The 136,524-nt window shown below is 51.0% G+C and overlaps 7 protein-coding genes and 1 pseudogene across 9 annotated transcripts; 6 read left to right on the forward strand and 2 right to left on the reverse strand.

The window, feature by feature from the left end:
• The first annotated feature begins 9,692 nt into the window (after positions 1-9,692).
• Positions 9,693-16,195, forward strand: PDRG1 (p53 and DNA damage regulated 1). Its single transcript, XM_069495510.1, has 5 exons — positions 9,693-9,832; positions 11,366-11,441; positions 12,551-12,625; positions 14,554-14,634; positions 15,214-16,195. The coding sequence occupies exons 1-5, from the start codon at positions 9,746-9,748 to the stop codon at positions 15,294-15,296; spliced, it is 402 nt and encodes a 133-aa protein (XP_069351611.1). The 5' UTR covers positions 9,693-9,745; the 3' UTR covers positions 15,297-16,195.
• Positions 16,196-18,341: 2,146 nt separating this feature from the next.
• On the reverse strand, positions 18,342-62,875 carry TTLL9 (tubulin tyrosine ligase like 9). Its single transcript, XM_069496010.1, has 13 exons — positions 62,846-62,875; positions 52,570-52,662; positions 44,829-44,940; positions 43,746-43,931; positions 35,020-35,088; positions 32,665-32,755; positions 31,029-31,069; positions 30,025-30,112; positions 25,556-25,614; positions 24,624-24,820; positions 23,124-23,237; positions 21,763-21,887; positions 18,342-18,458 (listed from the first exon to the last, which is right to left on the reverse strand). The coding sequence occupies exons 2-13, from the start codon at positions 52,623-52,625 to the stop codon at positions 18,382-18,384; spliced, it is 1,215 nt and encodes a 404-aa protein (XP_069352111.1). The 5' UTR covers positions 52,626-52,662; positions 62,846-62,875; the 3' UTR covers positions 18,342-18,381.
• Positions 59,281-59,927, forward strand: LOC138401053 (synaptosomal-associated protein 23-like). The gene is made up of 2 exons (XM_069496298.1): positions 59,281-59,552; positions 59,716-59,927. The coding sequence occupies exons 1-2, from the start codon at positions 59,288-59,290 to the stop codon at positions 59,925-59,927; spliced, it is 477 nt and encodes a 158-aa protein (XP_069352399.1). The 5' UTR covers positions 59,281-59,287.
• LOC138400705 (cytoskeleton-associated protein 2-like pseudogene) lies at positions 60,039-64,137 on the forward strand (annotated as a pseudogene).
• Positions 64,138-76,242: 12,105 nt separating this feature from the next.
• On the forward strand, positions 76,243-85,002 carry DUSP15 (dual specificity phosphatase 15). 2 transcript variants are annotated; one of them, XM_069496477.1, is made up of 7 exons: positions 76,243-76,331; positions 77,383-77,416; positions 79,119-79,201; positions 81,167-81,216; positions 82,139-82,213; positions 83,316-83,487; positions 84,324-85,002. In XM_069496477.1, exons 1-7 carry the CDS (start codon positions 76,320-76,322, stop codon positions 84,594-84,596), a joined length of 699 nt encoding a protein of 232 aa, XP_069352578.1. In that variant the 5' UTR covers positions 76,243-76,319; the 3' UTR covers positions 84,597-85,002. The 2 variants fall into 2 exon arrangements, with proteins under 2 accessions (XP_069352578.1, XP_069352577.1); XM_069496476.1 differs by lacking the exon at positions 76,243-76,331 and adding an exon at positions 76,389-76,614.
• A 1,537-nt stretch (positions 85,003-86,539) lies between these two features.
• On the forward strand, positions 86,540-98,852 carry LOC138401171 (interferon regulatory factor 4-like). Of its 2 annotated transcripts, none has more exons than XM_069496474.1 (8): positions 86,540-88,076; positions 92,915-93,104; positions 93,386-93,483; positions 94,194-94,305; positions 94,419-94,484; positions 95,248-95,625; positions 96,229-96,347; positions 96,728-98,852. In XM_069496474.1, exons 1-8 carry the CDS (start codon positions 87,843-87,845, stop codon positions 97,055-97,057), a joined length of 1,527 nt encoding a protein of 508 aa, XP_069352575.1. In that variant the 5' UTR covers positions 86,540-87,842; the 3' UTR covers positions 97,058-98,852. The 2 variants fall into 2 exon arrangements, with proteins under 2 accessions (XP_069352575.1, XP_069352576.1); XM_069496475.1 differs by having other exon boundaries at positions 96,575-96,791.
• A 45-nt stretch (positions 98,853-98,897) lies between these two features.
• FOXS1 (forkhead box S1) lies at positions 98,898-100,520 on the forward strand. The gene has a single exon (XM_069495920.1). The coding sequence runs from the start codon at positions 99,257-99,259 to the stop codon at positions 100,250-100,252; it is 996 nt and encodes a 331-aa protein (XP_069352021.1). The 5' UTR covers positions 98,898-99,256; the 3' UTR covers positions 100,253-100,520.
• An 8,337-nt stretch (positions 100,521-108,857) lies between these two features.
• MYLK2 (myosin light chain kinase 2) lies at positions 108,858-122,953 on the reverse strand. Its single transcript, XM_069495953.1, has 13 exons — positions 122,882-122,953; positions 122,678-122,777; positions 121,782-122,202; positions 120,649-120,947; positions 118,802-118,907; positions 118,093-118,186; positions 115,790-115,899; positions 115,568-115,709; positions 112,010-112,080; positions 111,757-111,885; positions 111,036-111,188; positions 110,764-110,896; positions 108,858-109,814 (listed from the first exon to the last, which is right to left on the reverse strand). The coding sequence occupies exons 2-13, from the start codon at positions 122,727-122,729 to the stop codon at positions 109,734-109,736; spliced, it is 1,791 nt and encodes a 596-aa protein (XP_069352054.1). The 5' UTR covers positions 122,730-122,777; positions 122,882-122,953; the 3' UTR covers positions 108,858-109,733.
• Between the last annotated feature and the right edge of the window lie 13,571 nt (positions 122,954-136,524).

Genomic DNA, 136,524 nt, shown 5'->3' on the forward strand with positions numbered 1-136,524 from the left:
CTAGAGATTACGAGAAAAGAAAAACAGTGGCTGGCTCACCTAGCTAGTGTGTGCTGAGACCACTCACCAAGTTACCGAATTCCAAAGGTGCAAAGGCCCTAGAGGACCATTATGTTTAACTCCCTCGTTGGACAGATGGGGACACCAACCTCTGCTCCCCACAACACTGCCCCAGGCCAAGGCCTTGTCACCTCTCTTCTGGGTGACCTGACTGCCCCAGCCTTCTCCTGCAGTCTCTCCTTCCCCTCCTAATGTTCCATCTCCACCCTCAGCCAGAGGGGCCTTTTTAAAAGGGAAATCTGATCAGATCTGACATCTGCTTCAAACTTCTTAGCTACTTCCTACCTCACTTTGAGCCAAAGTCCTCAGTCCTGCCTACAATCCCTCTCCTGCCCACCTCCCTGACCTCACCTCCTACCGTCTTTCCCTCGCTTGCTCTGTTCCAGCCACACTGCTACTTGCTGTTCCTTTAACAAGCCAACCTGCTTGCTTCCAAGGGGCTTTTGTTCCTGCTGTTCCCCCAGGCATTCACAAGGCTCCATCTCTCTCTCCTCTAAAACGTTGCCTCTGCAGAGGGGTTTTTCTTGATCATTTCCCCCTTGACACTCTATCTCCTCACCTGCCTTATTTTTTATTCATAGCATTTATCACCGCCCGACATTATAATGCATATTTATTTGTTTCTTGTCTAGAATGTAAGGTCTGTGAAGGAGCAGTCCTGCCTACGTTGCTCACCGCTGTGTCTTCAGAGGTTACTGGAGCCTGGCACATAGCAGATGCCCTGTGTGACAGCAAAGGGCACAGGTCTACAATTTGGGTGACAGCCAGTCCTGATTCTGCCGTTACCTGCTCAGGCGACCTTGAGCAACTCTCCTCACCTCTGTAGGCCTCAGTTTCCTCCTTTGTAAAACAAGAGAATCACTAAGACATTCAACAATCAACTCAACAATCAGTTGTTGTTCAACTCAACAATCCTGGGATGGCTTCTCCATTCCAATGTCTCTTTCTCCCCTATGGAATCCAAAAGTCCCTTAAATAAATATAATTGGATTTATTTACTGAATAGTTAATATATTCACATGGTTCAAAACTCAAAGGTACAAAGGGGACACATTGAAAAGTGACTCTCCTACCCTGTCCTCCAGCCACCAGCTCACCTTCCCAAAAGCAACCAAGGTACAAATTTCGTGTGTGTGTGTGTGTGTGTGTGTGTGTGTGTGTCTTTCCCTCTCTCCCCCACTCTGCATGTCTCTTCTCTTTCTCCTCTTCCTATCTCAAGACCCACCACCACCATTTTAAAACAAATGACAGCCTAATTATATACAGTTTTGTACCTTGCATTTTTTTTATGTAGCAGCATTTTTGGAGATTATTTCTGTGCTCTATATTCGTGCACAGAGAGCACCTCGTCCTTTCATAGTACCGGAGGACTCCATTGCATGCATGTGCCGAATCTACTTCACCGCTCTTCTAAATCGCGGGCGATTAGGTTGTCTCCTGCCCCTTACAATCTACCAGTGAATGACTTTGTGGACACACCATTTGGTTATCTGTAGAGTAAATTCTTAGCAATGGGCTTATTGACTGAATAGTATGTGTGTTTACAGTTTTGACAGATGCCCTCCATAGGGACTGTGCCAGTTTATCCTCCATATGCCAGCACTGAGTGAAAGTGCTTGCAAAAGCCCTTTCAAAATGGACTGTGATAGTCCTCAAGACTCCTTACAGATGAGTAAAGCACTCCAGCTTGCTAAACCTCAGTTTCATCTTCAATAAAATGGGTATCTTACCTCATAAGGTGGTGGTAATGATCAAATGAGATAGTGCATAGAAAGTGCTTAGGATAGTTCCTGGCATATAGTAAGTCTTCTATAAAGGTTAGCTATTCTTCCTCTGCTTAATGTCGTTATCTGCCCCCAGTGAGCTCTGTGGGATCAGAGACCTTGTCTGTCTTGTTCACTGACACAGCACAGCTCCTGGGTAATAGCAGGTGTCCAGAAAGTGAATGAGTCTACTTTCCAATTTTCCTCTGCCCACCAGGCCTTCCATTATGACCTAGCTTCTGCCTATCCATTTAGCCTCTCCTTCCCCCTTCTCCCCTTCTCCTTAGGCTCCAGCCACATTGGCCTCCTCCAGGTTCCCTCCTGCCACAGTGCCTTTGCACTTGCTGTTTCTGGCTAAAGCAGTTTCCCTACCATACCCCTACCCATAGCCTCTCCATTATCTTAGTTTATTTCTACTCAACCTTAGATCTCAGCTTAAATGTTACTTTCTCAAGAAAGCCTCCTCCATCTCTACCCCCTGATTTAGGAGAGGACCACGTTCTCTACAATCTCATTGGACACTGAGCTTTTCATTCGAGCCTTATCCCAATTAGGACTAGTACACACACCGATGTCAATTTTGTCCTCATGGCTGAAAGCCTGTGAGGTCCAGGACTAGGCATGTCCTGTTTACCATTGGATCTCAGGCCCTGGCACAGTGTAGGCACTCGATAACCATTGTCCTGAGTGAATGAGTGAATGCCAACACCCACTTCGCAGATGGGTGGAGCCACCCATCCCCACCCAAGAGAGGGGAAGTTTTGACTCAATGTTCCATCCTCCTTCCAGTGGAATGAGCTACTCCAAAAGGGTTTTTGTTGGTAAAGGGGTAGAGAGGGATGGTGTGGGTGGGGGATATGGAGAGGGAGAGAAGGAGGGGGAGAGGGAGACTGGACCCCTAATTCCTTCAACTACTAGATCATGGCCTCAATCATTCAGCAGACCACTCCTGAGCACCCTCTTAGGGTCCTGGGCACCCAAGGGGAAGCCCACAGAGCTGCTGGCCTCAGTGGGCTCCCGGGCTGGCAAGAAATCCCAAACCACAAAAAAAAAAAAAAAAAAATTAGTCTAGTCCAAAACAGGAAGATGACTGATGCCAGAATAAAATGAGAACCCAAGTCCCTCTGGGAGACCCGAGGAGAGCAACCCTCCTGGGCAGTGGGGACAGGGCCTTCTAGGACAAGGGCCATTAAGGGAAGAGCAAGCACTCAACAAGTGGAGAAGGAAAGCAAAGGACATTCCCGGCGGAGGGCACAGCCTGAGCGAGGGCAGCTAGGTGGGAACGTTAGCATGTGTTTAGGAACTAGGGCTCAAGGAGAGTGGAGGACGATGAGGCAGAAGAGAAATGGAACTCAAAGACAAGTATAAGGAGGCATGTTCCTGAAGGACCACTGCAGCGCTTTTTATAATCTGCAAAGATGGAAAACAAATGTCCATCCACAAGAGAATGGTTCAGTAAATTCGACACTTACGGCCACTGGCAAGCCATAGAAGGGGGATATGCCTCGTGTGGGCGAGGATGTGCATCACGAGGAGGAGCGTGAATGGGTACGGCCCATGGCAGTATTTAGGAAACAGAAGTGTGTGCGTGCCCCAGGACAAGGCAACACCACACTAGGACATTCAGTGTGGCCCTGTGTGTGCTGGTGGGGAGAGAAAGGTGACTCAGGCACCCACAACCAAGGAGTGGACAAGTGAGATGAGGGGGAGGCAGCTCTGGAGTCCTCTGGAGTTGCAGGAGTAAGGAACCAGAGTTACCTAGAGTACATGGAAAGATCTAAGAAACATCAGGATAAGCAAAAAAAAAAAAAAAAAAAAAAAGTAGAAAAGGAACATGACTTACAACTCAAAAATATTTACATGGATTAAAAATATATACTGAGTTTATTAGTATCTACTGAAACTGAACATAGCTAACCATTCCACTCCTAGGTATACACACAACACAAATACGTATACACACACACCCAAAGACACACACAGGAATGTTCGCATCTGCATTGTTTGCAATGGCCTCACGCTGGAAGCCACCCATGTGCCCACCAATGGTAGGCAGAATGGTTTAATTGTGGCACAGTCACACAATGGAATACACGATGGCATTGAGAGTGAACGATCTGCAACTATACCCCCCAGTATAGATAAATCTCATGAACGAAAATTTGAGTAAAAGAAGGCAGACGCAAAAGAGCATACACGGTGTGATTCCATTTGTACGAAGTTCAAAAACAAGCAAAGCTAATCTGTGCCGTTAAAAGGATGGTGGTTGTGAAAAGGTAGTGCTGGGGAGGCCCCGGGGGAGCTTGTGCTCTCTTCCTCCATCTGAGTGCTGGTTACATGGATGTGTCCAGGTTTCGCAAGTTCATGAACCGTACACCATGATTTGTGTACTCTTCTGTGTGCAATATCTCAATAAGAATTTATAAGCTACAGCAATACATAAAACAACACTATGCATTTTACAAGAAATTCTGCATATTTAAGGACATATGTGGGGGCCGCCAGGCAAAAAAAATAAGGATATATATCAAAACCAGTAGAGAGGATTTCAGCCAGGTCAAAATTGAGTAGGGGTGGGGGAAAAGGAGAAAATAATACGAACCAGAAAGAAAGGGTTCTTGCAGACTAAATCATGGCCGCGTGCTATGAACTGAGAGGTGGGGTTAACTTAACCCTCTGTACTTTCGTGCATGAAAAATAGATGCAAATTTTAATTTAGAAAACTAGATAACCAAATGAACTATAGTGTTCATACACTATGGAATATTTTGCAGCCGTTAGAAAATAAGAGAGAGATCTGAATATACCAGTCAAGGCTGTCCAAGAGCAGAGCTGCGAAGTGCTAGGTTTGTGTGCCATGCCCTCCTGTCCTGCCACCTCAAAATAGTCCCTCAGGTTTTCTCTGGGTTCCTAGCCACGTCTTTAAATGCATATCGCAGTTCTGAAAAAACACACCCAAACCAGAGGGAACTGAGATGGGGAGTGGGGATCAAAAAGGAACTTTAGTCTTCTCTGTAATGCTTTCATTTTCGATAAGAAGAGTCTATTCATGGAATTTAAAATGAATGAATTTAGTATTAAAGGTAGTAGTAAAAGCTGGCTCAGAGAGGCCTGGAACATTCTGGGCTTTAGGGTCACTTAAGATTTTTCAAGTCAAGCCATGGGGCCATCTGTTGCTTGGTGAAAATCGAGGCGTGGGGAGTTGTGAGACAAGTCCCCACCCGGTGTCCCCATCTGGCTGCATGACCTTGGGAGGGTCCCATCCCCTTTCCTGACCTCAATGTCCTCATCTGCCCAATGGGAATCAGCTTTCTACATTACTCGGGGATGTGGGAGGATGAAGTGAGGGCATGAGGAGAATTGCATGAATGTAAGGGATTATTCTCTGGGTCAGGGGAGGTGAGGGCGCGGAGGCCTCTTCTCCACCTGCCAAGGGCACAAAGGAAGTGCAGGGAGAAGCCGGGGACCACCCAAGCGAGCAAACAGACCATCTGCTGGACAGGAGCACATTGTCAGCAGCTGGGGGGCTGGGCCTGGACTCCTCACAGGCCAGGGCCGGTAGAGCAGCCACCCAGGCTGTCGGAGAATCGGGACATTGACCCGGCCTCTCTGGCTGCTCTCTCCCAGCCCCAGTGCAGCCACAGCCTGTCACCTCCCCAGGCCTCCACCATCACCCTCCCATCTCCAACACATCAACACCCAATCCGACTGCACCACACTTGCACCTTCTAGTCCATCCCATCTCCAGAGCCAGACGGGGACACAGAGGGGGCTTTCACAAGGTCAGCCCAATCACGTTAGCGCTTGCTCAAAACCTTCCAGTGGGATCTGAGGACAAAAATCCAATCCCCTTACCTCAGTTGACAAGGCCCAGCATGGTCTGTGGCTCCCACTCCTCACTTTAAGAGCCTGGCCTCAGGGAGAGTCTGCCTTAGTTACAATTCCCGCTCTTGGACCGTCGCGTGGCTCACGACTGTAATCCTAGCACTTTGGGAGGCCAAGGTGGGAGGATCGCTTGAGGTCAGGAGTTCGAGACCAGCCTGAGCAAGAACGAGACCTCATCTCTACAGACAAAAAAGAGACAGAATTCTGTCTCTTCTCCTCATTCATTCAAAAATGTTTAGCAACCACCTACCATGGGCCAGGCAGTGTTCTAGAGGCTCAGGATACAACAGTGAACAAATGAAACAAAGATTCCTGCCCTCATGGAGCCTCTTTTCCAGCAGAGGGAGATTAACAACAACCACAATAAGAAAATTCCATAGCATGCTGGAAGGAGACAAAAGCTAAGAAAAAAAGAAAAGAAAAACTGAGCAGAGGAAATTGATCAGGAGTAGCAGGAGGGGCAGGGAGGACCCCACTGAGATGGTGACATTTAAGAGAAGACCTGTAGGAGGTGAAGGAGGGCCATGCAGACATCAGAGGAAAGCGCTGGCAGAGGGAGCCAGTGCAAGGGCCCTGAGGTGGGACCAGGCCCAGCTTGTTTGGGGAACAGCAAGGAGGTGGGAGATGACTCAGCAAGGCAGGACAGGTCATGTAGGGCCCTGTGGGACCCTGCAAGGAATTTGGCTTTTACTGAGTGAGATGGGAGTCTTGGAGGATTTTGATCATAAAAGAGTGGGGCTGGGGGCAGGACGGGGAAAGAGAGGAAGCTGAGCAGGGCTGTGTTCTCAGCCAAGCTGTGTGGATATGGCAGCTTCAGCCTGATCCCACAGGGGACTCTGGAGTGGGAGTTATACCTCGGAGCTATCCATGCACACCCCGCCCTCACCCCAGGCAAGGAAGATGGGCTTCCATCCCCCTGAGACCATGGGTAACAGCTCAGAGGGAGGGTGAACCCCCCAGAAGCCCCAGGAGCCTGACGGCTGTCCCCTCTAAGGAGAGATGGGGGTGCTAGCCATTGAATGGGGACCTGAGGGCAATGGGTAGGGCATCATTTTTGTTGGCTCCAGTCCCCTGGGCTTGGGGTGGCTAAAGATGGGGGGCATGCCCTGGTGGGACCAGACAGAGGTCTTCTGGTTAGAAAAGATGTAGGGATCACCCCACCCAGAGCTGGAATCTCCTCTGTAACACCCTGACCCTGTGGCAGTCCAGCCTCAACTTACCTACTTCTTGTGATGGGGAACTGGTTACCCTTGAGTTAACTCTGTGTGTCTTTGGATACTTTGGATTTTAGAAAGTAAAAAGTCCACTCATTCATTCCATAAGCACTGACCGAGCATTGTGTGCTGGGCCCCACTCCAGGTCCTGCAGATGCGACAGTGGACAGGACAGACAATGTCCTCGCCCTGAGGAGCTCACGACTAGAGAGGGAAATGTTTAGAGAAAAAAGGTGGCAGAGTAAGTGCAGAGACGAAGGGCACTCGGGGGCTGTGGGGGCCGGGAGGGGACTCTTGGCCCTTGAGAGGAGGTGACACTGAGCTGAAGAGTGGGGGCCATGTAGCAGTTACACAGGTATAAAGGTGTGGGAGAAAATTAAGCCAGGCTGATGGAGGAGTGTGTGCAAAGGCTCTGAGAGTCCCACCACTGGCCACCACCCCCACGGCTACCCCTTGATCCAGTGACCTTCCTGTCTTGCCTGGATAATTGTGGCAGCCTCCTCTTAGGTCTCCCACACATGGGCAAGGAAGCTGGGGTATGCAGTCACTAACTCCTCTCTTTTCTTGGTAGGAGCTCACGCTTGTGGGCATTAACTCACTGGTATTCCTCACTCAACCTGCATCCAGGAGCAGGGAGAAGCGGGAAGCCACCAACATACACAGCAGTGTCTGCAGGTGACCTCCTAATCAATTTTGGGTGGGACATCAACAGTGCCTTCCACAACCCTGTACGCTCAATGCCTTCTTCCGCTCCCTGACCTCATCTCCTACCCTCTCCCCCTTGCTCACTCTGTTCCCCCTACCCTGGCTGTTCCCTCTGCCTGGAACACTCATTCCCCAGATAACCACCTGGCTCACCCTCTCACCTCCTCCCCACCCCAGCTCAAGTGCCACCCGCTCAGGGAAGCCCGCTCTGACCACGTCATCTCCTCCATCATCCCCTCTCCACTTTGCCCTGTGCAATTTTTCTTTATAAGCATTCTTACCACCTGGCATGACACATTTACTTGTTTGTGTGTTGGTTGTCCCTCCCACCAGTCTGAGAGTTTCTGAGGGTAGGGACCACGTTTGGTTTTGCTCCTGGCAGAATCCCTATTACAGGGCCTGGGAAGTCAATAAATATTTGCTGGAACCTAAGTGATCTCCAAGAGCCTGTCAGGGTCTGACCATCTCAAAGTCTTAAGTACGACTATGACTCCCCCTCTAACACTTCCAGTGGCCAGGGGTGGCCTCTAAGGGCCAATCACCGCCAAGAAGCTGCTAATGTGGGAGCCTCTCTCAGCTCACTCCCATCCAGGACCACCTGACAGGGGTCAGAGGTCAACCCGGTCTAGCCCTCTTTGGGCGCTAAAGTGGAGGAGACGTAGCACAGGGGTTCAGGCCCCAGGATGCCTGGTGAGCCCTATTTCTCCTTTGGCGAATGGCCGCCTTTTCTTCACAGGGCCTGTGCCTGCGTTTCTGAACCAGAAGGTGTTTACACAAAACATCCTGGGTTTGGCGACAAATTCACCCTCAATGAGGAATCCTTAATGAATCTCCCTCCTTCCCCACACCAGGCGGCTGCAGGGAGAATTAGCTGACGGCAGCCAAATGCCAGGCAAAGAGGAGGTGCTGCTGGGGCTGGTGGGGCCACAGTGTGGGGAGGGTTTTTTTTAGGGCCCAGAGGCAGCTGTGCTATGGACACCAGAGCCCTTCCGCACCCTCCTAGCTTGCGATGTGATGAGGCACTGCCCTTTTCCTGGCCTCAGTCTGCACCTGTGAAATGGGGCAGTAATAATCTCTTCCACACAAATGCTGCTTTGAAATTCATGTAAGTAAGACAAGGAGTGTGAAAGGGCTTGGTTATAAGAGGTCAAAAGGGGAAAATAAAAAGCTGGGCTTGGCGGGGCAGGAGATCAGTGTTCTAGAATCAGTTCTGCCGTTGACTTTTCAAAGTCCTTGTCTGTTTCTGAACCTTGGTTTTTCCAACTATACAATGAGGGGTTTGGGCATGAAGATCTCTAGGGAGCCCTCTGGTTCAGATGGGCAGCCATTTTCCACCTGCCTTCCTCCTCTGAGAAGTCCTCCTGGTCCTACAGCCCACACTGACTTGCTTTTCTGAGCTGGCACTTCATTGCCCACTGCCCAGAGTCTTCAGCCTCTTCCTTAGGTCTAGGTCAACTACTCTGGACGTGGGCCCAACACCCATGGGCTCAAGCAAACACTGGCCAAACTGAATTAAAAATGATTCCTGCCTCCTTCTGACCCTGTGAGGAGACAATGGGGGGAGGATTTTTATTCATTCCCCATTTTACAATTTGAAAACTGAAGGTGTCAGAGGTTAAATATAAGTCACACTGCCACATGGGCCTTCTTGGTGTTCCTAAACAGGTGAAGAATGATTTCTATTTCTCCACTACCAATCACTATGTGATTATTTGTTTTGTCATTAATTGTCGTTGTTTTCCACTAGGATGAAGTTCCATGAGGGCAGGGATTTTGTTTTGTTCACTGCTGCATCCTCAGCACCTAAAACTGCCTGGCACGTAGTAGGTGCTCAAGAAATATATGAGGGGCGGGAGGAGGGGGCAAGAAGCCCCGTTGCGGACTGTGCTTTCTGGGCCTGCAGGGGGCGCGCTAGACACGCCTCCAAAGCTAGGCCCCGCCTCTCGCTTCCGGCTGTCGCGTGTGCGTTGGAACCTGCCAGCCACCGTCCTTCTTTCAATTGCGCAGGCGCGCCGGAAGCGCTATCAGAGCGGCGCTTGCGCGGTGGAAGCCGGAGCGGGGCCGGAGCGGAGCTTGAGCTGGGTGGCGTGAGAGCCGCAGCCGCAGTTGGTGGGCGCCATGCTGTCACCGGAGGCGGAGCGGGTGCTGCAGTACCTGGTCGAGGTGGAGGAGCTGGCCGAGGAGGTGCTGGCGGACAAGCGGCAGGTAGGAGAACCGTCCTCGGCGCTGGGGCCTGGCGGCGAGCCGTAGGGAAGTGCGCGGGGTCGCAGTGAGTTGACCTGGGCTGGTGGTTTAACGGCTCTGAGACGACAGACGTGGGGCATTTGTGGGATAACTTGGGTCAAACGCTTGACGCTACGCAGCGCGTCACTTTTTCGGCAGGTATTAAGTGAGCGCCTGCTCTGTGCTGGGTATTCCCTCTCCATCCTTTCTCTGCCCCTTACCTTGCTCTTCGGATCCCGACCCTGGGCATCTGTTTCAAAATGCAGTTCCCGGGCTCCTTCATTGATCTGGATGCACCGGCCAGGCAAGGCCCTCGGGGGAGAAGAGGAACAGAAAAGAGGCCCGAGGGGCCTTGTAATTAGGCAGGGGTGAGGACGTGGGGGGAGGTGGGGCTCTGTTTATGGAGGACCTTGTAGAGTGTTTGGGTCAGGTTCTAATTTAAGTGCCAAGTCTTTGAAGGGAATTCATGAGGGAGGGAAGGGAAAGGAGGGTGATGTAATTGCATTGAGGTTTTGAAAGGATTCCTCTGGCTGCTGGGCGGAGGCAGAGAGATGGGTGAGGGGCCATTGCCATGGTCCAGATGAGAGATGGGTTTGGATCACGTGGTGGTGATGGAGAGAAGTGAATGGGTCAGAAATATATTTTGGAGATGGACTTAGTATGTTGTGATAATGGTTACATAAAGGGGTGAGGGAGCAGGAGTCAAGAATGATTCATGACTCTCTGTCATCTCCAGGTACAATGCTGGGGTGGTCAGTCAGGTACTGAGAGGGGGAAGAGCCTATCAAATGAAATACTGGGTTACGATGTGCTGCTGGGAATCGTAGGAGCAGTTAAGGTTTATCAAGTACCTGTCGTGTGTTAACTCATTTAGTTTCTGGTTCAATAACCTGTGTGAGGTAGGTACTGTTTCTATCTCTGCTTTTCAGAGGAGTGAATAGGGAGGTGAAATTACACAGCTTATAGCTGGCAGCAGGGTTCAAACCTGGGCATTCCAGCTACAGAGCCAGCACTCTCAAGCCTCATTCCGTGCTGCCTCCTCACTTCCTTAGTAGTTATTGTGTTGCTGTCTCCATCTCAGTGCCCCTACCTCTGCTGTTCCAGTCTTGTGTTGTTGGGTTTTTCATAATACTAGGTCAGAGTCACCTGGAGAAGTTTGTTCAAAAATAGAGCTTCTTAGGCCTATTTAACCGCAGTGTGTAGGGAAGGAGTTTCCACTTTCCCAGCAATTCTGATGTGCCCTAAAGTTTGAGTAGATCATACAAAATCACGCATTTAGTCAGCAGACATTTTCGCAGCACCTTCTCTGGGGGAAAAGCACCTGCACAAAACATTGTCTTTAAGGACTCGGAAGCTGAGTGGCAGAAGAAATAGATTCACACATCAGTCCATTTTAGGTAGGACCTTGGAAGTAACCTAGGAATGATGCCTTGCCTCTTCAACCCCTTGTCTGTCGAGAGGTGACAGGCTGGGGCAAGAGGCTGCTGATTTTCTTCCTGCCTCTGTGGTTTTCAGATTGTGGACCTGGACACTAAAAGGAATCAGAACCGAGAGGGCCTGAGGGCCCTGCAGAAGGATCTCAGCCTCTCTGGTAAGTTGAAACTTCCCCACTGCAGCCCCGGCGACCTGTTGTTCAATCACTTGTCCCTGATAGAGACCAGGCAGGAGGCCACAGATGTGTGACTCAGCCTTGTGGGAAACTGAAACAGCCCGTGGAGATGGGGGAGCAAATGTCGCAGGTCTGACACAGACTGTGGCTCGGGATTTCAGCTGCTCACTTCTGTGACAGGCTGTTAGTTCCCAGCTCCTTGACGATGACAGACGCTGAGAGAGTGCTGGGGGTATATAAAAACGACACTTCCTTCCCTTGTGCTCTTCAGATGAGAAAAACAGTGTAAAATAGATAATTGAAAACTGAGAAAGCTACAGATGGAATTGGACTTGGGGTAGGTGTTGGGTGTTGAGAATATCCAGGAGATGCCATTTACATGAGGCCAAGTGTCTGTGGCAGAGCAAGCACGTGGGGAGAGTGAGCATGGCTGGAGAGAGTGGCAGAGACCAGGAGAGAGTGGCAGAGACCAGGCCGTAATGAAGGGCCTTGAGGGCCAAAAGAAAGTTTGTATTTTGTTGAGAGTTTGTATTTTATTGAGAGTGCACCGAAATGTGTGCAATCTTCTAGTTGCTTCTGACCTTACTGGAGTAAAATCCAGAGTCCTGCAAGACTTTACGTAACCCAGCCCCCCATGAACACTCCAATATCACCTTCTCTATTCCCCCCGACTCATGACTCCACCCTCACTGGTCTCCTTACTGTTCCTAACACCTCAGGCACACTGCTGATCTTTGCTGTTCCCTGTTTCCTCCGTCTTGCTCACACTCTCACCTTCTTTGGGTCTCTGCCCAGATATCACGTAATCAGTGAGGTCTTCTCAGCCTCCCTGGTATAAGCAGTAAGTTCCTCCCCGACTTTAGCATTCCCTATTCCCTCTTAGCCTGCCTTGTTTTTATCTGCAGCTCTTATCAGGGTCTGACAAATCATATCTTTGTTTATTTATTCGCTTTCTTCCTCTATAATATAAACTCCACGAGGGCAGGAACTTTGTCTTTTTCTGCTGTGTTCTCAGCATCTAAAACAATCCCCAGCAGACAGTAGGTGCTCAATAAAATACTTGCTGAAAGCATGACCATTTGCTCTTTCAGAAGATGTGATGGTTTGCTTCGGGAACATGTTCATCAAGATGCCTCACCCTCAGACAAAGGAGATGATTGAGAAAGGTAAGGCCTCCCGGGGTCGGTCAGGGATATGGCTGCCTCTGTCACCGCTTTGGTCTTAAACCAGAACTGAGAGTCAGGCTTTGGGCAGCTTGTTGAGAGGTGACTGTGTTGCAGGGTTCAGACTGATGTGGGTTTTAATCCCAGCTCTGCCACTGTGGGTTATTTTGCCATCTCTACAAGGGGGATGTGTTTACGTAGCACAGTTGCTGTGAAGTTGAGATAAAACAGTATGTACGCCTAGCATAGTACTTGTTTATCGGTGAGGAACGAGTTGGGCTGCAAATAACAGAAAACCTGAAAAATTGAGGCTTAAGGACATAGGGTTCTATTTTTCTCATGTAAGGAGGGTCCAGAAGTGTGCAGTCCAAGTGTGCCCCAGCAGTGGCACCTTAGCATATTCCCAAAGTTAGTGTCATCATGCAGGCCTCATGTCCTCGTCCCAGGCTAGAAGAAAGGCAAAAGGCTTTCTCCACATATGGCCTTGCCTTTTGTTTTGGCAATAAGGCCATCCTCCCTGGGACTTCCTGCCAACATCCCATTGGCCAGAAATAAGTCACATGGCCACCATGGCTGCAAAGGAGCCTGGGAGAGCGAGCTTTTCTTTTTTCACATCACCTGCAAAAGAGACTGGGTTTGAAAATGCAGGTTTGGGGAGAGTGAACCTATAGGGTCTGCGTGTATTCAAAATTCCAGAGCCAGGATCTTGGAAGTTCTTTGGAGAAACTTCATAAGAGCAAAAAAAGTCAGGCTGCCAGTGGGTCCTTGGCTGGGAAGGGGACAGGTCGTGCATATTTTCTCTTTATACCCTTGAAAACATGGCCAAGAGGACCAGGAGGGTTGCCTCAGTTCCGGAAGACAGGGTATCTCCATACATCTTGAAATCAAAACGTTAGCAGGGGAAACTAGATCCAGCCTGCAGAAGTTTCTTGCTGTTCTATTGAAAAATACACACTGATATTATGTGGTTGTAAAATTAAAAGTTGTCATTGTGCTTGGCCGTGGGCTAAAGCTGCTCGGACTAAGCTTTCAGAGGGGGTCACCAGCCTGGGTTGAGGTTGTGGACTTTGGCTCTGTTGGCCCACAAATGTGGTTTTGTCGTTGTACCTAGAGGGGTTCTGGAACATCATCAGGGTTTTCAGGGATTGACACAGGCTAAACAACCTCATGAGGCACTGGGGTTACTCATTTACAGTGAGAAATAGAACCACTGCCCAGGCTGCAAGGCTTGGCCAGTCAGGGCCTCTCCCCATCACAAAGAATGAAAGTCTGTGGGGAAGACAGACTAGCCAGAATGTCATTTGAGAGCAGGTGGAATTGGCTGGGTGACCTTAGTTGACTGATCACCAAGCTTCGATAACTGTCTCTGTCATCATGCCAACTCTTCGCAGGGGCTGTCCGTGACTCTCGGAAACCTTTTCTGTTTACAGTGGCTAATTAGGTTAAGCTTGAGCATTAGGCTCTCCCATTGGTTATTTAGGTCACATGTTTCCACACACGCACTTTTCTAAAAACTCCTTAGCTTGATGTACTTGGGTTTGTAAAATTCCTCAGCAATCCATTTTCCAGCCATCTAGATTGGGCCAGGTCTATAGGTGCTTCATTTTGTTTTGCATTTGATTTTTCCATACATCCCGAATTTAGAAGGTGGTCTAAATCCTGGTGTTGCCTTCCCCATCCACTGACCACAACAGGTCAGTGACCTGGAAGTCAGGGGACTAGTGTATCCTGGCCGGCTGAGTGGTCTTGGGCAGGTCATGTCCTTTCTATCCTTTAGTCCTTCCTCCATTGGTCTCTGAGGTCCCCTTGTCCTTCCCGAATGCTAAGTGCCCTTGCTCTCAAGGGGGATGGGGAAGCTGGTGTCTGTACTCCCTGGGTCAGTCAGACTATGGTATAACCTCATCCTCTCTTTGCCCACCTCATTTTTTCAGATCAGGAACATCTGGATAAAGAAATAGACAAGCTCCGGAAACAACTTAAAGTGAAGGTTAACCGCCTCTTTGAGGCCCAAGGTATGGGATATGGGCCTGGGGGGGACTGCAAACCAGGAGGCAGAGAGCCATCAGCACGGACTTCGCAGGGCAGGGGTGGGAAGCCCCTTAGAGGCGGGCAGTGGCCTGGGCAGCACATGAGTGGCACTGGAGGTACGGGGAGTGGCTGTTTGTAGCTGCCCAGAGACAGAATGGGCATGGAGATTTGTAGCATCTTATTCTTGTCACAGCTTCTTTGCCAGGTCCCAGGAACTGTCTGGGGTGGGGACCAGGATAGCTCTGACTGAGGAAACTCAGAAGGCTTCAGTCAGGTGGTGAAGGTCAGAGCTGAAATTCTGGATAAACCCAAGCACTCCAGATTGGTCACAGGTGTGGCAAAAATCTGGGGGGCTCTGGGCAGCAGAGCCAGGACTTAGGGGGTTCATGGTGAGCCAGGAGTGGGTAGTGATACCTCATCTGGTGCATTGCAGAATTTGAGACCCATCCCTGTCAACCTCGAGGCCGGGTCTGGCAGCGTTAATGCAGCGTCAGCCCCTTTCCTGGGCCTGACTCCAGAGCCAGCAGGAGCCCGACTTGCTGACGGATTGTCTTCTTCCCTAGGCAAACCGGAGCTGAAGGGTTTTAACCTGACCCCCCTCAACCAGGATGAGCTTAAAGCTCTCAAGATCATCCTGAAAGGATGAGACTCAAGAAGCAAGATGGGGGACCGACGACCAGCATCCCCCCTGGGGTCATGGAGGACCCAGGACCTTCTACGCTTGAAACCTACAAGGACAGCATCTGCCCTGTACAGGGACGGGCATCAGGAATCTGGCCATGACTCCTGTACGAAGCCTCTTTGTGTGTAGTGCTTGGCTGCTCTGTGATGGCGGGAGGGAAGCCTCGGCCTGCCGGTGTCTGCCGGACCTGACCGGACCTGACCGCCAGGACTCCGTGCACACAAGACCTATTGACGGCCCGTGGGGCAGTGCCTGCGGGGGCGTGAGAATGGCTGCAACAGGCACTTCTCAACAATGGCCTGCTGTTCACAGGGTCCGGCAGGGGAGAATGGAGAGGGGAGAGCGGGATGTCATCCCAGCGTCCCTCTCGGAAAAGAGGAGAGATGTTTTCAGGCAGGTGTAGCGGAATTGGAACAAGGCAGGAAGCTCACGAGTGGTTTGTGAATGACGGACAGACTCTTGGTGCCTTGCGTTCACCACAGCCGTCCGTGGGGCAGACACACATGTCCCCCACTGCCTCCAGTTTCGCCCTTTCTTCCTGCTTGCTTCAGGGAGTGCGTACTGCTTATCAGCCCCTGTGGTCCTCTTTAGTCGGGAGGGCCTCGCGGAGCCCTGCACCAGGGGTGGGGGAGTGGGGCCGCCGCTTAACATGCTACACGTGTCTGGCGTGCCCCTCCAGCACCTCCGAAAGCGGGGCCTGGCCAGCGCCGCTCAGAGTCCCGTCTGCCTCAGTGGTCTGAGGTCCTAGTGTGAATGTGCCGTGAGGACAGAACTGTCCTTTGTGTTCCTTGAGGTCTCAATAAACGTTAGCTGAATGAATGAATAGCAGCTTCTGGTCTTCACTTCGATGAGGGCACACCGCTCCTTTGAGATTGCCACCGCTGAAGGGGAGGCGGTTCTTGCCTTGAAATGAACTGGGATTAGACAGGCAGGTGACAAGTGGCGGCGTGCTAAGGGCACACCTCGCCTGTTCCCCGTGCTCCATTTGGCTCTGGCCGATAGTTATATAGGAACACAGACTGCTATGGCCAGCTCTTAAGGTTTTTTTCAAGAGAAACTAGAAATTTGGATTGTTAAGTTGAATCTGCTATCTTTTAAATAATGCTGACTAATTGAGAAAATGTTTAAAAATGTGAGTGTTGGTCAAATAAAGCACCTTACATAAGCCAAATTTGGCCCAGGCCTCCAGGTTTGCAGCCTCTTGAGTTCTGCAGAAGTTTCTGTGTGTTTTCCCCATGATAGCCCTAAGAAGTAGGGAGGTGGAATTGGAAACAAACTAAATGCCCATCCACAAGGGACTAGTTAAAGGAATCAATAGCTCCAGATAGTGGAATGCCACACATCTATAATTGAGAATAAGGGACAAGCTCCAAGATACATTCAGTGAGAAAAGCAAGGGGCAAAACAGGTGTCTTAAAGCTCATCGTTTGTGTATGAACACTATGAGGTTCCCTCAGAGCAACTGTGGGCTTGGGGCACAAGGCGGGGAGGAAAGGAGATGTCACCCTATATACTTTTGTGAATTAAGGATTTTAAACCATATGAATATATTGCTTATTTTAAAATGTAAATTAAGTAGGAAGTTGCAAAATTCACCTTGGTGTAGATACTCTTCGGTATGACTGCCTGGCTCACGATTTCACTATCGGGATGTTGCCCCTGACCACCTGGCTGAGCGGTTGCTAGCCCAAAGAGAGGGGCTAGCTCTCTTATGGAAATACGGAACCTGCAGCCCGTGCCTGGGGATGTCCTTGCTTCGTCACAAGGGTGGAGGGAAGAAGTCCTCAAGCTCTGGAGGCAGAAGGTCCAGAGTAGCTTGGCTTCTGGCCTTCCTAAAGCTGGCTCGTTTCACTTCTTGGATTTGCCAGTATTTTCTTTCTGAAAACCTTCCCTTTGGGCCTAAGATGGGCTGTCAGATTCTGCCATTTGTAGCCAGAATAACTGCCCTGAAGCAAGGAGAGTGAGGGAGTAGGCACCCCATGGAGCCATTAGCTCATCAGCCTACCCTTGTTGCAACCTCCTCTCCTCCCTTTTTTTAAGAAACAAGGTCTCATTCTGTCACCCAGGCTGGAGGGCAGTGGTGCGATCATAGCTCACTGCTGCCTCGAACTGGGCTCAAGTGATCCTCCTGCCTCAGCCTCTTGAGTAGCTGGGACGATAGGTGGGCACCACCACGCCTGGCCCCTGCAACCTCTCTTAAACCAAGAGGAGGCTTAGAAATGTAGGAATGTGAAAAATGCAGAAATATTTACTTGGACCCAACTCCCCAAGTGATCTTGCCCACGAGCGCAAGGCTTTCTGGTTTAAAAAGCTTACCTTCCAACCTCAAACAGGAAGGGCCTGAGAGGCACGCAGGTCACCAGCTGACTTAGATAAATGCATCATTGCAGAGACCCCCACTAAGCAGCTTCCTGATCCTCACCTTGTCCACCTAAGAATGGGGACGCTGTGGCCCACTGGTTTTCAAATGGTGGCCGGGGAGCCCCATGGGTTCCCCTGATGTGCAAGGAGGACAGGATGTGTTTAGGGCTCAGCACTTCCCCAGACTCCCAGTAAACACACAATCTAGTAACTGCTTTGCAAGCACAGCTTAAAGACAAGTTCCTTAGCCTCTGAACTCTTGCTCCTGAAGGACCCTTTCAGCACTGACCTGAGAGACGTCCTAGTATCAAAGCCAGGAGCACTCGGCTGCAGCCAACAGTATCCTCTGAGCCAGGCCTGTGCTCATTTATTAGGTGTGATCCCTCTGGGGTAGCAGAACTTGCTGCCTTTGTCCTCTTTTGGCCCAATAGCCAAGCCAATCTGTCAAGGTTAAAACCCACCCAGTCCTGGGGATTGGCTGTCTCTTGGTGCAAAGATGCCCAGGGACGGGGTGGAGGTATCCAGGGGCCAATCCAAGCAGCAAGCAGCAGCTGCTGAGCCAGCGAAGCTGCTGCCAGGCCGGCGGGAGGGAGGCGAATGCTGTGAGGTGCTGCTGTGCTGGAATCTGGGGGTGGGGAGAGGCTTGGGTGCCACCTCCCAGGGCCGCTTTCCTCCCAGTAGCCGGGGATCAACTGGAATTTTTCTTCTGGACTTGAAGGGAGCAGAACAGCTGCCGCAGCTGCTTTTTCCGATCGTTGACACAGCCTGGAAGGGAAGGGGTATTGGCTGGGATGACCTATCCTTTGAGGAGTGGAGAGGCCTGTGCCGCCATTACCTGGTGGGAGCAGGGGCCAGCAGGGGCCAGCAGGAGCCCTGCAGCTGTGCGTGGCCCGTGGCTTGCATCCTGGCTCCGTGCCTGGACTGCATGGCCCTGGAGCAGGTCATTTGCCCTTGTGAGCATCAGTTCTCTCGTCTGTAACCAGGATACTTCCTGCCTTATGGAGGGAGCATGAGGACTCATCAACAAGGGCTAACATTGGTTGGGGGATTCTCTGAAACTGGGGACTGCTTTGGGTGCTGAATACAGAGGAACTTGTTGAGCCCTCTTGGGAATGATGTGTACAAGGGAGAACGGGCTCGGAGAGGTTAAGTCATCTGAACCCAGGCTACCAGGTGCCAGAGCCACACCCTTAACCACGACTGCACCCTGCCTTTCCTCCTGGCTTTGCTCAGCGAAAACGCATTTAAAGCACAGTGCCTGGTACCTAATAGGTGCCCAGTAATGTCAGCTCTCTTCTATTACCCAGCCACGTGCCAGGCACCATTGGCTAAGAGATGCATTTTCCCCACAAGTGGCCCCTGGTCTCACGGAAGCGTGTCCCCGGCAGGCCATGCCCAGGGGCTGCCTTGAGCCGCTGGGACGCCGCCTCTCGCAGCACGTTCACACGTTCAGTGTTAACCTGTTTGCTGCCTGCTGTCAGAGCTGATCCTTGAGGCAGCTCCACGGTCACTTAATATTGTGCCAGGCACATTGATGGCACTCAAAACTGCTGCTTGAATGACAGAATCTCTGTGTCCACAGTACTGACCTGGAAGTGTCTGCCGTCTTTCCTAGCACCCCAAGCCCCGTCCCTGCTTCCTAGGCACTCCCCAGCCATCAGGGCTCCACTGAGCGGGCCGCCCACTCTGTGCATCCTCAGGGTTTCCCAAAGCGGGTTCCATGGAGCCCTGGCTGTAACTGTCTCTGGCTCAGCCATAACTCCTAAGTCTTTGTGTCCAGTGCAAACCTCTTCCGGGCGTTCTAGAATCATCTCTGAGTAATCTGCTGATGGCTGCAACAATTCCATTCCTATATGCACACCTCTCTGCAAGGTGACTTTGCCGTTTTTCTCATCAAGAGGTACAGTCTATTTCCTTATCCGGTGACTGGGCTGGACTAGCAAATTGCCTTGATTAATGGATTATAGCAGAATGACATTATGAGACTTCTGAGCCTAGGCCTCAGAGGGTTTTGCAATGTCTGTTCTCACCTTCTTGGAACCCTGAGTCTACTGCTGGAAGAAGCCAGGGCTAGACGGTTGCAGGATGCGGGGCCACGTGGAACGAGAGGCCCAGCTGACAGCCAGTATCAACCCTCACACGTGTGAAAGAGGCTATCCTAGGCCATCAAGTCTCAGTAAATCTGCCGGGTGCCTGCAGCCCTGTGAGTGACCCCAGGAGAGACCTGAAGAATCATGAGCAAATAAAATAGTCGTTTTAAGCTGCTAGGTTTGAGGAGGGTTTGTTACCCAGCAATAGTTAACCAATAGAGCATCACCCAGGAGCTTGTTAGAAATGCAATCTTGGGGCCGGGCGCGGTGGCTCACGCCCGTAATCCTAGCACTCTGGGAGGCCAAGGCGGGTGGATCATTTGAGCTCAGGAGTTCGAGACCAGCCTGAGCAAGAGTGAGACACTATCTCTACTAAAAAATAGAAAGAAACTAGCTGGACAACTAAAAATATATAGAAAAATTTAGCCAGGCATGGTGGCGCATGCCTGTAGTCCCAGCTACTCGGGAGGCTGAGGCAGGAGGATTGCTTGAGCCCAGGAGTTTGAGGTTGCTGTGAGCTAGGCTGATGCCATGGCACTCTAGCCTGGGCAACAGAGTGAGACTCTGTCTCAAAAAAAAAAAAAAAAAGAAAGAAAAAAGAAATGCAATCTTGCCCATCCCCCCAGACTTACTGAATCACAATCTGTATTTAACAAGATTTCCAAGTGATCATATGCACATTAAAGCTTGAAAAGTGTTAGTCATCCAAAACCTTATAAATTTAGAAAACTGTAAACAACCCATAGAAAGATAGGAAAAAAGTAAGCACAGCTTACAAAAGAAATGTAAATTTTAAAAACTGAAACCTCACCAGTAATCAATGGGATGCACATAAAATTACAATAAGTTAATACTTTGTACCTGGCAAGTTGGCACAGATTTTTTTTTAAATTGAAAACTGGCAAATTCGCATAATCTTTCTGGAAAGCAACTTGGTTGTAATAAGTCCATTCCTTTGACCCAGTTATTCTACTTCTAGGAATCTGTCATAAGGAAACAGCCAGAATTTCAGTTAAGCTTTATATGAGAGGATGTTCATCATGGCATTATTTATAAAGGTAAAAAATTGCAGTTGTGCCAAATATCCAATTATAAGGAATTGGTTTAGTAAATTTTGGCGCATATATGAGCTGAAATATGGTAAATTTTGTTTTTAACTCTGCCAAGGGGCAAGAGAGTCTAGCGGTCAAGTGTTCAGGTTTTGGAGTCAAGACAGATTGGAGCTCAAGTCCGGCTCACCTTTTGCGACCCAGACTTTCAGAAAGTTATGTAACACCTGGAGACCATTTCCTCATCTCTAAAATGACAATAAAAGCTGCCTAAAGATAAAATGAGATAATGTGTATAAAACATTTCATCCAGACCTGGCCAAAAAGTACTTCCAAAAGGGAGACTTTTATTAATATTCTTGAATGGAAAATGCCACGTGGAAAAGTGGGACTGGAAACTCCAGCCCAATGCCAATTTTGTAAAAGAAAAAGTATGAATATATGCATTTCTGAAAAACTGGAAGGAAATACACCAGATTGTTAAAGATGCTTATGTCTGGATGGTTTTTTATTTCCTTCTTTAGTTTTCAAATATTCTACAATGAGTGTGAATACTTTTTATAATCAGGGAAAATTTTTACTTTTTAGAAACCAAGTTTAAAGTCAAGCCCTGAAGTCCTTAATTTCTCTTAACAACATATAGACATTTTTTTCATTTGTTTGTTTTCCACCTAAGTCTTTTGAAATCCACCTCCTGAAAGATTAATAATAATGTCTTTAGTATTCTAGGCATTTACTGAGATGGAAACTACTGAATCTCTATTTTACAGAGGAGGAGCAGAGAGGTTAGGTCCCTTGCCTAAGGCCACACAGCTGATAAGCTGCAAATCGAATTCTAACAATCTAGCCGTTGTGCCAAGCTGCCCCCTAGACTTCCTGGCACCTCCCATGGCCCACCCCTTGTGCCCCTCCTCGCCTGTTCCTACATACCAAGGTGCGTGTTGGTCACGAAGTTTCCCATCCCCAGCAGGTCAGGAGCCCCCTCTTCTCTGCTCACAGGGCCATCATGCCACATGAGGTCAAAGCCCCCGACTCGCTTCTCCCTTCCTGTGAGCCTGGCAGAAGACACGCGGAATTAATGAAGTGCACCTGGTGGGGTCCTACGAACAAGCCAGGTAGGTCTCTGACCCCTCCCTGAACCCTACCGGTGTCCACCCCGTCAGGATTCCTTCTTTTGTCCAACCACTCACTGGCTGTCACCCAGGGGCCCATTCAGGTCTCAGAGGGGCCGTCTCCTATTTTTTCCCCCGAGGCTCTCTTGCTTGGTAGCATGTGCCTATTTGTGATTTCTGGCTTAAAGTCTCCTTTCTTCCTCAAACCATAAACTCCATGAAGGCAGGGATTAGTCTGTTGTGTTCTTTACTCTTTACTGTGTCCCCAGTATGTGGCACAGGAGCTGGCACAGAGTAGGGTTCAAATGTTTGTTGAATGAATAAGTGATGGTAGGGATAGTGGACACCTGTAGTTTCTGCCTGCTCAGCATCCATTTTCACCTTCTTTCAGTCCAAGGGCACCTCAGGTTTTCCTTTGAGAACTGCTCTTCCTTCCCTCACCCACGTGGCTCAGGTGGGGTTGACCCCGCTCCCTGGGAGGTGGGCACAAGACTTATATCTACCTGACCAATTAGAGTCATGATGAGTGGTTCAGGAATGGGCATGTATCCCAATCTCCAGCAGTGAGAAGCAGCCCTCAAAGTTTTGCTGGAATAATTGGGGAAATGCTAATATGGAGGAAAGAGGGGTGGGAGGGGCAGGGAGAGAAAGAGAGAGAGAGAGGGAGAGAGGAAACAAACCAGCCAACATTGACTGAGCACCTGGATTCACCCATTCCTGAAAGCAGACCCTGGATTGTTTTCATTATATACACATTGTTATAACAATAAATAGCCTCTGATTGAGTACTTAACTAGGCACTATACCGTGCATTATCTATTAACCTAACAACTCTGAGAGGTAGACATGATGTTTCCCATTTTGCAGATGAGGAAACTGAGTCTCAGAAAGGTGAAGTGTCTAGTCCAGGGTCCCATAGTCAGAAATTTTTGAGGAAATCCTTCTAGACCGAGTCTCAGAAAGCTGTAGTTAGCCCTGCTCTGCCCCAGAGAGGCTGAGTCCTTGGGCTGGGACCTGACTCTATGTGACATCTCAGTTTCTCCATTATAAGATGGTGTGGCAGGCCAGAGCCACCTCTGAGGGCCACTCGAGTCCCAAGGTCCTAAGCTCTGCCTCTTCCTCTGTGGGAGCCCCAGTTGTCATGTACAGGGGCGCGTGATCCGGGCTGCCCTCCCTCACCTGGCTTCCATGTCCACGACGTGCAGGGTGTCTTCCAGGAGGCAGGTCTTGAGCTCATAGTCCTCCTGGCTGCTGGCTGTCAGCGATGGGGAGGCATTGACCTCCAGGAGCCACCTAGACCGGGAGGGAGCGGAGGGCTGTAGGGGGACCAGATGGGGAGCCCAGGCTCCACCCCCAGTTCCACCAGGGCTGCTCCTCCACCTTCCTGGCTGAAGACAGGGAACTTAAATGTGGAGAGCTGGTGGGTGTAAGAACGATTCTCGTGTCCTCGTGTCGTTACCGTTTTTCCTTCTTCCGACAGAGAGGTGGATGCAAGAGCAACTTCCCTTTCCTAGTGAAAATGTGCTGTAGACGCAACCGACCTGCTGTGGCAAAGGTCGGGCAGACAGTAGGGAAGGGCGAGACCGTGATGGGCTGGAAAGGGATGTGAGCCCAGAATGGCGAGGTCATCTAATTTTTCCAGAAAAGCCAACAATTCTGATTTTTATGTAAACACGTCCCAAATTTCAGTGCTTGTCAACACATTTAAATTAAAAACAAATCATTCTGAAGGTCAAACTCAAGGTATTTGCAGGCTGAAAGCAGCCCAGGGAGCTCCAGCTCACAACCCTGTTATTTTGCAGACAGGACGCTGGGCAGAGAGGGGCGGGCTCAGCCAGCAGGACACCAGGGCCCCTTTCCACCGTGTGCCGCCTCTTCCCGAGCTTATTCCCACGTAGTGTCCACTGCGAGGCCCACGGCTGCACCTCAGCTCGCTGTAGGTGGCAAAGGAGAGGGACCCGCTGCTGCTGAGATCCTGTTCCTGCACCAGGGCCTGACTTAGGTCTTGCTCTGGGGCTCCTGCTCCTGGCTCAGGAAGCCCCTCAGCACATACGGTGACCCTGAACAGGGTCCTGGAGCCGGCAGTGCCGGTGGGGAGCAGCTCAGCCCAGGTACTTGGACCCCGGGCCTGGCTTTGCCTCTGACTTGCTACATGACCTCAAGCTGCTCAAACACCCCACTGGGCTTCCACGTCCTCACGTGTGAGGCCATCACTGGGGCTCCTGCCAGGTCAGGCTTGTTTTACGTGTCAGATCAACCTCCTCCATGAGCGCGGCGGAATGCACCAAATTCTTGGCAGGGCTCAACACTGCAATATTCCCTTACACGGCGCTTTGCATCCTCAAAGCACCAGGACTTACAGAGGGGACTTGCCTGGTGCCAGGGAAAGATCCCTGACTCAGCAGATGATTGGGCAAGGGCTTCTCGTGCCAGGCACACGTTGCTCAGTGTTCTGCAGACTATATGTCACTTATTCCTCATAAAGATCCTATAAGGTATAAGCACAATGACCAACCCCATTTTACGGACGGGCAAACTGAGGCACCGAAAAAGGAAGCGTGCCCAAGGTTATACAGCTAGGAAGTGGCAGAGCTGGGATTCCAACCCGAGCCCAGTCTGGACGCAGAGTGTGCAAAACATGACCCCCTGGCTCGCTGGGCCACCCACCCACTCACTTACGGTTTGAGGTCCTGGTCGATGAGGATGTCGTAGCCGTACAGCTCGAAGCAATGCTTGTCACTAATGATCACCTTCTGCACGCTCTGCAGACTTTTGACAAAGATGTTGTCCATGTCGCTGAAGAGCGTCTCTACCGCCTCGGGCCCGTGCTTGGACGCCAGGTACTGCCGGAAGCGCTGGAGCATCCACTTGCAGCCCTGGGGCCCGGGCAGCCGGGTTGGGAGAGGGGACTCAGTTAGCTGGGACCTAAATGACTGCCCTTAGGCCTGGGCAAGGGAGGCCAGCCCTAGGTCCTGTGATTGGGATGCCTCTGGGTGTGCCCCTCCTTGTGGAGCAAAAGTTCTGCATGTCCAACAGGACTGGCTACCAGGTCCCCAGAAGTCCCTGCCCACACAGCCTGCGTAGGCATCTCCCTGAGCCTCCCTTCCTGAGGACAGGTGTGCTGACCGTGTGTGCATCCCAAGGCTGAGGAGGGACCACCAGACTGCTGTCTGCAGTGGTGTGTGTGGGATAGAGCCAGGGGAGGGAAAAGAAGGGAACAGGTGTGAGCTGGGGGCCCTCTCTCCTGCGCCCCTCTGATCTGGCCCTTAACTCTGACAAGTCTGAGAATTCTGTATTTGAAGCCTGCCTTGCAGGTTATTTTATATAGATTTGACAGATATAAAGTATATCTGTATGATACATTAGTTGATCAATTGATCAATAGATAGAAGATACATGCCAGGTAGGAGGAGGGGACACATTTTGCATGGAGGTGCATTAGTTTGATTTGTAAGTTTGAAATATTTAGACACATGGTATGTGGGCCTCCACTTGTACTCTTGCCCTGGGCCCTGCCCCTGTGAACTATGAGCCCCAACATAGTCCCCCCGCCACTTCCTTCCCAGCCCTAGGAGGCTGGATCCCTGCAGAACGGAGGCCCAGCTCCTCACCTTCTTCGGGTGGTAGTCGGGAGACGTCTTTTGCACAGCAACGTTGGTGAGGTGAACATCTGGCAGAGGTTGGTGGTCAAGGATTGATGTAGATCTCAATGTATAAAAATATTATCTATAAAGCTCAATTATATCCCAATAAAGCTGTTATTTAAAAAATAGGGAAAGAGGATGCTCAGCAAAGTGCGTTAGTGGCTTAAGAGCAGGTATCGCTCCCCTCTGATGAAGGAAGCATGGCTCCCAGCTCTTCACGCTTCACCACTGCTCTGGCCTCCGCAGGAGCAGAGGGGAAGGAGGGGTTAAAGAGGAGAGTGGGGGGTGGGTCAGCCGAATTCAGAGCGTCCCTTCTCCACAGCCAAGCAAAGTACACACAATCAAAATCAGTCCACAGGGCTGGGCTCCGCGGCTCATGCCTGTAATCCTAGCACTCTGGGAGGCTGAGGCGGGAGGATCGCTGAAGGTCAGGAGTTTGAGACCAGAGTGAGCAAGAGTGAGATCCTGTCTCTACTAAAAATAGAAAAATTAGCTGGGCGTGGTGGTGCCTGTAGTCCCAGCTACTTGGGAGGCTGAGGCAAGAGGATTGCTTGAGCCCAGGAGTTTGAGGTTGTAGTGAGCTATGATGACGCCACTGCACTCTATCCTGGGTGACAGAGTGAGACCCTGTCTAAAAAAAAAAAAAAAAATCCACAGAGAAATGAAGCTGATTAGTTGTCAAATCTTTAGAGGAAAGAGAATTTTCTTAGTTTAGCAATGATGGTAGAAATCACAGAGGAAATCAATAGACAACTATGGACTCAACTAAGGAGGCAACTATAATACACAAAAATAAAACAGATGTCAGAACAAAACTTAAAGGCAAAAAGGGCTGGACAAAAGATTTGCAGCAAATGTGAGAGTCTAATGTTCTTGTCACATGAAAATCAATGGAACGTATTATTGAATAAAGGATAAGAAAACATATAAGAGAAACTATAACCGGTAGAAGATCATCTGGGAAAATGCTCACAGCTCCCAGTGACAGAAGATACACAATTTCAAAGGGATGTATTAATGAACAGGGGAAATGCAAATTAGGAGAGATGTAAATTCTAACTCGAAACCTGCTTCCTCATCATCAGTTACATTTTTTTTACATTTTTATTTTGAAAAATTCAAAACTCACAGAATATTTGCAAGAATAGTATAATGAATGCTTCTACATGCTTCACCTAGACATGCCAATTGTTTCAGAATGGCTTTTTCAAATGATTGTCCCCAGTAATGGGGAGCTGGGGAGAAATGGACCGTATCAACAGAACAGTAAAAATAAAGAGAATTCTTTTGGAAAGCAATCTGGCCAGATGCACGTGACCCAGTATTTACACCTCTGTGACACCATACAAAGGCGAAATCTTAATACAGTAAAAGGTTTACAAAAAAAATATTCCTTTGTAGCACTGCATCAAGAAATTTAATATTTCCCAAATGTCTGCATCATGAGACAGTTGTAAACCAACAAATCTACTCAGTGGAATACTTTGTAACTAACTAATAGCAAATGTCTACAAGGAAAATACTGATGATGCTGTTTAGTGAAAAAAGGGTTATGTTTATATGGTGGGATCACTCGAATATAAAAGGCAAATGACAACAAAAACCTCTACAAGTGAACTTGGAAGGAAATACACCAAAATGGTAATTAGTTATTGCTAGAAAATGTACCTAGAAAGGGCTTCTTTCCTTTTTTGTACTTTCCTGCATTTTCTGATTTGTCTTTAGTGAGCTATACCACTTTTATTGCAAAAACTATGTCCTTTAAATGTTTTATTATTTTTATTATTAGAGTAATGCCTATCAGTTGTAGACACAACTGATAATATGTGTATAAAGTTGAAAAATAAATGTTTCCTGACCTGATTCTAATCCTCTGCAGTTTTCAGAGTTAATAGATTAGAGAATTATAAAGATCTTTTCATACTTGCCCTGAACAGAAACACTTCCTTAAAAGCAAAACTGGGATCACAAACATACCAATTCTTCACCCTGCATTTTGTTTTTTCATTTGATAATCTATCTTGGATACTTTCCGTGTCATGACATTTCAATCTACCTATTGTTTTTAACTGATGCACAACCATGTAGATGCTTTATAATCCATTTCACCATTCCTCAAGCATGATTTACATTGTTTCTACTTGTTCACTATTAAATACATTGTTTCAGTGAATATTTTTATATTTTGTGTATGTATCTATAGGTACACTATATGTATATATTTTTGAGTAATTGTGTGTAAGTTATATATACAGTATATATAACAAAGTCAGGTTAAAATATATTTCTTAATTGTTTTAAAACTTGGTGTGTAATATCTGAAGCAAATATGGTCAAATATTAATCTGTTAAATCTGGATGGTGGATGCATGGGTTTCTTATTGTCTTTCCTGCATTTTCTATTAATAGAAAATAAAAAATTATTTTCTATTAATATTTCAAGATTAAAAAATTAAAAACAATGTAAAAGAAGGGGTGGAAAAGGATATGTATTCACTCACTGTGAAAACAACAAAACCTCATTAAATAGAAACTAGCCCGGGGAGAGGGCTTGGTTTGTTTAATAATTCCCCATGAAGCTCAGAGATGCACAAACATTTGTAAACGGAGCTGGGAGAATCACTAACATTTACTCAAGGATCACTCTGGGCCAGGCACTGTTCTAAGTCTTTCACATGTATTATTTAATTTTAATAAAAAAAACAAGGTAGCAATAGAACTCAACTAAATTTGATGACTTGCAGATGATACATGCTTATTAGAATTGCAAAATAAAATAAATATACTGGAGATGCTGACGTTGGTGAAATAGCAAAAACAATTGCAAAAAAATACTCAGAAGAGCCGAATCGCAATCTCAGGTGCAGCAATGCAAATAAATGCATTACCCTGGGCACGTACTTAACTGAATGATGAAATGAAGGCAGAGAGATGTGAACTGGCTGAAAGCATTGTGCTGCCCTGTCCATCTTTCCCACACGCAGGTAACAGTCCCGCCGGTTTTCCTCCGCCCCTTTCCTTCTGATGCTCAGGCCTAAAACTCTTAAAAACTTTTTTGCATGTTTTTATTTTGACCAGATAATCCATTCACATGACTCAAAAGTTAAAAGGCACAAATGTGTATATAAGGAAATACCTCCCATTTACCCCGTCCCTACCCACCCAGTGCTCTTTCCAAAGACAACTTCTTTCCAGTTTTTTGTCCCAGAGATGTCTACGTACAGATAAGCAACATATAGAGATATAATTTTTTTTTTTTTTTGAGACAGAATCTCGCTCTGTTGCCCAGGTTAGAGTGCCATAGCATGAGCCTAGCTCACAGCAACCTCAAACTCCTGGGCTCAAGCAATCCTCTTGCCTCAGCCTCCTGAGTAGCTGGGACTACAGGCATGTGCCATCATGCTCAGCTAATTTTTCCTATATATTTTTAGTTGTCCGGCTAATTTCTTTCTTTTTTAGTAGAAACAGGGTCTTTCTCTTGCTCATGCTCGTCTCGAACTCCTGACTTCGAGCGATCCTCCCGCCTCGGCCTCCCAGAGTGCTAGGATTACAGGTGTGAGCCACTGCGCCCAGCCGAGATATAATTTTTAATGTGAATGAGAACATACTTTTTTATACTGTTCTATACATACTTTGTTTTTTCCCCAATTAACTATACATCTTGTAGATTATCTCATATCAGTACGTAAAGCACGTTCACCATTCCTTTCTAACCACATGGTATTCCATTGTATAAATGAGCCATTTGTCTCATTGTTTCCTATTTTTCGCTCTCACAAACGAGGCTGTGCAGTGAATAACCTCTAAGCCTGTCTTCTCCTGCATGGTGGGTGCACCTGTCAGCTAAATTCCCAGAGGGGAATTGCTGGGGCAGAGGGCGTGTGCAATTGTCTTTTGATAGCTAGTTGCCAGGTTGCCCTAGAGGGGGTTCTGCCAGTTTACACTCCCGCCAGCAACATATGTATCCCCCCAGCCTTGCCAAGACAGTGTGTTATCAAGGTTTTGGTCCCTGCCAATTGGATGGGGGAAAATAGCATTATATTTGAATGAATGAGTGAGCCAATGACGAGGCACTGAAGAAAAAGGCACATAAAATGATGGGAACATTCTCCCAAGGGGCTAAAAACTGTCCGATCCTACGAATATAAATAAATGTGAATGTCAGTCCCACCACCAAAACCATCACCCGGCAAAGCAGGTTGGGGTGAGCTGCTCTGAGCAGAGCGGGTCTCCTCCCCTGGGGTCTCCCCCACAAGACTGAAAACCCCCCGAGGGAAGGGACCAGTCCTGTCTCCCTCACTGCTGTGTCTCCCGTGCCCAGACCACAGCAGGCACCCGGCAGACATCTGTGGATGGAGAAGGTCACTCGGGATTGGCCCCAGGACGGAAAGGGCAGGTGCGTGGGGGTGGGGGTGGGTAGGCAGATCCCAGGATACACTGGTCATCGATGCTGTTCAGCGTGAAGCGGGTGTTGGAGAAGCGGGCGAAGCCATCCCGGTAGAGCCAGGCCCGCAGTGGGATGTACTGAGGCGGACGGAGGTGGGAACAGAGAGAGAGAAAAGGGGAAGGGAATACATGCAGGCACTCTCACACGGCCTAGGTCCTGCACCTGCCGTGCCCTCCACCTGGAGTGCCGTTCCTTCTTCCCCAAATCAGCCTTCAAGCTGCTGCTCCGACATCAGCTTCCCTGGAGTCTACCTACTCCTCCCCCTGGGACAGGGACGCAGAGGGAACAAAATGAATGGGCCTCTTCTGTGCTCCACCACCACGTGTGACTCGCCCCAGCTCAGGGTGTGTCCATACTCCCCACCAGACGGTGAGGTCCAGGAGGACAGGGCTGAGCCTGTCTCGGACACCCCTGTATCCTTGTGCCCAGCACAGAGGAGCACAGCACGAAGGTTTAAACATCTGCTGAACGAAGGAACAAATGAGTGGAGGGAGTATAGCAAGTGGTCAAGAGAGTAGGCGCTTGAGGCCAGGAGGCCTGGGTTTGAACCCCAGCTCTGCCACTCACTGGCTATGTGACCTTGGGCAAGTCACACAACCTCTCTGTATCTGTTTCCTCCTCAATAAAATGAGGATAATAATGGAACCTACCTCAGTGGATTATTAGGAGGACTGGATGAGATAAAACCTGCTAAATACCAGGGCCTTGTACTTAGTAGATGCTCAATAAATGTTTGCCGTGTTCATCGCGGATGGCTGAGTGAATAAAGGACAGGTAGGGGGCAAATCTAGATGCTGAGGCATCCAAGATGGTAAAACTTGGGTCTACCTGCCTGCCCCCTTCCTGTTCCTAGATGTGCCCTGCGGCTCTCCCAGGCAGAGATAAGACCAGACAAGCTCACACAAGGTGCCCCCAGGATGGCCTCTTCCCCCAACCCCTAGTCTGGCCACCCCTCGACCCCCCTGGAGGAGGACCCCTGCCTTAGCTACTCACCGACATCACCAGCACATAGACACGCAGGTCAAACTTGCGGCCTGTCAGGCGAGGAAAGAATTCATTTGTGTAACAAATGTTGATTCGTGTCAGGCACTGTGCTAGGTTTTGGGGATATGGCAGTGGATGGGGGCAGGGAGGGTCAACGTGGCAAGAGGCTTGACACTTGGTGGTCAAGGAAGGCCCATGGGAAGCAGTGACCTGCGGGGTGAGAAGGGGCCTTCCTGGCCCAGAGTGGGCTGGGGTCTTCGGCCCAAGGAACAGAGGCCCGGAGGGGGCAAAGAGGCTGGGCCAAGGGCCGAATGGAAGGAGGCGAGGTCAGCAAGGCTGGCAGGCACCAGGTCATTGCAGCCTTTGGGTTTTGTGCTACAAACCCTGGAAAGCCACTGAAGGGGCCTGATTGCTCTGGCTGCTGTGTTGGAGTGGAGCCGAGGGGACAGAGCAGTGGCAGGCACCAGTGAGGAGGTGGCGTGGTTGTCCAGGAGGCAGGGGACAGTGGGCAGGACCAGGATGGAGGTGAGAGGGGTGGCCAGACAGATTCACGTGCTGGGCAGGAGCTCGGTGAGGAACAGACGGAGGGGAAGAGAGGGACGCTCCCAGAACGGCTCCCAGCCCTGGCTTAGCAGCCAGCGGGTGGAAGGGCTGTGTCCCCAACGGGAGGCAGGATCTGGTGTTTGTTGGGTTTGAGTTGCTGGCAGATGCCCAATCGGGATGTCACAGGCTGCTGGACATCAGGATCTGGGGTTCAGGGGCCTGGTCTTAACTGGGAACAGAAAGCTGGGAGTCCCTGGCATCTGGGTGGTGTTTAAGCCACAGACAGGATGGGGTCACTGGGCAGGAGGAGAGAGGCGAAGAGACCCAGCTGCTGCCCCCTGAGGAAGGTCACTGCCCCCTGAGGAAGGTCACTGCCCGAGGAGGAGGAAGAAGGCAACTGGCATTAACGCTATTGCAGTGACGCACCTTGGAGCACCGGCCCACCTCAGACAAGACCCCCGGAATTGCCCCCTGCTCCCACCTGCCTGGCCCCGTGTGGGAACAGCAGAAGCAGGGTGGGCCTGGGGGAACCTGCCAAGAGTTCGAGGAGGAGGCTCAGTTCCACTTCGGGGCCTTTGCAAATCTGCTCACAGTGACTCCTGGTTGTCATTTGGGTCTCAGCTCACATGTCACCCGCTCAGATAGGCCCTCCCTGGTCCTGTCACTCTCTGCCTGTCACCCTGCTTGATCTACTCCATAACACCCACTGCGTGGAATTGTTTTATGTATTTGTTTTTTGGTTCACTGCAGCCTGCTCATCCGGGTACAAGCTCCACGAGAGCAGGGTGGGCAGCCAGCACTCAGGACAGTGGCTGGCACCGAGCAGGCCCTTTATAAATATTTGTTGGATAAATGCATGAAAGAATGAGTTGGTTCTTGAAGAAGGAGGAGAGTTTTCCTGAACCAAGAAGGGAGCGGGAAGGGCCTGCCGACCAGAGGAAACTGCATGGCAATGGCCAGGAGCTGGGAGCGTGCAGGTCTCTGTCCTTGCATCCCTCATGGCTGGTGTCAGGCTGGGTCCTTGGCAGGCTGCCGGCCAAGGCTTGTTGACTGGCTGATGACCACTGAGTGGGGGAGCAGGGAGCAGGGACAGCCGTCTCACCTCCTATCAGGTAGGGATTTTCGATGTAACGCTGAGCCACATAGTTCTCCACGGGAATATCATCTTTCTGGTCATCAGAGCTTCTTGTGTCCTAGTTGTAATAATAATAACAAAATTGAGCATTTATTGAGCACCTCCTGTGTACTAGGCATTATGCTAGGCACTCTACTTGGGATAACTCATTGGATCCTTAAATCAACCCTATCAGGTTGGCCGGGCGCGGTGGCTCATGTCTGTAATCCTAGCACTCTGGGAGGCTGAAGCGGGAGGATTGCTCAAGGTCAGGAGTTCGAGACCAGCCTGAGCAAGAGCGAGACCCCCCATCTCTACTAAAAATAGAAAAGAAATTAGCTGGACAACTAAAAATATATAGAAAATATTAGCCAGGCATGGTGGCACATGCCTGTAGTCCCAGCTACTCGGGAGGCTGAGGCAGGAGGATCGCTTGAACCCAGGAGTCTGAGGTTGCTGTGAGCTAGGCTGACACCACGGCACTCTAGCCTGGGCAATAGAGCAAGACTCTGTCTCAAAAAAAAAAAAAACCCTATCAGGTCATTGTTCCCATTTTATAGATAAGAAACTGAAGCACAGAGAGGGAGAGTGACTTGCCCAAGGCCACACAGCCATTCAGTGGAGCAGCTGGGCCGTGGACTCACATAGTTTCAGCCCAGAGCCTGAGCGTTTAACTTCTAGACCTGTGCTGCCCAATAGGGCAGCCACTGGCCACACGTGGCTACTTACATTTGCATTTAACCAATTAAAAGTCAATGAAATTACACGCTGCAATGGGGCTGAAACTTGAAGATGTTATACTCAGTGGAATGAGCCAGACACAACAGGACAAACAGTGTACGAGTCCACTTAGGTGAGGTTCCTAGAATAGTCAAATGCATAGAGACAGGAAGTAGATGGGGGTTACCAAGGGCTGGGGGAGGAGGGGAGGAGGGAAGCAGGAGTTGGTGTTTAATGGGAACAGAGTTTCAGTTTGGAAAGACGAGAAAGTTCTGGAAATGGATGGTGGTGATAGTTGCACAGTATGAATGCACTTAGTGCTATAGAACCATACACTTAAAAATGGCACATTTCATGTTATGCATATTTTACTGCCATTTTTAAAAAGGAAATGAAATTAAAAATCCAGTCCTTGATCATACAAGCCACATAGCAAGGGCTCAGTGTCAGCATGTGGCCAGTGGTCACTGTGTTGGAGAGCACAGACATATACCACTTCCATCGCTGTGGAAAGTTCTAAGAACAGTGCCGCATAGGCCCCCACGGCCCCCCAGGACATAGCTCTCCCTTCTCTCCCTGCCAGCCCCGCTCAGGAAGACCGCGATGCCCCTATGCATGTACACAGCACCCCACAGGCTGCAGAGTCCTTTCCCACCCGTTGTCCCTTCCACCCAAAGACAAGGGTCACACACTTGACGGGGTCATGCAACAGCCTCGTGGCAGGCAGCGCTGGCACTCAGGGCTTCTGGCTGTCAGGGCAGATTTTCTCCACCCACCATCACTACTCCTCTTGGCTGCGTTAAGACAGAGGCAGCCAGGCCTTCGTTTGCTTCCTGGGACCCCAGCCCAGCCCCACCTCCACTCACGTGGCTGCTAGAGGGATTGACAGCGCTCCGGGCGGGCTGGGCCTCCAGGCTGGTGAGCTTCTTCCCTGCAGTGCCCTGACAGGTCCACAGGAGGAGTAAAGACATTGAGCACCTGCTGCGAGCCGACTGTGGCAGCAGGTGTGGTCCTGGAGGGTGTCGGCCATCCTGCTCCTGCCACCCACCCTGCACTGCTGAGGTTCAGAGGGCGTCCGCAGTTTCCCAAGACCACACAGCTGCTGAGTGGCAGAGGCAGGATTTGAACAAGGATTTCTACTGCACAGTGTCTTGGGACAGGGATGGGGCCAGGGGGAGCAAGGGAGCTGCCCCTGAGGCTCAGTCTAGGACCTGGAAGGAGAGTCCACCAAACTCTCCCCAGCCAAGTGAGCAGGAGGCCCAGAAAAACAAATGTGCATTGAGCACTTACTAAGTGCCAGGCACTGTTCTCAGGGGTTTTACGCTCATTAGCTCATTGCATCCTCAGCAGGTGCTATTACTATCCCCATTTACTGGGACACTGAGAGGTGAAGTAACTGCCCAAGGTCACCCACCTATTGAGTGGCAAGGTCAGGATTTGAACCTGGACAATCTGGCTGCAGAGACACCACGCCCCCCCGCCCCCCGCCCCTGCTCCAATGGGCAGGCCTGTGGGCAGAGCTTCCCCGCCATCCCTCTGAGGTTTGAGGGAAGGAAGGAGCGGCCCTCCTGCTGGCAAGGGCAGCCAAGGGTTTGGGGAGCAAGGGGGAAGAGGCAGGCTCACCTTCCTCCAGTCCATGATGTCCTTCAGCCTCCGGAAGAGGAAGATGCCCTTCCCCTGCGACCGGGCTACCTGGGGTGGGAGTGGGTGCAAAAAGGCCAGCTGTCAGCTCTGCGTGGCTCCTTGCTGGGCCCTGTGCCTGGGCACCCTCCCCAGCATTTTTCTGTCTCATCTCCCCCGTGAGCCCCCTTCTCTCCCCAGAGGAATGGCCCAGCTCAGTCCTGAAGGGGCTGGAACAGGGAAGGCGCTAAGCATGGCAGGAAAGGGAGATTGACTTAGCTCACAAAGACATACATTTGCATGAATAATGCAAAAGAACAGACAATTAAAAAACCATTTCTAACAGTCCTGGGAACATATCATCCGATTCTTTTTTTGGAAATCAATTTGCCTTCCTAATTAGAGTTTGCTTCGGCTAATACTGAAATCCGTCTGCCTTTACTGAACCCCAGCATGGATAATTCATGGCTTCACAGAGTCTAGGGGCTGGGAGAATCTTTAATCATGCATAGCAGGCCTCACCAAAGCCATTCCTCCCTCCTTTGAGTAATGATCTCCAGTGGTCCTTCTACAATGGTCACCTGCCTGGCCTTGCACACCCACAGTGCCTGGGAGCTCACTACCCACTCCCCACCCCAAACCTCCAACAGGGCCCTTTTTGTTTTGCAGGAAAGCTTTGTTAAGCAGTCATCCAAAGGGTATATATTAGCTGCTACTGTGTGCTGGGCATTATGCTATAGCAGTAACACAGACCTCATGGAACTTTCACAGACTAACCTGTGCTGAGCTAAAATCTGCCGGTCCAACTCTGGCTTGTAGAGCCTCCTAGAGCAAATCTGCTTCCTGGGCACCAGAACAGCCCTCTATTTATCTGCAGCCACCAAGCAGGTCCCCCCGAGTCATCTTTCCTCCAGCATAAATGCACCTGGCAAGTGCAAACTCTCATTTCCTTCCGTTCCCTGAGCTTGGCCCACCTGGCCCACCTGAGGCTCTCTGTACAATGTAGGGGCAGGCAGAGCTGTCACGGGTGGCTGCACAGGTTGTCCATTGCATGAGGGGCTCCTGCTCTGCCTGCCATGCTGTGCACCCTGGTTCAGGGCTGTGTGTGCCCAAAAGACTGGGTGCCCAAAAGACTGTGGGGCACTGGTGGTGGCTGAGAGGTGGCCGAATGTGCACAGCAATTTTGGAGAGCAACTAATCAGTGTGATCAAAAGCTTCCAGCAGTTCACAGTCTTGCAAAAGACTTGAGCAGGCATCGCACGCAAGATTATCAATGTTAACACAGAAACAGGCACTCAACTTCATAAATACCAGGGAGATGCTAATGGAAATCACAATATGATACCACTACACACTCCCTGAGAATGATTAAAATTAAAGACAGACAATACCAAGTGTTGGTGAGGATGTGGAGAGACTGGAACTCTCACACACTGCTGGTGGGAGTGCACATTGTTTGGGAACTGGTGGCATCCACGAAAGCTGGACATAGGTACCCGATCCTAAGGCCCAGCAATTCCTCTCCTAGCTACCTGCACAACAGAAATATCTGCACGTGTGCACCCAGGAACATGAACAGGGACACCCACGGAGGCACTCTGCATAACAGCTCCAACCTTGAAACTCTCAGACGGATGAATATTCACTCAATGGAATAGGATACAAAACTGACAATCAACAGTTGACAATTACCCACATCAGCAGGACGAACTGCATAAACATAATGTGGAGGGGGAGAAACCAGACACATTGTGGTCGTACTACACGATTCCAATGATACAAAGTACAAAAGCAGACAAAACAAATCTATGCTGTTAGTGACATGCGGGGTTGTGAGCGGGGCTGCTGGGGGCTGGTGATGTCCCCTTTATGACCTGGGCGTTGGCTACTTGAGTGTGTTCACTTTGGGAAAATTCTGTATCCCTATAACTTGGGCACTTCTCTATGTTTTACTAAACTTCCATTAAAAAGTGTTTTTTTTAGGTTCATACCTTTCAATGTAAGAACCCCCACCCAACCCCTGTGGTCACCTTCCCCGTAGCCACTCCGTTTCCTTTCCCCTCCCTGCTGGCAAAGCCACCTGTCACAATAGAGACTGAAAAGGCCGGATACTGGTTTTCCCAGCTGCCCTTGCAGCTGGTGGAAACCATGTGACTGGTTTTGGCCAATGAGAACTAAGGAGACATCTGCTTGGAGACCCTGGGAAAGATTTTCCTCCTTGTTAAAAATATTAGAGAGGGAGTGAGGGCAGGACAGAGAGCTAGGGAGAGAGGAATGATGCTTGGCCCCTTTCTGTCTTTCTCTGAACGCTCAGTCTGCAGAGGTGATGCCTGCAACGATAGCAGCCATCTCACATTCATAAAGTGACAAATATGATGACAAAAGCCAACACCCTGAGGATGCAGAGTGGACAAAAGGAAGGAGCCTGGGTCTTCAATGGCTCTGTTGAGCACGTTCCCAAACCTGGAGCTGCCTACCTCCAGCTTTTTGTTATGTGAGAGAATGAAACGGCTGTGAATGAAAGACAAGCTTCCTGCGTGATGATGTATCAGGGTTGCGAAGACTGGAGACCACCTACCACCCAGCTCCAGCAGATGGTAGTTTCGAAAACAATCACAACGATATTGCCAGCCCATATGTTCCCCAGAAGCCCATCGATAAGTGAAGTCAATGCCCCTCCCCTCCAATCTGGGCGAGGCTTTAGGACTGTCTCAACTGATTCTGAATTCCAACGCCAGATCATAAAAGGCAGTACAGCTTCTGCCCGGCTCTCCCTTTGAGGCTGGTCGCCGTTGGAACCCAGCAGCCATACTGTTAGAAGTCCAGGTCACAGGGAGAGGCCCACCCAGAGAGCGACTGAGACCTCCAGCCCTCAACCCTGGCTGAGCACCCAGCCAGCAGCCAGCACCAACTGGCCAGCCCAGCGAGCGAGCCAGCGTGGAAACGGATCCTCCAGCCTCAGTGCAGCTGCCTCAGTGGACGCTGGGGCACAGACCAGCCTTCCCTGCCAAGCGCTGCCCGAACTGGAGGCTCAGGAGCTAAATAGGATTATTGTTGCTTCAAGTCACTACGTTTTGGGCTGGTTTGTTACTCTGCAGTAGATAACCGGAATACTAACTTTAGGAAAATGGTTCCTAACAATGACAACACCATCAGCTAATACTTATCAGATGTTTACTCTGTGCCAGGCACAGTGATTTTTACACATTACCTCATCAAAGCTTAAAAACCCCCTGCAACATAGGCATTAATATTAGCCCCATTTTGCAGCTGAGGAAACCAATGCACAGAGAGGCCAAGCACGTTGCCTGTGATCACCCAGTCTGTGGGTGACAAATCTGAGATAGCTAAGTCTATGCTACACAAACGTGGGGCTCATGTACCTCTTGCAAAGTGCCGGCAGGGGTGCAGGGGAGGATACAAAATCACATGATAAACATGGCGCTACCTCTGGGAGTAGCTATCTTACCTGATAAGTTGGGAGGAAAATATTTTTATATTATGCTTTTCATAAAAAGATAAATTTTTGATTGGAAAACAATATTTGAATGGATTATCAGAATGAACCATAACTTTGATTTTGTACCGGCTGTGGCCACCCACAGACCTGGTCCCCTTGTCACCCCCTGCCTGGTTGCTGGGGGCCACATTCCTCCCGTGGCATTCATCGGGTGTTGGATGCAGCCACTCCCTTGTCTTCCCTGCCCACAGAACCCATCTGGATCAGCTCCTCCCGCGGTCCTGCCCTAGTCTAGGGAGGTCTGAACCCTCACAGCGCCCCCATGTGATTGGTTCAGGCATGGGCCGGAAGGATGCCAGGGGAAGTCTGGGGCAAGTTCATGTCTTCTTCGAAAGGGACGCAAGGCCAGGGCATTCCTTTATTCCCAAGGCAAGTGGAAGTGTGAGGTGAAGCTGGAGCTGTGGCAGCTGTATTGTGATCAACAGGCATGGCCAGCCTGCTGGGAATTCATGGTATTGTGGGGCCTTCCAATAAACCATCCCTGGAGTCGGCCTTTCTTCATTAAAAGAAACTCCCTGGGCTCTGTTAGCTTAAATGAGAAAAAAATTTTTCATCTTTATTTTCACTAACCCTTAACCAGATTTTCACATTTCCTCCTATTATGAATGCAGGCAACAAGTCACAGGAGTATTAGCCATGCCTGTGACTTTGCCATCAAAAGAAATCACAGTTATTTTTATACCTCATTACAATGGTTGCAGATATCTCAAACTATTGTTATGCTCCTCCTGACTTTGAAACGATGGTACTGTGAGGCCCGCTGTTAGACTCTCTTTAATTGTTAATGAAAAGCACATATATTACTGTAGCACAAAGAAGTTTTTAGTAATTTGTGTTGTGGCCCTGAGAATGCACCTCGCAGGCCTCCAACGGCAGGAGAGTAATTGACCGAGAGTGCCAGCTGCTTCCAGCTGGGGTCCCGCTGTGTTTGCCAGGCCTCCTTGCTGGGGCTGCTCCCAGACACTGACCGAGCCCCTCAGGGATATGAAGACTGGCCCACTCCTGAGAGGCGGGGGACAGCCTGCTTTGGATTGAGGCATCCCAGTGGCTTTGCTGAAATTTCCATACACCGCTCAGTGGCAGGGGCTTCCCCCTCCCTCCCTCACTCCCTCCCTCCCTTCCTTCCCTTGAGATCTGACGCTCCCTAGCCTCATGTGCCTCCCTCCCCTGTTTCTCTCACCGGCCAAACTCTGGCATGTTAAATTTTGTCTTGGCATCTGTGTCTTGGAGAACCTAGACTAACGCAGTTTGATAACTGATTTTTAATATAGTTGCTTTCTTTTATATTTAACTGTACTTTATTTTATGCTTTTAAAACCACTGTTCTTTCCCAGGTACATACTTACCCCCAAACTCATTAAGTGTATATGCAGCTTTTCGTATGCCAATTATATTTAAAGTGGCTTTTAAAAACCCTACTATTCTGTGACGGGGCCAGTAAGTTTTACCAGATGCCAAAGAGGCCCATGGCATAAAAACAGTGCAGAAGCCCTGCCCTCTTGTCTAAGCTACTTTTATTTGGGTTTTCTATTATTTACCAACCAAAGCATCCTGACTCTTAGAAGTTTCTAGAGAAACCAGCTTGGTGGACGCATGGAGAGCAGAAGACAGGCCTCATCCCTGGGCAGATCGGGGGACACACAGAGGCACTGAGGGACAGGCCTGGTCCCTGACAGCCGAGCACCTGCCTCCCAGCACCTCGAGGCAGGCTGAGGAGCCAGAGCGGCCCTGTTACCGGTGTCCTGCCCACCTCCCCACCAACCTGGCAGCGCTGAGCTGCTGGCAGGGGAGGACGCCCACCTGGAGATAAAGTCTGGAGTGACGCGATTTTTACACTACACTGGGCTTTTAATGGCCAGACCCCAGGGCCTGTTCTTACATTCCCCGAGAGTCAAACAAAGCTCCCCCAGCTCTGGGCTGGGGCTCAGGCCTTGTGGGAAGAGGGTCCCCACAGCAGGGCATAAAGGGAATGACACTGCCTGCTCCCTTCTGAGCCCACTCAACCCCCTCCCTGGGCTGCTCTACCATCACCGAAGAGGAAGATGAAGGCTTAGCAGGCGCCCAAAGGCTGCCACAGCAACTATGAGCAGAGTTTTGGCTGTGGGTGGACCAGGACCAACTGGGTCACAAAGACAGGCCTTGCGGGAAGAGTGGAGGGATTGTGGGGATGTTTTTCCCTATATTTTTCCAAATTTTTAGGGCATTGTTCTGTTTTTAACTCTCCTTCTTCCCCAAAGGAATCCAAATAGGGTCCCAGAACTAATACTCTAACCCAGTGGTTCTCAAAGTGTGGCACCCAGGCCAGTAGCCCCCTCATAACTCGGTGTCATGGTTAATTTTATGTGTCAACTCTGCCAGCCTATGGTGCCCAGTTGTTTGGCCAAACACTAGTCTAGATGTTGCTCTGAAGGTATTTTGCAGACGTGATTGACATCTACTATCAGGAACTGTAAGTCAAGGCTGTCACCCTTGATCATGTGCGTGGGCCCATCCAATGAGCTGAGGCTTAAGAGCAAAAACTGAGGTTTCCTGAAAAAGCAGTGATTCTGCATCAAGACTGGAACGTAGAAATCCTGCCTGGGTTTCCTGCTGGCCGGCCCTGCAGAGCCCAGACTTGCTGGCCCCCAAAACAGTGCACGAACCAGTTCCTAACACACACACACACACACACACACACACCCTGAAGCTCCCATTGCTCTGGAGGGCCCTGGCTGATACACCTGGGAACTTGTTAGAACCATAGATTCTCAGGCCCCCCGAACCAGGGCTGCTGAATCAGACATTCTGGGGGTGGGATGCTCTAAAAAGCCCTCCAGGAGATTGTGTGCACACTCGAGTTTGAGAACCACTGCTCTGCAACCCTGATGCTCAGAGTCATCTGTGGCCAGCTGTGTCGGCACAGCCTGGGCTCTGGTTAGAAACCAGGACTCTTGGGCCCCACCCAGTGCTGCTGAGTTGGGCTCTGCACTCACCCAGGTCCCTGATGGGCATGGGCACACTGAAGTTTGAGAAACATTGACCTGGTGCTTCCCCAGGGGCAGGGAGAAGACGGGGTATTTTGTGGTTTCTTAGAAATAACAATAAAAGTGGTCACCTAATGCCAAGCTCTTCATGTCACTTATATAGTTCATGTATTTAACATGTAAAACCCTGTAAGGCAGATCCACTCATGAATTCCATCTTGCAGATGATGAAACAGACTTAGAAGGACTTAGAGGAGTTGAGTAACCAGTTTAGGTTCATCGAGCTCAGAAGTGGTGGACATAGGTTGGCGCAGGGGCTCACACCTGTAATCCTAGCACTCTGGGAGGCCGAGGCGGGAGGATTGCTCGAGGTCAGGAGTTCGAGACCAGCCTGAGCAACAGCGAGACCCCATCTCTACTAAAAATAGAAAAAATAGTCGTGCACACGCCTGTAGTTCCAGCTGCTCGGGAGGCTGAGGCAGGAGGATTGCTAGAGCCCAGGAGTTTGAAGTTGCTGTGAGCTATGATGACGCCACTGCACATTCTACCTGGGGTGACAGAGTGAGACTCTGTCTCAATAAAAAAAAAGTGGACACAGATTTAGAACCCAGACCCGTGTGACTAGAAGCACCCACTGTCCACACCCCTGACAGGGGTTCTCTTGCTATTCAGTAGAGAGAACACATACGCACACGCACACACACACACACACAGGAGCACACACACAGCCAAGATTCCGCCTCCTAATTACAGCTGTCGTTGTGTCTGCCGCTAACAAAGGCCATGGGCTGGGAAAGAAATCAATTTAATATGCGATTGCTGTTCCCAATTAGCACAAATTACCATTTGTCTGAGAGGATAGTGCTGGGAGCTGGAACCCGCCCCTAATCCCCACTGCTCCCGCTAGAGCCCTCCTCCCTGCGCCTTCCCGGGACACGGAGGAGGCAGGAGGGGCCGGGAAGGCAACCAGGGAGGCCTGGACACATCCTGGCTCAGTGCCTGTTTGGAGCATCCATTGTTTTTGTCTCCCGTCGGTGCCGCCTCCAAGCACCTGTGCTGTTGGCAGCGTCTGCACCGGCCAGCACCAGGCCCCAGTCTTCAGCTCCACAAGCAAGGGCTGCTCTTCCCCCTGAAACCCTTCCTGGGGCCTGGCACATTCCCAAGCCTGGAAAACGTAAGGGGGCTTTGCTGCTGCCATTCAAGTCTACGGTGGTATGTGGCTTTGTGGGGAGAGGCCAGCCTTGGCACGAGGAAGGGCTAAGTGACTGGTAGGCTCTCTGTCACCCTTGCCTTCCACTCAGTTTCTTCACCCCTGCAGGCCTACCTCCTGACACCAGGCCTTTGCACATGCACTTCCCTCTGCCTAGAATGCCCTTCCCTACACCCACCCTTGTCCAGCTCACTCTTGCGCATCTCTAAGGTCACAGCTCAATTTGTATTGAATAACTACAATGACAGAAACTATCATTTATTGAGTATCTGCTATGTACTTTACCTCTGTTAAGTCATTTAGTCACATAACACTATGCAATAGGTATTACAGGGATCCCACTTTGCAGATGGGGAAAGTGGGGCACAGAGAAGTTACGAAATCTGCCTGAGGTCACACAGCTAGTAAGTGAACAAGGGGTTCGGCCTCAGAGCCCTATCTCTCCCTTGTTCAGAGAAGCTGCCCGCCAGGGGGATCCTCCTGCTGTTCCCTCTGCTGACATCATTCCCCTAATGACACTCAGCACCTCGTAACCACACATGTGTCCTCTGCTGGCTTATCATCTGCCCTCGAGGATGCAGAGACCCAATGTCTCTTGCCGAGGGCTGTATCCCCAGTGCCAGGTGAGTACCTGTGGATGCTTGAGCAAACGAGCTCTTCAGCTCCAAACCGGGCCTGGGGACACTGCCCCCGAGGGTCAGAGCGAGGACAGGGGTAACGCAGGAAAAGCACTTGGCCTGGCTTGGCCGTTGTTTTCCTCCATGTCAGGGAGAGAGGCTCTGGATTCCCTGCCCTGGGGTCCTGGGGATCACTTGTGCATTCAGCAAACACTTATTGAGCACCTACTGTGTGCCAGCAGTCCTAGCTGCTGCGTCCAGCACTGCAGAGAAGAGGAGCTAAAGCCAGCCCTGCGGGAGGGCAGAGAGCGCATCTGAAGCTAATCCCAGGCAGTCAGGACCCCCGCTCCGCTCGGGTGCCAGGACTCCCTCCCTCCCGCTGTCCTCCCCAACTGCCCCGCCCCCGACTGAGCACTCACAGGCTTCATGATCCAGGTGATTCCCGGGTTTTTGCGAAACTCCTCCACGAACAGGTGGTACTCGCACGGCATCTCGAAGGTTTTGGGGAAGAAGTCGCACTTGGCTGCCTCCAGCTTTCCCGCCTCACGCTCTAGCTGTTTCCGGAACCGCTTCAGGTTCTTCACCATGTAGTTCTTGCGGGTCAGCTGGGCAGCAGGAGGGGCAAGGCGGCCGTGGGCTCCTGCTCCCCTCCCAGCCCCCAACCAGAAGCTACCCTGCATTCTCCATTGTCTGGCCCACAAGATAACAGTAAGGGTAACTTTGAGAGCCTGGTAAGTCTGTAATTATCCCCACTTCACAGCCAGGGAAACTAAGGCTTGGGAAGGTTAAGTCCGTTGCCAGAGCCATGCAACAGATGGACAGCACTGCCAGCATTTGACCAGGGCCTGACTCTGACTCCAAAGTCCGTATGCGTTTTGTTTTTGTTTTTGTTTTGTTTTTGTTTTGAGATAGAGTCTTGCTCTGTTTGCTCAGCTAGAGTGCTGTGGTTATCATCCAAGTTCACTGCAACCTCAAATTCCTGAGCTCAAGCAATCCTCCCGCCTCGGCCTCCCAGAGTGCTGGGATTTCAGGTCCAACGTTCATGTTTTTAAGCACTATGATACGCTAACCTTTGAACATCTCCCATCACTGGCTCCTCCAGTCCCCACAGACCTCCCTCCCATCTCCAGACCCCAAACTTCTCGACTTTCCTTCACCCTGAAGTCACCATAACCTCTCAAGCATCCTGCTCCTTTGGTCCTTACACCCCCAAATCAGCCTGGCCCTCAAATCTCGGATGCTGAAACACCAACCAGCCCATGACCTCAAATCCCCGCCCCAAGAAAGGCTGGTCCTCGGGGCTTGGGTCCTACACCCTCCATCCATTTCGCTCATCATGCATCTAGCGCACGTGCTGCCCACCCGGCACACACCCAGTTCCCTTACGCTTCTCCGTTCTGATCCTTGTACCCCCCAAACCAGCTCCTGCTCATGACCACACCCCGTGATCTGAGCTGGGTGATTCAGCGCAACCCCCACCACATGCCCCACGCCCCACTCACCTCATAGTGGTTCCGGAAGTGACTGATCCGCACGTGCTCATCCATGTAGGTGTGGTCGAAGTTCTCCCGGAGCCAGCTGACGTCACACCAGTAGAAATCCCACTCCCCTTCACTGGGGGAGGGGGTGGGGAAAAGGTCATGACCTGAGGACCTCAGCACTGCTGGGGGTCTGTGGCCCAGGGAGGTGCCGCTGAGGGGGTGTGAGGAAGGGTTCGCAGCTGTGTGTCCATCAGGAGTCTCTAGGGGGTGGCCATGGGCTGCCACCGGCCCACATGTGCTTTGTTAGGCCAGAGTGAAAACTAGGGAAATGTTCCCACAAAAATCCAAGCTGCTGGCTTCCCTCGGACTATCAGCAGATCCGGCCACACTGAGCCCAGAGTGTCCCCAGGCACCTATCAGCAGGACTGAGGAGCAACCACCCCTTTAGACAGGACATGCCCTCTCCAGACCGCAGTGGCCACCACTCTCTACAGTGCAACAACCAGCCAGCCTCACTTGTCCTTGTCCTCGGCCCGCGGTGAGCTAGGTGACATTTGCAAACCTCTCCCAGGTCTCAAAGCCTTCCTCTCACTAAATCCTCATAGCAGGCCTGAAAGGTGACTTCAGCCATCCCTGAGCTCTAAGGCAGGCTGGCCTTGCCCACCAAGGACACAGCACCATCAGGACTCATGCCCGGCTCTGCCAGACTCCGAATCCTGACCCCGTCCTTCTCAGCCACACCAAGGGGAGGGACAGGAAACCAGACTGATCTACCAAATCCGGGCACCAGAGCTGGGCTGCAGAGAGGAGGTGCTTGAAAAAGAAGTGAAAGGAAACAAAATGCCATCATAACTGCTTCCAATTATTTTTAAGTAAAAAATTATGGATATAACTGAAGCCCCCTGTATGTCCCTGACTGATTCTATCTCCTCTCCTCTCCCAGAGGAAACCATTAGCCTGAGTTTGGTGTGTATCACATCTATGCAATGTCTTTACAGTTCTTACTACGTGTATATGTGTGTGTCTATACGTGGCATTGTTTAGCATATTTTTAAACCTTCTAATTACTAATATTATTGCTCACCATGTGCCAGGGACTGTTCTAAGTACTTTACATATATTAATGCATCGATCCTCTTAGCAACCCTAAGTGTTAGGTTCTGTTATTATGCCCATTTTACAGATGAGGAAACTGAGGCAGGCACATAGAGATTAAGGAACCCAAGTTCATACAGCTAGTAAGTGGCAGAGCAGGATTTGAACTCAGACCATGGGGCTCCAGGTCCAAGCTCTGTGGCTAGAATCACTCCTATCTGTTTCCTTTCACAACTTGCTTTTTTCCACCAACCTTTTGTTTTAGAGATTTATCCACTTGATATATCTGAGTCTAATTCAGTCATTTTAACGGTTCTATTCCATTCCATGGGGTGAACAAACCACAATGTATTTATCCATTTTTCCACCAAGAGGCGTTTGGGTTGTCCCCCTCCCCTCCATGTTATTCTATTATGGACGAGTGGGCTGAGTTGTGAAAAATATCTTGAGAAGGTTTGAGGCAGAAACAAAGAGAAATGAGGAGGCAGCTGCCTCGGAGGTGATGAATGAACACAGCCAGGTGGGGAGGGTGCTGTGCTGGGCTGTATTCCAGAAGATGCCCAGCTATGTCTCTCATCCCAGACGCAGCAGGCCTGTGAGGCCACATGGAGAAGCCACGAGAACCTTCTTCGGTTGTCTGCCCCAGCAAGGTCCCTGCAGACAGCCAGCATCAACAGCCAACGTGTGAGCGAGGATGTCCCCTGACAACTCCTGCTGTCAGGTGACCTCCAGAGACAGACTCTTCCCAGCTGACACCCCTGACGTCGCAGAGACGAGCCAGGCCCCCTGTGTCCTGTCAGAATCCCTGACCCACAGGAGCTGTGAGCTAATGCAACGCTGTCTTAAGCATTACTCCTGCAGGGGCATTGTGTGGGCGACATCTCCCAGCATTCCGGTCACACAAACCTTGCAATACCTTTAAAAAAGTTTAACAGCCATGTCCCTATTTTAATGTTGATTGGGAAAAAACATAAATACCAAGACAAACACAAAATTCAACTGATATTATCATAGTGACATAAACGTTCCTTTAAGTGAGTCAATCTTGAGGAAAATCGCAAGTAAACAGCACACGCGTGCACAGACGTGGCTATGGTGACGCACGCAGCAATAGAGTGACCCTGGAATCGGGAGTGAATGGTTTCCCAGTTTCTTCTTAAGTTATTGTGTGAACGTTTTTTGGGGACAGGATGTTTGCATAGTCTTAGAGTATCTGTCTACAAGATACTTGTTAATTACAAAAAAAAAAAAAAAAGGCTAACTTACATTGGAAAAACCTGGCACACACCACCTTAACCTGATGCTCAGTCAAGGTGACAGCGCCCGTGATGACATGACAGTACCAGTGATGACATGCCATCACCATGAACTCCTTGAGGAGCTGCACTGATAGGTGCACAGCATCACTTCTGTGGTGGTCTTGCCAAAATGCATGAGCTCATGATGAGGAAACATCAGACAGACCCAAATCAAGGGACATTCTGCAAAATAACTACATAGTACTCTTCAAAAGCATCAAGGGTCAGGTGTGGTGGCTCATGCATATAATCCTAGCACTCTGGGAGGCCGAGGTCAGAGGATCGCTTGATGTCAGGAGTTCGAGACCAGCCTGAGCAAGAGCGAGACCCTGTCTCTACAAAAAATTAGAAAAAATTAGCTGGGCATGGTGGCACATGGCTGTAGTACCAGCTGCTCAGGAGGCTGAGGCAGGAGGATTGCTCTAGTCCAGGAGTTTGAGGCTGCAGTGAGCTATGATTGCACCATTGCACTCCAGCCTGGGCAACAGAGCAAGACCCTGTCTCCAAAAAACAAAAAGCATGAAAGGCATGAAAAACAAGTAAAGACCAAGGAACTGAAATATATTTGAGGTAATAAAGGTTAACTAAATGCAGTATGGGACCCTGGATTGGATTTTGTTTTTTTTTTTTTTTTTTTTTTGTTGAGACAGAGTCTCACTTTGTTGCCCAGGCTAGAGTGAGTGCCGTGGCGTCAGCTTAGCTCACAGCAACCTCAGACTCCTCGGCTTAAGCGATCCTACTGCCTCAGCCTCCCGAGTAGCTGGGACTACAGGCATGCGCCACTATGCCCGGCTAATTTTTTCTATATAGATTTTTAGTTGTCCATATAATGTCTTTCTATTTTTAGTAGAGACGGGGTCTCGCTCAGGCTGGTCTCGAACTCCTGACCTTGAGCAATCCACCCGCCTCGGCCTCCCAGAGTGCTAGGATTACAGGCGTGAGCCACCACGCCCGGCCCTGGATTGGATTTTGGAACAGAAAAGAGATATTAGTGAAAAAAAATTGGTAAAATTCAAATGATGTCTGTAGTTTAGTTAATAGTAATGTATCGATGTTAATTTCCTGGCTTTGGCAAATATACTATGATTACATAAGCTGCTAACAGAGGAAGCTGGTTGAAGCTGCTATTATAAAAGAGGAAGCTGTGTACTATTTTTGAAATTTTTCTGTAAGCCTAAAATCATTTCAAAATAAGTTTAAAATTAAGTATATTTTAAATGTTAAGGTAGGACCCCTACCTCACACTATATACAAAAATTAAACTGAATCAAAGACTTAAATGTAAAAGCTAAAACTGTAAAACTCTTAGAAGAAAACATAATAATAAATCTTTGTGACCTTGGATTAGATAATGGTTTCTTAGATATGACACTGAAAGCACAAACAAAAAAAGCAAAAATAGATAAACTGGACTTCATCAAAATTTAAAAGTTTTGTACCTCAAAAGGCACTATCAAGAAAGTGAAAGATAATCCCCAAAATGGACGAAAATGTTTGCAAATCATATATAAGGACACCCTTATCAGATAGAACTGTTATAATTCAACAATAAAAAGACAAAGAACTAAATTAAAAAATGGGCAAAAGATTTGAATAGACCTTTCTCCAAAGAGGATTTACGAATAGCCAACAAGCACAAGAAAAGATGCTAAACATCATTAGCCATCACGGATATGCAAATCGAAAGCACAACGAGATACCATTTCACACCCACCAAGCTGGCTACAATAAAAAAGATGAACAATAATGAGTGTTGGTGAGTATGTGGGAAAACTGGCACCTTCATACATTGCTGATGGGAATGTAAAATGATGCAGCCACTTTGGAAAACAGTCTAGCAGCTCCTCAAAAAGTGAAATATGACCCAGCAATTCCACTCCTAGGTATATAGTGAAGAGTCCAAAAGTTGGACATGAATGTTCACAGCAGCATTATTTATAACAGCCAAACAGTGCAAATAGCCTAAATGCCCATCAACTAATAAACAGATAAATGAAAAGTGGTATACTCATACAATGGAGTATTACTCCGCTATGAAAAGGAATGAAATACCGACACATGCTACGACATGAACGAGCCTTGAAAATATTAAGTGAAAGAAGACAGGCAAAAGGTCATGTAATGTGTAATTCCATTTATATGATGTGTCTAAAATAGACAAATAGAGACAAGGCCCCAGACGGGGGTGGAGGGAGAGAGAAATGGGAATGCCTGCTACTGTGTACAGGGTTTCTTCTTGGGATGAAGGAAATGTTCTGGAATTAGATAGTAATGATGATGACACAACTTTGCAAATATACTAAAAGACATGAAATTGTTTATTTTATATATGAATTATTTCTCAATGAAGAAGAAAAGGGAAAATTAGTTTGACATGCGGTTTGTTAAAATAATCAGGTCTAAAAAGACTGTAATAAAATATCTATTTCAAATTGCAAGAAATAAAAAATGTTCAAAGAGCTAGAGGATGGGGTTGCAAAAGGTGATCTCTAGACCTCCTTTCGATTTTGATTTTCACTATCATCACTAGTCTGTCACCTAACCAGGAAAACCAAGGACGTTAGTCAATTCAAGAGTTGTTTTTGGAGGCTCTGTTTTCCTTGGAAGATAGCAGTGTTTTTAAGCATTATGAGGGTATAAAATGGACTAATGACCAACACATCATTTCTCCCCCAGCACCCAGCGGAAGGTCTGTATAGTGAAGGGATGAATGAGTAAATAACACATCACTCATTCATACATTCACTCATTCATCCGACACATATGTGACAGAGGCAAGACAATGTTAGGTGCCAATGATACAGGAGGAAACAAAACACCTGGCCAGGGGGTGCCTACAGTCCCGTGGGGAAGATTAACAATAAATGAGGAAACAAATAACTCGGTAACGAGGAATTGTGAAGCGTGCCGTGGGGTAATCCAGCAGAAGCCGTGCGGCAGGGCACTGAGGGACCTATGCTGGGTGGAGGCCGCCCTGCAGAAGTGACCTTTCAGCTGAGGAGGAGCAGCACGTCGAGAACAGTGGGGAGGGGGCTCTAACAGAGGGAGGAGCAGGGACCGGGCCCCGAGGTTGGGACCACGTTCAAAGACAGGAAGAACATCCAGGTGAAAAGAGAGAGGTCAGAGGTGATGCTGAAGAGTTGGGTAGGGCCCAATCAAGCAGGGTCTCGTGACCACGGTGTGGATTTTGGATCCTGTTCTGAGATTGAAGGTTCATGCATTTGCATACCATCTTCATGATTGTCACAGTCAGGTTGCTCTTAAATCACCCAGGAAGATATCAAATTGCTTAACGAGGCCAGTGGGGATCCAGGTTCCTACTACCTCCCCATGCTGCCATCCTAACGTGTCCTCACACTCATGGCCTCAGGGTCACAATATGGTTGCTGCAGTTCCAGACTTCACACCAGCTTTCTTGGTGGGAAGCAAGGGAAAGGACAGCTCTGCCACATCTGTTCTATATTCTGACCTGCCAGTCTGAACTGAGACCAGATTCCGTCTAGAAATACCAGACCCCGGGTCAGGTCCTAAAGGGTGAGGCCTTGGATTTACGGAGCCGCGTTAAGCAGAAAGGTTCTGGCCTCTGGGCTCTTCCAGGAGGACTCGTGAGGCAACGTGGGACCAGCCACAGAGCATCCTGCTTCACGGGCTCCCACACTGTCAGCACCAGACAAGTCCTCAGACCCTTCAGACCACTCAGCAGAGGCTGAGGAGGGGTAGGGAGTGTCCTGAGGTCACACAGCAGGTGGGGACAGTGCCCTTTCCCACACCCCACCCCCACAAGTCACCTCACTCTCCTCTAACTTCCCCCAACTCTCCCCACTCATCTTTCATTTCATCAGGTTCTCTGGATCCGGGGAAGGAAGCCCCATTCTGGTATTAGCATGACCATGAGAGAACCGGGAAGGCGAGTCCACAGTAGCTGCCATCATTGCCGTCATCAACGTCACCATCACTGTTGTAATAGTCCCCAGAGTCCTACAGAGAGGACTCTGCTCTCTCAGATTGCCTGTGCCATGCTTGCCACGGACGTGGGATGATTTAAAGTCTGCCTCCCCGGCTAGACTCCAGCACCAGGCAGCTGTAATCACGGATCTGTAACATTTGCTCCTTTGTGCCTGCAGTTTACTGAGAGGCTGCTAGAGTGGATTGGAGAGGAGCCTGGGACTCCACCACAGAGAGACTAGGTGCAAACCCCAGCCCAAGCCCTTATAAACTGAGTGACGTCAAACGCGGCATTTTTCACTGCCTTGTGCCCAGTTTTCTCACTAGGGAAATGGGGATGATAACAGCACCTACGTGGAAGATTTGTTAGGATGATTATTTTAAGATCATGCACGTCAAGTGTTAAAGAGTGTGCACGAGGCTTAGCTATCGTCATGCAACAAACTTTTACTGAGCACCCTGGCAAGGCAGCTGGTTGTCCTACCTCCTACCGTTCTCCCCTTCTTCTACAGTAAGAGAATTCCCAACATTTGCCTGATTTCCACAATAAAGACTACATCTTCCAGATTCCCTTGTAGCTAGGTATGGCCATGTGGCCAACTTCGGGCCAGTGAGACATGAGGGACTTCTGGCTTGTGTCCCGCAAGGGAAGGGCGTGCCTTTTCTTGCCTCCTTCCTACCCACTGCTGCTTGGAATGTGAAGGGAGGCTGGCGCCACCTTGGACCACGAGAACGAGGGCCTTGCTCTGGGGACAGCGGAGCGGAAAGACGGAAGCAGACGGGTCCCAGATTTCTGTGAAGCCCCCTACCCATCTCTGAACTTCCTCCATATGGACTTCAGTGGGTCAGATGGACAACTTCCAGCCTGGCGAAGCCTCTCATACTCTGGGTCTTTGTTACATGCATTCAAATCTTAGCCCTAAGTAATATTTGCCCAATGTGCTGGGCATTGTAGGTTGGTTTGTCTCAAGCAGTATGGCCAGAGCCCAGGATAAAGGAAGAATAATCGTAGGCTTACAGGTCAAGCAACTCGTTCCAGGTCACAGAACTAGCAAGTGGCCAGGGATGAGGACTGAAGCCAGCAGGTGTGTGTGGCCGCATTCCTTGTTCCTACTGCAAACCACGGGACACAAACTGCACTGGGCTTGACTCTCACTCTGACACTTACATGTTGTGTGACCTTAAGCAACAGGCTTTACCACTCTGAACATAATCATGGCTTACCGGATGGCTGTAAGGTTTACATAACACAGAGATGGCATCAGTAATGCACCTGATACATTGTGGGTGCTAAATAAGTGTCACAGCCACTTTGGGACAAGTCCCAGTGGCCGCCCAGGGAAACTTAGAGAAAAACGAAGGGAGACAAGGACAGGTGAGACACAGGGAAGGAGGGGTGAGGTTGGGGGCTGGGGGTGTCTTACTCCTTCACTTCCACCCATCCTGGTCTGTGGCGAAGGACGTCCATGAGAGTGTTCATAAGGGTGGTCTTGAACCGGATTGATGCTCTCTGCTCTCTGCAAGACAAGGCGACAGAACACTTGCTCAGGATCGACGATTTCCCTAGGATGGCCCAAGGATTAAAAAAATCGGGGGCAGAAGAAAAGTCAAGTTCCCTACCTGGAAATGCCAAAAGCAGAATTACTGAATTTCAGAATTTAGCATCATAGCATGACAACACTTAAAATAATCAAACTGAGAATCATAGAATCCTTGAATCATTGACGAGTAGCAATCATTTTATCCAGTGCCGCGATACGCCAGGCATAATCTGGTTGCTTTGCATGTGCCATGACTAATCTTTATATGAAATGATAAGCATTTGCAAATCCCCTTCGCTGGCATTCATCCGGGAAGAAGGAGCAGATGTACTTTTTCCTATTCCTCCTACTAATACAACTAAAAACCCAAGACATTATATATAAAACAAACATAAGAAGACTGAAAGGTAGAGAAGAAGGTGGACAGGCTGGGGACATCAGGACCAAAGGAACAACATTTCCCTGGGTTTTCTTTTTTGCCTCATATAGCCCAGACATGGAATGAAACAGCCACCAACCCAGAAGTGCCCTTGGGCACAGACAAAAAAAGCTCCAACAAAAGCCTGCTCTCTCCAGCCAAAAGACCAAGAAAGGAGCAACTTAGCAAGACAGAAGACTTAAGACAATCGCTGCTCTGCTCCAGCCAAAACCACTGAAAACATCTGTAGTTCACCCCCACTTATGCCAGCAAAGGCCGAGTGGGGAGTCTAGACTTTCACTGAGGTGGTAACAAGGCGCTCCAACACCTCTACTGGGGTGGTGTCAGAGGAAGATAAGGACAGAGAGAGCCCTGGCTGTTGTCCCTCCTGCAGGCGGTAATGAGGCTCCCACCCCTGCTCTTGAGGGAGACCACCTGCGGGCCTGGACTGCCTCCCCCGCCCGGAAGTAACGGAAGTAACGAGGTGTCCCTTTCACTCTGGGGTGATGTCAAAGGAGGTCTAGTGCAGAGTTAGAAATCGATACAATCAAAGCCATCAAAACAATACAGAAAATCAGTAAAATAAAAGGCTATTGATCTTCTGGAAAGATCAATAAAATTGACAAACTTATTTGTCAGCAAGATTGATAAAAAAGAGAAAAGAGGAGACACAATGACCAACATGAAGAAAGAAACAGGGGTTACTATTAGAGACCCTGCAGATATCAAAATGACAATACAGGAACACCACTAACAACTCTGCACATCTCATTTGACAGCTTAGATGAAATGCACCAATTCCTTGAAAAGCACAATTGCTATAACTCACCCAATATGATCATTTCAATAGCTCCATAACTATTAAGGAAATTGAATTCATAATCCAAAAACTCTAAAAAAAGAAATCTCCAAGCCCAGAGTTTCACAGGAGAATTCTCCCAAATGTTTAAAATCAATTCTATACAATCGCTTCCAGAAAATAGAAGAGGAGGGAGAATATTTTGTGAATCTAGTATTAACCTGGTATCAAAACCAGACAAAGACAGGACACAAAAAGAAAACTACAGACCAATATCCCCAATGAAGCTAGATGCAAAACTCCTTAACAAAATATTAGCAAATAGAATTCAGCAATATACAAAAAGAATTATACACCATAACCAAGTGGAGTTTATCCCAGTAGGCAAGGCTGGTTCAATATTAGAAAAATCAATCCATGTAATCCATCATATTAATAGATTAAAGGTTAAAAACCGCACAATCGGCCGGGCGCGGTGGCTCACGCCTGTAATCCTAGCACTCTGGGAGGCCGAGGCGGGTGGATTGCTCAAGGTCAGGAGTTCGAGACCAGCCTGAGCAAGAGTGAGACCCCGTCTCTACTTAAAATAGAAAGAAATTATCTGGCCAACTAAAATATATATAGAAAAAATTAGCCAGGCATGGTGGCGCATGCCTGTAGTCCCAGCTACTCGGGAGGCTGAGACAGTAGGATCGCTTAAGCCCAGGAGTTTGAGGTTGCTGTGAGCTAGGCTGACGCCACGGCACTCACTCTAGCCCGGGCAACAAAGCGAGACTCTGTCTCAAAAAAAAAAAAAAAAAAAAACCCCCCCAAAAAAACCGCACAATCGTAATCAATTGATGCAGAAAAAGTATTTGACAAAATTAAACACTCATTCATGATAAAAACTCTCAGCAACTTCCTCAACTTGATCGAAGCATCCAAAAAAATTCTTACTGACATTATAATCAATGGAGTGTCACAGTTGTCAGATTCAAAATGGAGTCACTTGTGTCAAACCCTGGCAAAACAGAGCTGGAGAAGACCACAGAGGGAAGCCTCTCATGCACGATTTGCCTGATGACAGGAACTATCACAAAAACGTTTTTCCAACCACAGCTTACTATACGAGTCACACAAGGACTGCCAGCTAGCTGCTTGTACGAGAACACTTGCCCAACACACTGTCTCTTAAATCCAATCCAAACTGCAAGGGCCTCACCATAACTCCAAGATCACAAGTCCTGCCTGACAACTACTGACACTCTCCTATCAGAACTGCCAGCGGCAATCAACTTAGATAAACCTCCCCTTTCCCCAATAAAACTCTAACCTTTTCCTTTGTTCTCCGGACATACCAGAGGCCACTCTGGTCTGTATGTATGTCCTGGATTGCAATCTTACTTCTTGTGTATTATTCCCAAATAAAACCTTTTTACTTAGAGATTTGTCTCTCTATATTTTGTATGTTGACAGGTAAAAGACTGAATGCTTTCCTCTTAAAATAAGGAAGAAAGCAAAGATGTCCACCCCCACTCCCTCCCTCAACATAAAACTGGAAGTTTTAGCCAGTACAATAGAAGGAAATAAAAGGGATACAGATCAGAAAGGAAGAAAGAAAACTGTCCATTTTTGCAGATGACTGTGTAAAAGATCCCAAGGAATCTAAACAACTGAACTAAGAGATGGGTCGAATGTGATCATAAGATACAAGACAAAGATACAAAAATCAATTGTGGCCGGGCGTGGTGGCTCACGCCTGTAATCCTAGCACTCTGGGAGGCCGAGGTGGGCGGATCGTTTGAGCTCAGGAATTCGAGACCAGCCTGAGCAAGAGCGAGACCCCATCTCTACTAAAAATAGAAAGAAATTATATGGACAGCTAAAAATATATATAGAAAAAATTAGCCGGGCATGGTGGTGCATGCCTGTAGTCCCAGCTACTCGGGAGGCTGAGACAGGAGGATTGCTTGAGCTCAGGAGTTTGAGGTTGCTGTGAGCTAGGCTGATGCCACGGCACTCACTTTAGCCTGGGCAACAGAGTGAGACTCTGTCTCAAAAAAAAAAAAAAAAAAAAAAAAAAATCAATTGTATTTCTGTATACTATCAATGAACACTGAAACTAAAAATACAATGCAATTTATAATCCCTTACAAAAAGAGAAATTCTTAGGTGCAAATGTAACAAAACATGTAGAGGACTTGTGTGACAAAAACTACAAAAATGCTGCTGATGAGAGAAGTCAAAGAAGATCTAAATAAATTGAGAAACCTGCCATGTTAAAAAATGGATTGGAAGACTCAACAGAGTAGAGATGTCAACTCTCTTCAAATTGACATGCAGATGTAATGCGATTCCCATCAAAATCTCGGCAAGATTATTTTGTAGATGCGGATCATCCTAAAATGTTTATGGAAAGGCAAAGGAGCTAGGATATGTAAAACAATTTTGAAAAAGAAGAATAAAGTGGGATAAATCAGTCTAGTCAATTTCAAAATATATCATGCAGCTACCAAACTACATGGTATTGGCAAACGGATAGATACATAGGTCAATGGAACAGATAAAGACCCAAGAAATAGACCCACACAAATATGCCCAGCTGGCAAGAACAAAAGCAATTCAATGAAGGAAGAATTTATTGCCTTTTCAATAAATGGTGCTGGAGCAATTGGATAGGCACAGGCAAAAAATGAACTCAGGCCTAAACCTTATACAAAAATTAACTCAAAATGGATTATAAACTTCAATGCAAAATGTAAAACTATAAAACTTTTAGGGAAAAGCATAAAAGAAAATCTTTGGGATCTAAGGCTAGGCAAAGAGTTTTTAGATTGGACACCGTAAGCATAAAAGAAGAAAACTGATAAATTTGATTTCTTCAAAATTAAAAACTTATGCTCTGTGAAAGACCCTGTTAAGCCAATGAAAAGACAAGCTAAAGACTAGGAGAAAATATTTGCAAAGCAAATATTTGAAAAAGGACTACTATTAGAGTATATAAAGAACTCTTAAAACTCAACATTAAAAATCCAATTAGAAAACAGTGAAAAGACATGAACAGATCTTTCACCAAAGGGGATATACAAATGACAAATGAGTATATGGAAAGATGTTCAGCATCATTGGTCATCAAGGAAATACAAATTAAAGCCACCATGATATGTTACTACACAAGCAGTAGAAGAACTAGAGTTAAAAATTGTGACAATACCAGTTGCTGGCAAGGAGGCAGAGAAACTGAATCACTTATACATTGTTGGTGGGAATATGAGATGATACAGCCACTTTGGAAAATAATTTGGCAGTTTCTTTAAAAACTAAGCGTGTGACTACCACACAACCCAGCAATTGTCCTCCTGGGCATTTAGTCCAGTGAAATGAAAACTTACACTCAAACAAAAACCTGTACATGAATGTTCATAGCGGTTTTATTCATAGTAGCCCCAGACTGGTAACAACCTAGATATCCTTCAATAGGTAGATGGTTAAACAAACTGTTGTACAACCACACCATGCAATACTAGTTGGCAATAAAAAGGAACAAACTATTTGCACACTCAACAACCCGGATGAATCTCTAGGAAATTTTGTTGAGTGAAAAAAAGGCCAATCCCAAAAAGTTATCTACTGTATGATTCCATTTATATAACTTTTTGAAATAACAAAATTCTTGAAATGGAGAACAGAACAGCAGTTGCTAAGGGTTAAGGAAGCGGGGGAGGGGTGTTGTAGGGGAAGGGCGGGAGGAGGGGAAGTGAGTGGCAGCTACAAAAGGGCAACAACACAAGGGATGCTTCTGGTGGCAGAATGTCCTGTGTCTTGACTGTATCAATGTCAGTATCTTGCGGATATTGTACTATAGTTTTGCTACAGAGTTCACCATGTGGGGAAACTGGGTAAAGGGCACATGGGATTGTTGGGGCTCAGAAAACAATACTCCAGGCTGGGCGCGGTGGCTCACGCCTGTAATCCTAGCACTCTGGGAGGCCGAGGCGGGTGGATCGCTCGAGGTCAGGAGTTCGAGACCAGCCTGAACAAGAGTGAGACCCCGTCTCTACTAAAAATAGAAAGAAATTATATGGACAACTAAAATATATATATATACAAAAAATTAGCCGGGCATGGTGGCGCATGCCTGTAGTCCCAGCTACTCGGGAGGCTGAGACAGTAGGATCGCTTAAGCCCAGGAGTTTGAGGTTGGTGTGAGCTAGACTGACGCCACGGCACTCACTCTAGCCCGGGCAACAGAGTGAGACTCTGTCTCAAAAAAAAAAAAAAGAAAAGAAAACAATACTCCAAAATGAAAGCTTCAGAAGCAGAAGTTTTTTCTCTGACCTTCTCTCAGTCCCATTCTTCCCTGAGGCTAGCCACAGAAACTAGAATCCCTGTTCCCCAAGGCGGGTCATGGAAAACAGAACCCCTTTTCTTGAAATGCAGCCATGAAATCTAAAAATATTCTATGTAAAATCTGGCCATAATGAAATTGTCTGACCTATCTTGTTTGACTGTATGTCATAAGCCCCCCATTCCAGAGAGAGCCCTGCCCCACACCCAGAAGGAAGCATGCCACTCAGAGAGCCCAAGAGGAATCTAGACAGGCAGGCCTTGCTGGGTCGTCCCACTCGGTCTACTAGCATTAGATCATACCCCTCTTTTTGTCCCATCATATTTTTACACGGCTCTCCATACTTTGTTAAACCTAAGCATAAAGATGAACAATTTCCCCTGTATCTTTGGGTCTTCATCCTGAAGTCTCCCGTGTATACACGTTAGATAAATTTGTGTGCCTTTTCACCTATTAATCTGCATACTGACATTGATTTTTTCAGTGAACCTTCAGAGAGCCAAGGAGCCCTTGGCCGCTACAGGATCTCTCTGTGTTATTTCTTACAACTGCACATGAATATACAATTATCTCAAAGTCAATGTTTAGTTAAGAATTTTAATACACCTCTAGAAGTCTGGATAATGGCTACCTTCTTATGGGAAAATGATTGGAAGGGACATTTCTGGGGTGCTGGTGTTATTTCCTGATACGTGTGTATTCAGTTTATGAAAATTCATTGAGCTATACATTTATGACAGATGCACCTACCTGTATTTATAACACAACTCTATAATAAAAAATACCCCAAATACAGTTAAAAGACTAGCTATAGATGGGGAGAAGATATTGACAACACATAACTCATAAGAGTTTTGGCCCAAATACTTAAAATAACTCCTACAAATCATTAAGAAAGAGGCAAACAAGTCAACAGAACAGCTAAAGGAAGCACGACAAGGGTGCAGCTCTAGGTCCGGTCTGGGGGTGTCCAAGCTGCCACGGCCGGAGAGCAGCATCCGGAACCGCTTGAATATCCACATTTCCATTTCTGTGCCTGAGAGAGTTTTGATTCATCATGGATAATCTGTCATCAGAAGAAATCCAGCTGAGGGCTCACCAGGTTACTGATGAGTCTCTGGAAAGTACAAGGAGAATCCTGGGTTTAGCCATTGAGTCTCGGGATGCAGGAATCAAGACCATCACTATGCTGGATGAACAAGGGGAACAACTAAATCGCATAGAACAAGGCATGGACCAAATACGTAAACACATGAGAGAGGCAGAGAAAACTTTAACAGAACTCAACAAGTGCTGTGGCCTTTGTGTTTGCCCATGCAATAGAACAAAGAACTTTGAGTCTGGTAAGTAAGGCCTATAAGACGACATGGGGAGATGGTGGAGACAACTCACCTAGCAACGTAACATCTAAGCAGCCAGGCCGGGCGGCAAATGGTCAGCCTCAGCAACCAACAACAGGAGCAGCCAGCGGAGGATACATTAAATGTATAACTAATGATGCCAGAGAAGATGAAATGGAAGGGAACCTGACTCAAGTGGGCAGTATCCTGGGAAATCTAAAAAATATGGCTCTGGACATGGGCGCTGAGATTGAAGCTCAAAACAGACACATAGAACGGATCACAGATAAGGCTGACACCAACAAAGATGGTATTGACAGTGCCAATGCCAGAGCAAAGAAACTCATTGACAGCTAAAGCTACTGCTGTACTTCTTTGTCATTTAGTCACCTCCCTAGCTCCTCTTCCAAAGTCATTACCTTTTTCAGAGTTTGAAATTTTGGTTCCATACTCTTCTAATCGAGAATAATGTGGAAGAAGGGCCAGAGGAGTAACAGCTGCTCCCCCAACCCCCATTTTGTATTTTCTGTTGCTGTTGAGGGTAGACTGCTACTCAGCCTTCCTTCTGGTATTTTCTTTCTCACTTCATAGTCTTAGATTGGTTTTCATACATCACATATAGTGTTTTCATCATCTTCTTTACTTCAGCAGTTTCTTTTGCTTTCAAAATTTGGAAGCATTGCCAAAGACAACCCTAAGAAAGGAAGCTGAATAGCTGATTGGTTTATTCCTTTGTTTTTGTGAAGGGTGAGAGATAAGAGGTTGTTATCTCAGTAAAAACCTGCCGGCTGCAAAACAAGAAGTTGCGTAGCCACAGTAAAGATCTAGTTGGATATGATTTTTAATTTAAGTTGCAGTTATTGCCAATTTAGGCTAATGCTTGATTTGGAGCTTTTATACACAATATTTTTGTTATGCATCACAATTTTGCAACCTCTCCTCCAGTTATAATAGTATGAGTTTTCTTAAAGTGAGCTTTATTTCTGAACTCTTAGTGATTCATATATGTACATAGATTCTGTGATCCCATTTCTTATTGCTCTATTCAGGAACACTTTGGATAAATGAATAGTTTTTTATCTTCATGCTATTAGTGGGTACCATGGTCCCATTACAGGCCTATTAACCTCCATAAATATGTCATTAGTCTTTGAAGAAAAATATGTAAATATATATTTGTAACATGAGAATTTCTCTCTAAAGCAGGGCTTAAAATTTTTGGAAAAGTTTGACAAAGTATATCACGTAAATTCAGATTTACCTCAGTGCCAAGAATTATGTTTAGATAGGAAAAAGGAAACTTAATCTGATCTCAGGTAGAAAAATAGATCGCTTTGAGTTTTATGTGGCTTTAGATTTTTAAAAAATTAGAATTTATTCTGTCTTACCTAAAAGGAATTTGGAAAATTGTGCCTTTGATTTAATTATTGCTGATCACACTGTCATTCTCTTACCCTTGTGTATTGAACTATGTCCAGAATCAAGTTTATGTAGATGTCATGAGGCTCTGATTGGTATTTGTTACCTTTATTTAAAAATTAGCATCTGAACGCTTCAAAGTTATCAATGTGGATTGGTTTGGCCACTAACCACTGCTTGATCCTTCCAATTAAATTTTGTAACTAACTGAAAAAAAAAAAAGAACAGCTAAAGGATATGAACACAATTAAATTAAAAAGCTTCTGCACAGCAAAGGATATAATCAACAGAGTTAATAGATAAACTACAGAATGGGAGAAAATATTCACAAATTATACATCCGATAAAGAGCTAATACCCAGAATCTGCAAAGAACTCAAACAAATCATCAAGAATAAAACAAAGAACCCCATTAAAAAGTGGGCAAAAGACATGAACAGAAGTTTTTCAAAAGAAGATAGACAAATGGCCAACAAACATATGAAAAAATGCTCAACATCACTAATCACCAGGGATATGCAATTTAAAACCACAATGAGATACTATGTTATTTCAATTAGAATGGTGATGATTAAAAAGTCAAAAAACAGTGGATGTTGGTGTGGATAGGGTGAAAAGGAAACACTTATGTGCTGTTGGTGAGAATGTAAATTAGTACAATCTCTATGGAGATTTCTCAAAGAACTAAAAGTAGATCTACCATTTGATCCTGCAATCCCTCTACTGGGTATTTACCCAGAGGAAAAGAAATCATTATAGCAAAAAGATAGCTCTGTTTGTATATTTATCACAACACAATTCACAATCACAAAGATATGGAATCAACCTAAGGGCCCATCAACCAATGAGTGGATTAAGAAAATGTGGGGGTTGTGGCTCCACGTGTGACCTTTGAAGAAAAACTGTCACTGAAGAGTCCTGGTGGGGCCAGGGCTGGCCACCGCAGCACAGGAAGCTTCAGGAGCACCCAGCAGCCAAAGGAAAACTGAAGACCCAAAACACCAAGCCTTATCTAAAAGCCAAGAATAATTGCCCAAATCTACCACCTTCTGAATGTACTATTAGACCCCCAAAGGAAATTACCAACCATGCCATTTTGCCTGTCAGAGCTAAAAGGTCCATTCGCATTAAACTCCAGCTCAGACCAGCCAGTATGACAGGGTGCCAGAAGCCAAGGTTGGAGCCACCAAAACTTCTAGGCAAAAAGCTGATTTCAAGATGTGTTTCTTCTAACCCAAACTGTAAGCCTTCTAGCAAGTCTTCAGCATCATGAAGCCAGATCATCCTCTATGGGAGAACCGTCAAGAAAACCTGTGGGGTCATTTAATATGCAGGAACTGAAAACTACAAAGCAGCAGGTAACAGATCATGGAACCGCTAAATGTACAGACTCTGTGGACAACGCTCATGTTGAAAACAGATCTCTGGGTAGCTTTCTAAATGAGATGAATGGAGAAAACTTGCCCCAAACCTTACCAAAGCCTGAGAGGATGTCAGATCCTGAATTAGGTACCATAAGTTAGCCAAAGACTAGCTCTTATAATCTAACCAAGAGCAGTTTGGCTCCTAAACAAGTCTTGGGCAAAAGTTCAGGTACTAGTGCTGTTGTGAAAAACAGAGTTAATGAACAACTTGTTGGAGAAACACAAATCAGGGATCTACCCATAAAATCACAGCCACTTTCTAGAGGAGCAGATCTTGCAAGACCAGGAGGAAAAAAACCCAATTATTCAGACCCTTAGGAAGAGTCAATCATCAAAGAAATCAGTGGCCAAGGAAATAAAGAGTAAATATGAAAGACCAAATGAAACTAAGTTATGGTCATACCCTGTTGCTAAACAGAAAGTAAAACATACCAAACCCAGGACGGATCCCAGTTTGCTTCAGGGAGGAAATAACAACAGATATCCAAACATCAAGCAAGATCAGAAGTCCACTCAACCTTGTTTTACACATCATGTGTACTGCAAAAATCAAAAGCTATGAGCCAGAAAGCTAATTTGACAGTTGGCAGCTTTAATTCAGTCATTCCAAGCACCCCTAGCATGAGAGCAAATGGAACAGTGGGGATAAATGTGGCAACAGCTTTCAACCAAAAGCACAGACTTTGGACTCCCAGTTGAAAATGACTTTTCCCCAGAACTATTTTCTCAACAAGACAGCTCCCAAAACTCAAGCTGGTGTCACAAACATAAATGGGAGAGGAGTCCCAAATGGGATCCAAGCCAATTCAAATATTAAAAAGAAGGAAAGTAGAGGATTGAAGGAAACAACTGGAAGAATGGCAGAAATCTAAGGGGAAAATCTACAAACAGCCTCCTGTGGAACTTAAGACAAAAAGATAAGTAATAGAGGAAATGAATATTTCATTCTGGACGAGCATTGAAAAAGAAGAAGTAGAGAAAGCACAACTTGAACTGTCCAGTAAAATTAACAACACTCTAACAGAATGTCTGAAGCTCATTGAGGGGGTGTACTTTCTAACGAAATACTTAACCATATTGTCCAACATAACCCGAGGCTGAAAAATTTGCTAATTTTTGGATCTGCAAAGCAAAGCTGTTGGCAAGTAAAGGCGCCTTTGATGTTATATGAAGAGGGCTATATGAAGAGGCCAGTAAAAATGAAGCAATACAAGAGTTGCAGGAAGTTGTTCTGAATATTTTGCAAGACCCATCCCACGAGAATTCAGTCAAAAAAGAAAGAAAAAAATATTTTGCAAGACCCAAACAGAACCACAGAAGGAATTATTTCTGACTCTTTAGTTGCTGAAACTAATATAATATCAGTGGAAGAAGTGGCCAAGACGGAATCTGTAAAGTCTTGTCTTTCTTCAAAAGAGAGGGAACAAGTTACAGCAACACCCCAAATAACCAAAGCAGAACAAGATAATCATCCTGGTATCAAATTACAGATTGCTCAAATCCCTAGAATAAATGGAATGCCAGAAGTGCAAGACATGAAGTTTATCACTCCTGTCTGGCGTTTGGAAAGGATCCAGAGAACAGTGTCCCACTACCCAGAACTGCTGCAGGAACATGATTTAGTAGTGGCTTCTCTTGATGAGCTATTAGAAGTGGAAGAAACAGAGTGTTTTATATTCCATAGAAATGAGGCTTTGGCTGGGTGCGGTGGCTCACACCTGTAATCCTAGCACTCTGGGAGGCCGAGGCGGGTGGATCATTTGAGCTCAGGAGTTTGAGACCAGCCTGCACAAGAACGAGATCCCGTCTCTACTAAAAATAGAAAGAAATTATATGGACAGTTAAAAATATATATAGAAAAAATCAGCAGGGCATGGTGGCACATGCCTGTAGTCCCAGCTACTCGGGAGGCTGAGGCAGGAGGATTGCTTGAGCCTAGGAGTTTGAGGTTGCTGTGAGCTAGGCTGACGCCACGGCACTCTAGCCCGGGCAACAGAGTGAGACTGTCTCCAAAGAAAAAAAAAAGAAAAAAGAAAAAAGGAGAGAAAGAAACAAGTAAACTTGAAGACAAAGGAATATCACCTTTCAAGTGCTTAAAGAAATAAAAAAGATCAACCTAGAATTCTATATCCTGTAAAATTTTACTTAAAAAGTGAAAGTAAAAGTGAAAGACATTTTCAAATAAACAAAGCTGAGAGAATTTATTGCCAAAAAATCTACACTATGAATAAATGCCAGTGCAGTGCTCATGCCTGTAATCCCAGCACTTTGGGAGGCTGAAGTGGGAGGATTGCTTAAGGCCAGGAGGTCGAGACCAGTCTGAGCAACATAGCGAGACCCTGCCTCTACAAAAAATAGAAAAATTAGCTGGGTGTGGTAGCGCATGCCTGTAGTCCCAGCTACTCAGGAAGCTGAAGCAGGAGGATCCACCTGAGCCCAGGAATTCAAGGCTGAAGTGAGCTTTGATTGGGCTACTGCACTCCAGCCTGGGTGACAGAGAAAGACTTTGCCTCTAAAAAAAAAATACCAAATGGAAATTCAGAAGGAATTAAGAGTAGGGTAAATATGAAATACTTTCTTCCATGTCTTAATTTTTTAAAAATGTACAATTAGCTATTTAAAGCAAATATAAGAAGAACATAATATAGAGTTTATAACATATTTTCAAGTAAATGTATGACAAAAATAGCAGCACAAAGGACCAGAAGGGAGTACACAGAAGCATGGTGTAGGGTCCTTACATGAAGAATATGACATGGTATAATAACGATTCAAGGTAGACTGTGATAAGGTAAGGACACATATTGTAATCCCCTAGAGCCACGGGTTGTGAAGTATGGTCCAAGTATTCCTCAGGGGAAGTAGACCTCAGGGTCCCCCAAATAGACCTCAGGGTCCCCAACTCTCTTTCAGGGATACACAGAGTCTCCCCTGTTCCAACCACATATTTTTGTAAGGCTGGATTTTCTTCCTACCCTTCAACCAAAACAACGTATCACAATAGATTGAATACAGAAGATTTGGGAATCCAAATGTTTTCTATTAAGCCAGCCATTCAACAGATTCACAAAAATGTAAAATAATTATTACTCATCTCAGTAAATTTGGGAGGGAATAAAACTATAGTTCATAAAAATATTTTATTTATGCTACCATGTAGTGAGTATATTATTGCTTTTTAAATGAATTAATAAGTAGTTTAAAATTTATCAGTTTAAATTTTTTTTTTTTTTTGAGACAGAGTCTCGGTTTGTCACCCATGGGTAGAGTGCAGTAGCGTCATCACAACTCACTGCAACCTCAAACTCCTGGGCTCAAGCACTCCTCCTGCCTCAGCCTCCCGAGTGGCTGGGACTACAGGTGAGCACCATGAACAGCCGCCTAATTTTTCTATTTTTCGTAGAGATGGGGTCTCGCTTTTGCTCAGGCTGGTCTAGAACTCCTGAGCTCAAGCAGTCCTCCTGCCTCCACCTTCCACAGAGTGCTAGGCTGAGCCACCACGGCTGGCCTATTATCATTATAATTACTGAAGTAAAGAAGGGAGAGAGGGAGTGAGGAAGGCAGGAAGGGCAGTCCGTTGTTCTATGTTTATCAGATTGGGTGGGACCACTCACCGCTCTTTTCCCTTTGACAATCCATGGCCCTTGTAATTTTGATTCTGCAATGAGAAAAAGAAAATGATGTGGTTTTGCATATCCACTCTGCCTTCCCAGCTCAACTTACTGTAGATATTCAAATGCTCAAAGCATCAGACTCAACAATGCATAGGTCCTGAGACATGAAGGTCCAGCTTGCTCAGTTCTCCCTGGTCACCACATCCCGACAAATTGGTCCAGAATTTACCTGCTGTCCTCGGAATGAACTCCCAAGTATCCAAGGGCCCACCTCACTGTAGGCCTACTCACAGGTATGACCAGTATAATGAATGCCTGGTTTTCAATACTCCAAAGGTCCACCCTGAACCCCAGTTTTGAGAGCTCAGCTCAGTATGCTCTGTGAGAAGGATCTGGACCTTCTACTCTAACTTTGAATGCTTGATTAAACCCAGGATCCAGGAGAGGGCTGGGTCAAAGACTCAGAGCAATGTTAACTCCTTTTACCCAAAATGGACCTTTCAATCCTCAGTGGGTGGTGGGTATTACTCTGCTCCAACCATGTCCAAAACACCTTGGCCTTCAGTCCTGGGAAGACTCATCCCTAAGGCACAGACGAAAAGAGAAATCGAAATTGGTCCTACACAGGCTGCCTTTTGCAGCTTGGACAGATCTGCCACCTGCATTATGGGCCGAGAGTATGGGCACAGCTTAGTGGGATCGTCTGCTCAGTGATGGGGTTATGGTTCTCAAATGGCTTGGGGTCCTCTTCCAAGCTCATTCAGATTGTTGGCAGAATTCAGCTGCTTGGGGTTGTAGGACTGAGGTCCCTGTTTCCTCCCTCCCTGCCAGCTGGGGACTGCTCTCAGTTCCTAGAGGCAGCCTGCAGTTCCTTGCGATGTGGCCCCCATAGGCAAGTTCACAACGTGGATGTTTGTTTTCCTCCGGGCCACCAGGAGCTTGTCCCTATGACTTCCAACCATCCCCCCTCCAAGCTGGCTGTGATGGAGATTTATATAACTTAAGGTAATCAGCGTAGCAACCGTACCATCCAATTCACAGACTGCACCCACACTCAAGGAGAGGAAATTGGACAAGGCATGTACGCCAGGGGGTGGGAATCTTGGGCTTATCTTAGAATTCTGCTTACTACCTCATCTGACTCCTCAAAGAGCCAGTGGAGAGGGATGGATGGATGATACTGCTGTACAAAACTGACAGAAGTAAGCCTCCCCCCACCAAAGGCAGTGAAATCTTGTTTCATTCTTCCATTCAAGCCCATCCAACTCCCCCAGCACTAGTCAAGCTGTCTAGTCTTTTTGTATTATATCTTGAATCCTCTTTCATGCTTTAAATTCCATTTTCCATATGTTTATCCAGTTGCTCCAGAGCCTTTGGTTGAAAAAAATTTCCCTTTCCTCACTGAATTGCATTGGCACGTCTGTCAAAATTCAATTGACCATGTGTATGTGGATCTATCTCTAGACTCTGTTTTGTTCTGTTTACTTGTCTTTCCTTATGTCACCATCACGTTGTCTTAATTACTGTAGCTGTCTAGGAAATCTTGAAATCAGGTAGCATAAGCCCTCCAGGGTTGTTTTTTCCATGATGGTCTTTGCACTTAGAGGTCCTTTACATTTCAATATAAATTTTAGAAACAGCTTGCCAATTTCTACAAAAAATATGTTGACATTTAGATTGAGATTGCACTGAATCCACAAATCATTTTGGGAGGAAGGGACATCATAAAGTATTTAGCTTTCCAATCCACAAATAATATAGTCTCTCTCTCCATTACTTTAAGTCTTCTTTAATTTCTTTCTACATTGTTTTCTAGTTTTCATTAGAGGAGCCTTGAATGCTTTTAATTAAATTTATTCACGAGTATTTGATTTTGTGATGCTATTGTAAATGGTATTTTCAAATTTCATTTTCTAATTACCTGATTATAATAAATTCTGATAGGCAGAATAATGCCACCCCCAACGAGGTCCACATCCTAATCCCTAGAATCTGTCAATCTGTTACATAACATGGCAAAGGTGAATTAAAGTTGCAGATGGAATTAAGGTTGCTTATCAACTAACTAACTTTAAAATATATTATTCTGAATTTTCTACATGGGCCCGATACAATCACAAGAGTCTTTAAATGTGGAAGGAAGCAGAAGAGTCAGTGTCATAGTGTCAGAGTGATGCAATATGAGAAAGACTGGCTTTGAAGATGAAAAGGGACCATGAGACAAGGGGCAGCCTCTAGAAACTGGAAAAGGCGAGAGGATGGATTCTCTCATAGAGCCTCCAGATAGGAATGCAGCCCTGCTAACACCTTGATTTTGGCCCAGTGAGACCCATTTCAGACTTCTGACCTCAAGAACTATAAGATAATAAGTGCGTGTTGTTTTAAGCCAATTGTGGTAATTTGTTATAGCAGCCATTGGAAACTAAATAATACATATATAGAAGTATAATTGATTTTTGCATATTGACCTTGTATCCAATACCCTTGCTAAATTATTATTAACAGTTCTTGTAGTTTGGAAATTCCTTTGGGTTTTCTATGTATACAATTATGTCATCTGTGGAAAAAGGCAGACGTACTCCTTCCTTTTCAATATTTATACCTTTTCTTTCTTTTTCTTGCTTTATTGCACTGGCTAAAACCTCTAGTTTTAGTCAACAATGTTGACTAAACATGGTGAGAGCTGACATCCTTATCTTGCATTCCCAATTTCAACTTTTAAGAATGATATTAGCTGTAGGTTCTAATATTCATCCTCTACTAAATTGAGTGAATTTAGTATTCCCTAGTTTTCTGAGGATGTATCATGAACAGATGTTTCATTTTTTACCCATTCTTTTACCCATTTAAAACATCTTTTCTTATGTCATTATGCAATTATTACATAATTCATTAAAATATCTTTTAATATGTAATTATTATATAATTCAACCAGTATGGGGTCAAAGTTATGGTTCTTCAGAGATGTTTAATATTTACTTCTTCCTGGCACCCCAAGAACAGTAAATTTTATGGTAATATCTTGCTTTAGCATTTCTCAGACTAGCCTGAGGGCTCATCCAAGGTTAAGAATCCTCACAAGAAAATTTTTTTTTCCACCTGGAGCCCACAGTGAAGCTGACTAGCTTCTTAGTAGTCTCCCATTGCTGAAAGGTAAAGTTGTTTTAGTTACACCTTTACTAAGGGTGGGGTTCTCTGAAGGTTCCAGCTCTATAGAGAGGTTTCAGTTTCAACTCCTTGGTCCATGGGCCCCACACCATTTCTCCAACTTGTGATGTCCCTTGTTTGTGAGACAAGCAACCTCCTCCTCAAGGGAAATGAAGAATCAGTAGTGACACCTCTGGTTTTTATTTTCTTTCTTTTTCAAGGGGGCGGTCCTTGGGAATCTCCCTGCCAACAATCCTCCCCACCCTGCACACACACATACAAGTTCAGCTATACATTTCAAACGTTGTTTGTTACATTTTTTCCAGAAGTTCTAAGTGTGTTGTGCTAAGAGGCTTTTCAAGAAATCTCATCTGCCATATTGCCTGAGATAGAAGTCCTATTATTATCTTGTCACAAAAAACAGTCCAGGGATATGAATACTTCTCCCAAACCACTAAAATAATGCATTTAGAAAAGACAAGCCTACAAGACTTTTTAAAAATGGTCTTATTGAGAAAGTGATTCAGAGATGGCTCAATTGCTTTTATGGGCTACAGACAGAAAACTTTAATTTCATTTCTCATTTTGGTTCATATAAGATGGAAGGCAGCATGAATGGTGACAGCTGGTGTTGAGTCAGGGAGAACACTGGCTCATGTCACCGCCAGCTTCCTTCATTCCTGGCTGTATGCCACAAGCCCTGCTTCAAGCTTCTTGGTACTACCTGTCCGGTGGGGACATCCCTGCTGGAACCAGTTTGCCACACTGGCTTACACACTGTGGTTGGCCTTTGACCACCTCACCAGAGACCAGCTTCATTGCTTAGCTGTTTCCTTCAGCCTGAGCTTCATTCTTGCCTGATCCAATTCCTCATTTCATCTTAGCCCTCTGGCGAGTTCCCAGCATGCCTCAGAGCTAAGATCTTGGGGACCATAACATTGAAGAGGTGAGACCAAAGGTTGGAACTCATGGTATTCTGACCTCTGGCTTCTCTAGGCATATTTTTGTGAGGGTACACACAGTACATCCTGGCATGCTCTCCTGAGACTGACATTCACGTTCCTGCTTAAATAAGATCATACGCCCATGTCCCCTGGGTATTTGAAAGAAACCACAAAGTCCTAAGTCAATATATAGGTGAACTTTGCCTCCCTGTCCAACAACAACAACAACAAAATACATAGTGTCACAAAGAAGCAGTCTGCTATTTTCTTCCTTCAACCAACATAGGTTTGCCACACTCATGTCTATACTATATTCACAGTATAGACTAAGAGTTTGTCCACCCTTTAGCAATCTGCAATTTGTTACTCCTTTCAAAGGAATCAGTCAGGTAGATGGGAAGGGACTATTTCAGTAGATGTTTCTATTTTTATAGTACAAGTGGTATGTGTCCCAATCTGTGTTTAAAGAGTATTTTTTTTTAACTGAGAATTAGATCATGATTAACATAATGGCAGTTGAGGCAAAGAGAAGAATGAACTCAAGACATATTTAGAAAGTTAAAGGAGGAGACCTTATTGGATGTGGGAGGTGAGGAAGATGGAGGAGTCAAGACAGTCCCAGTTTTTTAGCTTGAGCAACTAGGTGGGTAGTTCAACCATAGTCATTCAACATTTATCAACTATATGTTAGTTAGCTCTGTTTTGGGCGCTGGAGATACATGGAAGAAAAGTCAGACTAGATCCGGGAGTCTAGCAGGGAAGACAGACATTAAACAAATAATCACATGAAAAATGAGTCGTAGTAAAAAGGTGAAGTTCAAGGCACTCTAAAAGCAGATAAACGCGTTTTTTGTTTTGAGAGAGAATTAAAGAAATGGAAGTGCCATTCCTGGGAGGTGGAACATGGTACAAGAAGTATGTTGGATGGGGGAGAGTAACTCACTTCATTTTTCTGGGTCTCCTTTTCCCCACTCTGAAAATAGAAGAGTTGGCTTGTCTGACCCACCTCTGTGAGCCTTGGCCAGCACTGAGCTCGGCTTGGAGAAGGCACTAAACGGGTTTTGTTGGATGGGTGGATGATGGATGGATGCATGGGCAGGCGGGCGGCAGGACGAATGACTCTCTAGGGGCTTCGCCAGGTCAGAAAATCTGAAATTCTGAGCTTCCCCCGGGGTCACCAAAATCGCCGGGCACAGCTTGGAATCCCAGAGTTGTGCAAATTTCCCGCCCGCAGCCGGGCTCGCCGCACATGCGCAGCAGCTTGGGCGGCGCGGGGCACGACGGGACTGTAGTCTTGCCTCTGAGTTTGTCCCTTTCTTCCCCCTCTGCCCGGAATTCCTCCTCGAGGACACACCTTCGCTCCCCAGCACCCTCCTCCCAGGTTTTGAATCCCTCCACGGCTTCCCTCCCTTTCTCCAGGGACGATGAAAACATCTGTTCGGGTCCACTCCTACCTTCGGTCGCGACATGACACGATTCCCCCGGGCCGGACCCAAACCTCCAGCGTGCCTGGTGCGGGCGGTTGCGTCCCGTTGCCAAGGCGACAGAGGGGCGCCCGGATCCGTCGCTCTGATTGGATGAGCCCAGGGAATTCTCTCCGCGGAGTAAAAGGCTCGGGTCCGCCAGAGCCCCTGGAGGCTCCTGGGCGTCCTGGCACCCCTGGCATCCCGTCCTCGATTTCCTCAAGGTTTTTCTCCCATGTCCACCTCTGCGACCCTGGGGCACACCTGGTCCGAGGCTGGCTCCCCTCTGCGGGCACTCACTGCCCAACGCCACCTCCAACTGCGCTTTCCCTGCTCTAAGAGCGCTGCGTCTGAAAAGTTGTTAGCTTTTGAAAAACGCAATGATACTGTTTCCTTACTTAAGTAAGGTCCCTCACTAAGTCACCTAGTCAGGTGGTCAGTCGGTAACGAGGCCAGTCAGTCACCTCTGCTTTACTCAGGCACTTTCTTCTTCTTAATCTGTGACTACCTCAAAATTTAAACTGCCATATAACAAAAGATATGGGAAATTCAATTAAAAGATAAGCTACAGAGGAGGAGGAAATATATGCAACGTATATAACAAAGGACTGGTGTTCAAAGAACTCCTACAAACCATTAAGAAAAAGACACTCCCACCTCTACCCCTCGCAAAAGAAAAGAAAATGGGCAAAGGATACGAATAGGGAATTTTCAACAGAAAAGACTCAAATGGCTGGTAAGCAATTGAGAAATGGAAATTAAAACAATTATATGATTTGAAACATATCGGCTATACAAAAATAAAAACATATATCAATGTTTTTGTGAGGCCAAGTGTTAACAAGGATGTGGAGAAACAGGAAACTTTAAATGCTATTCACACTTTGGGAGGCAATTTAGCAATATCTCACAAAGTTGAAAATGCACACATCTTACAACCCAGAAATTCCAGTAGTAAACACATATCCTATAGGTCCACTGAATACAGGTGCACAACCCCATGGAGTACCTTTCACCTTGTAGCTAATGTGCAAGGTGACAACCTTCCCTAAAGAAATATTTATTCCTGTATATAGGTCATATGTATAAGGGTGTTCTTTGCAACATTTTTATAATTGTGGAAAATAGTAGAAACAATCTAAATGTCCACTAATTGGGTGATGGATTAATAAAATTGGATATATTCTAATAATAAAATACTATACAGTGACAAAATGATCCAGAGCTTAAATAGCCCCCAAATCTATTTTTGAGTGAATAAAAGAAAGTAGTAGAATAATAAATGCTTTTTTAAAAGGTTGCAACTTGTGTTAATTATAAATACATATACAAAAGTATATTCTTATGTGTATATAGGTATTAAGAGTTTCAAAACACAGACTTAAAAGCTACATACCAAATTTATGATTGTTTCCTCGAGGAAGAGAGTGAAGGAAGTAAGGAGAGAAAAGGAAACTTCAACTACTTCAAGTTTATCTGGAAACTTTCATTTTATTTAAACAACAACTTGAAACAAATAGGTCAAAGTATCCTTACCTGGATTTAGGATTTTTTTCCCCAAATGAAAAACACACGAGCCCCAGCAATAATATGCTAGAGGAAGTTTAGGGTGCTTTGGTAATGCATAACAGTGGGGTCTAAACAAGTCGAATTAGGGTCACTAAAGACAGGAGGAAATGGGAGTTAGCCTGGCAAAGAGAGTGGGAAGAGGGAACAGCGTATGCAAAGTTGGAAGTCAGAGAAGGCGAAGCGCATTTGAGAAAGTGAATGCGGATCAGTGACCAGGAATGAGTGGGGAAGAGAGGAGAAGGGAGAGATGAGTCTGCCAAACCTGTATGTTTTTGTTTGTTTCCTTCTTTACAGATGTGAAAACAGAGCCCTAGTGAGGGAAGTAGAACCCAGGCTCCCTAAATCCCTGTCCATTGCTCCATGGTAATGGTAATGACAATGATAAGAAGAACAATGGTGTATTGTGTGCCAGCATCTCTACTAGGTACTCTAAACATGTCCTTTTGTTTAATCTCATTACAGACCTATAGAGGCTTTTTTCTCCCCATTTTACAGATGATGAAACTGAGGCCCAAAGAAATTAAGAAACTTGCTCAAAGTCACAGTGGCAGAAGCCAGATCCCACACAGCCCCATGTCCTATATGCTAAGCAGGCTGGACATGTTCCTAAGGGCGTTGGTGAGTGCATGAGTCTCCCAATGTGCTTGTAATTACCACAAACTTAATGACTTAAAACACAAATGTATTTATCTTAGTGAGGTCAGAAGTCTGAAATGGGTCTCGCTGGGCTAAAATGAAGGTGCAGGGCCGGGTCGTGTTCCTTCCTGAAGCTCTAGGAGAATGTTTCCTTGGCTTTTCCACCTGGATTCCTTGGCTTCTGTGGCACAGAGTGATTTTCAAAGCAGGGAACGTGGGAGTCATCCTAGAATTCCTTCCCTTCCCCCACGTCCAATCCATTTGCAAGTCCTGCCAGCTGCACTGCTGACATATTCACATATGCTAAGTCCATTCCCTTCTTTCCAGGCTCTCGGGTCCCCCTCTGTCCCAGGGCACTGTCATCTCTCTAGGGCTGCCGCTGGAGCCCCTCCCAAAGGGGAGGGTCAGTAAGGAGCAAAAGTGATTGGCTTAAGATGTAAATCAGATGCCGTGGCCTCCCGCCTTAAATTGGCTTCTCATTATATGTGGGGGAAGAAAAACTTTAAACCCCAGTCATGGCTGTAAATGGTCTTGTATGCTCGGCCCAAACTCTCTTCTTGAGCCTCATCTCTTTCCACCTCCCCTCGAGCGGTCTCCTCCAGTCCCATCGGCTCTTCACAAAAGCAAGTTTCCCCACCGCAGGGCCTGTGTGTGCTCTTCCTTCTGCTGCAAATGCTCTCTCCACTCCCTAGCTCGGTCCTTCGTATATGTCGGCTCTCAGCTCAGATGTCACCTATTCAGAGAGGCTCTCCCTGCCTCCCCTTCCTTTCCTTCATAGTAAACCATGACCATTTGTGAGGGCTTTATTTGTCTATTTGCTTATTTTGTTTGCCTTCCCTCCTAGATCTGAGATGTCCGGTATGTAGCTAATAGCTATTATATGGCTACTAAGCATGTGAGATGCCATTTGTCTGAATTGAGATGGACTGTACGTATAAGAGACACATCAGATTTTGATGACTTACTACAATAAAAAGGACATAAAATGTTTCATTCATAATTTTTAAGTATTGGCACATGTTGAAACAATTTTGGGTATATTGAGTTAAATAAAAATATTATTAACAATTAACTCAGGCCAGTTCAGTGGCTCACGCCTGTGATCCCAGTACTTTGGGAGGCTCAGGTGGGAGGATTGCTTGAGGTCAGGAGTTCGAGACCAGCGTGGGCAACATAGTGAGACCCCATCTCCAAAACAAACAAACAAACAAACAAAAAACCCAATTATAACTCATTTCTACTTTTTTATGTGGCCACACATGTGGCTGGCATTAGATTTCTTTTGGGCAGCGCTGGTCTCGACCATTAGCTAAAGAAAGTAGAAACAATCTCTACTTTATCCACTGCTATGCCCCTACTACTTACCATACAGTAGGTGCTCAGTGAGAGTTTGCTGAACAAGTTGGTTTTACAAGAACCCTGGGCACAGAGCGCTGAGATGGGCAGCCCTACGTATGTTGTGAACTTGAGGAAGGAAGAAACATGAAGGAAACACTTTTATTTTTCTCCAATCACTTTATTTCAAAGGGACGCTGTCTCGTCTCTGTCCTGCTCTACACCCACAGCCCCCCCATCACAGTCACCTCCTACTACAGATGGGGGGACGGAGGGGTGCAGGTGATGGCTAGAGGAACAAGCTGGTTCAGCTGCTTCTATTTCAGTCCCATAGGCAGTGTCTGGTCGCGATTATTTTACAATACATTCTCCAGCTTTGGTCCTAGTAGCCAGGAAGGGCTCACCTCAACATCCTGAGACATACAGGTAGGGTCAGCCGGGGCTCAGAGAGTTTCCCAAGGTCAGCCAGCAGGTCAGAGGCTGGCAGGGCCTCCAACCTTGGTCCCCACACTCACCTTCCAGGACTCTTGCCTCTCACTACATCCTATTGTAGTCTTCTTTACTCCAAGGGACCCAGGTGACTGGAACCCTCCCACACTTCCCTCTCCCAACACTTACCCTGATGTCTCCGGGCCCCTAATGGCAGTTCTGGCGGGACCCAACAGAGCTTACCCAGATGGCTCTATCCTCATCAGGGCCAGAGTGGATGGAAGGAAGGGGTGGAATGACGGATGAATGATGAATGGGTGGATGGGAGGATGGGAGGATGGGTGGGTGTAAGGACGGGTAAATGGGAGAGTGGGAGGATGGATGGTTGGGTGAGTGGGAGAGGAGGAAGGCTGGGGGGAGGACGGCTGCATGGGGGGCAGGGACGTGTAACAGAAGGAATTACCCACTTTACTTGCTGCAGACCCTGAAGAGCAGAGAGCCATTAGCGATCAACGTCCAGCCCCCATCACGTTGCCCCAGGGCCGGCAGGGAGGTCCAGGCAGAGCCGGAACTGGGATGGGGGTCTCTCTACGACATCCTCCAACCCGCCCGCGCCTGACAGTGCCAGGGTGGGGGGAGCGCCCCGCCCCCACCTCCGGAGGTGGCTGTCCCACGCGGCCCAACAAGCTGCCGTTGTCCCGCGGGCCGTGGGCCCGGCACACTGGGGCTTTGTCCGGCCCCCAGCCGCGACCCAAGGGGGGGGGCCCACATGACCGAGGGGGTAGGAGGAGCCTGCGGCGGCAGTGGCGGTGGCGGCGGCAGCGGCGGCTCCACCATCATTTCCCTCCCAGGCCGGGGGTCCGCGGGCGGTGGCGGCGGCGGCGGCGGCGGCGGCTGGGCAGGGCTGGGCAGCGCCGCGGACGTCGGGGCCCCCACTCCCCGCCAGGCTGCAGGCGCCCGGCCTGGGCCATCAAGGCAGCTGTGACCGGAACGCTTTCCGGGGGGTGATCTGGGGTTGCGCCCGGCCCCCCGTCCCCGGGATCATGGGGAATGGCATGACCAAGGTAGGGGGACGGGGACCGCGCAGCCCTCCCTGGCCGCCCCCAGCCCGGCCGGCCGCGGCGCCCCCACTCTGACTAGGTCGGTCTGCCCGCCTCTGACCTTCCGGGTCTCGCTGAGTCTTGTGTGGCTACATCTCCGTCTCGCTGTGACTCTGAGACCGCATCCGTCTGTGTCTTTACCCCACTCTGCTCTGTATCTCTGTCTCTGCCTGTTTCTGTCCTGTCTCTGTGACTATTTATCTCTTGCTGTGTCTTTCGGTGGCTCTGTCACTCCCAGACTCTACATGCCTGTCAGTCCCAGGTGTCTGTCTCCTTTGGACTCTCAGTCTGTCGCTGTTTCTCCATCCTTGCCCCCTCCCTCTCCCTGGCCCTGCACCTGTCCCTGCCTTCCCTCCTCCCTCCACCTGGAGTTCCCAGCCACCCTGCGGGTCCACCTCTCTCCTGGCCGCTCCTGCTTTCCGCCTAGGTCTCTCTGCCCCTCCCTCCACTCCCCCCACCCCTGCAGCCTTCCTCCTCTTCCCTGTCACCCATCCCCAAGCTGGCCCCCATGGTCCCCCACTGTGATTAACTTGCCCCTCTCCCACCCTCCCTAGAGCCCCAGAGCCCTTTTACAGAGGGCCCAGGGCCCATGAAAGGGAGGCGATGGCTCCCTGAGTCCTGAGGTCCAGACAGCTTTCATGGGACAGAGAGGGGCCATGGGCCCCCCAGCAGCCGGGGGTGGGAAGGGGGTGCAGCCTCTGGCCTGCTGACCCCTGTCTGTCCTTCCCGTAGGTACTTCCTGGACTCTACCTCGGAAACTTCATTGGTGAGCAATGCCCACTTTGTCCCAAGGCCATGGCACTCTGCCGGTCGCGGGCCTGTATTCATGCCCTGGCCCACGCAGCTTGGACACGCTCAGTAATGGTGCTGGGGGCAGGAAAGCATCGCCAGGCTGGGACGGAAAAAGGGTTGATGGAGGACAAAGTGGGGTGAGGGAGTGGGGGAGTGTCCCTAGGCCTGAAGGCACGGAGGGGGCATCAGGGGTCTGACGCTGACACCTCCCAACGTCCCACCACGAGGTCAAAGAGACAGCACCCATGGCTCAGGACCTAAGCTGTGGACCTGGGCATGTCTACACCTGCTCTGAGCCTCAGCCTCCTCCTCAGTTCAAAACGTCCACCTGCCTCTAAGGGCTCTTCTGACCCTGAGGTTCTTGGTTGAGGTCTGTTTGGGGGTGCTTCCTCTAGCTGGGAAGCTGGGAACCCTTCCCCCACAGCCTCCTCCTCCTCAGAGGCCTGAGCTGCTGGGCTGTTCTGAAGGCAGCGTCCTGACCACCAAGCCCACACCCCCAAAGCCCTTGAGCAGCCAGGCAGCCTGTGCCGAGGGGTGCTGAGCCTACAGCCTCGCACTCATGCTCTCATCCACCTCTCTGCGGCCCTCAATCGGGGGAGGGGGACACAGATGTACAGACACCCCATTCCTGCCCTCGAGGCCTCAAGCTTCCAAGCCAGTGGTGGGAGGCAGAGCCGAGCACAGGTCTTTGGCTGCGGGGTGGAAACCGTGCTAAGTGACAGCTGGTCTGGGGCTTGGGGGCCCAAGGCGGGCAAAGTCACTTCCATGTGTAGAGTCAGAGAAAGCTTCAGACAGGGAGGGGCCCGGGTGCTCCACCCTCATAAACCCTGGTCCCTTCCTTCCTGGAGCTACCGCAGCAGCTCACGCACATCGACTTGTGTGAGTATTTGGCTAAGTAAGGTCTGAATCCTCTTCGAACGTGTAGGCCACAGAAGGGCAGGGGCCATGCAGTTGACCGCAGGCCCCCAGTGCCCGGCCAACGGCTGCACATAGTAAGCCCCCAGTGAATGTTTGGTGAAGGAGGGGACGTGTCATCCAGTCTCTTATGAAAGTTTTGCATGCACTGGACACCCAGCCCCTAGACTTAACCACTGACGGCGCTGCCGGGTGAATCCCTGGGTTCCTTTTCATATATCTTTGTAGATACAGTATGTAAAACTAAAGTGGGAAGCTATTCTGTACACTGTTCTAGAAGCTGTATTTCCCACTTAAAAATTTATTGGGGGCATCGTTGCCCATCAGCATGTAGAGCTCTTTGTAATGGCTGCAACGTATTCCAGAGCATGGATATCCTGTTATTTACCCAGCCCCTGTTTCATGAACACTAGGTTGTTCCCATTTTTAAACTCTTTCTGATATAAGCAGTACTACAGAGAACATCATCTTCTACACACGGCTTTCTATGTGAGAAAAAGCTCCTGGAGACAAGATTCCTAGAAGTAGAATTGCTGGGTCAAAGCATATGCTAGGGAAAGAGCAGCATGAGCGAGGCTGGGGAGACGCAGGGCCGTTATTTGTGAACGCTGCAGAAGCAAGAGGGGCAGGGAGCTGGGGTGGGGGGCCCAGGTGGAGTGGGAGGGGCAAGGAGGAGACCTGGCGTGCTCCATCCACACTTGGCCTTCAGGAACAAGCAAGTCACACCCGCCAGATTGGCTCAACCATCCTGTTTCTTTCAGATGCCAAAGATCCGGATCAGCTGGACCGGAATAAGATCACACACATCATCTCTATCCATGAGTCACCCCAGCCTCTGCTGCAGGTACTCCCTGTCCCCATCCCGGGGCTGTGCACATGTTGGGGGGGGGGTGCTGCAGACCCATTTATCAAGTAACTCATTAGGTTTTCACCACTGAACTGTTTTACATCATCATCCCTATTTGGCAACTGAGGCCCAGAGAGGTAAATTAACTCACCTAAGGTCACACATCCAGGAAGCTGAAGAGCTGGGATTTGAGCACAGGCCATGTGGTACCAGAGGTCTCACACCCAACAGAGGCCCCACACGGGCTTCCCATTGCCCAGCTGGATGGCTGATTCCAAATGGATGGCTCTGGGCTCTGTGTCTTGCTGTGCAACCTTGGGCTGGGACTTTACTTCTTTGGGCCTTTGGTCCCTCAGCCCTGTCTGCCCCCAGGTGGCTGTTGTGAGGATGCAAAGGGAATGGAAGATGGTGAAGATGCTTTGCACCCTGTAAAGCATGGTCGCCACCGGAAGGCTTATCAAGTCCTGGGAAAGGGATGTGAGACGAAAGCAGAAAATCAGAACACAGATGCTGGAGTCAGGAGACTGAGTTCACATCTTCACCATTTATTCTCTCTGTAATTTTGGGCACAGGACTTCACCTCTCTGAGCCTCAGTTGTCTGATCTGTAAAATAGGAATTTTATAGCAGTACTGACCTCACTGAGCTGTTGAGAGCTACATAACAGGTGTTCAACAAATGACAACTGATATAATAACAAAGTTAATAACATTTGTATCCCATAAACAGCGCCCCTTCCTCCTATCTGTTAGTCTGTGTCATCCACTGAAGAGAAAGAACTTGAGTGGGAAAAGGCTCTGGAGATCAGAGACTGAGACCAGGTTCTGCCACAGACTTGCTGTGTGACCTTGGGCAGGGTTCTTCCCCTCTCTGGGCCTCAGTTTTCTCATGTGTCAGATTTGATGGTCTCTAAGGGCAATCTCCAATAATCTATGATTTTCAGCATCGTTCAGAAAAGAAATTTCGAGGCCTCTAGACTCTGATTTTGCTTTATGGGGCAGCCTTGTTTTGAAGTGTTTGGAGCAAGCCGTCACTAGATTGCACGGGGAAGGTTGTCAAGTCGTGAATGTATTTACTAATGAAATAACAGTTTCCACGAGTCCCTGCTCCAGCAGCCACGCTCTCTTCTCTCCCGCGTCTCTCCCTTCCCCTCCATCAGCAAATTTACCAGTCAGCCAGGGTTTGATAATACCATGTAAACCCAAGGCCAAATGTGTTGCAAAGTGAAATTGCAAACCTTGCAAAAGATACAGGATTTCATGACCTTGGGGAATGTGAGTTGGAGAAGGACTGGAAGCTCATACAAAGCCATGAACAAAGGAGGACCTGGCTGGTGGTCCCTTACACCAGCCAGTGATGGGCCAGGCACCTGAAAAGAGCCACTTGAATATCGGAGTGTTAAGAGAGGTCCTTGAGAAAAGCAATGAGCTCCTCAGAAGATGGGCAGAAATAATCTTTACAATATTATATAGGAGCAAAGGATGTCACAGCAAGTTTGTTGAAAAAAACACTGACAATTTATTCCTTGATTATTCTAGCAATTAGCACATAGTTTAATAACCATAATTCATGAAATGTAAACTTGTTTTCATTATTTTCTTTTCAAGATAATCACATCTTTTACTGTATAATTTTGTGATCCCCATTTGGAGGGAAGCCACTTTAAGTAGCCCTTCCCAGCTCTTAGATAAAAGGTCCCTGGGTCCTTTTTATCAAGTCCTCGTGCCCAAATCACCTATGGGGTTAGGAGATGCCATCTGCTCAGAAGGCTCAGGAATCACAGATGGTCAGAGCTGGGAGGCCCTCGGAGATGGTGTCTACTTTCTCTGGACGGAGAGGACACCAGTGGCCCAGAGAGGGGCAGGAACTAGGCTGCAGGTCACGCAGCCCTAGGGCAGCTCAGGCCAGGGGGAGGAGGGGTTGCGGGCAAGCTCCCCCTGCCTGAGCATGTTTGTATTTGCAGGACATCACCTACCTTCGCATCCCCGTGGCTGACACCCCTGAGGTACCCATGTAAGTTCTCCTGGATGGACAGACAGCTGCCTCCTTTGGTGGGGGGAGAGGGGAGCTGGGAGGGAGGAGAGAGTACTCAGGCCAGCAAGCTGTCACAGGTGGTCACCCAGACCCAGGTTTGACTCCTTCTCAACCATGCCTTCCAGTATGCCCTGGCCAGGACTCCTAACCTCTGTGTCCTCTGCTATGAAATGGAGAAAGTGCCTTGTCTCTTAGGATCGGGTGCACCAGCAGATTTGAAAGGGACAGGCTCAGCCTCGAGTTGCTGACCTTGGAGTTAAGACATCTGGGTCCCAGCCAGGCTTTACCATTTACTTGCTATGTGACCTTGAACAAATCACTTCCCCTCTCTGAGCCTCACCTGGGAAACAGGGCTTTGTGATCAGAGTCAAGGAAGCTTTCAAAGATCAGATGATATGGGTTGAGGATCTAGGGCAGGGCCATAATGGGGGCTCAGAAAATGGGGGTTTTGTTTGTGTTATTAGCAGCAGGGGCTCCCCCCTTGGGACAGACCCAGACAGACACTCCTGCCCGTTGGGAACCTTGCTCCCAGCCCACTGCTTACCATCATTGTCCCAGGTGCTCTGATTGCAGACCCTAGAAGAGTGGGACCCCTGTGTGTCCTCCCACATACTTCCTTGAAAGGCTAAAATAAACCCACCGTGAAAACAGCCTCCACCAGACCTACTGGAGAGGTGCTCCTGCCTGGATGGTGGGACTGGCCTTCACTGGCCTCTCTTGCTGCCCGAAATGCCACCATTATTGCTTCACACACACCCCCACTCCTTGCTAGTCAGGGCACATGCTAGCTGGCCTGAGGGCTCCAGGGCTCTTTGTCCCTTGCTACCCTGTAAATGGGGAGGGGTTGACTCGTAAGAGACCTGCTCCTCAGTGCTGCCTACCCCATTGCTTTCTTCTCCAGCAAAAAGCACTTCAAAGAATGTATCAACTTTATCCACTGTTGCCGCCTCAGCGGGGGGAACTGCCTCGTGCACTGGTGAGTTAAGGGTGGGTGCCAGGGAGGAAGTGGCTGTCTTCTGTCCTGAACACACACTCATCCCACGGGGAAGGTGGAAAGCCTGTCACAAAGCCTGACAGTCCACCATTCATCTGGGAGAGGCCAACCACATGGCCATAGCCAAGTAGCTGCTTCTCCCTGAGACTCAGTTTCCTCATCTGTAAAATGGGGAAAAGAAAGCCAACCTGATAGGGCTGTTGAGAGGGATAGGTGAGGTCCTGCAGGTAGCCCACTACCCTCCAATAGTTCTGGCACCCCCTCCGCCCCTCCAGGCCTTTGAGGTGGTGGTGCAGGGCCGTGGGGAAGCCCAGGCTGGGACACGGGACCTCTGAATGTTCCCAGGGGCCCCTGCCCCAGCTGATGCCATTCCTTCCATAACTTCTCACTGAGCACCTATCCTATGCCAGGCTCAGGCTGGCTCTGCTGGAGCCCCAGCCATGTGACCAGCTATCCCAAGCCTTGTCTCCCACCCTCCCTCCTCCCCATTCCAGCTGCAGTAACCTTCTCCTCATTCCCCCAGTCCACCAGACTTCCACTTCATGGTCTTTGAACACACTGCCCAGAACGTTCCCGACTAACCCTTACCTATCTTTCAAACACAGCTTATGTCACTTCCTTGGGAAACCCTTCCCTAATCCTACCTCTTCCCCCCCTAGATTAATACCTCCTCCTGTGCGGATCTCCTGGCCCCCAGCCCCCAGACTCATCTTCAAAGCAATTATGCTCACCTGAAATTGTTTTTCTGGTTGGGGGACTGTTAGCTCCAGGATGGCAGAGACCAGGTCTGTTTTCTTCCCACTATATCAGTACCTGCAAAAGAACAGATGGTCAGGAAGTGTTTGTTGAGTTAATGAATGATGTTTCACTCAGGCCCTTGATGCAGGAGAGTGGCAGGGGATACTCCAGGCAGAGGGAATAGCATGGGCAAAGGCCTGGAGGTGGGAAGCCAGGTCATGGCAGGTTCCTTGCGGCTGGGGTGCAGGAGGCAAGGGGAGCAGAGCTGAAATGGGGGTGGGGTGCCTAGGGGGCATGGAGGAGACTGGATCTTACTTGAAGCCTGAGGGGTTGTCGGGGGTCACAGCTTTGCAGGCATCTCCCGAAGCACCACTATCGTGACAGCATATGTGATGACGGTGACGGGGCTCGGCTGGCGGGACGTGCTTGAAGCCATCAAGGCCACACGGCCCATCGCCAACCCCAACCCAGGCTTTAGGCAGCAGCTTGAAGAGTTTGGCTGGGGGAATTCCCTAAAGGTAGGTACCGGGACAGGGGCCGGGTTGGGCCAGAGGTGGGAGACCCTTCTTCCCACTTGGACAGAGAACCGATCGGAAAGATTTTAGCCTGTGCTTCGGACCTAGCAGAAGACTTTTCTGAGGTTTCAGAGTCGTGGCCCTTGAGTTAATCCAGCTCCTAGGTGTATTTTGTTTGACAGCCAGGTGTCTTCTTTTTTAATACAGAATTTGAGTGCTTTTAGACCAGACTGTGGGCCCCTCAATTTGACCAGGCCTCCCAGCACCCCCGACTGGCTGCTCTACCTGCTAGCACCTGAGGGCATTTGAGTGACCCTGGGGGGAGACCTGTCCATGTCCTGCTTCACCCCGGGTCCCTGATGAGGCCAAAGCAGCTCTTTCTCTTATCCCTGTCGGGCAGATGGCCCACAGAAGTGTCAGGACTGGAGGGCTCCCTGGGGACAAAAGATGGGAGGCTCTCGGCAGGTGGCAGGGTGGTACTCGGAGGCTTACCTGCAGGGCTGCATTAGGAAAGAGCTGTGAGCTGAGTTGTGAACGCGGACATGAACGCAGAGGCGCAGGGTGTGGGGTGGTTAGTGCGGTCCTCACTGTGCAGGTGGGGGTCACTTCTGCAGGTCTGGAAGATGGAGTGTCAAAGGGAAAGGGGGGTTCATGAAGAGGAAAGGGGCTTATAGAGAAGGGGGACTCAGTGAGGGGATGGCAACCCCAGAAGGGAGGCAAAGAGGATGCTCAGGAAGGGGAGGGACTTAACGAGGCGTGGGGCGGGGTCTTGAGGACAGAGGGGCGGGGCCGTCCGTCTTAGCCCCGCCCCTGGCGAGCGTTGACCCCGCGCCCCGCAGCTTCGCCAGCAGCTGGAGGAGCGCTTCGGCAAGAGCCCGTTCCGCGACGAGGAGGAGCTGCGCGCGCTGCTGCCGCTGTGCAAGCGCTGCCGGCAGGGCTCCACGACCTCGGCCGCCTCCGCCGCGCCGCGCTCGGCCGCCTCCGAGGGAACCCTGCAGCGCCTCGTACCGCGCACGCCCCGGGAGGCCCACCGGCCGCTGCCGCTGCTGGCGCGCGTCAAGCAGACTTTCTCTTGCCTCCCGCGGTGTCTGTCCCGCAAGGGCGGCAAGTGAGGATCCCGCCCCGCCGTGGCTCCCCGGTTCCTCCCGACTGGGTTCCTTCGGGGGCTGTCTGGGCCACCCACGCCTCCAGGACGGCCCCAGAGGCTGCGGGAGCCCCGCGACGGCCTGATCCCCGCCTCCCCTGCCCGCCTTGCTTGTCTGCGTCTGCAGTCAGTGTGTCCTCCGTCTGTGCGTCTCTGTGTCCGGGCCGGCCTGCTGCAGCCACCTGGTGCCTTAGTCCTTGGGCTGGGGGAGGGGGCCCACCCTTAAAGGCGGCGGGAGGGGAGGGGGGAGGGGTGGGGGTAGGAGTTGGAGTTGGACGGGCCTGGGGATATTAAAGAGACACAGAAGTTGCCTATCCATGTGCCTCCTAGTCATTCAGCGAAGGCGGCAGGAATCTACCAGGGGCCTGGAGCCTGCGGAAAGGAGGATGGGAGGGAGTGCGCATCCCCTAGGGGCCTGAGGAGCCCACCACCACCCTCCGTTAACTGCAGTCTGCAGAGTTGCATTCGGGGACCACCCGCTTCTCTAACACCTGCCCACCCCCGCATCTCTCCTGGAGCCATGGTCTCCTGACAAGGCCCCCAAGCCCCTCCTTCTCTTTGAAACCCTTCCACCTTCTGACCCCCCTCTCCTCCTCCCTAAGGGTCCCTCCCCTCCCTGAGCGCCCTCCTCCACAACTCCCTGCCTTTTCTTATGCACAAATACTAGCTAATAAGGTAAGGTTGTGCTTTCTCACACCTGGCCTTTTACTGCGTGAGTTCACTTAATCCTCGGGAGGAAACTGAAACCCAGAGAGGTCAGGCAGCTTGCCCAAGGACACACAGCTAGAACAAGGGAGGCTGGATGCGAACTTAGTCACTCTGAGTCCCTGATGGAAGCAGCTCCTTCTGGTTTGGGAGGTTACTGGCAAGGAGTATCCACCCCCAGCTAGAGGGAATGACCCTTCCCACCAACAGTTTAAAGGCAGGGGCAGTTCAACAAAGCAGCAACTGACTCCAACGATGAATAGAGGTCATTGGAGCTGATTTTTCCTAAGCTGAAATTAACCCGAAGTTGAGAGGGGCCTAAAATAGCTATAACCCAATAGCCACTTGTATGGGGTCCTTATTGTACACCAAGCACGGTGCTCGGGGCTGTGGGGGAGGCACAGACCGCAGCACTGGGGTGGGGGGAATGGACAAAATAACCTTCACCTACTGCCCCAACCTCCTACTCCTCATTCATTCAACAAATGTCCATTGAGCACCTGCTGTGTGCCAGCCATTGTGCTGGGCACTGGGGATACAGCAGTGAGCAAAACCTCTGCCTTCGTGTCACTGACATTCTGGGAGGGAAGACACCAGATAAGCAGATCAACAACAGAAAAAATATGTCAGGTGGTGAGGGAGTGGTCCATTTTGCTATCGGGGGAAGCATTCCAGGCAGAGAGAACATTAAGTGAACAGGCCCCAAGTCAGGATCGAGCATGAAGAACAAGGTGGCCTGCGGTCTTCTGGTCCGGTTGGTGGCACCACCATCCACCCAGTTTAAAACACCTTTCTACCTCTGATGGCGTCCTCCTCTACTTAAAATCTTCCATGGCCCCCATCATTTACAGGGCAAAGCAAAGCCCCTTGATCCGATGTTTCAGGTCCTTCAAGATGTTCCCACTCCACTTCCAGCCTTTACCTCACCACCCCGTGACTCAGCAACACACCACTCACTCACTGAGCACTCACTGCAGGCACTGTGCTAAACCCGCCACCTGCATCACCTTTATTCTCAGATAACCCTAGGGAGTGGGTGTTGCTATTTAACTGGTGAGGAATCTGAGGCTGGTGCCCAAGGTCACCAGCTAGCAAGCGGTGGAGCTGGGATGGCAGTTCAGGAAGTGTGACCGCAGACCCGATCCTCTTAGTGCCCTCTGCGACTTAGAAAAGTGAAGGATCATCTGACACACTCAAGACTCGTGCTTAGGTGTAATTATTACTCTTGTATTTAATCATATGAAATGCCTTGGGCCCATTAGAGACTTATAAGGCCTGAGTTTGAATCCCAGCCATGGCTGTAGAAGTGTTGGAATTGGTGGCTGCTGGAATATGGGGGTGGGGGAGGGGAGGAACACGAAGAAAGCCCTCCCAGCAGGTGCACATGAGGGAGGGTGCTTCCAGCCTCTGGTCAGTGCTGGCTGGGCGCTCAGCTCTGTGCCCAGCAGAGTGCGGGGGTTGTTTCTCTCTCAGAGCCTCAGTTTCCCCATGTACACAGCAAGGCGTGGAGCAGTCTGAGCAACTTGACCTCTTCCATATCACAAATCCCCTTTGATGATTTAATGAAAGATACAAACCCCGGAAAAATGCATAGACATGAACAATTTACATACACTTTCTAGGGGACACAGGCTCCCCCTGCCCCCTCCCCGGAATCCATAAACTTCAGGTGTAGCTGTCAGGAAGCAATGTGGGCACTGTTTAGGCTCCTGGGCTCTAGCGAGCAAACAGACACACTTTAGATCCTGGCTCCGCCCCCCACCCCCACCCCATACTAGCTCTGTGACCTCATTATAGGGCTTTAACCTGTCTGAGCTTCAGCCTTATTAACATTAAAATAGGTCATTATATGTGCCTCTTATGCTGTTGTGAGAACCCATTGAGACACTGTAGAGAGATGTTCAGCTTGGCAGGCCAAGACTTGTGATGAGCAGTCAGTACACGGAGACTCCACATATTTAAGGAATTAAGTGTGGCCTATGGACCACCTGCATCGGAACCCCCTGGGGGAACTTACTAAAATGTGGTTTCCTGGGCTTCCTGCCCAGAAAGTCCGATTCTGCAGGTCTGGGATGGAGGTCATGAGTGTGCATTTGAAACCAGTCACTGCCTCCCAGATCTGGCAGGAGTTGGTTTGGAAGCTCTGTGCCAGTCCAGCTCCGGAAGAGACAGACAAGTTTCCAGGTGGGCTGGGAAGAGCAGATAACAGGTGCAGAGTCTCTGGGTGTCCATCCTCCTCCCAACCCGGTATGCTATGGCAGGTCTTGTGCCCCACAAGCACCTCTCCCCCCCAGGAGAGGCCCAGCGTCCTCCAGGCCAGGATGCCGGGGGAGGGGCGAAAGGAAAGGGCCTCCCGGGAGAGGGAACGGAATGGAAAGTGAAACCCGACCACCCAGAGTTTCACTTTCGTTGCCTCCGAGCACCATCCAGGTGGCCCGGTGATCCCCAGACTACACAGGTCCAGCTGCTGTGAGCCCAAGACTGGGTCCCCCGGCGCACTACGTTCCCAATGGCCAGCAGCCCCTGGCAGAAGCAGCGGAGGAAAGTCTCCGATGACAGCAGGCGACCCACGGCAGGAGCCGGAGGTCCCCTGCGCCTCCGAGACTGGCTGGTGGCACAGATCGAGAGTGGGCGCTACCCAGGGTTGCACTGGGAGGACGCGGGCAAGACCCTCTTCCGCATCCCCTGGAAGCACGTAGCCAAGCAGGGCTACCAGGCACAGCAGGATGCAGCGCTCTTCAGGGTAAGGGGACAGGGGACTGGGGTCACCCAGCCTTGGGGGCAGGCTCACGGTCCCAGCACCCGGACTGACAAACAGCTGTGTGACCATGGGCCACTTGCTGGCCTCCAGGATTGAGGGTCCTGTTCTCCACATGTGGGAGACCCTCAGAGACCCTCTTCCAATAGCACCAGCCAAGGCTGTCACCACCTGTCCCAGCCCCACCTCTCAGAGTGCCTCTCCTCCCACTCACCCGGCAGTGAGACAGCACAAGTGCAAGTTCCCTCAACCTCCCACACCCCAAACCGCAATCTCTGCAGCTTGGGGACCTTTTCTATGCTCCCAACACCAGCCCTTCTCTGGGACCCCCTGCAGGAATGGCCTTCCCTTCCCCAGTTATCCTTAACGTTTTCTAAACTGGCTCCTTTCCATGAACATTTAAATTCTGGAACCTCTCTTCTGAGCAATAAGCAACAAACCATGCATCAGGCCACCGCCACCACCCCAAACACCACCGTGACCTCCAGCCCCTCCTTCCTGGCCCTCCCTCTCCTCTCACAGTGTGAAGCAACCCTCTCTCCAGCTCCTCCCCACCCCCCAGCCCCATGCCCAGTCTGGCTTCTGTCCCTCCTGCTAATGTCTTTAGTTGCCAAATCCAAGGATGCATCCCTGTCTTCATCCTCCTTGACTCCTGGGTGGGTCTGTACCTGGTGGACCCTCCCTCCTTCTTGAAACATTCTTACCTGGTTTCTGGAATCTCTGCTGCTCACCCCCAAGCCCCTCCCAGGCCCCTGTTTCTCAGCCTCCATCCTGTGCCCTCCGCTGTTGGGGCTCCCAGCACTCACACCTGGACCTCACGTCCCACTCTCCTGCCTCCAGGGCCTCAGCTGGAGGCTCCGGGCCTTCCCTCCAAGCCTCAGGCCTGCTGGTCTAGGTGCCTCCTGGAGCTGTCTCCTGGATGGTCCCCAGCCCCTCAAACACACGTGCCCCCCAAAACATCCCAAATACCACACTCATCAGCTCACTCCCCTGAACAACTGCCACCTGTGTACCTGAACCCTGGCCACTCCCCTTCTTCCAACCTCAGTCTGTTCCATGGCCAAGGCCTGCTGGCTCTTCCTGTCGAACATCTCTCCAGTCCGTCCACTTGAACCCACCCCTTCCATCTCTCCCAGGACAGCTGGAGTGACCTGCTTCCCCTATCGGCTTCTCCTATCCCTCGGCAGTCCACACAGTCCTGCAGGGGGGATCTTTCTAAATGCAAATCTGGCCTCCATCCTCCCCTACTCAGAATCCTTCCACAGCTCCCTGCTGCCCTTGTGAAAAAGCCCCAGCTCCTCATCCTGGCCTGGAAGCCAGGCACAAACTGCCCCTCCCCCCCCCCATCTCTCGCTCCACTCCCTCCCCTCCCCCACTTTAGTTCTTTCTGTTTCTCAATGCTTCATGTCCTTGTCACCATTAGACCTTTGCACATGCTGTCCCCTCTGCCTGCAACACCTCTCCTCTTCACCTTTGCCTGGCCAACTGCCCTGTCCTCAGCGTAAACATCTCTTCGAGAGAGCCTTCCCTGATGCATTTACTTATTTAGTGCATTTATTAAGCCCCAGTTCAGTACTTCTCCCAAGTCCAAGGCAAAGGCTCATTGGAACAACTTTCTCTATGAATTTTAAGTGCCTGGTATGAGTCTGTCTCTTCCAGCAGACCAGGAGCTGCTTGAGGGTGGCGACATCAAGCACAATGCCTGGCACACAGTAGGTGCTCAATAAGTGTTGAATGGGTGGTTGCATGGCCTGTCCCTTAAGACTTCTATGCTGTTGGTCAGAAGTGAGAGATTCTGGGGACTGGCTCTCCCCACCCTTCTGGCTGCTCCAACCCGCCGCTGACACACACGAGTGACTCCTTAGCTTCAGGCCCTCTGGTGCCCCAGAGCCCATGGGATAAAGCATGGCCTTCAAGGACGTTCATGATCTGGCTTCAGCCTAGCTCTTCTCCCTTAATTCCTCTTCCCTTCCCCCACTCCCCACATACAGTCCATCCTCATTCACAGATTCCATATTTGCAAATTCTCCTACTTGCTCCAATTTATTTGTAATCCCCAAATCTATACTTGCCTCACTTCCGTGTCCATTCATAGCTATACACAGAATGGCAAAAATGTAAGTCGACCTTCAGGAATATTCGAAGCTGAGGTCAAACATGGCAATTCCCTGCCTTCTTGTTTTGGCTCCCGTACTGTAAACAAGTGGCCTTTTCACAGTCTATTTGGCGCCACACTTTTAAATATTTCTGTGCTTTTTGTTGGTGATTTCACTGTTTGAATGGCCCCCAAGCAAAATGCTGAAGTGCTGTCTAGTGTTCCCGAGTGCAGGAAGGCTGTGATGTGCCGTATGGGGAAAATAATGTTAGACAAGCTTCATTCGGGCATGCTCCACAGTGCTGTTGGCCATGAGTTCAATGTTAATGAATCAGCAGTATATATTAAATAAAGCGTTCTCAGACAGAAACACACATGAAGCAAGATTATGTATTGATCGGTTGATGAAAGCAATGTGACCAGAGATTGGCAGGAGCCTGGCCCTGTATTTCCCCTAGGAGCCATGGTTCCGTGTTCTCTAGTTCGGTGTTTGTGGAGACTATAGAATATAACTGCCTTGAATAGTGACAGTCTCCTGCACACGCACCCTCAGACACACACCCAGCAACAGCAACCCCGGCTGCTCACCGTTCCCCGCATGCATCGTGCCCTTCCACACCGCCAGGCCTTTGCTCAAGCTATTCCCTCTGCCAGGAGTGCCACTCCACCCCTCAGCTTCCTACTCACCCTTCAAGGCCCAGGTCAGGGCATTCAACAGATATTTTTGGAACATCCTCTGTGTGCCAGGCGCCATTTTAGTTGTTCGGGCATCTGGCAGTGAACAAAACGAAGGTTCCTCTTGCCTTGATGATAGCACCCCCTGCCCTGTGCCCTCGTTCCTTTGAGTATTCTTAATGCTATGAATAAGTGCTGCAATAAATCAGCGCTGGCTGTGTGCCAGGCGCTGTGCTGCGCACTCTACACACACCGGCTCATCTTGCACCCGCCACAACCACGTGAGGTTAGGTGGTTATCGACACCTACAGACGATGTTTACAGACAACACATCGAGCCTCAAAAGGTCTCACCCCTGGCACTGACACAGGAACTGTGGCTTTTCTGTTTCGTTGTCTGTGTTTACCACTAGTCCTGGAGTCTCTGAGGACAATGAGTGGTGCAACTTAGTTAAATCCCCCTTGGCCCTGAACGTGATAAATGTAGCAATGCGTCTCCTGATGGCCTCCCCTTGGACCACACTGCTCCAGCCACACTGGCTGTGCCTGAATTTATCAATCTCTTTCCCACCGCAGGCCCTTTGCACTTGCCGTTCCTCTAAACCTTCAGTTTGTCAGACTGTTCTTTTCATTCACGCTTCAGCCCAAATGTCACCTCCTCAAAGAGGGCTTTTCTGATCGCCCTCTCGAAAGTAGCCCCTCATTTTTCTTATTTATTTACTTATTTATTCCCTCCACCACAATAAACAGTCATTCCAGTGTATTTAACAAATATCTTTGGTTTGCATGTTGATGTTTTGTGTGTGTTCTTACCTTATACACATCATGTGTTGTACATCTCATTCTGTGTCTTACTTTGTTTTTCATTCATGACCATGCTTTAAAGATCTGTTCTTGTAGATCTAATCTCTTGCTCCTAGATGCTTCTAGATGCTGTAGAGACTCTATAGTGGGCATCCATGACATGCACACACCCATTCTCTTTCCCAGCGTTGGACACAAATTTGCTTCCAACTCCCAAGACCACAGATAATGCTGCTATGGATTTCTTTGACCAGGTCTCCCCTTGTGATCCCCTCTGAGAATGCCTTTGGAATTGGGAATTGGGATTTTTGCTCACAGGGTATTTTTATACTACTTCATTCAAGTAGCATGCCAGATTACCAGCCAGGAGCACCACACCCACTCCACACCCACCGGCAACTCCCCACCACGTTTCCCCTACACCACATCCCCCCAACTCCTGTATTAGCCCTCTTGCTAAAGTTAGCTTATTGGGGATAGCTCACATTTTTATTTGTGTTCCTTTGCTACGAGTGAGTTTAAGCACCTCCTCATATGCTCATGTCTTCTGGTTTTCTCTTCCATAAGCCACCAATTCCTATCCTTTCATAAGAATTTTCTCTGTAGGGAATGTTCTGTTTCTTGTTGATTTGCACAAGTTCCTTGTATGTTCTAGATTTCAGCCCCTTGCTGATTTCAGACAGAGTAATTTTTTGCCTTGTGGGTCATGTGTTTTAGGTTTTGTGTAAGAAGTGTTCTCTGCCCCTAGAAGGTGTTCTCCTATATTATTGCCTATTAATTTTATAGTTTTACCTCTTACCTTTGGTTTTTTAAATCATCTGGAGTCTCCTTTGTATTTGGCAATAGGTAGGGATTTAGTTTTATGGTTCTCTAGATAGCAAGTCACTGCCATTATTTTATATCCCATCACCCTATTTATTTTTTCTCTTATTTACCACAATCCATAATTTGGAATATCGTTATTTCTGTTTAATTGATTGCAGCTGTCTTCTCCCACTAGACTTGGACTCCTTGAGAGCAGGAACCGTGTCTGTCTTGTGTCCCATTCAATCCCCAGCCCTGGCTCAGACCTAGAACACAGAAGGAGCTCAAAAAACATGTGTTGGAGGGAGGGAGGGAGGGAGGGAGGGAGGGAAGGAGAGGAAAGGAGGGAGAGGGAGGGTGGGGGGCAAGGCAGACCCTCATCCCTCCGCAAGGCCCCAGCCCCTACCCCAGGCTATTCCTCCCCAAGTTCCCCTGCCCCTCCCCAGGCCTGGGCCGTGCACAAGGGCAAGCACCTGGAGGGCACCGACAGGGAGGACCCCTCCACCTGGAAGACGCGGCTCCGCTGTGCCCTGAACAAGAGCGCCGACTTCCGTGAGGTGCGCGAGCGCAGGCAGCTGGACATCTCCAACCCCTACAAGGTCTACAGGATTGTGTCTGGCGATGCCCGTGGCCCAGGTAGTCCCCTGCCCCTGGAGGTAGTGACCAAGTGTGGCTCTCTGGTTAATAAGGATCTCACTTTGCTCACCTGTCAAATGGGGAATGAGGGACTCAAATTTTGACTCATGGGCTAGTAAATTTGGAAGGACCCTTAGACCAGCCAGTTTATCTCCCTATTTGAAAAGGAGGAAACTGAGGCCCAGAGAGAGGTGGGCTTGCCTGAAGCCGTGTAGTGAGCTGGGGTCCTCTTGCCTGGGGTCACCTCAGTTGAGGGGGCCCATGTCTCTTGTTCTATGCAGTTGCCAAGGCCTGTGCTCCCCGTGAAGAGGGGGGCATTCCCTCCAGCCAGCAGGAGCCCCCTGGGGAAGTGACTGAGCCCACCTGTGGGACAGACCAGGTTGGTAGGTCCTTCCAGCCCCTGGATCCTTGCCAGCTCAGTCACCTCTCACCCAAGCCACCCATTGGCCCTGCCCTGTCCGGCCCTGACCCCCCGCACTGCTCTCCTCCTGGCAGCCCTGCCTCTTCCCACTTCTGCTCCAGCTCTTGCTCCACCGGCAGCCCCTTCTCCTCCACCAGCTTCAGTTCCCTCCCTCTATTTTCTCCACACTCACCCTCCCCCGCCATATTTGGGACCATCACTCTGCCCCATGTGTCAGCTCTGCCTCCTCACTGTTCCCATCAGGCCCATCAGCTCCGTCTCCACCGCTCTGTCTGTGTCACCCCCACTATCTCCACCCCACCACCTCTACCCATCATCGATGGCTCATTGCTGTCCCCATCCCCCCATCAGCATCTAGCCCATGGCTCTGTCCCCCCATGTCTATGGTCTCCAGCTCCCTCACCTCTGCATTTACCCCCAGCACCCTCTCCTGTCACAGTGACCCACTCTGATGCTGTTACCCACAGCACCCCCGTCGACTCTCTCTTTACCTCCATGGGGGGCAGGGGGCTTGAGCTCTGAGACTCTGAAGCTTTAAAGTTCCTTTCAACCCCAGCTGGCCTTCAGCCTACCCAGACCTCCCTCTGCCCTGGTGAGGACAGTCTGGGAACTCCTGTGACCCACAGGTCTCTTCTCCCACCCTAATGGCCCCCTCTCCCAATGCTCAGGATGGCTCCAGATTAGCCACAGAGGATGAGGACAAGGAGCAGCCCCCCAGGCTGGCCCAGGAGGGCTTGTTGCCACCAGCCACCCTCCTCCCAGGCCCTTTGGCCGACCACAGTAAGGACTGGGCCTCCTCCCCCACCCCTGCCTCCTCCCCCACCTCCTCCTTGACCTGGGGAGCCAGGGGGCCAGGGTGAGGTGGTGCCTGACTGCTTCCTCTCCTTCCCCAGGGTACCAGGCATGGGACCCCAAACACCCCTGGAGTGTGATGCCCTCTCAGGACTCCAGCAACCCTGGTAAGGAACCTAAAGGCCCTGCCCTCTGACCAGTGTGCAGAACTGGGCAGGGCCCAGGGCTGGAGCCAGCTAGCCTCCGTCTCCCACCCAAAGCAGCCAGCCCAGACTGCCAGTACAACCACCACAACAGCTAATGTTTGCTGCGGGCTTCGTGTATGTCAGGCATCCTTCCACGCCCCCCCCCCCCAGTCCCATGACGCTGTTCTCCCCAATGTACATATGCAGAAACCGAGACACAGAGGTTAAGAACCTTGCCCAAGGTGGCACAGCTAGCAACCCTGGGAGAGTTGCTAACAGGTCACAGCCCCTAAGTGGCAGTGACAGAGTAGAATCCATGGACCTAGCTGCCGAGCCCACATCCCTAACCATAGAGCTGCTGGCTCCTCCAGTGGGATTGTTATGTTGTCACTGTCGTTGCTGTTATTACTTCTACCAGCATTAGAATCTTTGCCGGGAGAAAGCTCCTAGAACCCCAGAGGATTTGCTGGGATGGCCTCGGGGCCATGCCCTCATTGCAGATGGCCCCAGAGCCATCTTTGAACCACGGAGCTCAACTAAGTTTGTTTATACTGGAAGCTATTGCTTATTACTACTACCACTACTAGAATTAGTATTATCACTGGTTGGGAAGGAGCACCAAAAATTCCCCGAGGTGGGGGCCAGAAGCACCGCCCAGTCCCCTGCCCAGTTGTGGAGCGGGGAAGGATGGGGCAGGGCGGCGCAGCCAACGCCTGGCCCGCGCGCCCCGCTCTCCGGCCCGCAGGCTGCTGGCTACACGTGCGGGTCTTCTACGGCGCGGCGCTGGTGCGGGAAGCCACCGCGCGCACCGCCGAGGGCTGCCGTCTGAGCCCGAAGGCGGCTGCCGCCACCGCCGCCGCCGAGCGCCTGCTGGGGCCACCCCCACGCGTCGCGCAAGTCCGCTTCCCGGAGCCGCCGCCTGGCGCCCACGTGCTGCAGCGCCTGATGCGCCACCTAGAGCGCGGCGTGCTGCTGTGGGTGGCGCCCGAGGGCGTGTTCGCCAAGCGCCTGTGCCAGGGACGCGTGTACTGGCGCGGCCCGCTCGCCCCGCACCGCGCGCAGCCCAACAAGCTGGAGCGCGAGCAAACCTGCCAGCTGCTCGACACGCGCCGCTTCCTGGAGGGTAAGAGCGCGACAGTAGGGCCGCTGGCAGAGCGAGGCAGAGTGGCGAGGGCACAGGGGGCGTGGGCATGAGGTGGGCAAAGGAATGTGGACAGAGGAGAGTGGGCACATGAGATGTGGGCGCAGGGGAACGGGCTTAAGGGTGGTGGGCATGGGATAGGCACGGAAACAAAGGATATGGCACCGGAGCATCGGAATGGGAAAGATTAGGGGCACCAGGAGGGCTGGGCACAGATATGGATATAGGCGCATAGGAGGTGTAGGCACCAGAGGCAGGCTTGGGGCATTGGGTGTGGGGCGCAAGCATAGGACTTGGATACGTGTGTTGGCATAGGGGCTCTGGGCACAGGTGAGTGGCAGTGGCATAGGGTGGATATAAAGCGTGGGAGTGGGCATAGGTGCAGCAGGCAAAGGACGTGAGCACTGGAAGTGGGCTCAGATGTGGGACAGGCATAGGGGCGTGGAAGTGGGTAAACGGCACAGGCACACAGTGGGGATGTGGGCTTACGTGGCTTGGGCATGGGATGCGAGCACAAGGTGGGATGGGATGCCTGAGTGGGATGCCTAGCTCTTGGCCCAGCCCCCACAGTCTCGGTTCCCGTAGAACTGCGCGCCCACCTGCAGGATGGGCACCCGGAGCCAGAGTACCAGATCCGTCTGTGCTTTGGCGAGGAGTACCCGGGGCCCCCGGACCAGCCCGAAGAGCGGCTCGTCATGGCGCACGTGAGTCCCTCCCCACTCCAGCAGAGAACCAGAGCCTCCAGTTTCCTCCGGAGGGCCCCTTGCCAACCCCTTCCAGTCTCAGCTGCGCCCCCGACCCGCTGTATGACCCTACCTGAAAAATAGGGGTGGGGAAGGGCTGTCACTAGGGCTGTGACTTCCCACCTAGAATGCTGGGGGCGGGAAATGGGGAGCGTGGCTCATTGCCCCACCCATCCGCGCCCCCGCAGGTGGAGCCGGTCTTCGCCCGCGAGCTCCTCCTGCACTCGAAGCGCCTGAGCTCCGGCGCCCTGCCGGCTCCTTAGCCTGGCGTCCCCAGTGGGCGTCACCCACCTTCTGACGCCGCTGAGTCAGCCCTATGCGGGTCGCTTCCTCCTCTCAAGGCAGCCCCCTACAGGGTGCAGACCCCTACCCCTAACCCAGCCCTGCACGCACTGAGCCAGTGGAGTTGGGGCCTCTCCCATCCGTCGCCCACGTTGGCGGGACAGCGGAAGCCAATCGTGCCTCGACCTCTCTGCGGCGGGGATGGAGCCCTGGACCCGCCAGTAGGCGGCACCGCCGGGCCGCTGGGCCTGGGGCGTCAGTGGGAAAACGAACTCGGCCTTGAGGCCCCGGAAACGCAGCAATTGGGGCAGAAACAAGACTTTATCCCTTGTGGAGAGCCCAACATGCCAATAGCGACTTACTCAGAGCCTGCCTTAACCTGCAGTTGAGCCCACTGTAGCGTTTGCTTAGAGCTTAGTGTACGACACTTAGACCCTCAGGGTTGTTTAGAGTGGGGCCACCCAGGAACAAAATTGCCTGGCCTCAGAGGGGCTCTGAATTTCAAAACCCTTCCTCTCCCCTGCCACTAATCTCTCTTCTTTACTTGGGGGACTTCGGAGGGTCCCAACACTGAGGACTTGATCTGAACCCTGAGCTTTGGATGCTTTGAACCGCCAGCACCTGGAGGACACTGTCTTTGGAGAAACTGAGGCAAACCCCCCAAACACAGTCGTAAGGCAGAGGCTAGAGTGGGAGTCCAGCCCCTCTCCAAGCCCCTCTGATCTTTGCAAACTGTAACTTGCAGTGAGTCCTTGAGAATCTGGGTTCAGGGCACAAGCATAAAGCTGGTTCCCCCTGGCTTGTGAGTGCAATTATCAGACCTTTTTTCCTTTTCTGATTTCTGACTTTATATATAAGAATCCTCTTCCGGATGCCAATATAATAAATCCCTCTTAGTAATACATGAATAACCCATTTTTATGGGGGGGAACTGTATGATTCAACAAAGGACAGAAGTCAGTTAGTTGCTGGGGTTCTTTTTAGACATTTAACAGACATTTATTGAGCAACTACTCTGTTCCAGGCCTCTGTTCCAGTGTCCAGTGCGTGACACTGGAGCTAGAGCAAAACAGCGTGTTCCCTACACTCTTGGGGTTCACATTCTGTTTTCCAGTGAGGATCCAGTGACTGTCCCCTCCCCCTGTCCCTCACAGAAGGGGTGCTGTTAAGGAATTATAGAATCTTGGGTTCAAATCTCAGCTTTGTCACTAGCTAGCTGTGGGACCTCAGGCGAGTTACTTAACTTCTCTGAGCCTCAGAGCCCTCGTCAGTTCAAAAGAAGCTATGAAGGTCTCTGGAGCAGGGTTGGTCAGAGTAAATGGGTAGCGGGGTGGTGGTGGAGTGGGGAGTGAGCTGGCCTGGCACAGAGTAGGTGACCACTGACTTGGGAGTGTGAGAGCAGGGAGGATGCTGTCCTGTCCTTCAGAAGGCCTGACTGTCTGTTCTGGGCTTTGCTGTACCTCCCAGCCCGAGGCTGCAACTGGGGTAGCCTCAGTTCAGAGTGACAATCCACAGCTACGTTCAAACCCCTACTCTGTGCTAGGCTCTCCAAGCGCGCTGGATTCTGTGTAAGGGAACCTGTTGCCTCCTCGCCACAGCCTGCACAGCTGAAGAGTTGCCAGCTCCATTTTAGAGATGGGGAAACTGAGGCTCAGCCAAGGTCTTGAGATGCCCCTTGGGAGGGGGGATGTCTGTACTGGAATGGCTGCCCTCCCCACGCTAGTCACTAGGGGGCGCCAGGGGCTCGGCAGAACTGGGTCTCCCAGGCTTTCATCCCGGCTCCTGGCGCCCCTCCCCGCAGACACCCCTGTGCTGGGAGGGCAGGGAGCAGTGTGGCCCCAGGGGCTCTTCCCTGCCGGGAGGAGAAAACAGCCCACAGGCCTGGCAGGAGGAGACGGGCAAGGGGGACTAGAGGCCCCCCGGGCTTTTCTCGCTCTGTGAGGACTGGGCTCAGGCTCTGCCTCTGCTCTGCTCTCTCTGCCCTTGCTTGTGTACCTGCGTCTCTCTCCGTACCTCCTCTCTCTCTGTGGATTTCTCCATTTGTCTCTGCGTCTCAGTGAGTCTGAGTTTCTCTGTACACTAGCTGTGTGTGTGTCTCTGTCTCTGCGTGTCTCTGTCCATTTTGCTTGTCTCTGTCTTATCTTTGTTTCTCTCTTTATGTCTCTGCCCCTCTCTGTCTCTGTCTACCCCTCGCCCCACCCCCCGTCTCTGTTTCTTTACATTTCTGCCTCTATCTCTTCTGGTTTCGGGCTCTGTCCCGCTCAGTTTCACACCCTGTCCCTCCCCAGCCACTGTCCCCCAGCACATGTGGGCTGGGGGGCTCTGTCCCTTCCCTCCCACCTCCTCACCCCTGGCAGGTGCTCAGCTTCCCAGTCCTGGCCTCTCCTGCCCGCCTCTCCCAGGCCTTGGGGGAGTGGGGAGAGGGAGGGAGGGAGGGCAGTCTGGCTGGCCCACCCCTTTTTGCCTTTCCAGGCTGGGAGGCTGGGCCAGTGGGCCTTTTAAGCAGCCTGGGCTGGCTGTTCCGGACACCAGCCCTGGACGCCGCGCCTGGCCCCTCTGGTCCCCACAGCCCGGCCAGCCTGGCCAGCATGCAGCAGCAGCAGCCCCCGCCCGGGCCCCAGGCCCCGGCCGCCGAGCCGACCAAGCCTCCCTACAGCTACATAGCCCTCATTGCCATGGCCATCCAGAGCTCGCCCGGGCAGCGGGCCACCCTCAGTGGCATCTACCACTATATCATGGGCCGCTTCGCCTTCTACCGCCACAACCGGCCTGGCTGGCAGAACAGCATCCGTCACAACCTGTCACTCAACGAGTGCTTTGTCAAGGTACCCCGTGATGATCGCAAGCCAGGCAAGGGCAGCTACTGGACACTGGACCCCGACTGCCACGACATGTTCGAGCACGGCAGCTTCCTGCGCCGCCGCCGACGATTCACCCGGCAGACAGGTGCTGAGGGGACCAAGGGCCCCGCCAAGGCACGCCGTGGACCCCTCAGAGCCACCAGCCAGGACCCAAGGGTCCCCAACACCACGACCGGCAAGCAGTGCCCATTCCCGCCAGAGCTGCCAGACCCCAAGGGCCCAAGCTTTGGGGGTCTGGTGGGGGCCTTTCCAGCCAGCATGTGCCCGGCAACTACGGATGCCAGGCCTCGGCCACCCACGGAGCCCAAAGAGATGTCCACGCCCAAGCCTGCAGGCCCAGGGGAGCTCCCCACGGCCACCTCGTCTTCCCCATGCCCAGCGTTCGGCTTTTCTCCTGGCTTCTCTCAGGCCGACAGTTTTAACAAGGCCCCTACACCTGCCTTGACCCCCGAGCCGGGCACCGGGAGCAGCTACCAGTGCCGGCTGCAGGCGCTGAATTTCTGCGTGGGGGCCGACCCAGGCCTTGAGCACCTCTTGGCCTCGGCAGCCCCCTCCCCTGCACCACCTACCCCTCCAGCCTCACTCCGGGCCCCACTGCCCCTGCCAGCTGACCCCAAGGAACCCTGGGTTGCAGGTGGCTTCCCTGTCCAGGGAGGCTCCGGCTACCAACTGGGGCTGACCCCCTGCTTATACCGGACGCCAGGAATGTTCTTCTTTGAGTGAAGGCAGCCTCGCCTCGGGCAGTCCCTGCAGGGCCCCTGCCAACTGCACCCTCCAGGTTGAGCTTGGCTCTAGGACCTGGAGAGTTCTCGAAGGACCCAGCCCTGGCAAGCCAAGGACAACCAGGACAGAGAGACGGGCGAAGCCAAGCGCGAGCAGAGCGTTCAGCCAGGCCCCGGGGCCTCTGCACACACCTGGGGGTGAGGGGAAGTGGGGCCCCTTGGGAGTGACCCTGTGGCTCTCAGGGCCAATAAAGGCAATGTGATCATGAGCTCAGCTTGCTGGATGGACGGGCCGAGGCCGGGACACCGGGGTCGGGGTGGGGGCCGTGGCTGTGGGGCTATGCTGCAGAGGCAGGGACCCAGATGGAAGCATCTCACATGAGGCTTTCTCCTGCTGGGGACTTTCTCGGGGAGTTTCCCAGGAAGGCAGAGGAGGGGGTGGCAGGGAATGGGAGCAGGGAGAGGAGGGATGCAACTGAGAGAGACCGGCAGAGGGTGAGGCTGGGCTGGCCTAAGGGGTGACTCTCCTGCCCCAACTCTGAGGCTCAGCATCCCCCATTATGAGCAGTCACAATAACCGTGACCATGTGTGGCGTTTATTCTGTCCTGGCTTGTGCATATCATCTCACCTGGGTGATGTGGAATGCTAGCCCCATTTCCAGCAGTGGAAACTGAGGCTTGGGGGTCGGGGGCACATTAGCCCCGGCTCCAGCTGGCACATGAGTGCAGAGGGGAAATCAAACTGTGTCTGTGTGGCTCTACTCTCCAGCCCCGGACCTGAAGTTTGAGCGAGGACGCAGGGGTGGAGACCACGGTTGGGGCAGAGCTGGCGGTGCCCCCGAGGGAGAATGCCATGTCTAAAAAGGCCCCCCCTTACCGCTGTGCAGGCTGGGAACCCAAGGCCCAAGAGGCAGTACCTATCCCTTTCTTTGCATTTCCCACACTAATGGGGGACCCCCCCTGTGCCCCAGCTCTCCGAGGCCTCCTGGTGACTCTTGCAGAAAGCATTTTTCTCAGGACAAGGACAGAGTCTGTGGCTGTCCTGAATACAGGACAAAAGTGACTAAGCCCTGACTTTTGACCTTCTCTAGTACCCCCTTTGTGGAAGCAGGAGAAATGGGGGTATTCATCCTCCTCAGAGGAACATAGAACCTGAAACCTCACCGTCCCCCACCCCCCAGAGCTGGAGGAGCAGGGGCAATGGCTTCCTCCCCAGAGCCTCAGTCCTCCCGTCTGGATCACGGGTGCACACAGAGAGGCCAGGATGCTGGGGGCACCTACATTCTGCTCTTCGGCATGGGGCCTGGAGGGTCTTATGTACCATGAGGTGACACCCAGGGGGCTGGAGACCCCTCTTGGGCAGGCAGCCCAGTCCCTGCGGAGGACCTCTTTCGGGCAGGCAGCCACGCTGGCTTCAGCCCTTGCTGCTCCCTCCTCCCTCTGCAGGTCCCCTGGGGCCTGGGAGGAAGCAAGCCCGGCTGGACAGCCCCAACTGTCTGGTTCCCACAGACTCAGAGCTGGGGTGGAGGGGACCTGCAGAGAGAGGGGCTGGGAAAACTCCTGGCCAGCTGTGGGCCCCTCCCCACCGTGCCTCCTCATCATACAGTGGGGAGAAGGAGCGAGGGTCTGTCCTGCCCCACATGGGCAACTCCGTGGGTCGGAGGGGAGGGGAGAGGCCCTCCGTGAGTGAGGGGCTTGGGCGAGGAGGGGAAGGAGGCTCTTGCGTGGGTTTGTAGCCTGGTATGTGCCTGTGTGGGTCAGTGTGTCTCAGGCTGTGTGTGTGTGTGTGTGTGTGTGTGTGCGCGCGCACGCGTGCACAAAGACAGGCTATGCAGAGACAGATTCAAAGGGGTGGGGGCTCTTCTCAGTTGGGCCAGGGAAGGAGGCCTCTGCTGGGCACCGTTCCCTACTGTGCATTCCTGTGGCGCCCTGGTGACCCCAGGCCCTTCCCAGCCTGTGTCCTGAGCTAGTAGGAAGATGGGGGGCTGGCCAGGCTGGGGGACCCACCCACCAGGCCTCCTGCCTTCTGCTTCTTTCTGTCACCAAAAGATACCTCCAGCTCCCACCTGACCACTCCCACCTGGGCAGGGGGCGAGGGACCACCTTGGCACAGATGGGGAGACCAAGGCCAGAGAAGGTAAGTGACAGGCCCAAAGTCACACAGCAAGGAGCAGAGGTGTCTTCCCAACCCATCCGACGTACCCACTTCCCCTGCCTTAACTGTACAGCTCTTGGGGGCAGGGCCATCGCTTGTGACTCTGCCTCAAGAACCCTCCTCATTGGAGGCTTGTCTGTCTCCAGGAGGGGATCCCTGTCACCATTCTCCTCCTGAGCAGGTTAGAGCAAAAAGGGGCGCTGAGACACCTTGCGGAGTTAGGCTAAATCAAATCCTAAAATGGTAGAATCAGTGGTATTTCAGAATATTCCAGAGTTTTTAATCACAGCAGTTCAGATTCTTGGAATATCAGAGCTGGGAAGGCATCTTCTGTCCAGTTTCTAAATATGACATCAAGTCGTCAACACCACACGGGGTTCCAGGAAAGGGGAGCCCACGGTCCTCAGAGGCAGCCCCTTCCCACCAAAGTTTGGCCGCTCCGAAGGACTGTCAGGAAGCTCTTCACCTGCCGGGCCCTTGGTCTGTGCTCCCCCAAGGGAGGGGAGGACTCCCTGCCGCCAAGCAGGCCACCCCCACCCACAGGGCTGGCCTTCCTCGGAGGCCCCTCCACCCCCTCGTCTTATCTCCGGCCTGCTCTCCGCCCACCCGCTTCCTTCCTGGGTTTACAGCATTCCTCGGCCCAAAGCTGGACACTCCTTCCCACACCCAGACAGCTTCGGCTGGGGCTGAGGGGACCCTCTCCCTTGGAGGGCTGGGCCCCCAAGGCTGCCATAGTGCTGAGGAAGAAGGGGGAGGTTGTGTCACAGCCTGGCACGTTCGGCTGCTGAGAGTGTGCGGAACCCAGGAGTCCAGGCCTCGCCCGAAACCTCCCCTCCCCACACAGAGCAGGCTGCGGGGGCCATGGGTGCCTCTGGGGCCCGACTGGATGGGTCCACATCCCAGCTCTGCCACTTCCCAGCTGTGTGACCTTGGGCAAGTGGCTGCCCCTCTCTGTGTTTTCCTCTTCCATAAACTGTGGACACTGACAATACCCACCTCCACGGGGCTGTTGTGAGGATTACATGAGATAATATTTGCAACGTGCTCCGAACAGGGTCTGGCACATGGCAACGACAATATAAGTGTTTGTTAAGCAAAATAAAGAGGTATTTGGGTCCCGGGACTGTCCCCCTTAACCTGACTTACCCCCTAGAGGAGTGTGTAGCTGCTGTAGGGGCAGAAAGGCAGGATGCCGAGGAGGAAAGACCGTTATACAGACAAGGCTTTGGACTCAGTTCCTGGCATCGCCACTTCCTTGCTGTGTGACCTTGAGCAACTGGATTCACCTCTCTGAGTCTCAGTTTTCTCATCTGTAAAATGGCAACGATTCCAACCCCCAGGACTGTACACTGCATGTACAGTATGTGCACAATTCGGTCAACGGGAATGAAACTGGAGTATAAAACAACCCACCGGAGGGCCTCAAACCCTCCGCCCAGTCCCCTCTGCCCCTCCCTTCGCACATGGCAAAACCCACATCCCCGCGGGCCCAGAGGTGCCTGATCCCCGGCTCCCACCCTGCTGCTAACTGGGTGGGGACTCGGGAAGGCAGCTGGTGGGGCAGAGGGAAGCACTGTCATGGTTAAAAACGGGCCAGAGGCCCATTTAGTCACGCAGTCACCAGAGCTGGTGCCTGGTGCCCCTGGGGAGGCCAGGGCCGCCCCCTCCTGACCACAGGCTTCAGGGCCAGTCTTGAGGTCACCTGAGCTCGCCTGGACACAGACAAGAGAGGCTGCTCCCCTAAGACAGCCGACTCCCCGGTGAGTTTCTTTCCATCTCTGGGCCTTTGCACCGGCTGTCCCCTCTGCCTGGAACACTGTCTCCCCAGCGGCTCTCAGCATGCAGCGCACAGTGGGACATCACTCCCTTATCCAATCAGAGGCTCTGCATTGTTCTCCCTCTCTGCCTCCTGTTTGCTCCCCCCACATAGCACCTGCTGCCACACGTGTGTGTGCATTTGCTTTTTATCATATCTCTGCTTTAGAACACAAACATTGGGGCTCATTCATCTTATCGCCTTCTCTAATCTGAAGACTAGCACATAGTAGGCCCTCAATGAAGGTTTGCTAAGTGATGGGTGGAGTCATGGTCCCCCGTTCATCCATTCATCATGGATTGAATCTCAAAGAACCCCCAGAGACTCCCTGTCTCACCCAGAGCAAAAGCCCAAGTCCTTCTGGGCAAGGGCCTGTGGGACTTTGCTTCCCTTCCCAACTGTCCCCTCATTCACTCCAGACAGGCTTTGCACTTGCTCTTCCCTCGGCCTGGCCTGGTCCTGTGCTAATACCCACAGGCCTCACTCCCTCCCTCCCTTCAGTCTCTGCCCAAACATCCTCAGAGAAGCCCTCCTTGGCCACCACACTCGCTGTCCTGCCCCCAACATTTTAAATTCATTATTGCCATTCAGTGTCTGTCCCTCCCACTGGGATGAAGCTTCATGAGGCCAGGGATTATTGTCTATTTCCTGCTTGTCCCCAGCACCTAGAAAAGTGTCTGGAACATACTATGGGCTTGAGTAATAATTGTGAAATAAACATAAGCTCAGCAGCCTGTACCAGGCTCTACCTAAATAGCTCATGTAACGTTCACATTGACCTTGGGAAGCAGATACTCTTATTACCCCATTTTACAGATGGGAAACTGAAGTTCAGAGAGGGTAAATAAACAGATATGAACCCCACTCTGTCTGACCTGGAACCCAATCTCTCTGTCCTCAGCCTGTCTCCCTGGAGCCATCTAAGGTCTGTGCCCTCTCCTCTCGTCCCCACAGTTCTTACAGCCTCTCAAGCAGACACGGCCCAGCCTCCCTGGGTTCCCTGCCTCCAGTCTCTCCCCAACTCACTGACCTCCCTGCTGTAGGGATCCTTCTAAACCACAGATCAGACCCTGTCTCTCTTTTGCTCATGACTCTTTCGTGGCTCCCTATTGTCCCGAGTCAGCTGCCATTCGAGGCTCCTGCTAATTTCTCCAGACCTACTTCCTGCTTTATCTTGTGCAAAAGCCCTGCTAGATGCTCCAAGACCAGCTTGTTCTCAGCTCCCAGTCTTTGGACAGCACCGCCCCTGCCTGGAACCCCCCTGGCTCTACCTTGTTTGCCCACGGTGTGGCTGTCACTCCCACTGGGGAGAAGAAAAGAAGGGTTAGCATCTCCTTCATGTCCTCATGGTGTTGTGAGTTTCCTTCCAGCTTCGCCCTGATCTCCGCCCTCCCACGAGGGTTGCAGAGGCTGGAGCTCCTGAGGGCAGGGACCACACTGATTCACCTCCAGGCTTTCCCTCCAGGCCAGGCCCCAGCCTGCTCAACAAGCGGTTGTGACGTCACGGGCTGTGTCAGAAGCCAGGCCGCCTGCCTTGCACCTGACTCCACGATACGCTGGGTGGGAGCCCATGGACTTGTCTACTCTGTGCCTCAGTTTCCTCATCTGCAAAATGCTGACAATGAAAATACCCACTGGAAGGGTGGGAATGAAATGAATTAACGCATGGGAATCACTCGCTGCCGTGCCTGGCGCTCAGTAAACATTGCCCATTAGCGGGAAGGAAGAAAGGAAGGAACAGGTGCACAGGCAGCTGCACAGGTAGGAGCTCGGTCCAGGTGGGCACATCCTTCGGGACCACCCTGGCTGCTTCACACCCTCAGGGCAGCCCTGTCACAGGCTGAATGTTTTCCCACCACTGCCCTGGTGGGTCCAAGGTGGCCGGTGGAATTCGAGGCCACTGGACCCAGACAGGAAAAGGCGGCGTCACCAGCCCTGATGTAATTCAAACCAGATGCGGCCTCGGTGGCTTCCAGACCCCTGGGGGTGGTCACTGTGGGCCTGGCAAAGGCCCAGAGGCAGGAAATGGTCTTGGAGGAAAGCTCTCTGGGCTGGGACCAACTTGGAGGAGCAGTCCCACTGAGGGTGTTAACCCTTCTCGGCCCACTCGGGGCCCAGGACCTGTGCAGGGGACGCTCGTGGCCCTGGCGCAGTGGAGGCACAGAGCAGCTTGCAGGGGAAGACCGCAGTGTCGGCACTGTGATGGACTCTGAGCAGGAGGGGCCCACACCCGGGACTGCGGGGGGGGGGGGGGTGGGGGGTGGGCAGGACAAGCTATGCCAGGGGCAGGGAGGCTCACAGCCTGGCACCCTGAGAACTGCCTTGCCCCTGACCCCTGCTCAGTCCTGGTTCCAGCCTGGCAGTCCCAAACCAGCAGTGGACTCACTGCCCCCATCAGCGCAGCTCCTAGGGGGAAAGTCTTTGTTCCTGCAATGGCCAGAGATGGGAGCTCTCCTGAAAGCAATGGGGCTGGGCCCAGGCCTGCAGAGAGGTGGCCCCAGCTTTGCCTGGAGTGTGCCCTGTGGCCCTCAGTGGGAACAAGAACTCTCTAAGTCCCCAGTTCCCATCCATGTTGTCAAGTCTGTATTCTCTGCCTCCAGGGACCAGGGCAGACACAAAGGAGGCAACTGATGAATCACAAAGAGCTTTCTAGGAGGTGCTCCTGGGGAGGATGGGGCTGAGGGCAGCGATCAGCCCTGTTCCCTGGCTCTAGGTGGGCTTTTTGCTCAGGACATGTTAATTTGCTGTGTGGCCTTGGGCAAGTCACTTTCCCTCTCTGAACTTATTTCTCCCCTTGTAAACTATGGTGCATGAGCACCCCATCCCATCTCTCGACTGTCACATGGCCTTAGGAGTGGCAGAGAAGAGCTGCGGCTGTCATTTCCATATACAGAGGAGGAAATTGAGGCTTGTGCTGGGAGTCAGGAGTCCTGGGTTCTAGTCCCAGCTATTACCGTCTCTGATGAGGGGCCTTCCCTGTTTGGGCCTCAGTTTCCCCAGCTGGGAACTGATGAAACCTGGTTTCATCCAGGCCCTGGATGTCTGCTGTGGCTGGACCTCACTTCCTCCCCTCCCCCCAGTGGTGACTCATCCCTCATCATCACGCTGTGTGGCCGAGGCTCAGCCTGGGTGGGGGCCAGCGAGGCCGAGAACCACTCAGAGGAAACCACAGGCCTGGCCCAGCTGGCAGGTGGCGGGCGGGCGGGCAGGCAGGATCCACCGCTCTGGGGGCCCTGCCCATCAACACACCTCCCACCAAGAGCTCAAGCCGGGCACCCCGGGCCCCCAAGCCCTCGGCTGCAAAGGTCAGGCTCAGGCCCCGGCGTCACCACCCCATGTGGTACCTGCAGCCACAGGCCTCTGCACCCACCTGCTGGAACAGGGCAGGGGTAGGGGTGAGGACCCAGCCTCCCCCTCCAGGCTAATGTCCACGCAGGCAGGAGAGGGACGGGATGGACGTCAAGGTTTCTGTCTCAGGGCGAGTCCGAGGTTCTCGGGAGGCAGGCGGTGCAGTGGGTAAGAGCAGGGGCTCTGGGTCCAAATCCTGGCTCTACCACTGACTAGCCGCGTGGCCCTGAGAGAGTGGCTGAAGCCCCTGAGGCTTGGCTTCCCCCTCTGAGAAATGGACACAACACTTGCCTCTCAGAGTCACTGTGACCAGCCGACGTGGTCATGAACACGGTCCTGCGCCCAGGCTCAGCGGCCGGCCGGGGCTCGGTGCGTGTTACTGCTGTCACTGCTCTTCCTGCTGGGACCCCTACACTCCCGGCAGGCCAGCCCCACTCCCGACTCAGTCGTCCTCACAGCCAGAAAGGCTCACCCTCCCTCTGGGCCACGCCTCCAGCGGATGGACCCCCTGCCCCGCATGCTGGCCTGGGGTGAAGCAGGCTGTGGCCGGTGGGAAAGAGCAGGGGAGAGCCCTCTCCTCCGAGGCCTGCTGGGGGCGGCGGTGGCACCCCTCATTGCGGACCCAGCAAAGGCATCGCAGGCCCGCCCCACCTGGCCTCCACCTGCAGCCCCTCCTTCCCGGTTAGACCTTGTTTCGGTGACAGCAGCGTGAGCTCAGGGGCACAGCCTTGTTGGGGAGACAGAAGGGTTCACTTCCAGCCCCAGCCCCCGACTTGTGAGTAGCATTCAAGTTCCTTCCCCTCTCTCAGCCTCAGTTTTCCCCTCTGTCGGAGAAGGATGAGTACACGAGTGCTCCCTGAGCACTTCCCTGTGCCGAGCACAGCCCAGAGTCCTCCACTTCAATCTGACTAGTGCAACCATCGCCATGCTCCATGGGGCAGGTCCTGTCACTGCCCACTGCCTGTGGCTCAGTTTCCCCATCTGTAAATAGGAATCATAACATCTCCCTCATCACCTCCCTGTGAGGAGTAAACGAGTTAACGTGTGCACAAGCGCTTTAAATAAAGCCAGGCACATATTAATCACCCACTGAGTGCCAGCCGTTGTTGTGCCTTCCTCTCGCAGGTGGGGATACTGAGGCACAAAGCGGGGAAGCCACTGGCCATGCGCTGGGCGGTCTGGCTCCCGACCCTGCTGACCACACTGCGAGCTGATGGCGTTACGAAAGTGCCTGGCACACAGTAGGTGCTCAGTGAACTGTAGTCACACAGAAGGCAGGAGGCCACATCCAACCTGTACATTTATTTACAAGGCACAAGCTGAGAGCAGGCTGGGGGCTGCCCAATGGCCTTCTCACTCCTCCTGGGCCTGCTGACCCCATCCTCTAGGCCATGGGAGCCCCCGGGGATGGGGACCCCCCCAGTGGCTGGGTTGGGCCGGCTTGGCCCTGAGGCAAGCTCGGGGGTGGTCTCCTGCGTCCCCAGGCTTCTCCCCTGCCCCTCCACCAGACCTGGGCTGGGCGCCCTCTCTCTCACACAGAGTTCCTGTGCGTTGGTGGTCGCAAGAGGTGGGTGGGGCCCGGCCCAGGCCAGATGGTGTGGGCTAGGCCTTATCTGTTGGGAGTGGGGAGGCGGCAGGGGCACGGAGGTCCTCTCGCACAAAGCCTGCTCTGTCTCCCCTGGCAGCTGGGCCTCAGGAATCGGCGTTCCTGCTCCCTGCCCCGCCAGGAGGCTCCTGTCCACAACCGCAGGAGCCCTGCATGCGGAGTCCCCCAGCCGTCCCACCCCAGCTAGGAGCAAGCCCAGGCCGGGATGCCCCTGGCAGGGCAGAGCAGGGGCACCAAGGCAGCAGTTCAAAGAGGGGAGCTGGGGAGGGGACAGGGAGCGGCTGCAACGCGCCATGGGGTCTGGGGTGTGGCTGACAGGCTACAGCCCTGTCTGGGGAGGTGCTAGCAGGATGGGGCCAGGCCATATTCCGGGTGGCTCACGTCGGGGAAGCGGTCACTGCGTGGGGGCGTGGGGAGCCCCGAGCCTCCCAGCCTGGCGCAGCCTTGTCCTGGCCAGCCTGCCCTGGAGATCTGGCTGCCTTCTCTGGCCTTCCGGGCTGTGTGGCCTCAGCCCGGGCCACTGTGCGACTGCGTCCAGGCCTCAGCTGCTCTGGGGCTCAGACCCCCAGAGCCATCAGTGCCCCTGAGCTGCTGATCTTCTTGAAGCGGTTGGCAGCGCTGACAGCAATGAAGTTTTTCTGGAGAAAGAGGGAGAGGGAGGCCCAGTCAACACCAGGGCAGGGGAGGAGCTGTGGGATGGCTGAGGGTCCTCGTTAAGGTCCCCTCCATTCCAGGAGAGCCAGAGGCCAGGGAGGGTGCAGTGCCCAGGACAGCCACAGGAGGCGCCATGACACTGCCTCGTCTAGGACTCCTGCCTTCCTGCAACAGCCCTGAACTGAGCGCCTCTGCTCAGCACACTCCAATGGCTTCAGTGTTGCTCCTAGTAAAAGATAAACCTTCACCGTGGCCCAAGAGTGCTCAACATCCCGTCCCCATGTTCTGCTCTGACCTCACTCCTACCCCCTTGCTCACTCCACTCCAGCCACACTGGCCTCCTACCCATTCTTCAAACTTGCCAACGGTGTGCTTCTGCCCCAGGGCCTTTGCACCGGCTCTTCCCTCTGCCTGGAACTCTCTTCCTCCAGCACTGGCACAGCTCTCCCCCACCTCTTCGGGCCTTTGTTCACATGACTCCCTATTTAAAAGTGCAACCTCTCCCCTGGCTGATGGCCTTTCGGCTTTTCTAGAGTCCTGCCCTAACCCCACCGAATAATGCCACATCTCCCACCAAGAGTAAGTCCACAAAGACTGAGGTTCTTGGCTCTTTTGCCCATTGCTGTATCCTGGTGCCTAGAAGTGGTCGATGCTCAATAAACATTTGGAAAATGAAGGAAGGGAGGCTGGGATGGGGTCAGAGACTTTCTCCTGAGCCCGAGCCCCAGGTGGCCGCCCCCGCCCAAGGTGGAGGGGTGGGTGCAGGTCTCTGATCCAGGGCAAAGACGGAAAAGCCGACCCTGTGTTCCAGACAGGGCCAGGCCTGGTCAACAGAACCTGCCCAGGCAGGGCTGATGGGGCCCGAGACCTGGCACCAGGACCTCCTCCTGCCCTGCAGTCCCTCTCTCGTCCCCACCCGGGATCCGGCAGTACCTTCCAACGCCTCTTCATGAGGTATTTCTTAAGCAAGATCTGGGACTTGAGGCGTCGGTTGCAGCGCTTGGCTTTCTCGGCCAGGTTGTTGAGCCAGGGGTGGGCGAGACACTGGGCAGCGTTCATCTGGGCCCTGCGGGGAGCAGCGTGGCGAGGTGGGTGCACGCCCGTGGGCACCAGAGCCTGGCAGCCCACCGCTCAGCTCCCACCCTGCAGGCGCACGCGGGCACTAAGCCTGCACACCGGGGCTCTTGTCCCGGGGCAAGCCTCACCTCTGGTCCTTGACGATGAGGTTGGAGACAAAATCTTTGGCCTCATCCGACACGGCCTCGAAAGTCTCCTCGTCAAAGTACCAGTTGCCAGAGAGAACGTTGTTGAGCGTCTCTGTGTCATCATCTCCCAGGAAGGGGGAGAGGCCGCTCAGCCTGAGGCAGGGGTAGCAGGGCAGAGGGTGAGAATGGAAAGGCCAAGACACCTTCATGGGGAAGGGGACAGGAGCAGATCCTAGGGGGCAGCACCTTGTGCTGAAAAGACCCCCAGCCTCTCAAGTGGGACAGACCTGGGTTTGAATCTGGCTGGGTGACTGTGGGCAAGTCACTTCCCCTCTCTGAGCCTCACTCTTCACATCTGTAAAATGGGCATAATCATCCCAGCTTCCCAAGGTCACAGTGAAGATGAGGAATGACAAGTGCAAGACAGGTGGCGAGTGCACAAAAATGTCCACTATCCCCTCTGCCCTCTCCCCAGGTCATCTGAGATCCACTGCCCAGAGCCCTGGGCTGGGATGCTATGCCTTCAGGGGCCTTGGCTTTTCCACCTATAAAATGGACACCAACTTCTTTCCTGTTGTCCCTAGCACTCCCGCCCCCAGCGAGCCCCTGACTGAGGGATCGGGAGGTGGGACCACCTCACCAGGACCCCATGGCCAAGACTGGCCTGGCTGCCCACCTGTGTGCCCCGCCCACCCCTGCACGCCACCCTCCCTCGGCTCACAGCATGTAGGTGATAACCCCCAGGCTCCACATGTCCGTCTTGTCGGAGATCTGGTCATAATTCACCACCTCAGGGGACAGGAACTCCGGGGTCCCGAAGTTCACCTTCAGCTTCTCATTGGGGTTGTACCTTGGGGTGAAACCAAGCGCTCAGAGCACCGCGTCTGACCTGCTCCTGGGCCCCCGCTACCCACCCCTGCCCCCCCGCCAGCCTCAGAGGTGGGCCCCACCCTCCCGGCCCACCCAGGTGGTACCTCCGTGCCAGGCCGAAGTCAATGATCTTCACCAAATGACCCGTGGTGTTGACGCACAGGATGTTCTCTGGCTGAGGACAAAGGGGGCGGCCTGGGTTGGCTTCTGACCCGCTCACCCTCTCTCCCGTACCTGGTCCACCCACGTCCAGGCTCCCAGAGGCAGAGGGCCACACTGCCAGGGTGGGCAGCCGCCAGAGACCTCCCCAGACCTGCTGCCCTGGGCACAGAGAAGGATCCTGAGGCTCCAGGAGGGACTTGTATGAGGCCTCGAAGCACAAAACCTGTGGGTGGGTTCAGCTGGGATTTCCCTCCATTTAAGGCTGGGAAAGAACAACATTCTAGCGATTCCGAGCACGGGAAACTGAAGGCTATGGAGGAGGGGTGGCGTGCTCTGGCCAGGGGGGCCAGTGGAGCTCCAAAGAGCAGAGAAGGGAAATATCAGCTCGGGGCTCCCAGAGGAAGCCCCTCGGGAGCAGAGGGCCTCACGCTGCTCCGGGGGTCCTGGAAGACGTGCTACTCTCGCCTCCCCAGCTGGCAATGCCGACAACGAGCTACGAAACGTCAGGCCCAGTGTCACTTTCCACGATTTAGCTCATCACTCCTCCAACAGCTCTGTGAGGCAGACACTGTCACACTGAGAGACTGTGACCATCCACTGCCATCTTGCAGTTGAGAAAACTGAGGCTCAGACACAGAAGTGACTTCGCCACAGTTGCCCAGCGGTACAGCCAGGATCTGATCCCAGGACTGACTCCAGCACTGGCCTCCTAATGTCCCTCGGCAGCCACTGGCCAACAAGGACCACAGCCCTACGGGGTTGGGGCTGGAGCAGACACAATGCCACTGGGCTTGCTCTTCCAAGGCAGGGACCTTCACCTGGCCTTCTTGGTCCCCACCCTCAGTGACTAACAAAGGCATCCAGTAGGTGACCGGCCAAGGCTCAGGGGAATCCTGTGCCCCAGCACAGAGAACATGGGAATGAAGTTACTGCAAAACGAACTCCGGGCTCCATTTCCTCTTCCTACAACACAAGGACACAGGACTAATCTGAGGTTGCAGGGTATAAACATTTTAAAGTTAACAATGGTTCACAGGCAGGAGATTTGTCACAAAAACCCTGGTTTCCAGCACCTCCTGAAAAACCGGAAGCCCTGGCCACATGGGCCACATGCCTTGCGGTGAGTTGCCACTGACCCGCTGACATAGGACAAAAGTCCGGCTCCCCTGTGGTCTCCATCACCCCAGCCGGCCCAGCCAAGACATTCTTATTATTTCTCTGGGCTCTGCGGGCATTTGATTCAAGGCCCCTAATGAAATGTTTTCCAAAAGCCCTTTTAGAACTGATAAGTTCACTCAGAGCGGAATGCTAATGATTTTAGTAGCTCGGCCTGGTGTGCCACCAAAACAAGGGAAGAAAGGAAAGGTCCCAGCGTACAAGCATCTGGGGAAATGAGGCAGACTCGGGTCTCTTTTTGGAGATTCTCAGTCTGCACACGAGGTGTCCTCAGCAGCCCTGCAGCCTTGGTGAAAAACTTACTGCTACCTGAAAAGCACATTTTATGACACGGAGGCTTAATGAGCTTCTTCCTTGAGCATCGCATTTTTTTTTTTTTTTTTTTTTTTTTTTTTTTTTGAGGCAGAGTCTCTCTCTGTTGCCCAGGCTAGAGTGAGTGCCGTGGCGTCAGCCTAGCTCACAGCAACCTCAAACTCCTGAGCTCAAGCGATCCTCCTGTCTCAGCCTCCCGAGTAGCTGGGACTACAGGCATGCACCACCACGCCCGGCTAATTTTTCTATATATATTTTTAACTGTCCATATAATTTCTTTCTATTTTTGGTAGAGATGGGGTCTCGCTCTTGCTCAGGCTGGTCTCGAACTCCTGAGCTCAAACGATCCGCCCACCTTGGCCTCCCAGAGTGCTAGGATTACAGGTGTGAGCCACCATGCCCGGCCGAGCATCGCATTTTAATTGGGGACCCTGCTCTACCCCAAAGAAATCAGCTTTCATGACAGAGAGGCAGGCCTCCAATGTCACCGTGCAGGTACCAGCTGCCCCGAGCTCAGTGAAGGGGGCCACCATCTGCCCAGTCACTCAGGAGTCACCCTTGACCCTTTCCTTTCCCTAACCCTGACACATGCGAACCAGCAGCAAATCAGATTGGCCCTTTTTCCAAATGTAGCCACCATCTGACCACGTCCCCTCCCCTCCCCCACTGACACACTGGCTCAAGCCCTGTCACCTCTCCCCTGGCTTGCTCCAGCCTCTGCGTCCCCTGCTTCCACTTTGGCCCCACCGAAACCCACCTGCTCAGCCTCCCCGCTGCCTCACCTGCCGGCGGGGATGATAACGGCACACGTCACCCAGCGGGCTGCTGGGAGGACCACGTGCTCACAGGGCACAGCCGCTGCCACCCAATACACCTGGGCGAGGCGCAGGAGGCGGCAGCAGCAGCTCCCCACCTTGCTTTGGAGCCCCGGGCCTGGCCTGGCCTACTTCTCCGGTTCCCCCGTGTACTCATTACTCCCACGTGCTTTTCCATGACACTTTCAATGGCTTCAAGTGACCTATTTAGGCATCGTTTCAAGCACGTCTGTTTCCCCCACTAACCTGGAGGCCGCAGGAGACAGGGCTCATGTCCTACGTCCCTCGTAGCCCCCATGCCTAGCACAGGGCCTTCCACAGCAGGTATTCAGTAGGTGTCTAGCAAGTGAGTGAACGAAAGCGCCATCCACTTTGCTGATGGGTGCCCACCCGCCTCGGGGCTAAGATTTCATCTCCTCCACTACCGTGCCGCTTCGCCCACAAGCAGGGACACCTGCCATCAGGCTGCTCAACACCTGGCTCTCCTGCTGCCCCTGCCCAGGGCGGACGTCACTGGGCTCCAGGCCACCCCTGCCCCCTGATGGGAGCTGGTGTGCACTGCACAAAATCTATTTGCTCCTCCAACCTCCTGTATGCACGGCACTGAGCAAGGTCAGAAGAGGGACACAAATATTCCTTCACTAAACGGTGTTGTCAGCACCCAGCTCGTGTACACCGCCGTGCTAACACTGCACTTATCCGTAAGCTCGGCAAATGCAGGGATTGTTATCTGTCTGCGTCACCACCACCCAGAGTGCTGCCTGGCATAAAGCAGCCCCTCGACAAATATTTGTTGATTTTGAATAAATGAACGAACATTCGTAGCACCTATCATGGGCCAACACTGAGATCGGTGCTTTTGCAACACTTAGTCCCCTGTCTGTGTGACACTGTGTGACACTGAGCTTGGGCCTGAGCACTCCCAGCCCTGCAAAAGGCCCTTTCCACGAACATTTAGTGCTGGAAAAGAAGTTGCATGAAAAGTGGGACCACATCTTTTCTTTCCTCTCTCTCTGTGGTAACTCTGGCTCCGGTACTTGGTAAGTGCTCAATAAACCCTTTTCCGAGCTATGGAAGGAAGGCGGGATGGAGGAAGAGAGGGAGGGATGGGAGGATGGGGGGCTGGCGGGGAACAACACTGATCTCAGGGGGTCGGACGCTGCTCCTGCCCCCGCCCAGGAGGCCCCAGCCCCGTACCTTGAGGTCCAGGTGCAGAACCCTCATCTTGTGCATGAAGAGGATCCCGTCGCAGATCTGCCTGACAAACACCATGGTGTCCACCTCGGTCAGGTGGTAGTCCTCGTCCACAATCCTCTCGAAGAGCTCGCCGCCCTCGATGCTGTGTGCACAGACCCCTCCACAGGCTTGCTCTGGGCCTGCTGGCACCCCCCGGCCCCCACCCCCACCGCCGCCACTCACTACTCCATGAACAGGACGATCTCATGCGAGGTCTCGATGGCTGCGTACAGCTGGATCAGATTGCGGTGGTTCAGCTGGTTCATGACCTCGATCTCGAGCTGCACCATTTCCTGGGGGCCAGAAAAGACACGGGTACCAGCCAAGCCCCGTCGCTCGCTGCCCCTCACCCTCCACACCTGCACCTTTGACCGGGCCTGTCTGGTCTCACCTGGACCACTGCCGAGCCCCCTCCTCGCTGGCCTCCCTGCCTCCCATCTCTCCCCCGGCCCACACCTGTTGTCCTCGCCACTCCCAGTCACTCCTGCTGGGACACCGTCCCTGGCTCTCCTCCTCTGCCTCCCGGCTGGCCATCGGCCTGCCCGAGGCGCCCTCCTTCCCCCCATCTCTCCCCTCCCTCTGCTCGCTCCCTGGCATCTCATCGAGTCCATGACTTTACATTCCATCCAAATGCAGTCAATGCCACGTACGTGTCCCAGCCTCCGAGCACTCCCTGGCGCGCGAGACTCCGATGCATCCAATGCCTCCTTGCCATCTCCCTTGGATGTCTAACAGCGACAGTCTATCATGTCCAGAATCAACCTCTGATACTGCACACCCCTTCCCCACAATTGAGGTGTCCTCAGTTTGTCCAGGAGCAAAAGTACACCACGCTGTCACCCAAGTGTGCAGGACAAAACGTCAGGAGCTTCCCCTCTTGCTCTCGCTGCCTCACGCCCCACATCCCATCTGCCAGTAAACCCTTCAGCACAGTCTGCCTTCAGACTAGACCATAAAGCCACTCATTTCTCGCCTCCTCCGCTGCCTTCCTAGTCTGAGCCACCATTATTTGTCACTTTCAGAAAGTGTGCAGGCCAGTTGTCACATGGGTAGGTCGCTATATCAGCTGTGCAGCAATATTTACACGGTGGAAATGGGCAGAAGCTGCAAATGAGGCCTCTCCCCTGTGCCCTGCCCAGAGCCAGGTGTTAAACACTAACCATCGTGTCACTGCCAGAATTGGCCCCTTGTCCCCTTCTCCCATCCCTTCATTCAGGCCTCGCCTCACAGGCCACACTCTCGGGGGGGCCTAATCTCACCCCCCACCTACGAGGCCCCGCCGGCCCGTGCTCTGTGTAGCGTCCATGCCTTTCCTGGCTAGCACTTCTCCGGACTTCACACCAGGCTGTTTGTCCTGCTTTATGTTTCAGTTGTCTGTCCCTCCACTCTAGCATGTCAGCCCCATGAGGGCAGGGACTTGTTTAGTTCACCGACTTTTTTCCCCAGCACCCGGCCCAGCGAATGGCAAAGAAAAAGTGCTCAATAATTAATTAAGCAATAGCTGACTTCAGTTAAATGACACAGCATATAGGTATTGAGCGTCTCTGTTGAAGCAGCAGCCCTGTCGAGTGGGAGAGACAGAGAAGGACATAGTCACATAGGAAACATACTCCTTCCAAATGCGCTTAGAGCTGTGACAGGGAACTCAGGGCTGCAGGGCTCTGGAGCCGCTTGTCGCGCTCTTGCTGGGCGCCAGGCCTTGGCACACATGCTGTCTCTGCGTGGGGTGTCCATAACCTCCCTCCTCAGCAGCCCCTGCTGTTTCTGGCCCTCAGAGCTTTCCTCTCATTGTCCCCTCTGCCTGAAACTCTGTTCCCTGCTTCCTGCACTGGAAGATCTTCTCATTCTCCAAAGCCTTTACTAAGGAGGCAGCTGATCCAAGAAGCTTCCCTGGCCCCTTGGCCTGAGTCAGAAGTGTCCCCTGCCCCCAGCTATCCTGAGTTACAGCCCTGGTCACACTAGGTTGCCGGGCCATCACTACCTCCTCACACGCCAGACTCCCTCAGTCCACGTGGCCCTGGCCCGCACACAACCCTTCCTTCCTCGCACAAACACTGCTCACGGCCTCCTCTGAACACGGCCCAGGCTAGGCGCTAGAGGCAACGCTCTAGACCAGGCTTATTTACCTTGGCGTCAGCTCCCTGAGGGCGGGGACCACGTCCATGTCACTCCAGGACCCAGTGCCCAGCACAGGGCCTGCCCAGAGCCCACACTCATCAGTGTTTGTTGAATTGAACCAGAGGGCATGAATATCCCGCGCCTAGAAGGGGAAGTCCCCAGATAAGTTCACTAACGGGGGAGTCTGGTTTCTGGTTAGGGGCACCAGGCCCCTGCGGCAGGGCTGTCTGTCTGTCTGTGTGGCCTCTCGGTGCAGCAAGACTCCCACTCCAGATCCCGGGCTCAGCGGTGCAGGTGGAGGGAGGCGGCAGGCGCCCACTCCAAGGACCCCCTCCCCCACCTGGGTAGCCAACTCCCCCCGCCACTACCTTGTCTTTGGGGGTCTGTTTCTTGATGACCTTGGCTGCCAGCTTGAGGCCCGTGGATTTCTCTGTGCAGGTACAGACCGCCCCAAACTTGCCTCTGGAAAGAAAAAAGGGCTGGGAGTGAGGGGACCGTGCTGTGTTCCTGTCTTGGCCCCACCTGGCAGGGATCCTTGGATCCTCCTCTGTGAGATGGGAGGGGAGCACTGGCCCCAGCCAGCCCTGACCACCCCCTGCCGCTGTGAGCTCTATTGCCAGGACGATGGCTGAAGGCAGGTTCTCTGAACCACGCTAACCCCGTGCACAGGAAGGGCAGGCGCGCAGGGAGGATGGCCCTGGGATGCGGCCCATAGAGGTCTAGGGCAGGCGGGGGCCTTGGGCCCTGGGGAAGGCAGCTCCAGGCTGAGGGAGGAGGGATCTTTAGAGGTATGGGACCAAGTCAGGGCTTGTTACAAAGTAGGAATCACCAGGAGGGGGTCAGTGCGGTGCCTGGAACGGAGGCAGGAAAATACGTGCATTTCCTATGGAAGCACTGAATGGCTCCTGGTGGGCCTGTGCGAGTGACAGTGACACTGAGTGCACATCAGCATGGGACATGCATGACCACACAGGGGCGATAGTGTCCACGTGGGCCACGAGCAAGTGGGGTGTGAGTGGGCCTTGCACAGGGAAAACGCCAGGCCACGGGGTCCGGGGCTGGGGTCCCGGCTCTCACCCTCCCAGCGCCTCCTTGGAGTTCAAGCTGAATTCGCTGTTGACGTTCCCGGTCCTCAGCTCCACGATGCGGTGGGGGAAGGGGGCAGGGGGTGGCGGGCAGTCGTCTGGGTGGGCAGAGCAGAGCCCTCAAGGTCAGTCCAGTGCGTGCTGAGCATCCACCTTGGATCCACCCCCTCCTGCCTGGCCAGGCCCCTGTCCGAGGAAGTTAAGAGCCCCAAGGGATACCTGGGGGACACCTGGCTCCAGGATAGAGATTATGGGGTGCAGTTTCCAATTTAGGTTCTGCCACCAACACACAAAATGACCTTGGGAGGCCTCTGCCCCTGTCAGAGGGGACCCAGATTCCCCGCAGAACAAAGGGGATGGGAGACTGGATGCTTGGACCCTCCCCCATCATCAGGCACGAGGACTCCATCCTACGCTATCTGCATTTCCATTAAAAACAAACAAGCAAACGGCAGCTATGAAGCGGGAGGCCAGACAGTGGGGTTGCTGTGTCGGAGTGACAGGGTGGGCGGCGGGACCTGCCTGCTGTCCGCTCCAACGCCGCCACGAGCTGGCCGGGCGGGGCGGGACCAGGGACAGAGACGTTTGGTGGGGAGAGGTCGCCACCTAGCGGCAGATTTGGGGAACCGCGGGCTCCGAAGGCCTCAGGCTGAGTCATCCGGAATGGAAACCGCTTTATAAATAGCAAGAGGCGGCAGGGAAGCCGGGCCGGTGATTAATCAGACGGCCCTTGGAGGTGGTTCAGATCCCGTCACCCCAGGATGTGCTCTGGGGCGGGGCGGGCCGGGCGGCGGGCTGTGCCGCTGCTGGGGGGCGGAGGCAGGGCTCCTGGCTGCCGCCCAGCCGCCAGGTCCTCCCGCCCTGTCTGGGTGGCATTGAGCCGCTCACCAGGCAGGTTGGCGGGTCTCCCAGGGCACCTCAGCCTGGAGGAGGGGGGGTGTCAGGACACTCTGGGCTCTCCTGACCCCATCTCACCCCACCCCCAGCCCTGCCGCACCCCTGCCCATGCCCTTTCGGTATTCACCTGCTCGCCAAGCTCACCCATGCTCTGCTCTCTGCTGCCTGCAGCACAAGCCACCGGCTCCTTGTCTAATCATCAATGAAGGCCACTCCACAGTCCTGCCCCACCTCACATACCCAGCTTCCTTGGTCACTGCTCCCACACACTGACACCTGTGCTCCTCTGCTCATGAACCCTCTATGGCTCCCATGACCCCCATCCCCATGTATTTTAACTACTAATATCTGATGTGGAGCCCTTCTACATATTGACTCCAAATTCCACCGTCCAGTGAGTTCATGTTGCTCCAATAATCAGACTAATTTTTTTAACCTCAATTATAGCCAAAGTAGAAGAAAGTCAAAAGTGGGCTCTGGGGTCTAGCTGTCCTGACAGATTCAAATCCTGTCTTCACTCTATATTTTTTGGGCACTTCATTTTCCCTTTTCTGAGCCTTCCTTTCCCCATCTATGAAAAGGGAATACTAAACAAAAAATATAAATACATTTTAAAAAATAAGAGAAAAAAGCAGGGTACAGTGGCAGGTGCCTGTAGTCCCAGATTCTCTGGAGGCTGAGGCAGGAGGATCACTTGAGCCCAGGAGTTCAAGGCCAGCCTGGGCAACATAGCAAGACCTCATCTTTAAAAAATTACAAATTAATACAAAGAAATTTAAAAGGGAGTACTTTCTGGAAGTGTGCAACACTTAGGTGAATGGGCCTGGGTGGGGTGTGGCTCGAGGCAGTTCCACCCTCTGAATTGGGAGACTTGGGACTGAAAGCCCCCTCCCCTCCTCCTGACCCCAGGGAAGCACCAGCCCCCACCTGCCCCTGGCCTACCCAAAATCTGGAAGCAGTCTTCCTCCCTGGCTGTGAGACAGAGGGCCTGCCCCACCTCCGGTCTCTCTGAGGGAGCAGCCTGGAACTCGATCCCCCTGGAGGTGTCCCCTTGCACCTTAGCCTGGTCAGCCTGGCCCGGGGCTTTCTCTCCTGCTTCCTTCTGGCTCCGTGCCTGGGCGTTCTTTCCTCCTCCTGCCTTGGCTGGGCTGGGATCCGTGGGGCTGGGGGTCACGGGCACCCCTTCAAAGATGAGCTCCGATGCCTCGCTTAGGGGCTTCTTGGCCAGCAGCTTCTCAGAGCTGGAAGGTGAGAACACAGAGGTGAAGCCCTCAGGCAGCCACAGCTCTGAGCCCTGGGCGACTCTTGGTGCCCCAGAGATTCATCTGCAATCCGGAGTGACTACAACCCCACCCCAAACGCACAGGGCAATACATCCGAATTCACTTTGTACAAAACCAAGGGATCTTAATGGCTGCGGTCATTATCTTGACTATCAACACACTAATAGTCCATTAATAACTATTAATAGAATTGTTGATACGGTTAATCATCATGTGGATTCAACTAGGGAGTTATGTAGCTCTTGATTCACAAAAACTGTGGGGATGTAATTGATACTAATACATAATTATCAAATGGATACGGGAGGTGTTATCATTGCGGCTTACAATATGTCATGAATGACCCCATTAGCATTCAGGTAAATATAACTGATTGCATCGTAAGACTGGTGCTGTATTATGGTTGTGAAAGTATTAGTAATGATCCACCAATCCGGTTATTAGTCATCTTTTCGTATTATACTAATAATTATATTAAGAAGAAGGGTTAGCCTTTCTGCCTGACATTTCAGCCCTGCCCTTGGCTAGACCCCAGCCCCTGGGGTAAGGGGAATTCTGGAGCCCGGGTGCCAGCTTGGGCGATCTTTGAGGGTCTCTTCTGCCAACATTCCGGTCCTCAATGAACGCAAAGTCCTGGTTTCTGCAGGAGAGCTGAGGCCCAGGACAGAGGGAACTGAACGTCAGAACTACCCTCCCCGGCACCAAATGTGATGATGCCTAAGACAGGGCACTAAGTGCAACCCCTGAGGATAGAGCCCAGGGCCCCCCAACTCCCAGGCAGGGGACATTCACCTGGAGATGATGGCGGGGCAGCTGGGGCTGTGCAGAAAGGCGGGTGAGCCCCTCCTGGCCGCCGCCTGGCCCGTTGCTGCCTTCTTGCCCACCTTGGGCTCTCCAGGGTCCTGGCTGCCGGAGGCTCCCTGCTCAGCACTGGGCTTCTTGACACTGGTCTCAGCTATCGCAGTCTGCTGGGGCAGGGCCGCCGGCTGCCCAGCACTGCCCTCCGCGGGCCCCCCACCCCTGTCACACTCTCCCTGGGGGCCCTGGCTGCTAGTTGAGGGTTGGGCCGGGGCACCATCCCCTTTCTCTGGGGCAGGGGCTTTGACATCTTTCTTCAGGGTGGATGGATCAGGATCTTTCTTTGGGTCTGGAGGGCCAGGGTCTTTCTCTGCAGCCGAGGGTCCTTTGTCTGTGGCACCTTTAGGTGTCTTGTCTGCAAAGGAGTTGAGTCACCCCTCAGGATCCAGCCGCCCCCCACTCCCTCTCCAGCCAGCTCTGGGCCCAGGTCCCCAGCCAGGCAACAGCTTGCAAATGCTTGTCCCACTGAGCCTCTGGGGCCACTTGATGGGCCCTAGAGGTGGGCTACCAGGACCTTGGAGGCCCTCTGTGGGGGGCTTCTGGCCCTTTGGGTGGGCTTGGTGGCCCCTGCTGTCCCCTGCCCAGAGAGTGTAGGTGCATCCCCAGCAGCCACCCAGGGAGGCTTCACGTCTTCCCAGCCTCTCCAGGGAGGGCTTCCTACAGGCCCTGGACCCAGCCCAACCCAGCCGGAGATCCTTCTGATGTCTGGGTCCCCATGCGCCATGCAAAGAAGCCTCAGGCACAGAATTCCCACTGAGGAACCTGCCCAACCCTAGCTTCAAACACCCCTCCCCAAGCTCCTCCCTCCACCTCCTGCCCCAGCTTGGCACCTGCTGTCGGGCTCTGGCTTCCCAGCTCCGCTGCTCCGTTTTCTGTTGCCATGAGGTAGGGAGGTGTGTACTTCTGCTCGTCTAACTCAAGTCTTTCTAGCTGCAGAAAGAAGAGTGGGGTGTGTCGGGCTGTCAGAGTCCTCCTCTCGCATGGCTGTGGTGAGAGAGGAGGCCAAGCCCAGCTGGCGGAGGGGAGAGAGGTACCTGGAGCAGAGGGGCAGCCCGGTGGCCGTCCGTCTCACAGCGGCTGCTCAGGAGCAGTCCTGGGGCGGTTGTAAGGGACTGGGCCGGGTGGGCAGAGGCGGAGGCAGGGGCGCGGGCAGTGGAGGCGGGGACGGAGGAGAGGATCTCTTACACCGGGGGCCATGCAGCTCGGACTGCCACCACCTGTCACTCTTGGCCCCTGTTCAGAGGACACGGCATTCTTCCCACGGCGCAACTGGGGGGAGAATGGTGTTGGAATAAGCAGGAAGAGCACAGGGAGGGGCCCCTGGAGCCCTGGGGGAGCAGCCCTTTTCCCAGGCCTGGCCCAGTGTTCGTCAGAGAGGGGCCCTGGACAGAGAGGGGCTCTAAGCCAGGGCTGAAGGGCAAAACTGTGCCCAGTCTGGGCCCTGGCTCTGCCACCTGCATGCCATGTCTCCTGGGCTCTCCAGAACCTGGGTAGAGCCATGGGGGCCCAGGGATAACCACCCGACCCCGTGCCCAGCTCCGTGCCCCTGGCGTCCAGACCAACTTGGGTTGTCTTTGGGTGAGAAATGGTCTCAGAGGCACTTGCTCTACATGTCCATGGGCCTCACAGCTTTTTCTTTTGAAAATGGCTTTTCCTTGGGCTCCTGGGGAGATGGAGGCTGCCCTGTGGCCCCCCCCACCCCGCCCCGAGCTGACCAGTTCTCTCCCAGGCCCACCTGGAGGCAGGGGTGTTAGTAGGGGGTAGGATGGCCCACTACAGTGGTGACCCGAGGGGCACTCCCGCCCGAGGTGTTCGAGATGAGATGCAGTGGGAAGAGCTATGGTCCGTCGCCCAGCGTCTGCCTGCCCAGAGCCTTTCTCCGGGGGCCCCTGAGAACCAGCCAGAGCCCAGCGCCCGGGAAGAAGCTGCCGAGTTCCACCTGGGTTCAGGTCCTGATGCAGCAAACCATCCACTCCCTCCTCTCACTGTCAAGTGCGAAAACAACCACCGCCCTCAGACGAGAGAAAGGGCAGAACGCAGCACCTCCCAGCCATGGAGAAGTAGGCAGCGAAAATAGGTAGCAAAAAAGATCGAGGAAGCTGTTAATGAACTGATACGAAGCAACTTCCAAAGTAGGGGGGGAAAGCAAGGTGCAGAATGGCAGGTAGAGTGTGCTATCACTTGTGCAAAAGAGGCGGAAATAATACAGGTCTTTCACTGCACACACATAGGAATTTCTTTGGCAGGATAAGCAAGAAACTGGGGGCCAGGGTGGGAAGGAGTCATCACTGTGCACCCTTTTATTTTTCTATTTGAACCATGAATTATGTGAACTATGCAAAATGAGTGATATTTTTTAAGTGAGCAAATGTTAAGAGTTCGGGGTGCAAGCGAGCAAAAACCAGCATTGGGGGTCCTTCCCCAATCCTGACCACCTTTGCTCTGCCTCCTCCAGACCTGGCCCTGCTCCTCTCCATTCCTCTTCTTCAAGGTCTAGTTGACAGCCTGCCTCTTCTAGGAAGCAACAATAATAGCGAGTGTCTGTATAGCGCTGGCCACACGGTAAGCCTCGAGTTACGTGCTCTTACGTAAATCCGCTCACGTGGTCTTCATAAACGGCCATGGAGAGGTTAAGGAGCTTACCCAAGGGCACACAGCTCGTAAGGGGCTGAGCTGAGATCTGAACCCAGGTTCTCCTAAGGAAGGGAGCTCCCATGTACGGAGCGCCTGCTCTTAGCTTTATCTGTCTTGCCTTTAAACATCACCTTGGTAATAACTCTGTGGGGAGCGTTCATCCCATTTTCTGGATGAGGATGGGGAGAGTTAAAGGAATAAGTTGCTTGCCCAAAGTCACTCAACAAGGAAGGATGTTGAGCCTGGAGTGTCCTTAAAGTCCAGAGTGCTCTTTCTTCCCTAGAATCTCCCAGCCTGTGCCTCGCCCCTGTCTCCCGCTGGGTAAGTCCTTCATGGACCTTGCAGGGCTCTAAAGGTTGAAATGCTTCCTGTCCATGCCTAGCACTCGCATCTCCTGGCCCTCCAGCCAGTGGTTCCCACAGCAGCTCTAGTCTAGTTTGAAAGTTTGCCCCCCAACCCCATGCTCCGTCAGTGCCCCAGGCTGGCCCCACCATGGCCTGCCACTGTCTGGGAGCCCCTCTCAGCTGGGCCTGGATGATGCTCATGTGCATCCCCAGCACAGAGTGTCCTTGCCAATCAGTGTCTGATGAGTAAATGACTGAGTAGTAAAGCTCTGAATTGGGGTTTGGGGGTTACTTCACCACGATGACCCTTGCTGACGTCCCTGGGTCATTACCGTGGTTAGCAACACCGATCATTTTATTGGGTGCCCACTAAGGGCCAGGACTATGCCAAAGATCCAGCTCACAGGATCCTCACAAGGGACTCCAGTGGCAAGTGTTGGACTATTTTAAAGGTGTGGAAACTGATGCTCAGACAGGGTGAGTTACTGTCCCCAAAGTCACACAGCTGGTGAGTAGCTTTAAACTACCCAGATTCAGGTGTAGAGCCACCTCCTGATGAGACTGTATCCTAGATCAGGACAACTTACAAGGGCATCATTTGCTACTTTTGTTGTGTTATGATTCCCAAGTAAAAACAACATTTATTGAACTTTTACTGAAATGGACCAGGCCCTGGGATAAACAACTTCGTGAGTGTCCTTCCTCCAATCCTTACAGCACCCCTACCACGCAATGATTAGATCTGCCAGTGAGGCTTTGCCACCAATAGCTGTGAGCCTGGCCCAATGTCTTCTCTTGTTTCCTCTTCTCTAAGAAGAGCACGTGCCTCACTGCAGGGGGTATGTAAGCATTTAGAACAGTATAGACGTGCATAGCAAGTGCTGGATAAATTCCAGCTATTTCATTCCCATTTCACAGATGTGACAGGCAAACTGAGACACAGGGCAAAGTCACAGAGTTAGGATCGGACCCATCTCACTAACCCAAGGCTCGGCTCAGAACCACTCTGCCCCACTGCCCCCCTCTCACAGGGGTGGCTGGGAGCACGTAGCCAGCACATGCATGTGGGGTGCTTGGCACAGTACCTGCAGCACTGTGGGGGCTCAATAATGTTGTAGACACCCCAGGTAGAGGGCTCAGCTGTCCCTGCCAGCTCCCCTGCAGTGCCTCCCCCTGGGAAGACAGGCTGGCCTGGCTCCGGACCCACGGGCTGTCTGCTCCAGCCAGCTGCTCCCTGGGAGTCCCCAAGCTTCTCAGCGCTCCCTTGGAGGCACAGGGGTGGGGCACGGGGAAACCCTCCACCCACCTAGGGGCTGCCAGAGCCCCTGCCCACCCTCGAGAAAGAAGGGGCTTCCCCGCCCTGCACCAGCTGTGCAGACACCCTCCTTGCCTCTACCGGGGCAGAGCAGGAAGTGGGGCAATGCCAGGACCAATTAAACTTGCCAGGGGAATTAAGGTCAGCAGGATGCAATTATGCCGGTTGGATTTAACAAGGCCAAGAGGGAAGGTTTCTCCAGCCAGAATTCACGGCTCCTTAGGCCTCTTGCCCTGAGTAGCTCTGCCTTCCAGCGGCCTAGGCCTCGGGGCTCACCTCTGTCTGGGAGAATTTGTTGGAAGGGAAGGGGTTAACTCCACCGGGGCACTGCTTCCTTGGCTCTGGAGAGGGAATCGGCCCAGCCAAGAGGCTTTAAAAGGACCTGCTCAGAGAAGACATGCCCACACTGACCCTTTCCCTGCTCTGCTGTGATGGAAAATCCAAGGAGTTGAGCAACCAGCTTTCTGACTCCAAAGACAGCAGCCAACTCCCCTCACAACTTTCCCTCTGTTCCTGATTTGGGAGCCACTCAGGGCTGTCATTAGCACGTTGTTTTCTCTCGCCCTCTCCCTCCTTGGACCCCTGAGCCCAGAGCCTTGGCCGTACCTCTCAGGCCTCTGGAAAAGCCCTAGGTGAGGTTGCTGTCCTCGCGGCACACCTTGCCCTTCCAGCCAAGGTGGTCGGTGGAGATCTGCGGGCATTCTGTGTAGCAAACTGAGCGCTGATTTCTCTGGAAACCCAGTCGACACCCTGTCATCCCAGCAATAAAACTGCAGAATTTATTGCTAAGATGACTTACTGAGTGCTCTATTCTGTGGCAAAGACTAAACTGGTCACTTTGGGGACACAGAGATGAAGTTGGGGGAAAGCTATGGAATCACCACGTATTGCATTGTAGGTGAAAAAAAGATGACAAAAATCATCCATGGGGTGGGCTCCTTGTTGTTCAACGTATTTACAGAGATGACTGGAGGGACATTAAATGGACATATTAAGAGGTGTGGGAATGGAGATTATTTTTATTCTTTACCTGGATTTTCCAATTTTTTTCTGAAATGACCCTTTGTAACTCTTATCAGTTTAATCAATAATTCAAAATATATCAACATGGACACAGATTTCTTCAAATCAGGGCAGAAAATGATAAGAGCTCTAATGAAACATAAAACACTGTGGGCTTTCAGAAGCAGAGTCTTTGGGGCTGAGATCAGGGATGACCTCAGCCCAGGGGATGGCTCAGGGCCTCAGAGAACTCACAATTCAGCTACTGCAGGGCTTCGCTCCGTGCCTGAGCCCCAGCAAGTTTGTTTCCAATGAAGTTTTTTTGGAATGAGGCCCCAGGAATGTCTATAAACCAGCATTTCAGGTGATTTTTCATACACACCCAAGCTGGAGAGCCGCCAGGTCAGATCCTGCTCACTGGAAAGCATTCCGAGAGCACCAGCTTTAGGGCACTCTCCCGAGAGTCGCACTGGTGCAGTCAGTGGAGAGCTTCAAGGACACGGGTGCCTATAGACCAGGGGCCACACCTGTCAACCCTGATGCACGCCGGACCACCTGGAGAGTTTTCACAACCCCTGAAGCCTGAGCCACCCCCGAGCTAAGACCAATTTAATCAGAATATTTGGAGGTGGGCCCAGAATGTTGGTATTTATTTATAATTAATTTATTTTTGAATTTTTAAAAAATTGTTTTTTAATATTTTTTATGAAGGGGTGGGGGGTTGTGAGGAGGGGTGCTCAGTTGCCTTGTTTGTTTTTGTTGAGACAGAGTCTCTGTCGCCCTGGGTAGAGTGCAGTGACGTCATTGTAGCTCACTGTAACCTCAAACTCTTGGGCTCAAGCAATCCTCCTGCCTCAGCCTCCTGAGTAGCTGGGACTACAGGCACTCGCCACCACACCTGGCTGGGGTTTTTTTTTTTTTTCTTTCTTTCTTTTTGGTAGAGATGGGGTCTCACTCTTGCTCAGGCTAGTCTCGAACTCCTGAGCTCAAACAATCCTCTGCCCTCGGCCTCTAGAATGTTGGTATTTATTAAATCTCTCCAGAAGATTCCGGCGTGCAGTCAGCGTTGAGAGCCATAGCTCCGAGGCTTTCCCAGGACAGGAACGCCATCTTCTGTATCCCTGGAATGCCCCCGCAGGTTAGGATGAAGCGGTGCACATGGCAGGTGTTCCTTCTGACTTGCGCTGACTGTGTGCACCATCCCAACATCTGAGACTCCGGGAGCTCAGATGCCAGCACAGAACAGACAGGGACCATGCCACACTCAACTCTGTATCCCAAGTGCCTAGTACACTAAGTGGTGCTGTTGTATGTAGTTCATAGTAATAGCCGCTAACACTTATTTGTGTTTGCCACGTGCCAGACACAGATATTAACTCCTTTGATCCTCAGAGCAACCTTGCAAGGTAGATACTGTAATCGCTCCCATTTCCAAGAGGAAACTGGGTGAGGCACAGAGGGGTTTCACAGGCAGTAAATGGCATGCCAGAATTTAAACCCAACCTGGCTCCAGAGCCCTCACGCTTAATTACTACTCCATACCGCAAAGTAATGCCCACTGGAAAATAAATTCATGAGGAATACTTTCGCTGGGTCATCAGTTTGGTTGCCCCAGAGCCCGACATTCAGTCGGCTCTCTGTAAATGCTGAAGAGTAAATGCTCCTACTTTGCTAGGGCCGGGGACAATGGGAAACCAAGACCAGCCCCTCCTTCATGCCTCCTTTCCTATCCCAGCCCGACTTCTGCAGCATAAACAGCAAAGCCAAAAATAGCTATCTAATGACGTCAGAGGAACAAGGTCATCTGAAAATTGCCCACAGCCACTGGACACCTCCCTATAGGATCAAGTAGCAGGAGGGTACCCCAGGCTGGTGCAGCTGTTCCAAGAAAAGGAAACGTCCCAGGAGCAGACTTGGAAGCGCCAACACATGAAGGCAGAGGCAGCGGGGGACAAACACAGACACATCAGATTGTAGAAGGCAGACCGAGTGCAGAACACAGACCCAGGAGTTGAGTAATTCAACTTTATCTGCACTAGAAGTCACTCGCATCATGTGATTCCAGGAAATGGCTCAAGAAAGAGGGAATGCATGTTCTGTCCCGTTGCACAGGACAGCTTACCAGTCTGCCATTGTGCTATTTATAAAACTCCAGGTCCATTTGGTAAACTGGGTTACCATAAGTACCAGGGGGTGCATGGCAAGCTCTGAGCAGCTGCCAGAAGAGCGCCCTGCCTGGGGTGGTGAGGGGCATCCAAATAAAGGATGAGGAGTGGGCAGGGGCAAGGCATGGCTGCAGTCCCACTGCAGTCCGCTTGGCACCTTGACCACATTGGCGATCATTCAGGCCTGCTGAGGCTTGTGACTTAAGTGACTGGCAGCTGCCACATCCCTGACGGGATCTAGCCCAGGCCGAGATGCCTGTGCTGACGGGGTGAAAGCGAGGAGAGAGGACCTGCCTCCCAGCGTCTGGGAAGCTTAGCTGGAGGTTCCCACAGCAAGGTCAAGAGTTCAGTGAGGGCTCCAGCTCAAATCCAGAAAGAGCCAGGCCCCATTGTCCTGGAGTTCCTGAGAATGCTGATCCCCTAGAGCTAGCTCTGCTCAGGGGACGTAAGCTGGAGTGCTGCAAAGGGCAACTGAGGGCAGACAGACCTGGGTCCAAATTCTGACCCTGCCACTTATTAGCAGCATGACTTTGGGGAAGTAGCTTAAATTCCAAGCCTCGGTTTCCTCATCTGTCATACGGAAGAACATGTGGAAGAGCATTCTTCCCTCCACCTTCCTTCTGGGAATGGAGTCTTGGCTAAGGAGATGAGCATCAACTCAACAAACTCAGCAGCTCTCCTGTGAAACATGGCAGACTGCACAAAGGTGACTCCCCAGGGAGCCGTGGAGGAGAGGAGCCGGCTCTCACCCTCAGACAGGCCCTTGATTGGCCTGGGCACAGAGGTCGTAGGAGAGAGTGGCTGCTGGCCCCTGGCCCGTGGGGACCTGAGTTGGGAGAGCTGTTGTCTATCAGGACATGCGGGTGACTCCCTGGCACAGTGACCCTCCCACTGGGGCATCGCTGTCTCCTGAGCAATGGCTCAAATACACGTTGCTGGGCCCCACACCCAGAGGGTCTGACTCAGTAGGTCCAGAGCTGGGGCAGAGAATTTGCATTTCTAGTCCTGGGTGATGCAGATGCTGTTGGCCCACAGACCACACTCTGAGGACCACTGCCCTTGAGCATAAAAGTGCCACAGCCCAAGATGCTGAGCTTCCAGTTCCTACTCATTTACATGAGGCCTCCGGGTGGGAGGGGAGAGCAGTGTTTTGGTACGTGTGTGTAGGGAACACAGAAACACTCAGACACAATGGTCAGTGCAGCCAACGTTGCACAGAGATAGAACGAAAAGCTAAGCCATTTAGTGAAGGGGGTTAGTCCTGGCAGCCCGTCCCAACTCCGATCTGACTGCTTGCTCTGTGTTGCTTCCTAAAGTAGTTTTCTGTTGAGGCAGCAACAAACTACCACAAGAGAGGGAAAAAGGCTAATGCACAAATAATAAGAAAAACCCAAAGAGGAGACCATCCTAAACTCAGTGAGCCTTCAGTGTAGACATCAACCTCCAGCTAGTAGAAATGAGATTTCTAAGGTTCAACTCAAATCCATCCCTCTCCTCGTTTGCACAAACTCGCATGAGCCTCCTCCCTGCAGAGAACTCTCCCTGCTCCTCTTGGCTAGCTGTTAACTACAAGCTCTGATCTGTCCTGTCAGGTTGTCAGCTTGTTAGCTGTGGGTATATAGCGGGGGCTTCTGGCAGCCCCTGGTGTCACACACCCAGTGACAATACTGAATATGACTCAAGCATGGTCACACTGAGTCGCTGCTGCTGCCCAGGGTGCCTTTCGGTCATTTTTAACCTGAGGGCAGACTCTCTTCCACTGAGCTGGAGGGAGGGTCCTTTCTAGAAACATCATTCTAACTTCTAGGAGTAGACTGAGGCCCAGAGAATTCAAATGACATGCTCAAGGTCACAGAGGCAGAAGCAGCTCTCCCAATTCCTAATCAAGGGTTTATTCCACTGAATAATTGTGTGTTCCTCCTGTGTTGATCATCCAAAAGCAATCCAGGTCTCCTTGACCAGGAACACTGTAAAACATGAATTGCGGAGGAGAGAAATAGAGAAGGAGCAAGGCAAGATATCCGTTTTACTGTGACGTCCTTAAACTGCCTCCAATAGAAGGAGGCAAATAATCTACTTCCCAAATGATCTCAATCTTGGGGGGAAAAAATCACATCTTGGATGGAAAGGCCTTCTTTGCAGTACTAAGAATTCATTGAACATTCTGTGCAGTCTTTAACCAGTTCCAAGGTCAAGAGAAACATCAGAAAATATGTGTGCATGTCAGAGGACAACATTATTCAGGGATTAGTCCCCTGGAGTGATCTGGGCTGGATTTCCGCTTCCAGAACAACCCTTGGAAAGTCCTCAACAAGATAGCACACTGTTCTCCAACATACTTCACTGAAGTACACCCGGAAATCCAGGGACAGGAGAGCTTGCTAGAGGTGCCCTCTTGTAGTGATTGAGCGGCTGGCTAGAGAAGACACAAAAATACAAAAGTAGGCCTCATGTGGCTTAAACAAATTGCCTAGAAAAATATCTGAAAATAGTTAAGCCGAAAAGAGACTTATTAATTGTTCTGGCTCAATCTTGTTTGATAGAGATGGAAACCGGGGCTCAGAAAAGGGGAGTAAGTTGTTAAAGGCCACCCAGTGTGTCACCGATGGAGGGGAGATTATAATCCCCACCTCCACTCTTCCCAAAGACACATCACAGCCCCTGCCAGAGTTAAGAAAGACAAAGAGCTTTCTCCTTTCCAATCTGATCTGAAGGCCTAGAGACAACTCCACTGTGTACATCTGTTTGAAAATGGAGAGTCCTAAGACTTTAAAATAACATAACTAGAATTATCTCCAGAAAGGCTTTGCTAAGTGCCAGTAAACTTTTTTGCTGGGCATGAGTGCCAGTAACATTGACATCACGTCAGCCAAAAGCTTTCCATTTAGCAAACATGTTTGCCAGAATAATGTCACTAACTGTGCTTTTGAGAGGGGCTTGCTTCTATGTCCTCTGAGGTTCTATTTTAATTACACATATTTGACTGGTGTTTTGAAAACAATCACTCAAAGTTTAGAGACAGACATGATACGTAAAGGCAAATACAGACAATTCTGTCCTATAAATAGAATCCAGAAAAATCCTTTGCAAAACAAGCATTTTCAATGTGGAGAAGCAAACTCAGAAAAATGGGATAGTATCCTGCTGTTAAATTTGTTATTTACAAAGTACACAATAACCTAGCAAGAATATCTGAGTTACTATCATGCTAAGTGAAAAAAGCAGAATACAAAAAGTATATACACAGAAAAGCTCTACTATGTATAAAAACAGACAAAAGTTTTACACAAGAAGAGCCACTCATCTGTGTGAGTGTGTACGAATGCTTGTGTGTACGAATGCCAGCGCGAGGCTGGAGCCTTCTCTCTCCCAACCACCGAGCAAGCTGAAATAGGCTGCCCCAAACTGCTTTTCACACTACAAGTTACGACCACTGACTATTTGTTAATAGTATCTTGACCCACTGAAAACTTCTCCCAGCCCTGCTCCTACAAGGAGACCTGAGAATACCATCAGTGCCAAAACCAGCTGGGCAACGGCACTGGGATACCATTCTTCGCACATTCACGCACCTGCCTTTATGCGAGGTTCTGGGATACCAGTCCCTTACTGCCTGGGTCTCTTCACATCTGACAGGCCAGGGTTTTATTTCTTCTCTGGCCAATAAAACGTATTTTTTTTAAGGGGAGAAGAGCAACTGATGCCTTCATGCCAGGCTTAGTCTGGTGAAATCATTCTTTCATGACAAAACCTAGAATTTCCTGAAGTCTTTTACCCCTCACCCTCCAACTATGGTTTCTCCAAGTGAAATGTCAGCATTTGTGAAGCCGTTTCAGGAAGCTGATACTTTCAGCACATAAGAGCCAGGGTTTGGCCTGAGCCCAGCCTCTTATTTATTTATTTTTTTTTACAAGAAAAAGAACAACACAAACTATCAGACATTTCCAATGTCAGAAATCTTTACTACAGCACTAGAAAATAGAGTGGATGTGCAAGAAGACAAAGGAAACAAGGAAAACAAATGTTTTTGTCCTCCGGCTCTTTTGTAGCAACTACACTGGCTTCAGCTGGATAACAAATTGTCCTGGAATTCTTGGCCTTGGAGCAAACACGTTGGCTCCCTGGTTACGCCTTCGTCACTGCTCAAAGTACCACACACTTTAACCTTCCTGTTCTGTCCATAGGCCTGGGGTTTGTCCTGTATCCAGGAAACTTTATATGTGGTCTAAACTGAGCATCCCAGCAGGCTGCAAGGCAGATAGCGGCTCAGGATTCAGAATGCTGACCAATTCCTACCTGGATCCACACCACCAAGCTGTAACTCAGCCTGCCTGTGCAGAAATAGGAGCCCAGCCACGTGGCTAACAGCTTTTTTAACTGCTACTCTCAGCAATGAGGAACTTTCCCAGCAGACAAGATTCAGGGAGATGGCCTTCTTTAGGAGAACTAAAAAGGAAGCAATATCAAGATTGATCCAACAGACACACAGTTCCAACCAGATACTCCAGCCAATAAGCAAGCCTCCAAAGCTCGACTAAGCCAGGAGGAGGTAAGGGCCAGGTGTTGCCAACCTGCTCTTGAGTCCTTGGGACCTCAGGTCACCAGCTCAGGACATCTTGCAGAGGTCTGCTTCTGTGTCACTAGATTCTCATAAAAGGTTTCATACTTCAGTCAGGAAGGAAGCCAGGACATGCCCGGGGTAGCACCTAAACTACAGCATTCAAATGCCCCACACATGAAAAGAACAAGAACTCTGGCTCCACTTTCCAGGGACAAAGTAGACATATGACACTATTCGTGTAAAAAAAAAAAAAAAGGAGGAGGGGAGGTAGGAATATGGATCCGCAGAAAACATCTCCACAAGGGACACAAGAAACTGGCAGCACCATCTCCGCGGAGGGACACTGAGCAGTTGGAGGAAAAGGTGGGAAGACCTTACCTTTGTATCTTTTGAATTTTGAACCATATGAATGTATGACCTTTCAAAGAACAAATTAAAATTAAAAAAAAATACAGAATGCTACAATCTTGTTATTTAAAAAAAAAGAAAAAGACAAAGGTGCTCTATAAATGTGTATGCTCAAAGGAAACATCCTGTAAGAATATTTAATTGTGAACCATAATTACTCTTAGGAAATGGGAGTAGAGGAAGGAGAAGTTCATGTTTCATTTTATACAGTTTGTATTGTTTTAATAGCTTCCAAAAGGTGGTACTACTTCTGTAATTTTTGCTTTAAAAAAAGAAGAAAAAAAGTCTTTACTAACTGCAGCCTCTCTTCCAACAAGAATCCCTAAGCTCCCACAGCACTCTGCCTCACATTACTAAATCACATCCCATCTTGTGTTACAATCATTTGTGTCCAGGTCTCATCTCTGTTGAATGTTGGAGCGACTGCAACTGCAATCTGCCCACCACTCTGGCTCCACTTTCCAGGGACAAAACTACAGAAAAAGAACCGATACGGAATAAAGCAGCAACCAAAATGCAACCAAGCAATTACACAAGGATGAAACAATCAACCAAGATAAGAGTGAACAGTAATCTTATAAGTATATTAATTAGTGCAAGAATATTAGCAATCAGAAACCATGACCAACTTAAAAATGCACTGAAAACAAAGCATCCTTCCCAGAAATTGTGGGAATTTTGACAATCTGCACGTGCACATGTTAGGAGTTTTGCAAAACTGCCAAGCCAAGAGTAGCAGCCAAATTTCTTAGAATTCAGTAAATTCTTATCTCAGGATACGTTCTTTATTTAGGAAAATTCCTGAGTGACCTCTGAATGTGGAAAGATGAAGCTCCTTCTAGGACATGACCTGAAAGGATTAAAAAAAAAAAATCCTGAATTTCTCTGGACAATGAAAGAGGAAAGTCTGAGTTCCTGGGGAACATGGTGTTAGATGGTCCAGAAAGAGAGGACTCAATACTGGACAAGAGACTGTGCTGTGGAGAAACAGTAATTCTGGGAGGCAAGCTGGATGTTTACATACCAATTTTGAGCCATTTGCTCTGAAGTAATGTAACTTCTCGCTGCTGCCTCTGAGACTGTCCCAAACCGACACAGGTGTGTGTGCGGGGGATAACCCAGAATGGAGCAAATGGGGTGGAAGGATCCCTTAAGTCCATAGTTCTGAATAACACTCTTTCCAAAACCCTCAACATGAGGGCCAGATTTATTCTCCTGCTTGAAACAACCACAAACAAAAACCAGACAAGCTATATAAAAAAATGATACCCGATGGGAATGTATGAATGAGTGAACTGCTAGAGGAGGACTGCTGATACCAGTAGAGAGAAAAGCTACACAGGACAGACACAGAGAAGGGATCAAGAGACGAGCTGAAGTGAACAAGCCAGAGCAAGAAGTGACCAGAAAAAAATGAAAGCCCTGTGAACCCACAAGAAATAAAAAGACCAAGGTAGAACTGATTTCTCACAGTACAAGGGATGGACCCTGTCTCTGGGGCTGATACCTGGGTGCCCTCCATAACTCTCCTTCTCTCACTCGCCACCTCCAATCTGTTAGCAAGTCTTGTCAGTTACAACTTCAAAATACCTTCAAAATCCAACCATTTCTCACGATGCCCACTGCTACCACCCTAGCCCAAGCCACTATCAGCTCTCACCTGTACAACAGGTAAAGCCAAGAACCGCTTTACCTTCCCAATTACAATCTCACACGCTCCCCGCTCCAACCCATCTCTCTGTTCTCCACACAACAGTCAGGGCAACGTTTATCACCTGACAGAAGGCTTATTGTCTGTCTCCCCTACTAAAATTTAAGCTCCAAAAAAGCAAAGTCTGCTTTGCTGCTCATTGCTGTAATCCCACAGACAAGACAGGGTCAAGGTATATAGGCATTCTTCAGTGTCCATGAAGGATTGGTTCCAGAATCCCCCCACACTCAGCTATCAAAATCTGTGGATACTCAAGTCCCTTATATAAAATGGCGAAGTATTTGTATATAACCTATGCACATCCTCCTGTATACTTTAAATCATCTCTAGACTACTTATAATACCTAATACAATGTAAATGCTATGTAAATAGTTGTTATGTTGTATTATTTAGGGAATAATGACAAGGAAAAAAGTAAGTACATATTTGGGTACAGACATAAACATCCTTTTCTTTCCCCAAATATTTTCCATCCAAGGTTGACTGAATCCATGATTTGCAGAATCCACGGATATGGAAAGCGAACTGTAGAATCA

This window comes from Eulemur rufifrons, chromosome 20 (assembly GCF_041146395.1).
Source record: "Eulemur rufifrons isolate Redbay chromosome 20, OSU_ERuf_1, whole genome shotgun sequence".
NCBI lineage: Eukaryota > Metazoa > Chordata > Mammalia > Primates > Lemuridae > Eulemur > Eulemur rufifrons.

Coding starts and splice junctions, on each gene's coding strand:
- PDRG1 (XM_069495510.1), top strand. CDS start 9,746: ATGCTGTCACCGGAGGCGGAGCGGGTGCTGCAGTACCTGGTCGAGGTG. Junction 11,442..12,550: donor GAAGGATCTCAGCCTCTCTG/GTAAGTTGAAAC, acceptor TTGCTCTTTCAG/AAGATGTGATGGTTTGCTTC. Junction 14,635..15,213: donor CCGCCTCTTTGAGGCCCAAG/GTATGGGATATG, acceptor CTTCTTCCCTAG/GCAAACCGGAGCTGAAGGGT.
- TTLL9 (XM_069496010.1), bottom strand. CDS start 52,625: ATGAACACTCTCATGGACGTCCTTCGCCACAGACCAGGATGGGTGGAA. Junction 31,070..32,664: donor AAATCCCTACCTGATAGGAG/GTGAGACGGCTG, acceptor CTCGCCTGACAG/GCCGCAAGTTTGACCTGCGT. Junction 21,888..23,123: donor GTCGTGGACATGGAAGCCAG/GTGAGGGAGGGC, acceptor GTCTTCTGCCAG/GCTCACAGGAAGGGAGAAGC.
- LOC138401053 (XM_069496298.1), top strand. CDS start 59,288: ATGGATAATCTGTCATCAGAAGAAATCCAGCTGAGGGCTCACCAGGTT. Junction 59,553..59,715: donor TTGTGTTTGCCCATGCAATA/GAACAAAGAACT, acceptor GATACATTAAAT/GTATAACTAATGATGCCAGA.
- DUSP15 (XM_069496476.1), top strand. CDS start 76,594: ATGGGGAATGGCATGACCAAG. Junction 77,417..79,118: donor CTACCTCGGAAACTTCATTG/GTGAGCAATGCC, acceptor TGTTTCTTTCAG/ATGCCAAAGATCCGGATCAG. Junction 81,217..82,138: donor GACACCCCTGAGGTACCCAT/GTAAGTTCTCCT, acceptor TTTCTTCTCCAG/CAAAAAGCACTTCAAAGAAT.
- LOC138401171 (XM_069496474.1), top strand. CDS start 87,843: ATGGCCAGCAGCCCCTGGCAGAAGCAGCGGAGGAAAGTCTCCGATGAC. Junction 93,484..94,193: donor CCACCTGTGGGACAGACCAG/GTTGGTAGGTCC, acceptor CCCAATGCTCAG/GATGGCTCCAGATTAGCCAC. Junction 95,626..96,228: donor CACGCGCCGCTTCCTGGAGG/GTAAGAGCGCGA, acceptor CGGTTCCCGTAG/AACTGCGCGCCCACCTGCAG.
- FOXS1 (XM_069495920.1), top strand. CDS start 99,257: ATGCAGCAGCAGCAGCCCCCGCCCGGGCCCCAGGCCCCGGCCGCCGAG.
- MYLK2 (XM_069495953.1), bottom strand. CDS start 122,729: ATGGCAACAGAAAACGGAGCAGCGGAGCTGGGAAGCCAGAGCCCGACA. Junction 122,203..122,677: donor AAGCCAGAGCCCGACAGCAG/GTGCCAAGCTGG, acceptor ACTCCTTTGCAG/ACAAGACACCTAAAGGTGCC. Junction 115,710..115,789: donor ATCGTCCTGTTCATGGAGTA/GTGAGTGGCGGC, acceptor CTGTGCACACAG/CATCGAGGGCGGCGAGCTCT.